Here is a 144,179-nt window from a genome sequence, read left to right on the forward strand (position 1 = left end):
TTGAACTGGTGTGCATCATCCTCTCTGTTCACCTGTTTCCATCAGGATGTGGGAGTCGCTATTTAACCTTGCTCCTCTGTCACTTCCATGCCGGTCAACATTGTAATCAGAAGCCTTTCTGTGCATGTTCCTGCTGCTAGACAACTCCCAGCTAAGTTGGACTTTAGTCCTTGTTTGTTTTTGCATTTTGTTCCAGTTCACAGCTGTAGTTTCGTTTCTGTGTCTGGAAAGCTCTTGTGATCTGAAATTGCCACTCTGATGTTATGAGTTAATACTAGAGTCTTAAAGTAATTTCAGGATGGTGTTTTGATAGTGTTTTTAGCTGACCATGAAAGTGTCCTTTCTGTCTTCCTGCTATTTAGTAAGCGGACCTCAATTTTGCTAAACCTATTTTCATACTACGTTTGTCATTTCATCTAAAATCACCGCCAATATTTGTGGGGGCCTCTGTCTGCCTTTCGGGGAAATTTCTCTAGAGGTGAGCCAGGACTATATTTTCCTCTGCCAGGATTAGTTAGTCCTCCGGCCGGCGCTGGGCGTCTAGGGATAAAACGCAGGCTACGCTACCCGGCTACTGTTAGTTGTGCGGCAGGTTTAGTTCATGGTCAGTTTAGTTTCCATCCTTCCAAGAGCTAGTTCTTATGTTTGCTGGGCTATGTTCTCTTGCCATTGAGAACCATAACAGTTTGACCGGCCACAAAGGGTTAAATTAATTGACAGAGAAAGGAGAGATAAGAGAAGTCTGCTGAAGATTTTTTTTTTTTTTTTTTTCCTTCAGTTCTGAGTGTGCTTGTAATTGAATCTCTTGCAAGTCTGCCTATGTTGCAGCCTTTCTCTCTCTCTCTCCTTCTAATCCTGGAATGGCTCTGTGTTCACCTGTTTAAAATGGATATTCAGAGTTTAGCTGCAGGTTTGAATAATCTTACCACGAAAGTTCAAAATTTACAAGATTTTGTTGTTCATGTTCCTATATCTGAACCTAGAATTCCTTTGCCTGAATTTTTCTCGGGGAATAGATCTTGCTTTCAAAATTTCAAAAATAATTGCAAGTTGTTTTTGTCCCTGAAATCTCGCTCTGCTGGAGATCCTGCTCAGCAGGTCAGGATTGTGATTTCCTTGCTCCGGGGCGACCCTCAGGATTGGGCTTTTGCATTGGCTCCAGGGGATCCTGCGTTGCTCAATGTGGATGCGTTTTTTCTGGCCTTGGGGTTGCTTTATGAGGAACCTCAGTTAGAACTTCAGGCGGAAAAGGCCTTGATGTCCCTATCTCAGGGGCAAGACGAAGCTGAAATATACTGCCAGAAATTCCGTAAATGGGCTGTGCTTACTCAGTGGAATGAGTGCGCCCTGGCGGCGAATTTCAGAGAGGGTCTCTCTGATGCCATTAAGGATGTTATGGTGGGGTTCCCTGTGCCTGCGGGTCTGAATGAGTCCATGACAATGGCTATCCAGATCGATAGGCGTCTGCGGGAGCGCAAACCTGTGCACCATTTGGCGGTGTCTACTGAGAAGACGCCAGAGAATATGCAATGTGATAGAATTCTGTCCAGAAGTGAACGGCAGAATTTTAGACGAAAAAATGGGTTGTGCTTCTATTGCGGTGATTCAGCTCTGCCACCTTGGTGTCTCCCTTTTTCTGTAATTCGGGGTTTCATCCTCAATTTTCTTCTGGTCAGGTGGAATCTTCGGATTGTCCTGGAGTGGATGCTGTGGTGGAGAGGTTGCATCAGATTTGGGGGCAGGTAGTGGACAATTTGAAGTTGTCCCAGGAGAAGACTCAGCTTTTTGCCAACCGCCGGCGTCGGGTTGGTCCTCGGCTTTGTGTTGGGGACTTGGTGTGGTTGTCTTCTCGTTTTGTCCCTATGAGGGTTTCTTCTCCCAAGTTTAAGCCTCGGTTCATCGGCCCGTACAAGATATTGGAGATTCTTAACCCTGTGTCCTTCCGTTTGGACCTCCCTGCATCTTTTTCTATTCATAATGTTTTTCATCGGTCATTGTTGCGCAGGTATGAGGTACCGGTTGTGCCTTCCGTTGAGCCTCCTGCTCCGGTGTTGGTTGAGGGCGAGTTGGAGTACGTTGTGGAAAAAATCTTGGACTCCCGTGTTTCCAGACGGAAACTCCAGTATCTGGTCAAATGGAAGGGATACGGTCAGGAGGATAATTCTTGGGTGACTGCCTCTGATGTTCATGCCTCCGATTTGGTCCGTGCCTTTCATAGGGCTCATCCTGATCGCCCTGGTGGTTCTGGTGAGGGTTCGGTGCCCCCTCCTTGAGGGGGGGGTACTGTTGTGAAATTGGATTTTGGGCTCCCCCGGTGGCCACTGGTGGAATTGAACTGGTGTGCATCATCCTCTCTGTTCACCTGTTTCCATCAGGATGTGGGAGTCGCTATTTAGCCTTGCTCCTCTGTCACTTCCATGCCGGTCAACATTGTAATCAGAAGCCTTTCTGTGTATGTTCCTGCTGCTAGACAACTCCCAGCTAAGTTGGACTTTAGTCCTTGTTTGTTTTTGCATTTTGTTCCAGTTCACAGCTGTAGTTTCGTTTCTGTGTCTGGAAAGCTCTTGTGATCTGAAATTGCCACTCTGATGTTATGAGTTAATACTAGAGTCTTAAAGTAATTTCAGGATGGTGTTTTGATAGTGTTTTTAGCTGACCATGAAAGTGTCCTTTCTGTCTTCCTGCTATTTAGTAAGCGGACCTCAATTTTGCTAAACCTATTTTCATACTACGTTTGTCATTTCATCTAAAATCACCGCCAATATTTGTGGGGGCCTCTGTCTGCCTTTCGGGGAAATTTCTCTAGAGGTGAGCCAGGACTATATTTTCCTCTGCCAGGATTAGTTAGTCCTCCGGCCGGCGCTGGGCGTCTAGGGATAAAACGCAGGCTACGCTACCCGGCTACTGTTAGTTGTGCGGCAGGTTTAGTTCATGGTCAGTTTAGTTTCCATCCTTCCAAGAGCTAGTTCTTATGTTTGCTGGGCTATGTTCTCTTGCCATTGAGAACCATAACAAGAACAGTATGTGAGTGCTGGGGAGAGAGAACAGAATAGTATGTGAGCGTTGGGGAGAGAGAGAGCAGCACAGTATGTGAGCACTGGGGAGAGAGAGAACAGCACAGTAAGTGAGCGCAGGGGAGAGAGCAGCGCAGTATGTGAGGGCAGTAGAGAGAGCAACGCAGTATGTGAGCGTGGGAGAGAGAGAACAGCACAGTATGTGAGCGCTGGAGAGAGAGAACAGCACAGTATGTCAGCGTGGGGGAGAGAACAGCGCAGTATGTGAGCACAGTAGAGAGAGCAGTGCAGTATGTGAGTGTGGGAGAGAGAGAACAGCACAGTATGTGAGCGCTGGGGAGAGAGCACAGCACAGTATGTGAGCGTGGTAGAGAGAGCAGGGCAGTATGTCAGCATGAGGGAGAGAGAGAACAGCACAGTATGTGAGCGTGGGAGAGAGAACAGCACAGTATGTGAGCGCTGGGGAGAGAGAGAACAGAGCAGTATGTGGGCTCTGGGGAGAGAGAACAGCACAGTATGTGAGCGCTAGGGAGAGAGAGAACAGCACAGTATGTGAGCGCAGGAGAGCAGCGCAGTATGTGAGCGCCGTAGAGAGAGCAGCGCAGTATGTGAGCGTGGGAGAGAGAACAGCACAGTATGTGAGCACTGGGGAGAGAGAACAGCACAGTATGTGAACGCTGGGGAGAGAGAACAGCACAGTAGGTGAACGCTGGGGAGAGAGAACAGCATAAAATATGAGCGTGGGGGAGAGAGAGACCAGCACAGCATGAGAGCGTGGGGGAGAGAACAGCACAGTATGTGAGCTTGGGAGAGAGAGACCAGCACAGTATGAGAGCGTGAGGGAGAGAACACCACAGTATGTGAGCATGGGAGAGAGAGAACAGCACAGTATGAGAGCGTGGGGGAGAGAGAGACCAGCACAGTTTGAGAGCGTGGGGGAGAGAACAGGGCAGTATGTGGGCTCTGGGGAGAGAGAACAGCACAGTATGTGAGCGCAGGAGAGAGAGCAGCGCAGTATGTGAGCGCAGTAGAGAGAGCAGCGCAGTATGTGAGCGTGGGAGAGAGAACAGCACAGTATGTGAGCACTGGGGAGAGAGAACAGCACAGTATGTGAACGCTGGGGAGAGAGAACAGCACAGTAGGTGAACGCTGGGGAGAGAGAACAGCATAAAATGTGAGCGTGGGGGAGAGAGAGACCAGCACAGTATGAGAGCGTGAGGGAGAGAACAGCACAGTATGTGAGCATGGGAGAGAGAGAACAGCACAGTATGTGAGCGTGGGAGAGAACAGCACATTATGTGAGCGCTGGGGAGAAAGTGAACAGCACAGTATAATAGCGTGGGGGAGAGAGAGAGCAGCACAGTATGTGAGCATGGGGGGGAGAGAACAGGGCGGTATGTGAGCGTGGGAGAGAGAGCAGGGCAGTATGTGAGCGTGTGGGGGAGAGAACAGCACAGTATGTGAGCGCTGGGGAGAGAGAGAACAGCGCAGTATGTGAGCGCATGTCTTAGGCTGCAAGACAGAGAGCTATGATATGCCATGGACTTCCATAGCCCCATAGATAGATAGTAGATAGATATCTAATGCTTCTTTTTATTTTTATATATAGAACAGATCACAGGATTGTTGGTCCCAGAAGCTTGCACCGTGAGTTTTTTAAAAATTTTTGCATCTTGTGCTGTTTCATTTTTCTCTTTGAAGATAGATGGTAGATAGATAGATAATAGATAGATGATAGATAGACAATAGATAGATAGATAATAGATGATGGTTAATTGATAGATAATAAATAGATAATAAATAGATATTAGATAGACAAATAATAAATAGATAATAGATAGAAAGATAGATAATAGATAAATATATAGAAAATAGATAGATAATAGATAGATGATAAATAGATAATTAGATAGATAGATAGATAGATAGATAGATAGATAGATAGATAGATAGATAGATAGATAGATAGATGCTTTTTCTCCTCCCCATTTTCTATCCCTATATCAGTGCTCGTGCGCTCAGGTTTTTCCCATGAACACTTCTTGTGTAAATGATCTTAGTGAGAATTTAGACAGCGCAACATGATTTGTAATTTAACTAATTAAACAAAGGTCTCTTGTAATGCAAACTCTGCACATCTCCGAGCCGTGGATTTATTTTACATATCTCGTTCCCTTTTTTTCCCCTAATGCTGTCTCTTTAAATATTCATAATCTGACAAGTTTCTTTTTACCAACGTAACAGGCTGATTATCCACAATAACAGAAATCAGCCGCGAGATCGCAATTTCCGTGATGGAACTATTTTAGTTCTTTAAAGTCAATGCTTCATTAGTCCACAAGGACTACGTTTCGGCCCCCAGAGTATTTCACCAATTACCCATCTTCCTTTACGTGAGAGGCTTCTGCATAATTACCAAGCATGATACACAGATAACAAGCAAAATAGAACTAATTTTTTATAGGGTCCCTCGGAAAGTGTTAGGGCCTCCGTGACATTGAAGTGTTAGTGTCAAAATTTCCTCATTTGTCATTATTCCGTTTTCACCTCCCCAAACGCCGATCCTATACTTAATCACATTTTCGAGTGTTATATACAATGCTCATCCGTAGAGATCCATAAGTGTTTCTTTATTGGATCTGCTCCATGTGTCCTGGGCCTTCAAGGTCCTTCAGTTCCGCTTACTGTTATGAAAACGGCACGTCTGTCCGCTCCGGAGGCAATAAACACGGCAAGATGTGGTGTATTTTCCTAAAGATACATTTAGGATTTAATGCTTATCTGTATTAGTTGGAACGTAACGCAGACACAAATATCTGCAGCGGAGCATACACACCTTGACTTGTAGCTTCCATGGGTTTATCAGTGCCGGGGGAGAAATTTGCTGGAGTGTACATGGTCGTCCACAATGAATGAACAGCTTGCTGTTACATATTAATCGACTTCATGAAGTGCAAGGGAAAATATTATCAAAATGTCCCCAATCCTTATTTAAATACCAGACGATTATTAACAGCTCGGAGACTCGGTTGCTTTCTATTTGTATTTTTATGGGTCGTTAGAAAGCCCGGTTTATCGTAAATTTCATTTTATTGATTAACATCAAAATGGTAAAGGAGTTGTCCACCTTTGGAGATAATTTTTCACCTCTACTTAAAAGGGGTTGTCCGGGAATTTTGCACTGATGGTTCTTCCTTAGGCTGTGTCATCATATATCTGATAGGTGGGGGAGCGACACCCGGTATCCCCTGTTCCAGAAATACATCCCACCAACGCGTCCTCCACAAACCTCACCTTTTCTTTGGAGCACCTTTTTCGGCATCTTCATTCTGCAACGGAGCTTTTGGTGTTGCCATTGGAGGACATTACGTGCCAAAGAATAAAAGAGGCTGGAGGGACTTTCAGGAAGGACCGGCATGAGGACTGCGGTGGTGGCACAGTTAGGTATTAGGCTTTTCCCACTCCTTTTAGGGTCCTCTACAACTCAGCTTAGAACATTTAGATTTTCGAGAATCCAAACATTTAGTAAACTTGAAATTTGCTCATCTTTATTGACTTTATCTACATAAATTATATCAAATAATATCCCACCCTGGCTAATTTTTTGTGGACCAGAATGAAGTACCTTCTTTAACCCCTTACTCACTTCTGCCATAGATGTACAGCTAAATTATATATCTGATACCTATCCCCAGCTTCCCAGATTGTAGATGGCTTGGTTCATAGAAGTTCAACGTTAACATGCCACAATCACTAGTGACCATGGCATCTAAACAGTTGGACAGATGGCAGGCACTGTCAATCCATTGACTCCTAAGGAGTTGTGTTGTGATCCGCTTTTTGGCTCCCCTGGTGGTGGCTGGTGGTACTGGAGACTTGTGTGTGCTTTTCTGCCTCAGCTCACCTGCTTCCATCAGTTTTGGGAGTTCCCTATTTAGCCTTGCTCTCCAGTCACTTCCTTGCCGGTCATCATTGTAACCTGAGTCTTTCAGTTGCATGTTCCTGCTACTAGTCTGCTGATCAGCTAAGTGGACTCTTGTCCTTATTGTTTTGTTTTTCTTGTCCAGTTTACAGTTTTGTCATTTCCTGTTACTGGAAGCTCTTGTGGACTGAAATTGCCACTCCTGTGTCATGAGTTGACACAGGAGTCTTAAAGTAATTTCAGGATGGGTTTTTGAAAGGGTTTTTCAGCTGACCGTGAAGTCCTCTTTTGTATCCTTCCTCTATCTAGTAAGTGGACCTCGCTTTGCTAAATCTACCTTCATACTGTGTATGTCTTTTCCTCTGAACTCACCGTCAATATACGTGGGGGCTACTATCATCTTTGGGGATTTCTCTAGAGGTAAGCCAGGTCTGTTCCTTCCTCTTCCAGGCGTAGTTAGTTCTCCGGCTGGCGCATGGCATCTAGGCAGCCGTAGGAATGCTTCCTGGCTACTGTTAGTTGTGTGGTAGATTTAGGTCACGGTCAGCTTGAGTTTCCATCACCCGAGAGCTAGTCTGTTATTTTTGTGTTTCTGATGTTCCCATGCCATTGGGGAATCATGACAGTATGACCGGCCAACAAAGTGTTAATTGTTTGGGCTGAAGCTGGAGAAAAAGAAGTGTTGAAGGAAAAATTTTTTTTTTTTTTCTTTCCCTCAGAGTTTTGCTGCCTAGCCCTTAATTGCTGTCTAGCTGCTTCTTACCTCCTCTTAACCCTTGAATGGCTCTGACCTTAGCTGTTTAACATGGATGTCCAGAGTTTGGCTGCAGGTTTAAATAATCTTGCTACGAAGGTTCAGAATTTACAAGATTATGTTATACGTACTCCTATTTCTGAACCTAAGATTCCTACACCAGAGGTATTTTCCGGAGATAGATCTCGGTTTCTGAATTTCAAATGTAATTGTAAATTATTCCTTTCTCTCAGACCTCACTCCTCTGGAGATCCTGTTCAGCAGGTTAAGATTGTGATTTATTTGCTGCGAGGTGACCCTCAAAATTGGGCATTTTCATTGACACCAGGGGATCCTGCGTTGCTCAATGTGGATGCGTTTTTTCTGGCTTTAGGGTTACTGTATGAGGAACCTAATTTGGAGATTCAAGCTGAAAAAGCTTTAATAGCCCTGTCTCAAGGGCAAGATGAAGCTGAGATATACTGCCAAAAATTTCGTAAATGGTCTGTGCTTACTCAGTGGAATGAGTGTGCCCTAGCGGCAAATTTCAGAGAGGGCCTTTCTGATGCCGTTAAGGATGTCATGGTGGGGTTTCCTACGCCCACAGGTCTGAATGAGTCCATGACAATGGCGATTCAGATTGATCGGCGTTTGCGGGAGCGCAAACCCGTGCACCATTTGGCGGTATCTTCTGAAGGGACGCCAGAGAAAATGCAATGTGACAGAATTCTGTCAAGAAGCGAGCGGCAGAATTATAGGCGCAAAAATGGCTTGTGCTTCTACTGTGGTGATTCCGCGCATGTTATATCAGCATGCTCTAAACGTACTAGGAAGGTTGACAAGTCTGTTTCTATTGGCACTTTACAGTCTAAATTTCTTCTGTCTGTAACTCTGATTTGTTCATTATCAGTTATTACCGTGGATGCCTATGTGGACTCTGGCGCCGCTCTGACTCTCATGGATTGGTCCTTCGCCAGGCGCTGTGGGTTTGATTTGGAGCCTCTGGAAGTCCCTATACCTCTGAAGGGTATTGATTCTACACCTCTGGCTTGTAATAGACCACAGTTCTGGATGCAAGTGACTATGCGTATGACTCCAGACCATCAGGAGAAGATTTGCTTCCTCGTGTTGTATAATTTACATGATGTTTTAGTGCTTGGATTACCATGGTTAAAATCTCATAACCCAGTACTGGACTGGAAAACTATGTCTGTATTAAACTGGGGATGTCGGGGGGCTCATGGGGACATACCTTTGGTTCCTATCTCGTCATCTATTCCCTCTGAGATTCCTGCATTTTTGTCGGATTTTGGGGATATTTTTGAAGAGCCTAAAATTGGTTCTCTCCCTCCCCACAGAGAGTGTGATTGCGCCATAGATCTGATTCCAGGCAGTAAATTTCCAAAGGGTCGTTTGTTTAACCTATCTGTACCTGAGCATGCTGCCATGCGAGAATATGTTAAGGAGTCCCTGGAAAAGGGACATATTCGTCCTTCTTCATCACCTTTAGGAGCTGGGTTTTTCTTTGTCTCTAAAAAGGATGGCTCGCTGAGGCCTTGTATTGATTATCGACTCCTGAATAAAATTACTGTCAAATATCAGTATCCGTTGCCGCTGCTTACTGATTTGTTTGCTCGCATAAGGGGGGCTAAGTGGTTCTCCAAGATTGATCTCCGTGGGGCGTATAATTTGGTGCGAATTAAGCAAGGGGATGAGTGGAAAACCGCATTTAATACGCCTGAGGGCCACTTTGAGTATTTAGTAATGCCTTTCGGCCTTTCTAATGCGCCTTCAGTTTTTCAGTCCTTTATGCATGATATTTTCCGTGAATATCTGGATAAATTTATGATTGTGTATTTGGACGATATTTTGATTTTTTCTGAGGACTGGGAGTCTCATGTTCAGCAGGTCAGGAGGGTTTTTCAGGTCTTGCGGGAGAATTCTCTGTGTGTAAAGGGTTCTAAGTGTGTTTTTGGGGTTCAAAAGATTTCCTTTTTGGGGTACATTTTTTCCCCTTCTTCTGTTGAGATGGACCCTGTCAAGGTTCGGGCTATTTGTGACTGGACGCAGCCTATTTCTCTAAAGGGTCTTCAGAAGTTCTTGGGCTTTGCTAATTTTTATCGTCGATTTATAACAGGTTTTTCTGGTGTTGCTAAGCCTCTTACGGATTTGACTAAGAAGGATGCTGATGTTGCCAATTGGTCCTCTGCCGCTGTGGAGGCCTTTCGGGAACTTAAGCGCCGCTTTTCATCTGCCCCTGTGTTGCGCCAGCCCGATGTCTCTCTCCCCTTTCAGGTTGAGGTCGATGCTTCCGAGATCGGAGCGGGGGCGGTTTTGTCGCAGAAAAGTTCCGATTGCTCAGTGATGAGACCTTGTGCGTTCTTTTCTCGAAAATTTTCTGCCGCCGAAAGAAATTATGATGTCGGTAATCGGGAGCTTTTGGCCATGAAGTGGGCATTTGAGGAGTGGCGTCATTGGCTTGAGGGTGCTAGACATCAGGTGGTGGTTTTGACTGATCACAAGAATCTGATTTATCTTGAGTCTGCCAGGCGCCTGAATCCTAGACAGGCGCGCTGGTCGTTGTTTTTCTCTCGGTTTAATTTTGTGGTCTCATATCTACCAGGTTCTAAGAATGTGAAGGCGGATGCCCTTTCTAGGAGTTTTGAGCCTGATTCCCCTGGTGATTCGGAACCTACAGGTATCCTTAAGGATGGGGTGATATTATCCGCTATTTCCCCAGATCTGCAACGTGCTTTGCAAGAGTTTCAGGCGGATAGACCTGATCGCTGTCCACTTGGTAGACTGTTTGTTCCTGATGATTGGACCAGTAGAGTCATCTCGGAGGTTCATTCTTCTACGCTGGCGGGTCATCCTGGAATTTTTGGTACCAGGGATTTGGTGGCTAGATCCTTCTGGTGGCCATCTCTGTCTCGTGATGTGCGTGTTTTTGTGCAGTCTTGTGATGTGTGTGCTCGGGCCAAGCCTTGTTGTTCTAGGGCTAGCGGGTTGTTGTTGCCCTTGCCTATTCCGAAGAGGCCTTGGACGCACATCTCGATGGACTTTATTTCTGATCTTCCTGTCTCTCAGAGGATGTCTGTTATCTGGGTGGTGTGTGACCGTTTTTCTAAGATGGTTCATTTGGTGCCATTGCCGAAGTTGCCTTCCTCGTCTGAGTTGGTTCCTTTGTTTTTTCAAAATGTGGTTCGCTTGCATGGTATTCCTGAAAATATCGTTTCTGATAGGGGTACCCAGTTCGTTTCTAGATTTTGGCGGGCATTCTGTGCCAGGTTGGGCATTGATTTGTCTTTTTCGTCTGCCTTCCATCCTCAGACTAATGGCCAGACGGAGCGAACTAATCAAACTTTGGAGACGTATTTGAGGTGTTTTGTGTCTGCGGATCAGGATGATTGGGTTGCCTTTTTGCCGTTGGCGGAGTTTGCTCTTAATAATCGGGCCAGTTCTGCCACTTTGGTTTCCCCTTTCTTTTGCAATTCGGGGTTTCATCCCCGTTTTTCTTCTGGTCAGGTGGAGTCTTCGGATTGTCCTGGAGTAGATGCTGTGGTGGATCGGTTGTATCGGATTTGGGAACAAGTGGTGGACAATTTGAATTTGTCCCAGGAGAGGACTCAGCGGTTTGCTAACCGCCAGCGTCGGGTTGGTCCTCGCCTTCGTGTTGGGGACTTGGTGTGGTTGTCTTCCCGTTTTGTCCCAATGAGGGTTTCTTCTCCTAAATTTAAGCCTCGGTTCATCGGTCCCTATAGGATTTTGGAGATTATTAACCCTGTTTCCTTTCGTTTGGACCTTCCGGCATCTTTCGCTATCCATAATGTGTTCCATCGGTCGTTGTTGCGGAGATACGAGGTGCCGGTGGTGCCTTCTGCTGGGCCTCCTGCTCCTGTGCTGGTTGAGGGTGAATTGGAGTACGTTATAGAGAAGATCTTGGACTCCCGTATTTCCAGGCGGAGACTCCAGTACCTGGTTAAATGGAAGGGCTATGGTCAGGAAGATAATTCTTGGGTAACTGCCTCTGATGTTCATGCCTCGGATTTGGTTCGTGCCTTTCATAGGGCTCATCCAGGTCGCCCTGGCGGTTCTTGTGAGGGTTCGGTGCCCCCTCCTTGAGGGGGGGGTACTGTTGTGATCCGCTTTTTGGCTCCCCTGGTGGTGGCTGGTGGTACTGGAGACTTGTGTGTGCTTTTCTGCCTCAGCTCACCTGCTTCCATCAGTTTTGGGAGTTCCCTATTTAGCCTTGCTCTCCAGTCACTTCCTTGCCGGTCATCATTGTAACCTGAGTCTTTCAGTTGCATGTTCCTGCTACTAGTCTGCTGATCAGTTAAGTGGACTCTTGTCCTTATTGTTTTGTTTTTCTTGTCCAGTTTACAGTTTTGTCATTTCCTGTTACTGGAAGCTCTCGTGGACTGAAATTGCCACTCCTGTGTCATGAGTTGACACAGGAGTCTTAAAGTAATTTCAGGATGGGTTTTTGAAAGGGTTTTTCAGCTGACCGTGAAGTCCTCTTTTGTATCCTTCCTCTATCTAGTAAGTGGGGATTTCTCTAGAGGTAAGCCAGGTCTGTTCCTTCCTCTTCCAGGCGTAGTTAGTTCTCCGGCTGGCGCATGGCATCTAGGCAGCCGTAGGAATGCTTCCTGGCTACTGTTAGTTGTGTGGTAGATTTAGGTCACGGTCAGCTTGAGTTTCCATCACCCGAGAGCTAGTCTGTTATTTTTGTGTTTCTGATGTTCCCATGCCATTGGGGAATCATGACAGAGTTGACATGGCAGGTGGGGGCTTAATAAAGGCCCTCCAGACCTGCCATCCAAAGGCAGGGCTTAGGTTGAGAATACTAAAAGGACAATATACTGAAGTAAGGAAATATGGCGGGGTATTGTACCGGCAGACAGAAGAAAAACAATTTTGCAGTAAATCTACAGTCTTAAGACGACGGACTCAGAAGCTTTAGCATTCCGACTTTCTTGCCAATCCATCAGCTTTCCATGACGGTGTAGTGGTGGAATGATATGGTGACCAATTTGAGCTATAAAAGACCTGAAAAAAAAATCACACCAACAACTATGTAACATACTAGTATAGTCGTGGACTCGTGGGTTGTTCCATAGGAATACATGTGCAATGGTGCAAACGCTCTGCCAGTCCCCTGAGCCACGAATTGAGCAGCAGGTTTCCTCAGCGAGAGTTTATTGTTAGTAACTGTTGGGTCAATTGGGTTGAGATTTAAGTCATATTATTTGAGTTTGTATTCTTTCAAGAAATCGCATGCAACATATTTTATTTTAATTTAGCCACCTGTTCTAGATAAACTGTGAGCGAGCTCTTCCGCTCAGCTTGAAATAGTAGAGACAAGTTCTGTAGTTAATGTGCAGCCAATTATAGAAGGGATAAACTAAACGTGAGTTCTGTAATCCGGTATCTAATGGACCAGATAGTTACAAGAACAGGAATATTCTAGGTTATTGGCCAGTCATAGACATGTAGATCGAAAAATAGGTGAATAATAGATAGATAGATAGATAGATAGATAGATAGATAGATAGATAGATAGATAGATAGACAGATACTATATAGATAGATAATAGGTAGATAAGAGATAAATAGATGCTAGATAGATAATAGATAAATAGATAGATCATAGATAATAGATAGATAATAGATAGAAGATAGATAGATGATAGATAGATTATAGATAGATATATAGATAATAGATAGATGATAGATAATAGATAATAGGTAGATAATAGATAGATAATATATAGATGATAGATAGAAAGATAATAGATAGATAATATATAGATGATAGATAAATAATGATAGATAGATAATAGATAGATAGACAATAGATATGGTAGATGATAGATAGATAATAGATAATAGACAGATAGATAAATAGGTACCGATCTATATCCCAATGCAAGAAAACTTTTTCAAAACTCTTTTCATTCCTTTTATATTAGTGTTCACAATATTCATAAATAATACGTGCCATTTCTCATATTTTTGGCTCACTCTAATAACATATTGTACTCGATGACAGTGTGAAATCATCTTGATCCCTGCTGATAAAATACAAAAAGGTTATTTCGTTTCGGCAATAAAAACGACAATTCATTATTAAGATTTAGAACAATTAGCTTAAAATATTGTTTGAACGCATTCACTTCCTGCGCTGGCACATTAATGAATAAATATAATTAGAGGCTGTTGGAGAAAAAAAAAAGCCTAATTTTTGTTCTTGATATATGTCATCAATTGTGTATTTGAAATGGAATCATAAAACCCAAAGCTTTGTTTAATCACAAATGTCAGAAATTATTAGGTAATAACTACCACCGAGCGGAGAGGAATCAAAGACAAAAGGCTTGCATTTAAATCACATTTCGCTGCCACTTACAGGAATTTGGAGGTGTCGTGTTTTCAGATAAAAGGTCACGACAGAAGGGTTTACCTTTTTAATGTCATATTAATACATTTATTGTTATTCATATTGCACCAACATATTCCGCTGCTTTGTGCATAAACAACACTAAATGACTGATATTCTAGTTCTTTGATATAATGAATCCATCAAACAATTATTTCAAGAAGTCAGTCTAAATGACTCAAGTAAAGCATTCTAGAAACCAGGTGCAGCACAGAAGAAGTCTAACCTTTCCTACTTTCTAGTGCTAAGGTTAATGGTCTCTGTCTTTTCTTCTATTAACTAGTTGGATTGGTTTATGACCTGGTTTAATTACCCCCTAAAGCCTATAAATATTTTGTTAATCCTTGAGTTAAAAGGGTTTTCGCATTACTATAAGTTCTGGCATATCTGGAGCCTGAAGAGGTGGGTCCACACATCATTACTTTAACTATACAATGCCAGGTCAAGAATGGTGCTTTTTCGTTAATACCAGAGGTTAACATTCCAGAAAACAGGTGCAGCACAGGAGAAGTCTAAAAATTCCTATTGGTAAGATTATGTCTCTAATGAATCTAACATGATAAATTAAGCAACTTTTTGATAGTCTTAACTTATCCTAGTCAATTACATGTTTTACCAATCCAGAAAACAGGTGCAGCACAGGAGAAGTCTAAAAATTCCAAGTGGTAAGATTATGGTTCTAATTTATCTAAAATGAGAAACTTTTTGATATTTGTAATCTTCTTAATCAATAAATCTTCTATCATTTTGTGTAAACCGCTCCCACACAGACCTCTGAGCTCCAGAGTTACAGACGACTTACACACACTGTGTAGTTGATCCTGCAATCAGGGGTTACTCTTTTCTTTCTAACGTTCACCAAGACGAATCAATTGACCAATTCTGAAATTAAAAATCTGGCATAGACACCAGACTGAAGAGCATCAATAATCCAACATCAGAGAAGAATGGGACAACATTCCTCCTCCAAAACTCCAGCAATTGCTCTCCTCACTTCCCAGATGTTTACAAATGTGGTAAGCATGGTAGACACCGCCCGGGACAAACTTTTTTTTAGATGTTTTGCTACAATCAATTTCTAAATTAATTATTTTTTTCACATTACATGGAAAACATTAAACTACCGATCTGGTTTCTATGTTCTTCTGTGAAGCAAATATGGCGATAGAAGATTTCCAAAATCATTGAATTCTTGTTGTTTTTCTTAAAACTTATACAGTGTCCAAACTTTTTGGGTATTGGGGTTGTAATTACCATGTGCACTTCTCAAGTTTGTCTCACCATCCACTTCACTCAGCTTCCTTAATCATCTCATCAGGGAACTCATGCTTGTATATTATCTATCTGCATTTACTTCCTGCAGTTAACCATTCATCTGCTGTAAGCATAAGACACTTTTCTCTCCAACACTAGTGCTGTTCACATTACTGCGCTGCAGTAAGTGTTTAATATTTTTTGAAAACTAGTATCCAGTTTGCCTGTTCATCAGTACTACTACTACTTATCTATTTGTTTGCTCATTGCGCATGTATCTGCCATTGACTATCAGTCTGCTGACAGCATAGAACTTTGCTATTATCCATTGCTGAAAATCCTGAACTGACTACTTGCCAATAGTTCTTGTGTAAATCCACATTCCTGGCTCTGTGTCTTCTGGTGTTTCCTGTTCCACTTTTCTGATTGCTGCTCTGCATACCTTGCTGTCCTGATCCTTGCTGATCCATTGTTGTTTGGCAAGTCCTGCCCACTATGCCAGAGCCTATAGTCTGTGTTGTTTCCAATATTTTAAAAGACTGCCAAGGATTAGTTAAAAAGGTCGATCCCCTGCAGCTTCTCCCTGCCTGCTCCCGGTGAATGATGTTTCTCTCCCTGTGTTTATGTACACAGAGAGACTTGTAAGAAATTGACAGCAAGCGGGGAAAAGGCAGAAACCTGTATTTTTTGACTAGTTACCAATGCTTTTAAAGGTTTTTTTTTCTATAAAAAAAATGTTTTAGAGTCAAACAAAAATAGCTAATCATGCAGCCAGTGTCTGATACATGCTGCAAATTGTTCAAGCAACATGTTTCAGCAGTCAGGTTCACTTTAACCCTTCTCTTGTGCTGCATCTGCTCTCTGGATTGCTCTATCTTTCAAATTAACTTATCTTTTACATTGACTGTTCCTCTGATACACAGAGCTATAATACAGCCATGTGCATGACCCCTCAATTAATACACGCAATGACACTTTCTTCTGTCTCCAAGACTTCTCACGTGCTGCGCCTGCTTTTTAGAATGCTCTCTCTTTCAAATTAACTTATCTTTTACATTGACTGTTTCTCTATTACACAGAGCTATAATACAACCATGTGCATGACCCTTTAATTTATACATACAAGGACACTTTCTTCTATCGCCAAGACTTCTCTTGTGCTGCATCTGCTCTCTGGAATGCTCTATCTTTTACATTGACCGTTTCTCTGTTACACAGAGCTATAATACAGCCATTTTCATGACCTCTCAATTCATACATACAATGATACTTTCTTCTGTCTCCGAGACTTCTCTCGTGCTGCATCTGCTCTCTGGAATGCTCTGCCATTTAGACAATCGGACTAATCTTTTGCATTAACTGATTAATCAAAATGCTTATTTGGCTTTTGAAGAAAACATGTTAAAATCTTTGTGTACATAATAAAATATAATCAGACAACTCTCACCTCTTCTGGTCCTTAGTGATCATCTGACCACCTCGGAAGAAAACCTGTGGCCTCAGAGACCATTTAGTGTTTTATTGGTATCAACGATGGGAGCGGCCACGGATTAACGATCCAGCCGCTTGTACACAAAGACCGAGATGCTTGGTTCCGGGTTACCGAGGGGAGGGAAGTATAGTTTATTGTGATATTTTATCCTCTCGCATGCTGTTTTTTTATTTGCTCTTTAATTTTTTTTTTCCTAAGGCTGGATAATCCATTTAATGCACAATACAGTTAGATTTTCAGCTTGACAAAATGGTTAAGAGCCACTCAAAGAAAACACGATATTCTGTCTTCATTTGTAAAATAACACGCTATTACGGGGTTGGAAAGGATGATGTTTTCGAGACCTCGGATGGGTATTATGGGGACCAGTAATTGTGTTTTCAGTTGATTGTTTTCAAAGTGTTGACTTAACGCTGACAAAGACGTAAAGTGACTTGCGATGATAAACAACACGCTGTAAACGCTTTTAATAGGTCACACTAACAGCCATTTATTCCATTTTCCAAGGAAAAGATATTTTTTTCTTTTTTATCCGGTTGACCCGCTATTCTTTTTATGTTATTTTACCATCAAGTTTAATAACAGTTACATATGCATGATAACTGCTGATTTACATGTATTATGTGACAGAGGACATTGTTTCATTTCCACTGCTCCATGCTGGATAAAGGAGACGGCATATTTTACTGTCACCGGGAAATCTACTGATTTTTAGCATTGTGGCGAGCCTGTCGAAGCATGGCAAATAATGGGGTCGATATACTGCAGTATAAGATAATAATCGCGGCTAATGGAGCATTGACGTGCAACTATTGGAAGGAGCTGTTTATTATTTCATATGCAAGGAAGGAACTCGGCACTCAAATCGCAGTAAATGAAACAAATACTTTTAATGGTTAACGTTTCGGTAGTAGAATTGGACCTTCATCAGAACGGATTACCGTTTTGTGATTTCCTATGTTCGGCCAAGTGATAGCAATGGGACATGCGGCGCTGAGAAATGAGCTCCGTTCATCAGTGACTCATGTCGCATTGATATCAGCGCCGCACTTGGCAGAACATAAGAAATCACCCAACGACAATCAGTTCTGATGAAGGTCCAATTCTGCGACCGAAACGTTAACTATTTGGATTGGCATTAAAATGTGTTTGTTCCACTCACTGCATTTTGAGTGCCAACTTCCTTTGTTCCTTGATTGAAACCCTACTTAAGCCCCTCATCTCTAAACTAGGGAGTGCCGTATACTAGCTATTGAACCCGTTCTACGCCCAGGTGGCGAGCATTTATATTGGTATATGGTCTCCATCCTGGTATGTACTGCTCCCATCTTGCTTCCCCATCCTGTCATATGCTGCTCCATCCTGCGCCCCCATCCTGTCACGTGCTGCTCCATCCTGCGTCCCCATCCTGTCATGTGCTGCTCCATCCTGCGCCCCCATCCTGCCATGTGCTGCTCCTTCCTGTGTCCCCATCCTGTCATGTGCTTCCATCCTGCGCCCCCATCCTGTCATGTGCTGCTCCCATCCTGCACCCCCATCCTGTCATGTGCTGCTCCCATCCTGCGCCCCCATCCTGTCATGTACTGCTCCATCCTGCGTCCCCATCCTGTCATGTGCTCCCATCCCGCACCCCCATCCTGTCATGTGTGTGGCCTCATTCTGTCATGTGCTTCTCCCATTGTGCGCAACCATTCTGTCAAGTGCTGCTCCCATCGTGCGCAACCATTCTGTCATGTGCTGTTCCCATCCTGCGCCCCCATTCTGTCATGTGCTGTTCCCATCCTGCGCCCCCATTCTGTCATGTGCTGCTCCCATCCTGTGCCCCCATTCTGTTGTAATGTGCTGCACCCATTCTGCCTGTTCCTGTTTCCATTCTGCCATATGTTGCTCCCATCTTTCTCTCTCCGGCTCTACTGCCCGAGTGCGGTTGTGCTGAGTGCGGCTGTGCTGAGTGCAGATGGCTGTGCTGAGTGCGGGAGCGGCTGTGCTGAGTGTGGGTGGCTGTGCTGAGTGCGGGCGACTGTGCGTGGCTGTGCTGAGTGCGGGCGGCTGTGCGTGGCTGTGCTGAGTGTGGGCGGCTGTGCGTGGCTGTGCTGAGTGCGGGCAGCTGTGCTGAGTGCGGGCGGCTGTGCTGAGTGCGGGCGGCTGTGCGTGGCTGTGATGAGTGCTGGTGGCTGTGCGTGGCTGTGCTGAGTGCGGGCGGCTGTGTGTGGCTGTGCTGAGTGCGGGCGGATGTGCGTGGCTGTGCTGAGTGCGGGCGGCTGTGCGTGGCTGTGCTGAGTGCGGGTGGCTGTGCTGAGTGCGGGCGGCTGTGCGTGGCTGTGCTGAGTGCGGGCGGCTGTGCTGAGTGCGGGCGGCTGTGCGTGGCTGTGCTGAGTACGGGCGGCTGTGCTGAGTGCGGGCGGCTGTGCGTGGCTGTGCTGAGTGCGGGCGGCTGTGCGTGGCTGTGCTGAGTGCGGGCGGCTGTGCTGAGTGCGGGCGGCTGTGCGTGGCTGTGCTGAGTGCGGGCAGCTGTGCGTGGCTGTGCTGAGTGCGGGCGGCTGTGCTGAGTGCGGGCGGCTGTGCATGGCTGTGCTGAGTGCGGGCGGCTGTGTGTGGCTGTGCTGAGCGCGGGCGGCTGTGCTGAGTGCGGGCGGCTGTGCGTGGCTGTGCTGAGTGCGGGCGGCTGTGCGTGGCTGTGCTGAGTGCGGGCGGCTGTGCGTGGCTGTGCTGAGTGCGGGCGGCTCTGCGTGGCTGTGCTGAGTGCGGTCGGCTGTGCGTGGCTGTGCTGAGTGCGGGCGGCTGTGCTGAGTGCGGGCGGCTGTGCGTGGCTGTGCTGAGTGTGGGTGGCTGTGCGTGGCTGTGCTGAGTGCGGGCGGCTGTGCGTGGCTGTGCTGAGTGCGGGCGGCTGTGCGTGGCTGTGCTGAGTGCGGGCGGCTGTGCTGAGTGCGGGCGGCTGTGCGTGCTGAGTGCGGGCGGCTGTGCGTGGCTGTGCTGAGTGCGGTCGGCTGTGCGTGGCTGTGCTGAGTGCGGGTGGCTGTGCGTGGCTGTGCTGAGTGCGGCGGCTGTGCGTGGCTGTGCTGAGTGCGGATGGCTGTGCTGAGTGCGGGCGGCTGTGCGTGGCTGTGCTGAGTGCGGGTGGCTGTGCGTGGCTGTACTGAGTGCGGCGGCTGTGCGTGGCTGTGCTGAGTGCGGATGGCTGTGCTGAGTGCGGGCGGCTGTGCGTGGCTGTACTGAGTGCGGCGGCTGTGCGTGGCTGTGCTGAGTGCGGATGGCTGTGCTGAGTGCGGCGGCTGTGCGTGGCTGTGCTGAGTGCGGATGGCTGTGCTGAGTGCGGGCGGCTGTGCGTGGCTGTGCTGAGTGCGGGTGGCTGTGCTGAGTGCGGGCGGCTGTGCGTGGCTGTGCTGAGTGCGGGCGGCTGTGCGTGGCTGTGCTGAGTGCGGGTGGCTGTACTGAGTGCGGCGGCTGTGCGTGGCTGTGCTGAGTGCGGATGGCTGTGCTGAGTGCGGGCGGCTGTGCGTGGCTGTGCTGAGTGGGGCGGCTGTGCATGGCTGTGCTGAGTGCGGGCGGCTGTGCTGACTGCGGGCGGCTGTGCGTGGCTTTGCTGAGTGCGGGCGGCTGTGCGTGGCTGTGCTGAGTGCGGGCGGCTGTACTTACTGCCTGAGTGCAGCGCTGGCTATAATGGATACAGCACCCCTGCAGCCAGCACAGCGAGGGCTGACTCCGCCCACTCGCATCACTGGTCACATGCTGGTGGTGACATCATCGAAGGTCCTGGAGCTCCGCTGGGCTCTACAGCTACCCTGACTGGAGCTGCAGAGCCCGGAGCCCCCATGGCCGGTATATTAGGGGGGATACAGGGGTGTGTGGAGCCCCCATGGCCGGTATATTGGGGGGGGATAAGTAAGTTCGGCTGCGTCACTCTGGTCCAGACTGCGCAGGCGTGGTGCGTCGCGCTTGCGCAGTCTATAAAGGCTTCGGACAGAGTGACGCTCCCACTATTATATTATATTATAGAATATAGAATAGAATTATATTATATAAGTTATATTATAGATTATTTCATATGCATTTTTTTATACCGGTGTATTTACATAATATCCAAACTATGCTTTTAAGTAATTACATTGTATTAGCAGAAAGATGACCAATGTAGAAACTGGCAAACATGAGAAGATGACTTTTTTAATATGCAACATTTCCACTGAATTCTCAAAGAAAGAGGCAAACTGAATAGTTGGGCACTTAGGAAGTGTCTGAGGGTGATCACATCTCCAGCTAGAAATATGTGGGTATAATCAAGAGCAGATTATAATGTAGTGAGGGGAAAAAGGGGCAATTGCCAAGGAACCTCCATTACTTAATTTCTTCCATTCCATTTGAGACACTCTCAGATTTTTGCTATGTAATCTGAAAGCACCATGATGTTGGGGCAGAGACTGTTATTCCAGTGATGTATCCCTTACTAGGCTGTGTGTTGCTATTTCAATACAATCAGTGTTTAGTCAGCAGGAGATTATCAGTACAGGACTAGGTGTCCTAGTCCAACCACACCCCCACCACTCACTGGCAGCTTTGTCAATATGGAATGTAAACAGAAAGCAGCCAATCACTGGTGTGGGGGGGATATAAAACAGCATTCCAAGCTCTGCTAGATTCTATCACAACTGCTGCACTCAGTAAACTAAGTGACACTAAGGCATCTGTAACCTGATCCCTCAGTGAGTAGCCCATCATATTTTGACCAAGATGGATTTTAAAGTGAACGATGAGTTTAAGAAGCAGTTGGGAGGGAAAGATGTGGCTCATAAATGGAGAAAGAAGAATGTTTCTCTGATAAGATGTATTTCAAAGTTTATTACATTCGCTTATACTATTGATTTATGCAAAAATTGCTAAAAATGACAGTGATCATTTAATGGCACTGCCCGTTACCATGTGAAATCCTATGTAGCTTCACTCCCAGATATTGTACATCTTTTTGTGCTACCATACGACTTCCTGTGCTATTACATATGGCTCTGTGATATCCTATGATATCAGACGTTTCGTGCCCTTTTCCTCTTGATCTTAAAACACAACCTTTTCCAAATCCACTCATTTCGCTCTCCAGAGAGTTCCATCTATTGTTCTTTTGTAAGAATTTTATAATTGTTTTCTTTTTTTGTGCTGATATTTTTCTGCAAAGTTGCATTTCACAACCTGAAAAGGCATAGTCGGCGGACTATAAAATAAACAGAAACAAATATATTTATCTTTCCCAGACAATGGACTGTCAGGGTGATTTGCCAACAAGCCATAGAAAGTGTTGGCCGTTTTGACCCCCAACATCCTCTACGGTTGGGAGTGCCCGATCCTGTTAAATAACATTGTCCTTAGATCAATGGAAAACAGATTTATGAAAAATGTCTTGGGAGGAAGCTTTGAAGGTGGGTGAACATCAGAAAGTGTACACACGGCGCAGTCCGAAAGTGAGAAAGGAAGACTGATATGTGGACTGTGTTTTTGGGAATCTTCTTTCTGGGTCATCGCATGCAAAACTTTATGGGAAGAAAATTTAAAGTTACACTGAAAATACAACGTATACCAGACATCTAGGCAAAGTTGGACTGGGGTGCCAAGGGCCCACCAGTAACATCAAGTACTGCTCATATAAGAGGGTGGCCCACCGGAGGATTCTCCTGTTCTCCTATGGGCCAGTCCGAGTTTGTGTCTAAGTATGACTGCACTTCAGATTTATATGCAATGTGTGGGGGCTTCGGCTTTCTAGATAATTGCCTATGCACATGGATGTCAAGTATTCTCTCCTGTATAGGATGGGGGTCACTTCATTATTGATGCATGAAGACTTCAAAAATAATAATCAAAACTTTATCCGATGGTTAGCACATTGTTTCTTTGTACTTTCCAACACTTCAGATGTTCCGCTCTGTACATGTCCTTGCATTTTTTATATATTAGTCACTTTATTCCTGTAATCAAACAATAACTATTGACCTCCGTAACATTAATCGTCTGAACATTTATCTGATGCAATTCACGGAGAGATAGAGAAATAAGCACAAGTGTTTATCTGTCTAGTAATACAAGAACGTAGCACCAACTAAATCATTAATCCTGGTCCAAGATCATAATTTTTTTTTACATATGTCATGGCCAAAAGTGTTGTTCCCCATGAAATTGTTCCAGAAAATGAAGTGTTTCTCCCAGAAAATTATTGCTATTATACATGTTTCCTTATACTCATGTTCACTTCTTTTGTGTGTATTGGAGCAACACAAAAAAAAATGAGAAAAAATGGCAAATTGGACATCATTTCACACAAAACCCCAAAAACAGGCCGGGCAAAATTTTTGGCGCCTTTCTAAAATTGTGGATAAACAACTTTGTTTCCGTAACAGGTGTGGGCAGGACCGCCCCATCAGGATATTGCAACACTTACTGGTGTATGGGGCCCGGATCCAGTTTTGGCCCCTTGCCCCTTGCTTTTGTTCACCGGGCCCCAGAAGCAGGGGTGGGTTGCATCGTCGGCTAAGGGAGCTTTCATGGAACTCCACAGCTATCAACAGAATGGCAGCACACAAAGCTTGGACCTCCCTGCATCTCTTCTGTGACTGCGCCTTACACCATGACATCATCGCACCGGCACGTATGCGCACTGGACACCGGAAGTGGAGCTGCAGGGGATCGTATGAGAGGTAAGCATGAAAAACTTTTTTTTTTAATAAAATGAATTAAATGGGTGTTGGGGAGAGGAAATAATCATGAATTGAGGGTGGGGAACAGTGAACAGCAAATGATTATAAATTGAAAATGGGGGATTGGGAGCAGGAAATGGTGATGACTTGAGGGTTGGGAAGAGCAAATGATAAATTGAGGGGGGTCCTGTTACTGTGCAGTGAGGCACTATGTCACTTTTTTCTTCATCTGATATAGTGTGGAAGTTGGTGAAAAAGTGGGGAATATGCTCTGGATAACTGTGTGTTATTTTCTGTAGAGACGAGCCCTGGCTGGAAGAAGTGATGGTGATCTGTGCTGGATGAAGAAAAGCAAAAAATGAAGGACTTCAACTAGAGATGTCACCAGTGAGTCAGTGTGCTGCCTGTACACTGACACTATATACTGTATACTATATACAGAGCTCCTGTGTATAATGTCACTAGTGTTCACTGTATTACCTGTACACTGACACTATATACAGAGCTTCTGTATATAGTGTCACTGGTGATCCCTGTATTACCTGTACACTGTCACTATATACAGAGCTCCTGTGTATAATGTCAATGGTGATCACTGTTTTACCTGAACACTATACACTGTATACAGAGCTCCTTGTGTATAATGTCACTGGTGATCACTGTATTATCTGTACACTGACATTATATACAAAGGTCCTGTGTATATTGTCACTGGTGATCACTGTATTACTATATCAAAATTATTCAAAACTATTGACTCAGTAGTCTCTGACCTCAAAGTCAAACCCGGTGTAGAAACCTTCTCTTTCAGAACTGTTAGAATATGTACCAGTGATATCTCACAGACAAAATTATGTTGCAGTATCTATGCAACAACCCAATTAGTTGAAGAGACCTGTCAATAAAATCACCATGGCATGCTTCCAATATAAGAAGCAAACTTATTGACAAATATTGTCAATAAGTTTGCTTTTCATATTGGAAGAATGCCATTTTGACTAATCAGACCACAGTTCAGATTTCCATTGATTTAACAATGTCCATTCATTGTGTTGCTTGGCCGAACAGGTCTCTTTTTTTTCTCTGTCCTCAGTAGTGTTTTTGTTTTAAGCAATTCTACCATAAGGGCCAGTTCTCGCTGTCTCCCATGGACAGCTGATGTTGGAATATGTCTGCTACTTAATGTATGTCCATCATTTTTAAGAGTAGTTGTCTGAGATGCTGCCAATTGGCGATTTTTGAGACTGGCGACTGATGAACTTATCCTCTGCAGCAGTTGTAATTCTTTGTTTTTGCTTTCTTTGGGATATCCTCTTGAAAGCCAGTTTCATTGTAGCGATAGATGGTTTTCATAACTACTTTTTAGGATACCTTCAAAGTTCTAGCAATTTTCTGGATTTATTGACTTTCATGTTTAAAATTAATGATGGACTGTCCTTTCTTTTTACTTAGTTTACTGGCTCTTACTACAAACGCGATCACATTTTGGAAAAAGTATATTGCCAAGGATAAAATATCATGTCTAAATAAAAGCTTCAGACTCACAGTAAACTGATACCAATCCCATAAATCCATGACAAAAATAAATAATATTAAATTAATTTTTAAAGTTTGTTATGGTCCCAAACTTTGTAGGCCAGACTTTCTGTAGGATCCTCTTCAGCAAGGGTAGCTGATCACCTTGCACAACCACAAGACCAACTCCTTAATTGGCTTTTTTTTTGGTAGATCACTCAAAAAAAGAGCGGATGGACATTTTTTTATTTGGCTTTTCCTTTCTCCATAGTTTTATTGGCAGTTGTCCAGCTGCACAGTGGTGTCTCCTTCCCAAATGTGATCCCAGAGGACTGCCACATCCGACTCGGTGGATTAATTGTCATGGGTTCTCGTTAGAGAACGGCCCTGGAGATTTATTTCAGCCTGACTATGATGCATTAGACTTATTTATTCTGGAAAGCGGAGCTAATTCATAATCCGCACCTTTGGTTGAAAGCAAGGACATGTCATGCATTACTGTAAAACATACATGTATGTACAAACAGAGCTTTATCCCACGCGGCCGCTCCTCCACTTCCCCAAAAAAGTACATAGTCTACCTTCAGCTAATTTCTGTTTAAGTAATTTCCCTGCTGAAATTTAAACTTTCATTTGAGATGATTACTTAAGGGCAAATTCAGTGTATTATTACTGTCATTACTGAGGACGAGGCCTGAGATTCGAGGGCTGCACAATTATGTTTGATCTCCATTTATGGAATTTGGTTAAAAGACGAGAAGAGAAAAAAAAAAAAAAGAACACAAAGACAAAAGCTCGGAGAGAAAAGACCCGAGGCTGGGACTTGTTTTGTCAGCATTTTCTAAGCAATTTTAACAGAAAGTGTCTCTTGGTGATATGTCACGCATTGTTTACAGAAATCCAACTGTAGTCACAAAGGAGATCATTAGAATTAATGCGTTTCGGGGCAATTTTTTTTCTTAATTCTTAATTATGGTGTTTGCTTGTATCTATTGATCTATTTTGAGTCGAGAAAGCAGCAAAAAAGTGCACCCTTTCTAGGACAGATCGGAAAATGTTATATGAAGAGGAAGCTGTTCTAACACATTGGTTAGTCCAGAGCAACCATTTCATAAATGTCCCAGTTTGGCCTAAACAGAGCAAGTTTTTTCATCAGATGTGTAAGGTGGTGTCCTGACTTTCTCAAAGGTGGATGTTGGCAGAAAGAAGGATCAGGTAGGTTGGGTTTCGGTATGTCTGACCCTTTTGGTCTTGTGGGAGATAAGACGCTGTCAATGGCTTACTCCACTCTTTTTTTGGCACAACTGAGCGTGTGTGTGTATGTGAGGTTTAAAGTGATATCTGTCGGTCATGTGAACATTGGTCACCTAACTATCTAAAGTCAATTTTAGTTTTGTTGCCCCTACAGTATTTTAGATCCAAAAATCTTCATCGGTGTCCATGCCTTATGGACTAGAGTTGGTGTCATTCAATTTGCAGGACATGTCGGTAATCTGTGGTCGCTAGATGTAAATTCTGAGAACCCTAACCTCCTGGGATCCGCAGCTCTTCTTTTGACTAGCTAGTCTGGCACAAAGTCATTGGCTATCAAAAAAAGAATGGGGCATGGTGGGAGATAGGAGTCATTTCTCAGAGCTCCCATCCAGTGGAAACAGATTACTGATGTAGTCAATGAATGGAGTCCAGCAAATCGATTTGTACCAGCTCTACGATGGACCCCGAACACATTAGATGAAAATTAGCCAAAATTACAGATTTCAACCATAACGATTAATCATTGGCCGTTTCGGTGAATCAAATAATTGTTCGTTTCGACCAATGCCCAATAATGAATATTCTCTATTGTTTTTAAAACAGGTCAGCATGTTGGATTTGTTTCAGATATTGATTTTCACGGGCTGGATCAGTCAAAATATCTAACATGGGTAATGCAGTCTGAGTTGTTTTATCCACTGACAAATGATGAAACGATGGTTTGTCAGACCATTTTCGTCTAATGTGCCTTTAGACATCCTCAAACAATGCCTAAACCTGAGATGCCCCACAGAAAACAAGCCACGGATTGCCAACCACCTATACCCTCTAGAACTTGAATGTTGCCCTATAGACCTCTGACTCCTCATCGTAGCTCACCATATAATATAACAATACAATAATCACACCATCAAGTGCCTTAATAAGATTGCCTAAAGGTTTGCTAACTAGTGGGACTGGATTGTAAGATCAAAGAGCCAAGGCCATCAGAGTCAGTTACACTCCTTTAACTAGAGACACTAAATAGGTCACAAACTTTTAAAGTTTACCCTGGCCTCTAGGGCCAGAAAACCCTAAGCACTTATATCTTGAGATTGCATCTGAAGCTGTCCTATCCCATCTTTGTGGCATGACAAGCAACGATGTCATGCATGAACGACAAGAGCCAAAGCTAAAGGACTCAGTTTGCCAGCTTTGAGATTCACATTTTATGGTATGTTTATCAAACCTTTTATCTATAAATATGGTCAAACTATATCAGAAGATATAGTGTGTTGCAGCAGAATTTGTAATGTGAACAATCCCAGAGAAGATTTTGCTATGTTTACAATAGATGAAGGGTTAGCAGCATGTCTGAGCCAAGAAGTAGATGCAGTTATAGAAACAAACAGGAAGTTGCTGATATTATTGCCAACCAAGAGAACGGGGGAGACAAACTACAAAGGACACTGTTACATAATATAAAGCTTATGTAATACGCAGACACATGGGTGTAAAAGTTAGCCTTAAAAGGCCTTGGGTGATAATGTCACTGGAGTCTACAAAGGAAACTTGTAAAACCTGACATGGAGCACATCAATGAGAAGGGATAAAGAAACAGAATCTGGCCCTTGAGCCTGGACAGGTGAGAGACAGCCTGCTGTACTACGTAGATGTTCTACCCTAGAAGTAATGCTTCTAGAAGTGAACACCTTCATAAAATACACCTGATGAAACATGTCATAACTAGAGATGAGAGAACTTGCTGAAAAAAGTTCAGAAATCTCAAATTCTGCATATTTGGATTAGTGTTTGGATTCTCAAGCTTTTTCTCTGTAAATCAGCAAAAGGTGGGCAAAGTTCGGTAAATGATCGAGTTCACAAAGGGCTCTTTCAGATGTCAGGGTTTCCGGTAGCAGCACGGGCTGCAAAACATCCCGCACATGTGCCGCAAACATCCTGCAGACATGCACACTGATGACATATGGATGACATCTGTGTGTCATCAGTGTGACACGTACCGGTACCGGGGAATCAGCGGTACTGTTTGTGCTGTTCCCCGGCACTGGGTGCTGAAGTGAACACAGCTCACATCATGGTCGCCTGCTTGCACTGCGATCAGTGCTAGCAGGGGACAATGTTGAGAGTTGTATTCAACTGTTAACAGCAAGAGCAGGCGGCAGCTGATGGGAGTATTCATCAGCCGTCAACTTCACAAATAATAAAAATAAGTGATGTAGAATTGCCCTGTATTTTTGATAACCAGTCAGGCAAAACTGACATCTGTGGGCAGCAACCCTCAGCTGTCAGCTTCAGCAAGGCTGGTTTTAATTACGGATTACAACGTGATCTTGAAAGGTTCGCTCATGTCTAGTCACAACCCAACAGTAAAAAAAAACTCCTTATGATTTTCGAATATGAAGCAAAAAGAGACACAGTTAGGCACATACTGTATTTGCCAGCTCTCTGCAGACTTCTACAAAAGGGAGACTTCCATGGAAATAAGAAGAGTTGGCAAAACTACTGGAAATCCCTCTTAGGAGGCAGCAGGTGTCCTGTGCATGGCACTGGGGCCTTCCAGTGGGGCTCATAAACTGGGAAAGTGCAAAACATTTGACCTACAAAACAACATTTTCCGAAACCTCCCAAATCCACTTCAAAAAGTTGCCAAGTACGGTTAGGCATCGTAGACTTCCATGAGTGCTGAATGGCAACTTTTTGCATGAATAGTAATAAACAGTCATGTACATTCATGCCTTGGTCGTTTTTAGGCCAATGTAAGTGCATTTAACATACCGCACTGCAGTATATGGTGGAATTATACAAAGAAAGGATAAGTAATAGCTGGACAACTGCCTTCCTTACGAGACTTTATTATCTCCTCTTGATGTCTGTGCGTCTTCTCCTTAGCATATTTCCTTGAAATGCGAGATAGCAAAAGGTTGGCAAAACAGCGGTTTACTTGCAACATTTCCAAGTGCAATCTGTGCGCTTTGTTCTAGACATATCCATGTTGTTTAGAAGAGGGTCCACTTTGTACATTAATCAAGAACACATAGCTGCGTCCCTTCATTCCTTTCATTTCATAAACCTTCAATCTGAAGTTAAATGTCAACATTAAGCTCTTGTTGTATAAGGATTTTCCGAGATATTATTTTGGCTAGAAAAGGGTATTGGCTTCAAAAATCTCACTTCTTTAAAAGGACTTGTTTTTTTTTTATGTTGTTTTTTTTTTGCGTCTCGTATTTAATTGGAGATATCATCAAAGGCATGAAAAACACAGAGTTACTTGAGTAAACATCTTACAACAAATTGCTTTCTGTTTTCTGGAATGTTCTATCACGTTGACATTTAGATCATATGGAATGTAAAGCAAATATAAAAAAAAACTAAAAAAAAACAAAAAACAACAAAACACTTGATGGTTTTTATTTTGCATGTCGTTAATGAGTTGTATTATTCATGCTGCCTGCTCAACTACAAAAGGCAATTCTTTTCCCAGAAGCAGTGTTCAGACGATGTAAGCCAAACAATGATGCCAGGGATCTTCTTTTTTTTTCTTTGATACTTGTCTTCTCTGAGATTTTTTTTTTAATAAATTCACAGTAAAGTTAGAAATAGTCCAAGAAAAAAAAAATATCTCTTCAATTTACCAGCAGTTGTTCAAAGCTAAAACAAGATTAAAGGCGATCAATCAGGTCCATTTCTGAGACCAAACTATTATGGAAAGGGAGATGCTGAACTCAGTGGAGCCATCTAGTTTTCAATTTTTTAATTCAGTGTTTTCATTTATAAAGCTGTTTAAATGCTGCCAGGACTCATAAAGAAAGTGTATGGGTCCTGCTTGCCCCGCCCACATAGAGAAAGCCTGTGAGTCCTGCTTGCACTGTTTACATAGAGAAAGCCTGTGAGTCCTGCTTGCCCTGCCCTCATAGAGAAAGCCTGTGAGTCCTGCTTGCCCCGCCCACATAGAGAAAGCCTGTGAGTCCTGCTTGCCCGCCCTCATAGAGAAAGCCTGTGAGTCCTGCTTGCCCCGCCCACATAGGGAAAGCCTGTTAGTCCTGCTTGCACTGTTTACATAGAGAAAGCCTGTGATCCTGCTTGCCCTGCCCTCATAGAGAAAGCCTGTGAGTCCTGCTTGCCCCACCCACATAGAGAAAGCCTGTGAGTCCTGCTTGTCCCGCCCATATAGAGAAAGCCTGTGAGTCCTGCTTGCACTGTTTACATAGAGAAAGCCTGTGAGTCCTGCTTGCACTGTTTACATAGAGAAAGCCTGTGATCCTGCTTGCCCTGCCCTCATAGAGAAAGCCTGTGAGTCCTGCTTGCCCCGCTCACATAGAGAAAGGCTGTGAGTCCTGCTTGCCCCGCCCACATAGGGAAAGCCTGTTAGTCCTGCTTGCACTGTTTACATAGAGAAAGCCTGTGATCCTGCTTGCCTCGCCCACATAGAGAAAGCCCGTGAAATCCTGCTTCACAACTGGAATACATACAATACACCTTTAATGCTACTGCTAAAAGTGCAGAACGGTACATGTAAACACCACTGCAGGTCTCTTTTTTAGTGCCGCTAGGTCAAAACTGCTGACAGTCTCCCTTAAAGGAACAGTTCCATTCAAAATTAATTATACCATAAATGTTTCAGTAAAAAAAATCTATAATTACTATGGTCAAAAAAAATAAATTAAAAAAAAAAAAAAGTTTTGTTTTTTAGTATTTCTTATGCTATTCCTACGATGTCTCAGAGTGGAGAGCACATTTCATATCCTCTCTCCCTGGGAGGAGCTTCCAGCAGTGCTCAATGTCTCCCCCTGCTGTCTGTAAAGAGAGCTGCAGTCATTTATCTGTAGCTGATGTTTCTTCTCCAGGTTTGCCTTTACCTCCCATACTGCGGAGGGTCCAGCAATGGAATGGAGTTGGCACAAACTCCTCTGGTCAAAACATTTTTTTGGTAATTTAACTACTCAAAACATCACACCGACCATCAATACTTTCTTTGCAGTTAATGCAGACAGCCATCCCCTCCATTGTGTCTTTCTATATTGTTGTATCGATCCCATTTTACTCCCCGACATTCGCTGGTATTGTTGTTACACAATTTTTAGCACTTACACTCTACAGACTTTTACAGAAATTTGATACCAAGTTCCAGTCATTCATCTCGGTGGTTGTGTTGTCCAAACTAAACTATCCATGGAACCAAATCAACATTACAATATAATCTTACAATCCCCAATCAGTGAAACTCACCGCTTGTGACCCTCATCTGGGTAACTGAACTCTCCGAAAGCGGCACAATGGAGAAATTTGTTATCATTTGCCTCTACTGTTCCATAAGGAAAGTCATTATACAAGAATGCGCACGTCAATCCTCTTTACTTTTACAAAGTAAACCTTGATCCCATCACCGGAAAAGCAAAATATATACTGCTATTTTATGATCTTTTGTTATAGATCTAGATTAACGCAGTTCTGGCTTTACAGTGGTATCTAGATCTATGTAAACTACACCTATTCCACTGATCGTGTCCCCTGTACTTCCCTGGTTCTTGATGACTGCAAGACCGCGGTCAGAAGAAATTAAAAGGAGCAAATTTTTGCTCTTGCATCCCACTTCTCTATTGCAAGTCTTTGGCACTCAGAATCAGAAGATAGCTATTAGGTTCTCCTGGTGAGGTAGATTGTCCAAGGCCACAGGCGCCAGGGCTGCAGGCAGGCGTAGCATGCTGGAAACAGGCAGCGGAGGTACTGAAACAGATATGTAGATGAGGTGTAGGAAGCTGCAGGCAGACAGGTAACTTAGGTACTGGAAGCTGCAGGCAGACAGGTATTGTAGATGACGTACTGGAAGCCACAGGCAGACCGGTAGCAGAGGTACTGGAGACCTCTGTTAGCCTTTGTTAGCAACTACCTGCCTGTTAGTTTTTAGGTTCATGACAAAAAAAAAGTCCTGGATAACCCTTTTAATTACACCTGCCGACTAGCTGCTCTTCAGAAACAACATATCCTTGAATGGCGCGACAAGTTTCAGCTACACTAAAACACTTGGCTAGATAGAGGTGAACCAGTACAGGATAAGGTCCCATTTACATAAGGACCTATCTCGTTTTTATACTTTATGCTTATTTTATTACTTTTCCATGCTAATCTACAGCTTGTCTTCCCTCCTAAAATGAGAGAACTCTCTGCATCTCATCCCATAGGCGAAAATAACTTTTACAAGTTTTGAAAGTCAAATAACAAAACTCTTCTATGTGCTCGGTTCTGCAGATTTACCAGTCGTTAAAATTCATATGTAAATTGCCGATGCGTTAACATTCAATCTATGGATATTTCCATTTTTCCACTGGAGCCTCAACCAGCTATGTTCAGCTTTTAAATAAACACAAGGAGGCTTGAAGACGGCAGTATAAACATTCCCAAGTTCCTCGGCTCTAATTTAGGTAAAGTTCCAAGGTTGTTTGTGCAGCAATGTTGTGGCTTTTTTTTTCTTTTTTTTTTCTCGTCCCGGCTATGTTTACTTTTATAAGAGGCATGGAAATAATTTCACATAGAAAATCCCTGGATATCTTACTTAAAGCATCAGTCCATCTGAGCATGTGAAGCAAAATAAACACCCCCTTAAAGGGTCGTCATTGTGGCCCGGGCTTCTAGGCATTAGATATTTCCTTCCTTCTCTAAATAAGGGACAGCTTTATAGACATCTCGTATTGGGCCGTGCATGTTTGTATTTTTCTAATACTATCGCCCGCTTCTCTCCATATGTACATGGGTCTCTGCGCTGCTTATATCAATATTGATGTAAGGCAAAATGGTTGTATGTTTGCACAACATTAGATTCCTACTGTATGGGGGATGCATGGAAAAAAATTCAGGATTTGTCTATTTTTTTTGCACGTCGCTGTTACATATAAACGTACTGTAGGAAGCCTTGCTAAATCAGTGCCAAGTTCACACGTCCAACTGGTTTTTGGTGAGTTGCATATTCACAATCAAGTGCAAAAAACAAATTCTGGAATGCTGTTGGAGCGCCCGCTAGGGCCGTGGGGTACTCGGGCCAGGTCAAACAGTTCTTAATGGGGTGGTCACGGGAGCAGTGACCCGGTCTGTGGCCCTGGGCGTCCAATAAAAGTAATGAAATGAAGGGGAAATAAAGTCTATAGGGAGTTAGTTTGTGACGCCACCTGTGGTGTTCGCAATGAGTGGCCGACGCTGCTTAAGGGGACCGCTGGGGCTGATGGTGATGCAGCAGAGTTGTTACGGCTCTCCACGGCTAGAACTGGGCCCCAGGGCAATTATAGTGTTAACGCTGTTGGTGATGGTTGTAGCGCAGGGTGGATGGAGCAGTAAATAACTCTGAGGACACAGCAGGGTGCAGTTTTCACACTTTACTCACTGTTTCCAGATGACATTCCCCAGCCGGGGTGCTGTGTCCTCCGGGTCACTGGTCCAGCCAGCTCTCAGTTAGTTTAGGGTGCACTTTACCAGAACCCCCTCCTTATGTTCCTTCTCTGGCCGTCTCTCAGCGCTGGCTCCCACCTTTCCTACCCTGCGCCTTCACACACAGTGTCCCCAGCCAGCAGCCTCGGATCCTGTCAGCGACGTCCTCTTGGTCCCCTTGACCCTCTATGGCTGCCTTTTCAGCAATTATGCGTGGAATTAGCTGTAGCACATGCAGTTACTTCAGCCTCCGGTTTGCTAGCTGAGTCCTCAGTTTCTCCACTAGTCTAGGGCCAGTCCCCTACTGCAACCTGGTCCCTCCACAAAACTACGGTCGGCATGGATTCAGCCCCACAGGTGGATTCCTCAACTACCCACGCCCCTAGAACCCCTTCTTCCTCTCTCACTCTCTGGAACTTCTTTCTATCTTCCTTGTTTTCTCTCTCTGTCTTCTGGTGCTGGAACAAGCTCCTCACTCCTCGAGTCCCCAGCTCCAACTCCTTCTGCCTCTCACTGTCTACTCCACTTGTCACTCACTCCTCCCCTCTCTATTTCCTCCACCCACACCCTCAACCTAGTTCCCTCCAGACCTATAGAGGTCTAGTGTTGGGTGCTAGTGTGTGGGTCCTGGGTAGTGCCCCTACTTACCCAAGAGCGTAGTACCACACCTCTGGCTGAGGTGTAGTACCTCTGTGGCGACTGGACCTGCAGGGGAGCCACATTCCCCCCATTAAACACAGCATGTTTCTGGGCTGGAACAGAGCAAAAGAAAAAAAACAAGATGTTACAACATGCAAATTTTTCTGGAATGCATTCCTACAAGTACAACTGTTAAACCAGTAACTCTTCTTCCCGTTATGGGAGGTACTTTTTCTTGAAAGTTGCATATAAATACTACAAACATAGAATGTAGCATTTCTATAAATAACATCTATCTAGAATTATAACATATAGCTTTACTATAAATACAAACTTGTCCTATAAAGCTCAACAGGTTTCAGTGTGATCCCCAACCGGGGTGTTCTTCTCATGTCCTTCGTGCAATATGGGGGACCCATCTCAAACCCCCATGTTGGCCCTGGGCATGGCTACATAGCTTAGCTGATCAACCCGTTGGACCACTTTTCGGCCATGCCAGACAGTTTTTCTTCTTTGGTCAGTGTAGTGCAAATAGAAGACTCACAACTTTAACTGTAAAACCAATAGGGAGCACATTAAGATGTGCTAACTATGTACAAGGAAGTTCTGGTCACACACTGTCCATGACCACATTGTCTTTAGCAAAACCTAACCAAGTTAATTTAACCTTTAAACTATTTACAGTCACATACTGCTGTTTGCTTACTTTTGCTTCTGTTTCCAGGGTAAGAACCTGTAACCTCCTGGCCGGGAAAGTTCTTGTTCCTGTTCCACTCCTGGTAACACAATCTGGTCAAGTCCTACCGCCGGAGTCTGGGTGGCTTGTGTGCATACTGCTGGTCTTACCAGAGCTGCAGGGATTGGTGCAGCATCTGATGTGGCAGCCATGAGCCTCCACTGGCATTTTCTTATATTCAGGGCATACCACCCTTTTTCACCCATATGCCGGGTGTAAGTCACTTGGTCTCCCTTGTAGAGGTCACGATCTGGATGTCCCTCTAGAAGGTGTGACTCTACATCCCGCCGGGTGACAAAAATCTCAGAGAGCATCCCGGGCTCCTTGATGAACCCTCAGCCTTTCTTCAGCCTGAAGGCAACCACTGTGCCCTGCCTTAGCTGACCCTGGTCAGTGTGTCTTGTCTTGCGAGTCTGGGCCTTGGCCTTCTTGTTCTGCTCCTCCATGGCCCTGTGTCAGATGTCACGCTCTTTCTCCTCCTGCTCCCACTTGAGCACCTGCTGCTGGCGATATTCTTCCCAGCTGATGACCTCCACATGGTCCCCCTCGTTTGGGCGCCCCCAGGGAATCCCAATAATCAGGTCCCGGGTGTTCCCAGCGGAACGCCACCCTCTCGCTGCGCACCTTTCGGAGCATGGGCTCAGGCTGTAATGGAACCACCAGTCTATCCCCTGTGTCTGAAGACCAGTCCCAGGCCAGGTTTTTGCATTCCCGGCTGGGTTGGAAGGCTGGCGGGGGTCTAACGGGCCTACCAGGGTTTCTCCACCTACAGGGGCAGTATTTGTACCTGTATCCGCTGTATCTCCTGTGCCAGATTCCTTGTCTCCTTCCCCTGGGGACAGGGATATTGGTCGCCAGGCCGCCCGCTGCTCGCACACTTTTTCCAACTGGGCCACTTTCCATTTTAACACCAAGGTGATGTGCGATTTCAGGAGCTGGCAGCTCAGCTCCTCCACCTCGGCCCCCAGGGACTCCGGGTCCATGGCTGGCAGCTAGTTAGAGTAGAGTTCTCATCCTGTCAGCAGGGGGAGTCCTCTGCTTCCACCCCTCGCTCCGGGTAACCACCGCTCGCCATCTTTCTTGTCGGGTTCTTGGTTGCACCCACGTGCTGTTCCCACTCTCTCCTTTGTGGGCGGTCCTTCTTTTTCTTTCTCTTCCCGCCATCCCAGACTAGGTGGTGGATCTCCGTGGCTGACTGACATGTTCTCAGTGCATAGAAGTATCTACAATGGGCAAGCGTGGTTTTCACGCCTTTCTTCCAGGTTCCGCCCATGACGACATGCCTCTCTTCTCACGCGCGCCGTCTGATGCTGTAATGGCGGCGATTTCACAATTTAACAAAGTCTCTGGCACACAGTACCTGGTGGTACCGAGCGGCAAAATCCTATTCGTGATGCCAAAATGGAGCGCCCGCTAGGGCAGTGGGGTACTCGGGCCGGGTCCGACGGTTCTTAAGGGGGTGCTCACTGCAGCAGTGACCCGTCTGTGGCCCTGGGCATCCAATAAAAGTAATGAAATGAAGGGAAAATAAAGTCTATAGGAAGTTAGTTTGTGACGCCACCCGTAGTGTTCGGCAATGAGTGGCCGATGCTGTTTACGGGGACCGCTGGGGCTGATGGTGATGCAGTAGCATTGTTACGGCTCTCCACAGCTAGAGCTGGGTCCCAGGGCAATTACAGTGTTAACGCTGTTGGTGATGGTTGTAGCACAGGGTGGATGGCCGTCTCTCAGCGCTGGCTCCCACCTCTCCTGCCCTGCGCCTTCACACACAGTGTCCCGAGCCAGAAGCTTCGGATCCTGTCGGACGACGTCCTCTTGGTCCCCTTGACCCTACATGGCTGCCTTTTCAACAATTGTGCATGGAATTGGCTGTAGCACATGCAGTTACTTCAGCCTCCGGTTTGGTAGCTGAGTCCTCAGTTTCTCCACTAGTCTAGGGCCATTCCCCTACTGCGACCTGGTCCCTCCACCCAACTAGAGCCGGTGTGGATTCGGGTCCACGGGTGGATTCCTCACTACCCGTGCCCCTAGGACTCTTTCTTCCTCTCTCACGCTCTGGAACTTCTCTCTATCTTCCTTGTTCTCTCTCTCTGTCCTCTGGTGCTGGGATGAGCTTCTCGCTCCTCGGGTCCCCAGCTCCAACTCCTTCTGCCTCTTACTGTCCACTCCTCTTGTCACTCACTCCTCCCCTCTCCACCCACACCCTGTACCTAGTTACCTCCAGGCCTATAGAGGTCTAGTATTGGGTGCTAGTGTGTGGGTCCTGGGTAGTGCCCCCTTCTTACTTGAGTGCAGAGTACCACACCTCTGGCTGAGGTGCAGTACCTCTGTGGTGACTGGACCCACAGGGGCGCCACACTGTTCATAGTACCCTATGTAATTTTATTGGTATCAAAAACAAAGAAAAAAACACCTCTGCACTGCTGCAATACGTTAGACCCTGATATCTCAAACCTTTTCTGTTGTAGCCGTAATGATTTTCCCCTTATTAACAATAGGGTGCTGCATCCAAAAAAGAAGTCCACAATAATCCATAGAAAAAATAAAAGGAATGGAGCGCACTTACCCAAGTAGAATTGTCACCACTTTATTTGGACATATAACAATACAGCAGGGAGGGATGTGGAAATAGAAGGACGACGGCCGTTTCGTGCCCACGGCACTTCAACGGGTTCTGACGACGAATGGAAGTAGGGAGGGTTCTTTTAACTGTGCAGTCTAATTAACTCCTCCCTCAACACAACGTCACGGTGAAAAAAAACCATTTATCAGAATATAAGTGTGAAAAAAACATATGACATATACATTAAAAACATTACAAATGAAACACCATATTGCACCTGAGCTTTAGATTACCACTGACTTTTCACAGAAAGACTGACATGTCTATTCTCTCGTTGAGTCCGAGAGGTCCCAATGCGCCTGCATGAAGTATCCACCTCGCCTCTCTTTGTAACAGAAGACGGTGTAAGTCCCCGCCTTCCCGCGGTAAGGAGATTTTTTCTAAACCTGCAAAACGCAACATCTGAATATTACCTTCCTGATGATCTCTCACATGGTTGATTAACCTGGGGACCCCCTTACCTGTATGTACGGAGTTAAAATGCTCCCTTATCCTAACAAACAGTGGCCGGATTGTTTTACCAATGTAAAAAAAGCCGCACGGGCAGAAGATTACATACAAAATATGGGTAGCACACAGTGCAAGATTTTATATCCTGTAGAACTACCCATATTGTTCCGTTATTGTGGCAGACCGTGAAAATTGCAGCAATATGGCCTGCAAAAACGGGCAGCAAAAAACACGGCAAGTGTAAAAGAAGCCTTACTAGCACCATCCAGAAAATGAATATAGTGGTACCTAGTGATAGTGTTCATCCATCAGGTCACCATGGCTTATGATCGAGCCAAAGGCTGTTAAAAAAAAGTGACAGAAGCAGACATCATAGGGGCAGGTCCAGGTGGAGATGTGACAGGAAGGAGGAGGAGGTCCTGAAATACTTGGACATTGGTAAGTAAAATAAAATCAAGTCCCTAACACATTTGTTTAAAGAAAGATAAACTGGGGAACCCCTTTGAAAACTGCTCAAATAAGCACAAAAATGTCAAGACCCATACTCCTCTCCTTTGCCGACATTGCTTTGAAAAAAGAAAACCTTTCTGAACATACTGTACACATGTTATACCCTCAAAGAACTCCGTTAATTCAAAATTACTGTGTCAAGTGTTCTGGGCCCCTTGTAAATTTGTCATATTTTTTTTCAATTTCAGTCCATTCACTTGTGACTTGCGTAATCTTTGTTTGTTTTTTCTCCAGCAGAAGTTTCTGAACTTGTCCTGATGCCGTTTTTGTGCCCGTTATATAAACAGCAGTTGTATAAAAAAAATAACAAACTCAAACTGAATAAACAATTCTCACAAAATCTACAGCTAAAATAGCTTCTTTCAGCTTCTCACAGCAAATCGCGTTCTCCTCTGGGTGCTATTTTAAGTCTATTTCTTAATCTGCATTGGCCAATTCCACAGAACGACTGAAGACAAACGTTTAATTGTTGGATTACACTCAAGAAATCAGCTACATAGAGCAATCAACAACAGATGTTTAGGGGTATTAACCAGACCCAGGAGGGAACCCCAATTCCAAAATTAGTAATAAAGATGAGTGAATTTCCCTAAATTAGTTTGGGGCAGAATCACTCAAGTTTTGATGCGATGGGCATAAAATTTTGTAAAAATCAATTCTGCACCTAAAAACTTTAATCATATTCTCCAGACCCCAAAGCATAATGAATTGATGGCTAGGAAGGGGCGAAAGAATAATAAAAAAAAAGATTATGCTCACCTTTCTGAATCCTCCCTCTTGCCCATCCTGCCGATGCAGATCCACACCCGGATTGGTCATCTTCGGTCTTCGAATTAGTCTTCAGATTGGTCTTTGGTCTGGATATGACTAGATCTCATGTGGTCATGTGGGACCACCTCGTGGTCTAGTCAGTGCTGAAAGTTAGATCCAAGAAGAGAATTTGGTGAGGAGTTGAGATTTATTTTGTAACCTCATCCTCGTCCTCAAATCCATCACCATCCTCAAATCCATCACGATCATTTTGCTGGTTTCACGCAAATCGAATTCCCCCTAAAAAAATTTGATTTATGGCAAATTGGAATTTTTCTGAAAATTTGTTGCAAATTGATTTGCTCATCTCTTCTAACCAACTTTTCTGTTAGTATAATGTGAATGTTTAAGTTCTGACCCTGTACTGTCCATTTTTTTCCCCATCCCTCCCCCTTTTTTATGCAGGTCAGTTTTCAATTTGCCAGGAAAATGTCTCATCCGCTCAAGTGGGCAAAATTGCTAAGTGCTTGTAAAAAATCCTCACAGTTTAAACAAATTGGAGAATTTTTAATTCTGTCTCTTACTGCTCATTGCCAGTGTCCGTTTTCGTAAGTAAGGAGAGCAGCACTTGCAAGCTCTTTGCTATAGTACTTGTAAGCGCTGCTCTGAAACTGGTTGGGTGACTCGGTCTGGCCAACTTCATTGCCCATGCGTTCCTCCAATGCCGTTTGGGCAACGCTGCCTCTGCTTCCTGCATTGGAAAGTGCACAGTTTGGATCAGCGGGGATTTGGTGCTGCTAGTCTGAACAGGTCAATAAACAGGAGCGCACTGTTCCATAGCAAGCAGGAAGCTGGGAAGCAGTGGAGTGGTGCACTACAGAAATGGAAAGTAAGTAGCTGCTGTAGGGTAAACTAGGATGTGGAAAGCACAAAGGTGCAAAATTAAAATATTAATTAAACCCACTGATTCTGATGTGACCTCATGTGTATAGGAGTGTGGCAACTTTGCACTAATATCAGATGTTGGAGGAGAAAAGGATCAGACATGTTGGATTTCAATATTCCATATTCATTGCTCTTAAAGGAGTTAAGGTGTTAGTCTAGTTTTCTGGCAGAAGATTTATCCACTCCCAAGGCCAAGCTTTTATGTTTATGCTGGAGACAAGAGAACCAGTTATTACTTTATGTGTATGTCCACCTTTCGATGGCACCCAAATCAATGGATCATGTATATAAAATAGGTACAAACCATACTTCCAGTGGGAGAACTGATCTTCATTTTGAGAGGTCTCCACTATGGCTTGTAAAAGGAAGGATTTAATGAACAGAACCCGCCTATATCAATTCATCCCATGAAGGTCATATGGAATGGAGTTGTCTATAATCTTGGATGGTGTGAGTCAACTCCCTCTTCAACAAATGCTATCTCAGCTACTCTACAATCGCCCAACGTTATGATACAGGAATGAGCTAATTCTTTTTTTTAAAGAAATGAAACATAAAAACTAAAAAAATCTATTCTATCAGACATAATACCAACAGTGAAAGATACCCATAAATGCAGACATTGTTCAAACTTTATCCCAAGTTTTTGTCAATAGAAAGACCTTTAATATCATTTGTATTTGCAGCAAACACATACAATATTTCAAGGGCCTTTCTTTCTAGATACAGATGAATATACTCTCAACAATATATATTTTTATTCCATTGAATGATAGAACAACATCCTTCTAAACAGTGCAGGCGCCTTTATTGACAACACCATTGTATCTTCACAAAGTCAGTCGGAGGACACAAAGAAAGTGACCTGGTGCTAATGTGTATTTTGAAAGCTTTAGCATAGAACTACACTTTCTATTCAGTCCCAAGGTTTATTTAACATTTCATGGAATCATACACATAGTCCTAGTTAGTCCCACATGATAATTGCAGAATATAACGGAGTAACAGAATCAATTTATCATAACCAAGACCATTGCCTCTAAGTACGCATTTCACTTTAGTATTATATTTTCCACCTAATTACGCTATATACCACTTTTGGTTACCGATTCCATTAGACTATATTTTTTCATATGAAAATAGCCACTTCAGAAAGGAAAAGGAAAAGAACTCTAGTGCCACCTATTAGAGGTTGCAATCCTAAAAGTCGATAATGACTCATTAACGATCATTGCCATATCACCTATTATAAGGTTCCTGTCTTCGAGCTTATAGCTTCTTCCATTTGCATATTTAACTACCCAGGGGAGCATTGCCTGGCCTGTAAATCTATCCATGCCAACTTGGAGAACTCCACAATGAAAAAATTAAGATTTTTTTCAGTGATCCATAAATGGACTTGAACATCTAGGAAGCACATTTACAGTCCCTCATTCTGCTTATTTTTGTAACCCCATGCACACTGTTGCGACTTTTATGGATTTCAATACAGATTTATCATTTTATCGAAAACAGACACGCTGGATTTCTTTCCATTTTTTGCAAATACAGTCCCCCCAGAACCAAACTAGAAGCCAAGTAGGTATAAGAGTAGAAAAGGACAAATGATATAGAAAAATGAGGCCCTATAGGTGATACAGTGAAGGTCCATTGTTTCTAAACTTGGGTGGTTGGTCAACTGCTCATTTGAGAAAGGCGGATTATGAACAGCTGGAAAAATATATTTTGACTGCCTTCTTTCCTTCCTGCTGTATGTGAAACAAAATAGAGAAAGCATTGAAGCTCGAAAGCAAGGACCAGAAAGAGGAAAGAACAGTACAGGATGAGTGCCAAACCAACCACCCCCACTTTTACCAATACCACTGTCGCTATCTTCTTTTTTTCAGCCGTCCCATTGTCACTATTCTTCAGGACATTCACGGATAGCCAAATCTCCCGATTCTCCATTTATTTGGGACTTCATTTTGAGGTAAGCGAAGAGGAGAAAATGGTGTCACGCTAATATTGTAAGACATTCCTAGTCTGGAACCTAAGATGGAAGTTGATTTGCTGGAGACTTGAAAAGCTTTGTCACATAGTGGAAATAAAATATAGCACAGAGAGTGGAGACTCATGACAAAACCTAAAATTGGACATAACTTTTCAAAAATAATTGAACAGCAATGATGATAAAGAGATACTCCCACTCAGGGGCAGACATATCATTGGTTCAACCTGTGCGGCCGCACAGGAGCCCAAGAGATAAGGGGGCCAGTAATACCTCCAAAGCAGGTGTAATTTTTGGAGCACATTGGCTGCAAAAGGCCCATATATTGTTCTTGCACAGGGGTCCTTTTCTGTCTGTGTCTGCCAGTGCTATCACTGTAGGCATATCCTCAGGATATAGGATCAGTACCTTTTGTTGGGGACATATTAACCCATCTTTTTCTAGGTGGGATTATAACTGGAGTTATGAAACATCCAAAGAATCGTGCGGTTTTCATGTTTTTTGTTGGACTACTTAGACAAAATTGACATGTTGCTACCTCCCATTCATACTTCTCCTGCATGTGGTGACCTGAAGCCACCTCACCATGCGAATCGAGGTCAGAAGATCTCCTTTCTAGAGACTGTTGCAGGTCTTAAACTATGAGACATTTTTGGAATGTCCTGTGGATATACCATAATTATCTAAGATAGGAATGCCCATTTAGGCACATGGGCACATTTTTGGGAGTTTCCACTTAGTTCCTTGTGTTTTTGTTTCCTCTTCATCTTGATCCATCAGTAATCTGTATGAATCCAACAGATATGAGCAACATGTTCCATTGGCCATGTCAGTAATCCATGACCCCCTCATAGTCCTCTATACAGAATAATGAGCCCCATATATTGCTCCAAACAGAATAATGAGCCCCACATATTGCCCTATATAGTATAATGGCCCCATATAGTGCTCCATACAGTATAATTGGCACCACATACATAGTCCTCTATACAGAATAATGAGCCCCATATATTGCTCCAAACAGAATAATGAGCCCAATATTATGCTCCATACAGAATAATGAGCCTCATATAATGCTCCATACAGTATAATGGGCACCACAGAGTACTCTATACAGAATGAGCCACATATATTGCTCCATACAGTATAGTGAGCCACATATACAGTGGGGAAAAAAAGTATTTAGTCAGTCATCAATAGTGCAAGTTCCACCACTTAAAAAGATGAGAGGCGTCTTTAATTTACATCATAGGTAGACCTCAACTATGGGAGACAAACTGAGAAAAAAAAATCCAGAAAATCACATTGTCTGTTTTTTTTATCATTTTATTTCCATATTATGGTGGAAAATAAGTATTTGGTCAGAAACAAAATTTCATCTCAATACTTTGTAATATATCCTTTGTTGGCAATGACAGAGGTCAAACGTTTTCTGTAAGTCTTCACAAGGTTGCCACACACTGATGTTGGTATGTTGGCCCATTCCTCCATGCAGATCTCCTCTAGAGCAGTGATGTTTTTGGCTTTTCGCTTGGCAACACGGACTTTCAACTCCCTCCAAAGGTTTTCTATAGGGTTGAGATCTGGAGACTGGCTAGGCCACTCCAGGACCTTGAAATGCTTCTTACGAAGCCACTCCTTCGTTGCCCTGGCGGTGTGCTTTGGATCATTGTCATGTTGAAAGACCCTGCCACGTTTCATCTTCAATGCCCTTGCTGATGGAAGGAGGTTTGCACTCAAAATCTCACGATACATGGCCCCATTCATTCTTTCATGTACCCGGATCAGTCGTCCTGGCCCCTTTGCAGAGAAACAGCCCCAAAGCATGATGTTTCCACCACCATGCTTTACAGTAGGTATGGTGTTTGATGGATGCAACTCAGTATTCTTTTTCCTCCAAACACGACAAGTTGTGTTTCTACCAAACAGTTCCAGTTTGGTTTCATCAGACCATAGGACATTCTCCCAAAACTCCTCTGGAGCATCCAAATGCTCTCTAGCAAGCTTCAGACGGGCCCGGACATGTACTGGCTTAAGCAGTGGGACATGTCTGGCACTGCAGGATCTGAGTCCATGGTGGCATAGTGTGTTACTTATGGTAGGCCTTGTTACATTGGTCCCAGCTCTCTGCAGTTCATTCACTAGGTCCCCCCGCGTGGTTCTGGGATTTTTGCTCACCGTTCTTGTGATCATTCAGACCCCACAGGGTGGGATTTTGCGTGGAGCCCCAGATCGAGGGAGATTATCAGTGGTCTTGTATGTCTTCCATTTTCTAATTATTGCTCCCACTGTTGATTTCTTCACTCCAAGCTGGTTGGCTATTGCAGATTCAGTCTTCCCAGCCTGGTGCAGGGCTACAATTTTGTTTCTGGTGTCCTTTGACAGCTCTTTGGTCTTCACCATAGTGGAGTTTGGAGTCAGACTGTTTGAGGGTGTGCACAGGTGTCTTTTTATACTGATAACAAGTTTAAACAGGTGCCATTACTACAGGTAATGAGAGGAGGAAAGAGGAGACTCTTAAAGAAGAAGTTACAGGTCTGTGAGAGCCAGAAATCTTGAAATTTTTTTCTGACCAAATACTTATTTTCCACCATAATATGCAAATAAAATGATAAAAAAACAGACAATGTGATTTTCTGGATTTTTTTTTCTCAGTTTGTCTCCCATAGTTGAGGTCTACCTATGATGTAAATTACAGACGCCTCTCATCTTTTTAAGTAGTGGAACTTGCACTATTGCTGACTGACTAAATACTTTTTTGCCCCACTGTAATTCTCCATACAGTATATGATGGGCCCCATCTATTGCTCCATATATAATGGGCCTCATATAATGCTCCACACAGTATATGATCGGCCCCATACAGTATACTGAGTCCCACATATTGCTCCATACAGAATGGGCGACCATATTATGCTCCATACAGAATGGGCCCCATATAATACTCCTTCCAGAATGGGTCCCATATAATGCTCCAAAAATAATTGGCCCCATAAGATGCTCCATGTATAATGGGCCCCATATAATGCTCCATATATAATTGGCCATATAAAATGCTCCATATATAATTAGTCCCATAAGATGCTTCATATATTATTGGCCCCATATACTGCTCCATATTGAATTGGCCCCATATAATGCTGGCTTTATAAGATGCTCCCTTTATTATTGGCCCCATAAGATACTCCATATAGAATTAGCCCCATATAATGCTCCATAAATGGGCCCCTTCTGATGGTCCCCATATATTGCTCCAAATATTTAAAAAAAATGAAATACTCGCCTCTCGTTGCTTGTCGCTGCTCTGCTCTTGACTCCTCACCGTCGGGGTCTTCCTGCTCTCTGTGCTGCGACTGCTCATGCAGAGGGCGCGCACTGGTGACGTCATCGCGCCCTCTGACCTGAACGTCACAGTCAGACGATGGAAGACGCTGCAACGCTGGAACCGGGAGAGGTAAGTATCGCAAGTGCCGGGATACCGGAGCAGGCGGGGGGTCCACTCGCGGGGGCCGGCCCTATAACGTGCCAGTGTCCCCGATGGCAAGTGGGCCCCCTGCCTGCTCAGGGCCCCGGCACTTGCCCGGGTGCTGACGCAGGCCCTGATGGGAGCACTGCAAACTGCCTCTTACCTGGCTCTTCTTTTGATTAGTTGGACTGGCACAACGTCATAATTGCAGCATGATGCAAGCAAAACTTTGCACCAGGCAAGCTAATCGGAAGAGGAGGCAGATCGCATGGCTCCCATCTGGTGGTCACAGAATACTGACCAGGGTCCTACAAATGAATTTACTCATCTCTACTAGTAATACTTGACTTATGGGCCTTTTAGTAGTTACCTCTTTTGAAATTCCAGCCCCGATGTCACACCCTGTAGGAGCTCCACTGGAAGCCATATGGGTTGTTTACCAAGTCCTCCCAGTTTACTAGTTATTTTTAAAAGCCATATTCCTTGGCAGGATGTACAATATATTCTATTGTAAAGGGTGTTAAACAGAAGTTCATGACTTTGTAAGCAAAGTGTACTGTTGAGAAGACGTTGAGCTGGTGAGATTTACCGTATGGCTGGCCAGGCATCTCCCTCCATTGAGGTCATCTACATTCTGCTAACATGTTGAAGTGCAGAACGTATTAAGTCCACTTAAACCTGTTCTAATCACAGATCATTTTTCCAATGTCCTTTTGCTTTTGCATTCCTTAAACACTATTTCTTGTATGAGTGTTTGACAGCTCCCAGACAAAACAAACACCATATTGTCTACTTGGACATTTTGCTATGTACTCTACAGAATTTCACAAATGTATTTTCCAGAGAGTATTTCATTTGACGTTGAACACCAGGGTAAGGGTCTGGAGACATGAAATGTATTGTTTTGGAGTTTGCGGTGACACTTCCAACCCCAACTTACTTTAACTTTAGCACATCAGAAATAAAGAATGGGGTGAATTTCTGAAACTGTGTTAAAGAAAAAAAACTATCTAACTGGCGCAAATTTCAATTTTCAAATGCAAAATGTAAAAACATTTTTTCTTTTGAATAATTTTTTAAAACTCTCCCTTACCTGTCAACTACAATAGGTTTATCAAAACTAGTGCAAGGAAAAAGCGAAACGGAATCATTTTCAAAAAGACTTCTAAAAATGAGAGGTGGAATCCATGGTTTTTCTTTTGCTAGTTAACCATAGGACCTATGGAGGCCATGCACATGAAACTTACACTGTCCTCACACACAGCGGTCATGCTGCAACTTTTAGCCATATCAGGTCTTTATCGTTCCTCTATTTCCCTTCACAACGACTTAGTCTTGCACGGAAACAGCAGATTAACTTGCAAAACCGCATAGCCATTTTGATTGGTTGCTCCATCTTGCATGTGAAGCAGAGATTTCCTTGCAAAATAAAAAAAAAACTGTGCAGGAAAGAGTAGAAAGACTGTACCAGCATAGCGCTGCTACGGTTAAAAGTCGTAATATGACAGTTGTGTGTGAACGGTGCCTTAGGTTGGCCAATTTCAGAAAGATTGGCCATCCATCTAGTTCAGATGTCTTTTGTTCAGAACATATCAGAGACTATAAGATGTCTTTAAGATCAAGGAAGATAAGCTACCACCAGAAATGTCTTGTATGGGCTTGCTGTTCTCTCTCCATTGAGAACACATGCAAGCTTGGCATGTTTATGGGGAGGTTTGGTGAAAGAGCTGTTGGCCAACAACTATTTAAGGTTTATTGCCACTTCAAGCATCAAAATGGTCTGGCAGAGTATTTCTTTACCTTCCAGAGGACTCAGGCTCTGAACAGAGATGAGCGAATGTCCCGAAATTCATTTTAGGCAATTTCCCTCAAATTGGGCCACCAGACTCGATTGCCATTAAAATACATTTATTATACTCTTATGTCTCATCAGACACCATAGTGTAATAAACAGAGATTAATTTATTTTTTAACAGTCTTTGGGTCAATCTTGGGCCATGGCGACATGATGGATGAATGATCTATATGAAGATAGATCTTGTGCAAGCCTAGATAGGTCTACCAGGGTCTTAAACAAAGATGGCAGGGCTTTAAAAAAACTTTGACTTCTTATGCTGCCCTCAAGGTGTTCCAAACTGGTCCTTTTGGTTCTTCTGGCACTGAGGCCCATGTGTTAATGTTAGAGGTGATACACTTCATTCAGAGACCAATAGAGACTTGTCCAGAGGGCTGAGGAGCCAGTATAATGAGAGGTGAGGCTCCAGGACAGGTGAGTGTAATGTGGTTTGGATATTATTATTTAAGGTCTTCTTGACCTTCAAAATAATCCAGCAAAATGGATTTTGCTTAATTCTTGCACAAACTGAATTCTGAAAAATTGGATTTGCCAGATTCCAAAATGTTAGGAAAATTTGTAATGAATTCAAGTAATTACAAAATAATTCATTTATCTCTACGACTACGATAATAAATATCTCTAAAGGTCGTCTAGAGCCAACGCTTTTTGGACATAACTTTGGAGATGATTTCTACCACTAGGGTCTATTTCTTATGAGATGGTTGAGATTAGATCTTACTGGTGTGATATGTCCGTTGTGAACAATGCAAAAAAAAAATCCAAAGATTGCAAACTAAAAGTGAATATGCACGAGATTTGAAGGAGCGTAGGCACCAAAATCATTTCCTCTGGTGGGTCCCAAAAACTATAATCACACACCGAAAGAAGCACAACAAACGAACAATAATTACAAAGCACAAAGGACCAGTTCACTGACCATCTCTGCTCTGTTACACCTAGAATATTTCTCCAATAAATAGCAGAATTTATGCTTGCTCCTCAGTAAAGTCAAGAAAGACATTTTCATTACTTGTCTTTCTCTTCCATGGCTCAAAAAAAAATAAAGCTGATGTATGCAGGCTCCAGCCCCATCACCCTCTTAATCAGGAATTATAAAATCTGCAGACGTGTATAATTTGACATAGTTAACGTTTATGGAAATGCGAAAAGATAAGGGAAAATAATGTGGTCATCGGCAGCCATCAGCACATGACATTTTTATTTAAAAAAAAGTATTTCCCAAAGTGTTTTTTTTATCTTCAGTACTCTAAAAAATGAATTGTACATTTAATTATCTCACCATGTCAGCACAATTATACCTATTGATTTTACTCCCATCAGCTCATTGGCATCGTGTCTATTGATATTACGGGGATAGAAAGGGATAAATCACATTAAAACTCGCACAGATGGAAAAATAGAACTTTAGATTCAATTACGGCATTTAGCAGTTTTGTTAACGTGTAGAAAATGGGACTGAGAAATTAAAGTAAGGATATATGCCAACCGAACTTACAAATGCCACATCGGATCGTCTAACTGGCAACTCGCTCTACTTAATTTATGGTGGACCCCGGCCCTTAGACTCCCAATCTTATTTCATTGTCAAAAATATTCAGACCCTCTCAGACTCACGACTAGACCTTAAAGGGGAGAAAGATTCAGTTTGCCACCCTAGCCCCTTATCTAGTTAGATCCAACAATGTAGAGTGTCCCACCCTGGCACCCAACACCAAAGTCAACTGTCCTGCCAGATGCTTATCAGGTGGACACCATGTTCCCAGACTTTATTTTACAGGAAACCAATTAATCTATCACTATATTTTTGGAGTATGGAGAAGAAATCCAATTGTCCAAAAGAAATCCCTGGGCGAACTTCACGCCATTCGGGCTGCAACTAAAGTCAAGACTTTAACATTGAAAGGCAGTAGTGCCAAGTTAAACACAACAATAGAAACATCAACCAATTATTGACCCAGTAGAGACTTCTGCAAGGGAACCGTCACATTATATGTGTAATAAGGCTCTGTCAGTGGTCGCCTGGCAGTTCTAAAATGGCTACCATGGACAGGCTTGGTGCAAACGACTCCACTTACTAGATCCCAGTGGTTACTCTGGCCTTCACCCTTTAATCTCTTTACCGGAATCTGGACTTGAACAGGGGCCCCTGTGCTGGTTTCAGGTCCTGGTGGAGATGTAATAATATGGATACTGGATGACTGGAGAAATGGAAATTGAATTCTCATTGAATTTTACATAAAAATTGAGTTCACCCATATCTACATTTTTTGTGCTTCACTTTGGATAAATAAAGTTAAATGTCAGCCGGCTTGCCACCAGTTTACTGGATACCAAAGGGCTGGGAAAGGTGTTAAAAAAATAACAAAAATAATATATGCACTTCACTGCTCACCTTTCCCTTCAATGTAGCTCCCCTCCAGGTCATTCGCTGGCACCATCCAGCTCCAGTCTCTTCCGGTCTTCCTGTACTCTGCACCGATGTTTCCTGCACTGAGTAGACCTTAGTTGAAGCACATCATGATGTCGTGATATTACATTAGGCATGTCACGATGTGCATTGCCTAAAGCTTAATAGATGAAGGCAGAATTGGCACAGAGTGAAGGAAGAGCAGAAGAACCTCAATGGGAGAGACCTCCAAAATAAGGCACTTTCAATACATAATGAATTTCCTGCCAAATTTAGAGAACTTCCAACTTTGAATTTCAGTAAATTCGCTCATTCCTATGCTCGAACTGAGCTCCAGTTGCTCTCCATTCTGGCACGTTAATGGTCTATGTAAGGAAATCTTTCCAAAGATGTCCATGTTTCATGTTGGCTTGGAAAACAACTGTACTTGGGTGGCAGAACATCATGGAGTCTCAACTGCTTCTGCTGTTCTGTTGGTAGGAAAAATGTTGAAAGTTTTCTCTTAAAAAAGTTAGTTTGGAGGGTAATTTGGGCCCACAGGGTGCCATTGGGTCCATGATACAGGTCTGTACAGGGACTGTACAAGTCAATTCTGGATGATGAGATTCATTAGCTCTTTATCTTACCTAAAACTGTCAGAAATAGAAAAACAATCTTATAATATGAGATTCTGTGAAATATTAGGAATTATCATTGAGAAAAAAAAAAAGAAAAAGAATAATTTTTCTTGGCAACGGAAAGGTTAAGATGTTATTTTTTTCTTTTTTATCTCTTAATATTTTTCCCATTATTTTGCAAATTCTACCCTCTGGCAGGAATTACATTGGATGACAAAACTTCAACGGCACCACACACAGTCAAAATGAAAAGCACATGTTGTGAAAATATTTGCTGTAAAGATGGTCTCGGTGTTGACCTAAATATTGGATTTATTAGTAAGGAATACGTCTGCTTTCCTCTGTCAGTCGTGGCTGCCCAGTGATTACCGGCTACTCACCAGCAGGAATTAGGATTTAAGATGGAACAGCAAATAAATGTCCTGGTAAAAGACTCCAACAGTTAGATTTATGAATATTTGACAAAGAAATTGGAAATCATATTTATTGGGGTAACATATGATTGATTGATGCATGGATGATGGATGGATGGATGGATCAATGGATGGATTGATGGATGGATAGATAAATGGATGGAGGGATGGATGGATAAAGGATGGATGAATGGATGATGGATAGAGATATGGATGGATGATGGATGGGTGAGTGGATCGATGGATAAATGGATGGATGATGGATGGATTGATAGATGATGGATGGATGGTGAGTAGATGGATGGATAGATGTGTGGATGGATAGATGATGGATGGATGGATGGTGAGTAGATGGATGGATAGATGTGTGGATGGATAGATGATGGATGGATGAATGGTTAGTAGATGGATGGATAGATGTATGGATGGATAGATGATGGATGGATAGATGATGGGTAGATGGATAGATAGATAGATAGATAGATAGATAGATAGATAGATAGATAGATAGATGAGTGGATGGATGGATAGATGACTGGATGGATGGATAGATGGATGGATAGATGATGGACGGATAGATGATGGGTGGATGGATGGATAGATGGGTGGATGGATGGATAGATGAGTGGATGGATGGATAGATGATGGACGGATAGATGATGGGTGGATGGATGGATAGATGGGTAGATGGATGGATAGATGGATGGATAGATGAGTGGATGGGTAACTCATTCTGCAGCCCGTAATTGGCAGCACAGCAGCTACAAAAGGCAAACTACAAAATTTTTAATGAAATCCAATTGCGAAAATTATTTTTAACATGTGGATGAACATCGAAATGTCCCTTAGAGATTAAATCTTAGGATAAATGTTACTGTTCAGTAGCTTCTCATAGTGCACAATTAAGACATTTCAGAAATTAGCGAAATGATGTCCGTCACTATTCCTCGAGGAAAACATAGTCCAGAATTCTAGTATTCATAGAAGCCTTAATTAATTAATTGCATGCTAATTGGGGAAAGCCTTTAAAATCTCTGCCAGGTCAGTGGCTCTGGAGAACAAAGTTAGCCAAAATAACAGATATGAAACATTAAATGAAATCTTGTGAAAGAAACAGAAATAACCGAGAGTCTCGGGAAAACATGAGCTGACCCTACTAAAGATGACTGATAAAATGTGTGTAATGGAGGATTAATTATGATGTAATGATTCAAGCATGAAAACTCTTTTTAAAGAATACGAGTGACTTTTGGGTTGCTGAAATGTATCTAACAAGGATGCAACTTTGAATTCTGTTTAAAAAATATCTCACTGTTTTGTGTATACAGCTTCAGTGCTGACTTATGTGTCTCCATGGTTACAGACTACAAACAAACACTGCGTAGTCTGATCCTATACTGGCAGACTGCACAGGAAAGTTATACTGTGTCATACTAAATCTCTACGAACTGAGCAAAACAAATAGAAAAACTCATATTTTTATTATTAACTTTTGCTTTTAGGAGATACAATATATAAAAAGCAAATAATATTGATATACAGCCCCATAAAATTAAGTTTATTTTTGGTCTTTATAACAATTAGTTTCACATTTATATTGATGTACTCCAAACAAAAACTACTGGTTTATAGTTTAGGTTTTGTGGTAATTCATAAGAGCCCTATGGGAGAACTCTTGGAAATGTACTTTTCTGTTTCCTAAGCAATGATTACTCACTAAAAGCAGATTTATTCCAATTTATGACCAATAAAAAGATTCGACCATGCCAGAGAAAGCAATCTAAAAACTTGTTGACGCACACCAACAAACACAACAATAATTCCCATTTAGACTGACATATCCCAAAAAAGTAAAAAAAAACTGGTCTGGTCACGAAGTCCCATAAATCCGGTGGTTGCAAAGAAAGCACTTAAATAATAAAACCAAAAAACCCACAAGTATGTATTATGAGACTATTAACAATACAAGATTTTTTTTATTTGTTCCTTTTCTGCTTTCATATATTTGACTTCAATATTTTTAGTTTATTATTTATATATAAAAATGTCTTTCTTTTTTATTTCTAAGTTATTTTTTGTCTTATTTTTTTCCCATTTAATTTTTTCATTTTTTTCTTTTCTTGTGTTTTATTTTTTTACTAGTTCAATTTTTTTTCTAATTTCTATGCAGCTTAATTATGGGAGCTTCAGTCTCATTTTCTGTTGGCTTGTGGACTTAGTATAGTCCGGTCTAACAAAGCTTTTGTCAGGACAATGTAATGGTTTTGGTCACAACACCAGTCCAACAAAGACCAGATGGGTCCATAATGGGCCCCAGTCACAAGGGAACCCAAAAAGTTCTGACTGAAGGGGTCATGCAACTTTTCTGGACGGCTTTATAGTGGACCCTTAGTGTCATCTCCTCTGGTGGGCTCATGTCTAACCCTTCCTTAAAGGAAACCTGTCAGTCAGACTTACTCCTAAAAACTTCTGCCTCTAACGTTTGTGACCTAAAATGATTTTTCTAAAGTTATATATATATAGTCACACTTGTAAACTGATCAGATCAGCTATCATGTGTCTGAAAACATGCGGGCTCACCACCGGAGCCAGCATCAAACAAGGAGAGGCGACCTATGACCTACCTATACGTCATAGGTCGTGAAGGGGTTAATGGAAACCTGTCAGATGGATTTACTCCTATAAACCTCTGCCACTACAGTTTTTGACCTGAAAAGATATTTCTAAAGTTACATGATCGATTAGTTAATTGTTTCGACATAAACTTTACAAAAAGCGAAACGCGGACGAGGGACGGCCCCAGGACGAGGGATACAGCAACAATCAGCAGGCAGGCACAAAGATTACATAGTATAATATGAATATTTACAAACCAGTTTATAAAACAAAGGAAAGGATGATAACTAAACAGTGTATAAGTAACAAGTGCAATGACAGCAGTTGCTCTCAATAACACCAAGAATATAGGCAGCTAAGGTACACTTAAACAGAATTAACAGTTATATGCAAGCAAAATACAATCGTATTAAACCTTTCTGTGCATAAATCCATAAAACGACAGTGTTTTGCCAGTACTTTAGGAATTGCCTACTCGGAACAGTTTTTAAAGTGTCTCTTACAGAAGAGGCCTTTTCTCCTAAGTAACTGGACTTCTCGAAGGCTATTTATATATGTGCTTATATATTCACATGTAAGATGGTACGGGTACGTCCTGAAACTGAAGTAGAAGGGTCCTTGCCGGGTTAAGTCCCGAATAATCAGAAACGCCATTTTGAAGCTCTTAGGGAATGCCGATCTCTCCAACGCAGCTATTCCATAAGTCATTAGCAATAGAAACGCCATCTTAAAGCTCTTAGGGAATGATGCTCTCTCCAACGCAGGGCTTCCTTAAGTCCTTAGAGATAAGACCTCATGTTGCCTAGCCCAAGACGCTGTCTACTTGGTTATCCTCACCGATTTTAATCATGTCAAGACGAACAACGCATCCCAGAGCTACCAACAACAGATCCAGAGTGGCATCGCCCTATCCAGACTTTCTCCAAGGATCTGCAACTTCACTTCCACCCAAAAAAACCCACCCTCCAACTCCAGCCTCTCACCGCTGCCCTCTACTTGCCAAATCATATATTACATCACAAATCTCCAACATTACAGAAAACTGTGATTAACCCTTACAAAAGCATTTTTTAATGCAAATGAATGTTCAAGTGTCCATTAGTTGTGGTCCAGTTTCCTGGTCAATCTTCATGAATCCCTCCCTTAGCACAAAGATTGACATAAGTTTGGAAGTATATGTCCATGTGTGGCATCATCAAAGTTTCTAGTGTTATTGAAGGGGTCATGCAACTTTTCTGTGAAGATTCATAGTGGACCCTTAGTATAATCTCCTCTCGTGGGCTCAAGTCTAACCTTACCCTAAAGGAAACCCGTCAGTCGGACTTCCTATAAACTTCTGTCACTACTAGGGTTGAGCGAAACGGGTCGATCATTTTCAAAAGTCGCCGACTTTTGGCTAAGTCGGCGTCTCATGAAACCCGATCCGACCCCTGTGCTTGTCGGCCATGCGGTACGCGACTTTCGCGCCAAAGTCGCGTTTCAATGACGCGAAAAGCGCCATTTCTCAGCCAATGAAGGTGAACGCAGAGTGTGGGCAGCGTGATGACATAGATCCTGGTCCCCACCATCTTAGAGAAGGGCATTGCAGTGATTGGCTTGCTGTCTGCGGCGTCACAGGGGCTATAAAGGGGCGTTCCCGCCGACCGCCATCTTACTGCTGCTGATCTGAGCTTAGGGAGAGGTTGCTGCCGCTTCGTCAGAAGCAGGGAGAGCGTTAGGCAGGGTCCACTAACCACCAAACCGCTTGTGCTGCAGCGATTTCCACTGTCCAACACCACCTTCGGTGTGCAGGGACTGTGGAAGCTATTTTTTTTTTTTTTTCCCCTCAGCGCTGTAGCTCATTGGGCTGCCCTAGAAGGCTCCGTGATAGCTGTATTGCTGTGTGTACGCCACTGTGGAAACCAACTGCTTTTTTCAAAGCACATATCCTCTTGTTCCTTCCTTTCTGCACAGCTATCTTTTTTGTTTGTCCACACTTTTTATTTAATTTGTGCATCAGTCCACTCCTATTGCTGCCTGCCATACCTGGCTTACATTACTGCAGGGAGATAGTAATTGTAGGACAGTTTTTTTTTTTTTTTTTTTTTTTTTTTGTGGGAGATTAAGATTGGCATTTCTGCTACAGTGCCATCCCTGTGTGTGCCATCTCTCACTGAGTGGGCCATAGAAAGCCTATTTATTTTTTCCGTGATTTGTGTTCTAAAATCTACCTCAACACAAAAACACTACATCAATCAGTGGGAGAAAAATATTGGCCTCAGTCAGGGCTTGTGTGCCACTGCTGTGTGTGCTATCTCTCATTCAGTGGGCTATAGCAAGCCTATTTTTTTTTTTTTTTTTTAATATTATTTGGTTTCTAAAGTCTCCCTGAAAAAAAAAAAAAACCTAAAAAAACAGTGGGAGAGTAATATTGCCCTTTCAGCTTGTGTGCCAGTCTTGACTCCTGGGTGTGCCACCTCTCTCCCTCTCATTCAGTGGGCCATAGAAAGCCTATTTATTTTTTTTAAAAAATATTATTGGGTTTCTAAAGTCTCCCTGAAAAAACAAAAAATACATAAAAAAACAGTGGGAGAGTAATATTGCCCTTTCAGCTTGTGTGCCAGTCTTGACTCCTGGGTGTGCCACCTCTCTCCCTTTCATTCAGTGGGCCATAGAAAGCCTATTTATTTTTTCCGTGATTTGTGTTCTAAATTCTACCTCAACACAAAAACACTACATCAATCAGTGGGAGAAAAATATTGGCCTCAGTCAGGGCTTGTGTGCCACTGCTGTGTGTGCTATCTCTCATTCAGTGGGCTATAGCAAGCCTATTTTTTTTTTTTTTTTTTTTTTTTTTTAATATTATTTGGTTTCTAAAGTCTCCCTGAAAAAAAAAAAAAAACCTAAAAAAACAGTGGGAGAGTAATATTGCCCTTTCAGCTTGTGTGCCAGTCTTGACTCCTGGGTGTGCCACCTCTCTCCCTCTCATTCAGTGGGCCATAGAAAGCCTATTTATTTTTTTTTTTTAATATTATTTGGTTTCTAATTCTCCCTGAAAAAAAAAAAAAAACCTAAAAAAACAGTGGGAGAATAATATTGCCCTTTCAGCTTGTGTGCCAGTCTTGACTCCTGGGTGTGCCACCTCTCTCCCTCTCATTCAGTGGGCCATAGAAAGCCTATTTATTTTTTTTTTTAAATATTATTGGGTTTCTAAAGTCTCCCTGAAAAAACAAAAAATACATAAAAAAACAGTGGGAGAGTAATATTGCCCTTTCAGCTTGTGTGCCAGTCTTGACTCCTGGGTGTGCCACCTCTCTCCCTTTCATTCAGTGGGCCATAGAAAGCCTATTTATTTTTTCCGTGATTTGTGTTCTAAATTCTACCTCAACACAAAAACACTACATCAATCAGTGGGAGAAAAATATTGGCCTCAGTCAGGGCTTGTGTGCCACTGCTGTGTGTGCTATCTCTCATTCAGTGGGCTATAGCAAGCCTATTTATTTTTTTTTTTTAATATTATTTGGTTTCTAAAGTCTCCCTGAAAAAAAAAAAAAAACCTAAAAAAACAGTGGGAGAGTAATATTGCCCTTTCAGCTTGTGTGCCAGTCTTGACTCCTGGGTGTGCCACCTCTCTCCCTCTCATTCAGTGGGCCATAGAAAGCCTATTTATTTTTTTTTTTTAATATTATTTGGTTTCTAATTCTCCCTGAAAAAAAAAAAAAAACCTAAAAAAACAGTGGGAGAATAATATTGCCCTTTCAGCTTGTGTGCCAGTCTTGACTCCTGGGTGTGCCACCTCTCTCCCTCTCATTCAGCGGGCCATAGAAAGCCTATTTATTTTTTTTTAAAAATATTATTGGGTTTCTAAAGTCTCCCTGAAAAAACAAAAAATACATAAAAAAACAGTGGGAGAGTAATATTGCCCTTTCAGCTTGTGTGCCAGTCTTGACTCCTGGGTGTGCCACCTCTCTCCCTTTCATTCAGTGGGCCATAGAAAGCCTATTTATTTTTTTTTTTAAATATTATTGGGTTTCTAAAGTCTCCCTGAAAAAAAAAAAAAAACCTAAAAAAACAGTGGGAGAGTAATATTGCCCTTTCAGCTTGTGTGCCAGTCTTGACTCCTGGGTGTGCCACCTCTCTCCCTCTCATTCAGTGGGCCATAGAAAGCCTATTTATTTTTTTTTTAAAATATTATTGGGTTTCTAAAGTCTCCCTGAAAAAAAAAAAAAAAACCTAAAAAAACAGTGGGAGAGTAATATTGCCCTTTCAGCTTGTGTGCCAGTCTTGACTCCTGGGTGTGCCACCTCTCTCCCTCTCATTCAGTGGGCCATAGAAAGCCTATTTATTTTTTTTTTTAAATATTATTGGGTTTCTAAAGTCTCCCTGAAAAAACAAAAAATACATAAAAAAACAGTGGGAGAGTAATATTGCCCTTTCAGCTTGTGTGCCAGTCTTGACTCCTGGGTGTGCCACCTCTCTCCCTTTCATTCAGTGGGCCATAGAAAGCCTATTTATTTTTTTTTTAAAATATTATTGGGTTTCTAAAGTCTCCCTGAAAAAAAAAAAAAAACCTAAAAAAACAGTGGGAGAGTAATATTGCCCTTTCAGCTTGTGTGCCAGTCTTGACTCCTGGGTGTGCCACCTCTCTCCCTCTCATTCAGTGGGCCATAGAAAGCCTATTTATTTTTTTTTTAAAATATTATTGGGTTTCTAAAGTCTCCCTGAAAAAACAAAAAATACATAAAAAAACAGTGGGAGAGTAATATTGCCCTCTCAGCTTGTGTGCCAGTCTTGACTCCTGGGTGTGCCACCTCTCTCTCTCTAATTGTGGGCCATAGAAAGCCTTTTTTTTTTTTTTTTTTAATATTATTTGGTTTCTAAAGTCTCCCTGAGAAAAAAAAAAAAATAAATTAGGTGGGAGATTAATATTGACATTAGTGCTTGAGTGACAGTCCTGCGTGTGTGTCATCTCTGTGATTTTGTGCCACAGAAAACAGAGTGTGTAACATTGTGCCTGATTTTCCTTGTGGTCTCACCAACCTGTTAAGGGATATTGAAATCATACTGAAGTTATAGCTCACCGTGTAAGTTGTTTGACAGCAACAAATAAAGTTACTTTGGTTAAGATTTTAAAACAATGAGGAAGTCTGGTGCAAGAGGTCGTCGTGGGCGTTCATTGTCAGCTGGTAATGATGGTAGTGGTAGAGGAGCATCAGGTGGTCGTGGGGATAAAAATATTCCACCTAAGTCTGGAGCTGTGGAGCCAGTTTCGTCGTCAGGCTACACAAGGCCTCGAACGCTCTCTTTTCTGGGAGTAGGAAAACCGCTTTTAAAGGCGGAGCAGCAACAGCAAGTTTTGGCTTACATTGCAGACTCAGCCTCTAGCTCTTTTGCCTCCTCTTCCGAAACTGGTAAATGTAAAAGCAGCGCGTCGCTTGTGGATGTTCACGGTCAGGGACAAGTCGCTTCCTTGTCCTCCTCAGCAAAAACTACAACAAGAGAGAAGGATGCAGCAGGCGACACAACGGGTCACTCCATGGAGCTCTTTACACATACCGTCCCTGGCTTAGAAAGTGAAACATTTAACAGGCCATGCCCATTACAAGTATATTCTGACATGGAGTGCACTGATGCACAGCCACAGCCAGAGTACTATGCTGCTCCTTTGACTCAGACCACCACATTGCCCTCTCAGGGTACAGATCCACAATCAGACCCTGATGAGACTATGTTGCCCCGCCACGAACGCTATACCACCGACCGACACAGTGACACAGACGAAGTTGCACACGAGCTCGAAGAGGAGGTAATAGATGACCCAGTTATTGACCCCGATTGGCAGCCATTGGGGGAACAGGGTGCAGGCGGCAGTAGTTCAGAAGCGGAGGTGGAGGAGGGGCCGCAGCAGGCATCAACATCGCAACAGGTTACATCTGCCGGGCCCGTATCTGGCCCAAAACGCGTGTCAAAGCCAAAACCTGTTGGAGCACAGCGTTGCCATCCGGTTAAAGCTCAGTCTGCAATCCCTGAAAAGGGATCCGAGTCTAGGAAGAGTGCAGTCTGGCATTTTTTTAAACAACATCCAACTGATCAGCGCAAAGTCATCTGTCAAAAATGTTCAACTAGCTTAAGCAGAGGTCAGAATCTGAAAAGTCTAAATACTAGTTGCATGCATAGACACTTAACCACCATGCATTTTCAAGCCTGGACTAACTACCAAACGTCCCTCAAGGTTGTAGCACCCTCGGCCAATGAAGCTAGTCAGCAACGCAACATCCCTTCCGTCACTGTAAGGCCACCATTTTCCGCACCACAGGCAGTATCTGTGCAGGTTTCTTTGCCAGCCAAAAGCAGTCAGGGTCAGGGAATCACCAGTTTTGTAGGAGGAAATATTGCATCTAGGGCACCGGCGGAAACAATACCGTCTCCAACCGTCTCTCAGTCTGCCATGTACACCGGCACACCCGAAAGTTCCACGATCTCCAGCTCTCCAGTCCAGCTCACCCTACATGAGACTCTGGTTAGAAAAAGGAAGTACTTATCCTCGCATCCGCGTACACAGGGTTTTAACGCCCACATAGCTAGACTAATCTCGTTAGAGATGATGCCCTACCGGTTAGTTGAAAGCGAAGCTTTCAAAGCCCTGATGGAGTACGCTGAACCACGATACGAGCTACCCAGTCGACACTTTTTTTCCAGAAAAGCCATCCCAGCCCTGCACCAGCATGTTAAACAGCGCATCGTCCATGCACTCAGGCAATCTGTGAGTACAAAGGTGCACCTGACTACAGATGCATGGACCAGTAGGCATGGCCAGGGACGTTATGTGTCCATCACGGCACACTGGGTGAATGTGGTGGATGCAGGGTCCACAGGCGACATCAATTTAGGGACAGTTGTGCCTAGCCCACGGTCTAGGAAACAGTTGGCTGTAGGCGTTCGCACCCCCTCCTCCTCCTCCTCCTCGTCCTCCTGCAGAAGCTACAGCTCTTCCACAGAACGCAGTCTGCCAACCACTCCATCGGCAGATGACACTGTTGCACACCAGTTGTCCCATTATGGGCCAGCTACTGCCAAGCGTCAGCAGGCTGTATTGGCTATGAAGTGCTTGGGCGACAATAGACACACCGCGGAAGTTCTGTCCGAGTTCTTGCAACAAGAAACGCAGTCGTGGCTGGGCACAGTAGATCTTGAGGCAGGCAAGGTAGTGAGTGATAACGGAAGGAATTTCATGGCTGCCATCTCCCTTTCCCAACTGAAACACATTCCTTGCCTGGCTCACACCTTAAACCTGGTGGTGCAGTGCTTATTGAAAACTTATCCTGGGTTCTCCGACCTGCTCCTCAAAGTGCGTGCACTTTGCTCACATATCCGACGTTCGCCTGTACACGCCAGCCGTATGCAGACCTATCAGCGGTCTTTGAACCTTCCCCAGCATCGCCTAATCATAGACGTTGCAACAAGGTGGAACTCAACACTGCACATGCTTCAGAGACTGTGCGAACAGAGGCGTGCTGTTATTTATTTGTGGGAGGATACACGGGCAGGCAGTAGGATGGCAGACATGGAGTTGTCAGGTGTGCAGTGGTCTAAGATACAAGACATGTGTCAAGTCCTTCAGTGCTTTGAGGAATGCACACGGCTGGTTAGTGCAGACAACGCCGTAATAAGCATGAGCATCCCCCTAATGCGTCTGCTGATGCAAAGTTTGACGCACATAAAGGAGCAGGCGTCTGCACCAGAGGAAGAGGAAAGCCTTGATGACAGTCAGCCATTGTCTGGTCAGGGCAGTGTACAGGACGAGGTAGCGGGCGAAGAGGAGGTGGAGGACGAGGAGGATGATGGGGATGAGTATATTTTTAATGCCGAACCTTTCCCGGGGGCACAGGAATTTGGTTGCGTGTCACGGCCGGGTTCTGGTTTTTTGAGGGACACAAGTGACGTAGATTTGCCTGCAACTGCCCCTCAACCAATCACAACCGGAGATTTGACAACTGGAACTTTGGCCCACATGGCGGATTATGCCTTACGTATCCTAAAAAGGGACACACGCATTACGAAAATGATGAACGATGACGATTACTGGTTGGCCTGCCTCCTTGATCCACGCTATAAAGGCAAATTGCAAAATATTATGCCACATGAGAACTTGGAACTAATATTAGCAACCAAACAATCAACTCTTGTTGACCGTTTGCTTCAGGCATTCCCAGCACACAGCGCACGTGATCGTTCTCACACGAGCTCCAGGGGGCAGCAGACTAGGAGTGTTAGGGGTGCACACATCAGAAGTGGCATTGGACAGAGGGGTTTTCTGACCAGGTTGTGGAGTGATTTTGCTATGACCGCAGACAGGACAGGTACTGCTGCATCAATTGAAAGTGACAGGAGACAACATTTGTCCAGTATGGTTACTAACTATTTTTCATCCCTTATCGATGTTCTCCCTCAACCGTCATTCCCATTTGATTACTGGGCCTCCAAATTAGACACCTGGCCAGAATTGGCAGAATATGCATTGCAGGAGCTTGCTTGCCCGGCAGCAAGTGTCCTATCAGAAAGAGTATTCAGTGCTGCAGGTTCAATATTAACCGAAAAAAGGACTCGTCTGGCTACCCAAAATGTTGACGATCTAACATTCATTAAAATGAACCACAACTGGATTTCGAAATCTTTTGCCCCACCTTGCCCGGCCGACACCTAGCTTTCCTATGAAAAGCTCTTGCCTGTGAATTACTTTTCTAATGTCTAATTTGCTGCAGCTGATTGTACAGCATACGACATGTTTACACCTCCCTAAATGGCAAAACTCCCCACACGGGGCCGTGGTATCGCGACTTGGCGCAAGCACCCGTGAGACTGCTGTTTGTCTGAAGAGGTGGGTGTGCTCGCTTTTGGTTGACGGCATTGCTACTGGGTCCCTCATAGTACAATGTAGTGTCTCTGGCGGTGGTGGTGCGCACCCAACGTCAGACACACCGTTGTAACATGAGGGGCCCTGGGGCGGTCCCGCCGGCCTCAAGAGAGTTCCCCCCTACCCCAGCTCAAAATGTGCTCTACCACGTGCAAAATTATGTCGCACAGCTCCACCAATCTTTAGTCTATTCGCTGACATCATTCAATGTCTGGCACTGACAATACAAATTTGTAGACATCTATGATGCAACTTAAAGTAGTCTGTGTCTGTGTCCTATATTGGCACCATTAAATAGTTACTGCCAAATTACTATGTCAGAAACTCAGTAGATGAGCCCACCCCTGTACCTAAGTATGCCACCTTTTTTTTTTGTTTTGGTTGTTTTGCGAGACATTAACATCTATTTATATTTTGGGAGTACTGGGACAGACACTCCTTGCACTACTCCTCCACTCACCACCAAGCTGCCTGTGTATCCATGTAACCGCTGTAAAACTGCCATGAGCCTATTGTTTGTTATTTTAGGCCTTTGATAGCCTGTCTGCGGCCCCTACTTGCAATACTCCTCCACTGACCACCAAGCTGCCTGCCCGTGTATCCATGTAACCGCTGTGAAACTGCCATGAGCCTATTGTTTGTTATTTTAGGCCTTTGATAGCCTGTCTGCGGCCCCTACTTGCAATACTCCTCCACTGACCACCAAGCTGCCTGCCCGTGTATCCATGTAACCGCTGTGAAACTGCCATGAGCCTATTGTTTGTTATTTTAGGCCTTTGATAGCCTGTCTGCGGCCCCTACTTGCAATACTCCTCCACTGACCACAATGCTGCCTGGAGTGCCTGCCTGTGTATCCATGTAACCGATGTAAAACTGCCATGACTGCCTACTGTTTGTTATTTTAGGCCTTTGATAGCCTGTCTGCAGCCCCTACTTGCAATACTCCTCCACTGACCACCAAGCTGCCTGCCCGTGTATCCATGTAACCGCTGTGAAACTGCCATGAGCCTATTGTTTGTTATGTTAGGCCTTTGATAGCCTGTCTGCGGTCCCTACTTTAAATACTCCTCCACTGACCAGACCACTGCTGCCCGTGTACCCCTGGAACCAATTATAAAGTGCCTACAGCCAGCCCATTTTCTTATGTTAGGCCTTTGAAGCCTGTCTGCGGTCCCTACTTTAAATACTCCTCCACTGACCACCAAGCTGCCTGCCCGTGTATCCATGTAACCGCTGTAAAACTGCCATGAGCCTATTGTTTGTTATTTTAGGCCTTTGATAGCCTGTCTGCGGCCCCTACTTGCAATACTCCTCCACTGACCACAATGCTGCCTGGAGTGCCTGCCTGTGTATCCATGTAACCGATGTAAAACTGCCATGACTGCCTACTGTTTGTTATTTTAGGCCTTTGATAGCCTGTCTGCAGCCCCTACTTGCAATACTCCTCCACTGACCACACCAATGCTGCCCGTGTACCCCTGGAACCTATTTAAAAGTTCATAGAGCCTAGTTATATATTTTATTTACTATTAATAAGGCCATGATGGACTACGCTGTACCACGCTACAAGCTAACCAGTCGACACTTCTTTTGCGAGAAAAGCCATCCCAACCCTCCACCAGCATGTAGAAGACCGCATTGTCCATGCACTCTGGCAATCTGTGAGTACAAAGGTGCACCTGACAACAGACGCATGGACCTGTAGGCATGGCCACGGAAGATTACGTGTCCATTACGGCGCAATGGGTTAATGTGGTGGATGCATGGTCCACAGGGGACAGCCTACTAAGTCTGTCTGCAGTCCCTAATTCAAATTGTCCTCCACTGTCTAAATCGGAACTTCCACCTTCTGGCTTTCGGCCTATAGTATCAGAAATTAAACTGCATTTGGCCTTCAACTTTGGTTAGGGCCTACTAACGGCTTCTGCCCCTCCCTGGTGTTGCCCTCAACTAAATAAAGCTGAGCTTCAACCTTCCGGCTCTCATTATGTGGTTTAAAAAAAAAAAATGGTGGTTAGGGCCTACTAACGGCTTCTGCCCCTCCCTGGTGTTGCCCTCAACTAAATAAAGCTGAGCTTCAACCTTCCGGCTCTCATTATGTGGTTTAAAAAAAAAAAATGGTGGTTAGGGCCTACTAACGGCTTCTGCCCCTCCCTGGTGTTGCCCTCAACTAAATAAAGCTGAGCTTCAACCTTCTGCTCCAAATTACCATTTTAAAAAATGCAATAGGCTTTTCAGGCCTACTAAAGGTGTCTGTCTGTGTGCCCCTCCCTGGTGTTGTCCTCAACTAAATAAAGCTGAGCTTCAACCTTCCGGCTCTCATTATGTGGTTTTAAAAAAAAAATGGTGGTTAGGGCCTACTAACGGCTTCTGCCCCTCCCTGGTGTTGCCCTCAACTAAATAAAGCTGAGCTTCAACCTTCTGCTCCAAATTACCATTTTGAAAAATGCAATAGGCTTTTCAGGCCTACAAAAGGTGTCTGTCTGTGTGCCCCTCCCTGGTGTTGTCCTCAACTAAATAAAGCTGAGCTTCAACCTTCCGGCTCTCATTATGTGGTTTTAAAAAAAAAAATGGTGGTTAGGGCCTACTAACGGCTTCTGCCCCTCCCTGGTGTTGTCCTCAACTAAATAAAGCTGAGCTTCAACCTTCCGGCTCTCATTATGTGGTTTTAAAAAAAAAATGGTGGTTAGGGCCTACTAACGGCTTCTGCCCCTCCCTGGTGTTGCCCTCAACTAAATAAAGCTGAGCTTCAACCTTCTGCTCCAAATTACCATTTTGAAAAATGCAATAGGCTTTTCAGGCCTACAAAAGGTGTCTGTCTGTGTGCCCCTCCCTGGTGTTGTCCTCAACTAAATAAAGCTGAGCTTCAACCTTCCGGCTCTCATTATGTGGTTTTAAAAAAAAAAATGGTGGTTAGGGCCTACTAACGGCTTCTGCCCCTCCCTGGTGTTGTCCTCAACTAAATAAAGCTGAGCTTCAACCTTCCGGCTCTCATTATGTGGTTTTAAAAAAAAAATGGTGGTTAGGGCCTACTAACGGCTTCTGCCCCTCCCTGGTGTTGCCCTCAACTAAATAAAGCTGAGCTTCAACCTTCTGCTCCAAATTACCATTTTGAAAAATGCAATAGGCTTTTCAGGCCTACAAAAGGTGTCTGTCTGTGTGCCCCTCCCTGGTGTTGTCCTCAACTAAATAAAGCTGAGCTTCAACCTTCCGGCTCTCATTATGTGGTTTTAAAAAAAAAAATGGTGGTTAGGGCCTACTAACGGCTTCTGCCCCTCCCTGGTGTTGTCCTCAACTAAATAAAGCTGAGCTTCAACCTTCCGGCTCTCATTATGTGGTTTTAAAAAAAAAAATGGTGGTTAGGGCCTACTAACGGCTTCTGCCCCTCCCTGGTGTTGTCCTCAACTAAATAAAGCTGAGCTTCAACCTTCCGGCTCTCATTATGTGGTTTTAAAAAAAAAATGGTGGTTAGGGCCTACTAACGGCTTCTGCCCCTCCCTGGTGTTGCCCTCAACTAAATAAAGCTGAGCTTCAACCTTCTGCTCCAAATTACCATTTTGAAAAATGCAATAGGCTTTTCAGGCCTACTAAAGGTGTCTGTCTGTGTGCCCCTCCCTGGTGTTGTCCTCAACTAAATAAAGCTGAGCTTCAACCTTCCGGCTCTCATTATGTGGTTTAAAAAAAAAAAATGGTGGTTAGGGCCTACTAACGGCTTCTGCCCCTCCCTGGTGTTGCCCTCAACTAAATAAAGCTGAGCTTCAACCTTCTGCTCCAAATTACCATTTTGAAAAATGCAATAGGCTTTTCAGGCCTACTAAAGGTGTCTGTCTGTGTGCCCCTCCCTGGTGTTGTCCTCAACTAAATAAAGCTGAGCTTCAACCTTCCGGCTCTCATTATGTGGTTTAAAAAAAAAAAATGGTGGTTAGGGCCTACTAACGGCTTCTGCCCCTCCCTGGTGTTGTCCTCAACTAAATAAAGCTGAGCTTCAACCTTCCGGCTCTCATTATGTGGTTTTAAAAAAAAAATGGTGGTTAGGGCCTACTAACGGCTTCTGCCCCTCCCTGGTGTTGCCCTCAACTAAATAAAGCTGAGCTTCAACCTTCTGCTCCAAATTACCATTTTGAAAAATGCAATAGGCTTTTCAGGCCTACTAAAGGTGTCTGTCTGTGTGCCCCTCCCTGGTGTTGTCCTCAACTAAATAAAGCTGAGCTTCAACCTTCCGGCTCTCATTATGTGGTTTAAAAAAAAAAAATGGTGGTTAGGGCCTACTAACGGCTTCTGCCCCTCCCTGGTGTTGTCCTCAACTAAATAAAGCTGAGCTTCAACCTTCCGGCTCTCATTATGTGGTTTTAAAAAAAAAATGGTGGTTAGGGCCTACTAACGGCTTCTGCCCCTCCCTGGTGTTGCCCTCAACTAAATAAAGCTGAGCTTCAACCTTCTGCTCCAAATTACCATTTTGAAAAATGCAATAGGCTTTTCAGGCCTACAAAAGGTGTCTGTCTGTGTGCCCCTCCCTGGTGTTGTCCTCAACTAAATAAAGCTGAGCTTCAACCTTCCGGCTCTCATTATGTGGTTTTAAAAAAAAAAATGGTGGTTAGGGCCTACTAACGGCTTCTGCCCCTCCCTGGTGTTGTCCTCAACTAAATAAAGCTGAGCTTCAACCTTCCGGCTCTCATTATGTGGTTTTAAAAAAAAAAATGGTGGTTAGGGCCTACTAACGGCTTCTGCCCCTCCCTGGTGTTGTCCTCAACTAAATAAAGCTGAGCTTCAACCTTCCGGCTCTCATTATGTGGTTTTAAAAAAAAAATGGTGGTTAGGGCCTACTAACGGCTTCTGCCCCTCCCTGGTGTTGCCCTCAACTAAATAAAGCTGAGCTTCAACCTTCTGCTCCAAATTACCATTTTGAAAAATGCAATAGGCTTTTCAGGCCTACTAAAGGTGTCTGTCTGTGTGCCCCTCCCTGGTGTTGTCCTCAACTAAATAAAGCTGAGCTTCAACCTTCCGGCTCTCATTATGTGGTTTAAAAAAAAAAAATGGTGGTTAGGGCCTACTAACGGCTTCTGCCCCTCCCTGGTGTTGTCCTCAACTAAATAAAGCTGAGCTTCAACCTTCCGGCTCTCATTATGTGGTTTTAAAAAAAAAATGGTGGTTAGGGCCTACTAACGGCTTCTGCCCCTCCCTGGTGTTGCCCTCAACTAAATAAAGCTGAGCTTCAACCTTCTGCTCCAAATTACCATTTTGAAAAATGCAATAGGCTTTTCAGGCCTACTAAAGGTGTCTGTCTGTGTGCCCCTCCCTGGTGTTGTCCTCAACTAAATAAAGCTGAGCTTCAACCTTCCGGCTCTCATTATGTGGTTTAAAAAAAAAAAATGGTGGTTAGGGCCTACTAACGGCTTCTGCCCCTCCCTGGTGTTGTCCTCAACTAAATAAAGCTGAGCTTCAACCTTCCGGCTCTCATTATGTGGTTTTAAAAAAAAAATGGTGGTTAGGGCCTACTAACGGCTTCTGCCCCTCCCTGGTGTTGCCCTCAACTAAATAAAGCTGAGCTTCAACCTTCTGCTCCAAATTACCATTTTGAAAAATGCAATAGGCTTTTCAGGCCTACAAAAGGTGTCTGTCTGTGTGCCCCTCCCTGGTGTTGTCCTCAACTAAATAAAGCTGAGCTTCAACCTTCCGGCTCTCATTATGTGGTTTTAAAAAAAAAAATGGTGGTTAGGGCCTACTAACGGCTTCTGCCCCTCCCTGGTGTTGTCCTCAACTAAATAAAGCTGAGCTTCAACCTTCCGGCTCTCATTATGTGGTTTTAAAAAAAAAAATGGTGGTTAGGGCCTACTAACGGCTTCTGCCCCTCCCTGGTGTTGTCCTCAACTAAATAAAGCTGAGCTTCAACCTTCCGGCTCTCATTATGTGGTTTTAAAAAAAAAATGGTGGTTAGGGCCTACTAACGGCTTCTGCCCCTCCCTGGTGTTGCCCTCAACTAAATAAAGCTGAGCTTCAACCTTCTGCTCCAAATTACCATTTTGAAAAATGCAATAGGCTTTTCAGGCCTACTAAAGGTGTCTGTCTGTGTGCCCCTCCCTGGTGTTGTCCTCAACTAAATAAAGCTGAGCTTCAACCTTCCGGCTCTCATTATGTGGTTTAAAAAAAAAAAATGGTGGTTAGGGCCTACTAACGGCTTCTGCCCCTCCCTGGTGTTGCCCTCAAGTAAATAAAGCTGAGCTTCAACCTTCTGCTCCAAATTACCATTTTAAAAAATGCAATAGGCTTTTCCGGCCTACTAAAGGTGTCTGCCCCTCCCTGGTGTTGTCCTCAACTGAACAAAGCTGAGCTTCCACATTCTGGCTTTCGCCCTATACTATCAGATATTAAACTGCATTTGGCCTACTAGTGTGGTTAGGCCCTTGAAACAGTGTCTGCTGCTCTTGGGTTTGCTACTCCACTGAACAAAGCAATGCCGCCTGTTTAGTCCTGTTACCAATTTTGAACTGCATGTAGCCTACTTTATTCTTTGGCCCTATATCTGTTTCCTCCTCATCCTGCCCATTGCCCAGCCACTGCTAAATGAGTCTGCTGGTACATTGACCTAGACCACTACATTCCCCTTGTACTCTACACAGCCAGAATCTGTCCCTGCTGAAAGTAAGGTTCCCCTTCCCGCATGTTATACCACCTTACACAGGGACAAAGAGGAAGGTGCAGATGAAAGTGCAGGTTCCTTCATCAGGTGGGGGGGCATACTCGTTGGCGACGTCACTGGCACAGGGCCCCTCAGAGTACGCAAAAGTGTCGCTGCTGGTGGGAGGCGCCCCCGCCATGCAAACACACCGCCGTACTTTGAGGGGCCCTGTGCCAGTGGCAATGCGAACGAGTGGGCCCCCCCCCTGCTTGCTCAGGATCACAGCACTTGCAACTTTTAAATACTTACCTTTCCCTGCAACACCGCCGTGACGTAGTCCGCATTTCCTGGGCCCACGAAAAACTTGAGCCAGCCCTACTCCCCCCACAACTTTCACCCAATTCCCTATGCCCAACTATTATTATACAGTTAATTAAGATTGGCAAGCTTCAGAAACAAGAATGGATGTTTTTGGCATTAAAATGGGCACTGTAGGTGTTTTCCTGGCCTCCACTCACTGCCGACTATGCTTCCCCATTGACTTGCATTGGGTTTCGTGTTTCGGTCGATCCCCGACTTTTAGCGATAATCGGCCGACTGCACTCGACTCGACTCTGGACAAAATCGGGTTTCCCAAAACCCTACTCGATCTTAAAAAAATGAAAGTCGCTCAACCCTAGTCACTACCATTTATGACCTGAGATGATTTTTCTAATGTTATATGATTGACTACTCAATTGTATCATTTGTAAACTTTGCAAAAAGTATTTTGAAAAACAAAGGGGTCCTATGCAAATGAATGCTCAAGCCGTTGGGTGTATCCAATGTCCTAGTCAATCTTTGTTAATCCTACCCTTAGCACAAAGATTGACATAAGGCTGAAAGTATATGTGTAAAGTATAAGTGTGGGCGCAGTAACCAAAATTGGTCCCAAACTTACTTCAGATGCAGTCGAAAGCTAATTGTTCACACAAGGGCAAAAATTCTGTGCACGTAAGAATTTTTAAATTTTTCTTTTTCATTTCTATTTTGCTTTTCTTATTTTTATTCTATTTTTTTGTTTTAATTTTTGATTTTATATATTTATTTGTTGTTTTTTTTTTAGAAACACCCACAGCTTTTAGAAAATAACGTTTATCTTGAAAGTGAGGAAGTTTCCAACGGAGTCCAAATAACTGGCGGTTACGTACTTGCAATCCCAATCGGTCATTTATTGTGTGTTTTCCAATGTATACAGGCCGCGGTGCTCAATATTAAATTAAATAGACTCCTCGCTCGCTGTTTATAAATTGTGTATTTTTAATTAAAAGACGTTTTCTAAGTAAACATACCGTAAATGTAATATTCTGTTGCTATACAACATATGCATGCAAATAGGACAATGTTTGCCGTATGTGAATCCCGTCAGCTTAGCCGACTTAAATGCGTATCTGGTCAATGTAAACACGTCATAAAACTTTTAAATTAAAAGCAGCATTTTTACAGTGTTTATTGAGCGTATTGTATATACAGAAACCCAAGTGCTCATTAAACTACTCCCCCGACGTGGATGTAAACCACATAATGTCCTTTATCTAGTATCAGGCACCTCGTACAATCCGTGATATATGAACCTGAACCATTTGTAATTATGGGGAAAAGCTTTGACGTGGATCTATAAATTAATTTGTCCTTTGCTTTCACCGATCATGCCTGCTATAATTTATGTTGTTGTTTTTGATATCTGAACTGTCATAATATTGTCAGGTTTAAGCAAAAGGTTCACAATGTAAAGTAGAAACACGACGTTATTTGACATTTTAATACATTGAGAGGAAAACAGGAGAAATGTTTATATTTTTTTGTCTTTGATCCCACATATTAAAAACTCATAATCCGGTATTTTGGCATTTCCTGTTTCGGTTCTCTTAACATTTACAAATGAGGATATATATTTAGTAGTGGATTTAAGGTGAGATCTACAAATGATCGCCCATAAAATGAGCAGGATATAAATTCTTAATCTGGCCATCCATACAATCCAAAAATCCAAAAATTGTTAAATGAGTTGTACAAAGAGTCAGTTCAGCACCTTAGTCTTGTATCCAAACATCATGATGAAGACTGAGCGGCTTGCTGCCATCCAAGGTCTTAGGAACCCTCCACACCAGCACCCATCTGATACCTTTTATGAACTCTACTATATACCCCACCCCATTCATATGAAGACCCAGATCAGACCCATGTGTTTTCATTAGCGGGAATGGTGTGAGACACACTTAGTGGCACCTTATCATCCACTAAGGAAAAAAAAAGTCAGATGGTTCCATTGAATTTGCCAAGCTCGGACAACTTTGTCCTAATATACATGGGCATCCTAAAGATCCCCATGCACATTAGATCAAAGATGGTTGCCTATATAACGTGCCAGGTGATATAAGAATCGAATTGTTGTAATTCAATCCAACCCTTTTATTTGACAGGGAGTTAAGCTATTAAAAGAGAAATAGGTAAAACTGGAGAACACAGGAAATCATAGAAGATGTAGGACCTCTACTTCTGTCCATACTGGGAGCTCAGGAATCAATTAATGCTATCCTTAATGTGGTTCCTTTAATCCTGCTATCCACTGCTAGTTATAGTTACACTAGCTCTGGTTACCTCCAGTGTTTCTTTCCTTTCTTCTGCATGACAATTTTGTCTCTATCACTATATCTGGTTTTGAACCGGCTACTAGACCATTCTTCCTGCCAGCCTGCAGCACCGGTCAGCAGCTACTTCAAGAACTTAGCCCAGGATCTTTGTATAAGTCCACATCTCTGTACTCGGGTTGAAAGGTGAATGGTCCTGATAAATGGAGTAGCCAGTGCAAGTCCTGTCTTTGGTCGCTCTTTTAAAATCTGAGAGGGGACCACTAACAATGCCCCCATAACAGTGGTAAACTCAACTTTCTGGGGAGAGTTGTAAGGCCCCTATATACAGTACAGATCAAAAGTTTGGACACACCTTCTCATTTAAAGATTTTTCTGTATTTTCATAACTATGAAAATTGTACATTCACACTGAAGGCGTCAAAACTATGAATTAACACATGTGGAATTATATACTTAACAAAAAAGTGTGAAACAACCGAAATTATGTCTTATATTCTAGGTTCTTCAAAGTAGCCACCTTTTGCTTTGATGACTGCTTTGCACACTCTTGGCATTCTCTTGATGAGCTTCAAGAGGTAGTCACCGGGAATGGTTTTCACTTCACAGGTATGCCCTGTCAGGTTTAATAAGTGGGATTTCTTGCCTTATAAATGGTGTTGGGACCATCAGTTGTGTTGTGCAGAAGTCTGGTGGATACACAGCTGATAGTCCTACTGAATAGACTGTTAGAATTTGTATTATGGCAAGAAAATAGTAGCTAAGTAAAGAAAAACGAGTGGCAATCATTACTTTAAGAAATGAAGGTCAGTCAGTCTGAAAAAATTGGGAAAACTTTTAAAGTGTCCCCAAGTGCAGTGGCAAAAATGATCAAGCACTACAGAGAAACTGGCTCACATGAGGACCGGCACAGGAAAGGAAGACCAAGAGTCACCTCTGCTTCTGAGGATAAGTTTATCCGAGTCACCAGCCTCAGAAATCGCAGGTTAACAGCAGCTCAGATTAGAGACCAGGTCAATGCCACACAGAGTTCTAGCAGCAGACACATCTCTACAACAACTGTTAAGAGGAGACTTTGTGCAGCAGGCCTTCATGGTAAAATAGCTGCTAGGAAACCACTGCTAAGGACAGGCAACAAGCAGAAGAGACTTGTTTGGGCTAAAGAACACAAGGAATGGACATTAGACTAGTGGAAATCTGTGCTTTGGTCTGATGAGTCCAAATTTGAGATCTTTGGTTCCAACCACCATGTTTTTGTGCGACGCAAAAAAGGTGAACGGATGGACTCTACATGCCTGGTTCCCACCGTGAAGCATGGAGGAAGAGGTGTGATGGTGTGGGGGTGCTTTGCTGGTGACACTGTTGGGGATTTATTCAAAATTGAAGGCATACTGAACCAGCATGGCTACCACAGCATCTCGCACCGGCATGCTATTCCATCCGGTTTGCGTTTAGTTGGACCATCATTAATTTTTAATCAGGACAATGACTGTTGTGAACTCTATTTCTGGGCTCCCTCTTGTGGTCACAAGTGGTACTGTGTGAGTGCTGTCTTTCTGCAGGTTTGTGACTGGCATCAGCTGTCTCGTTATCTGTGGTCTGGTTTTCTATTTAAGCTCACTTGGACTCTCAGTTCATGCCTGCTGTCGTTGTATTCAGTGCTATTCTGATTGCTCCTGTCTACATCCGTTATCAGTCTCTCCAAGAGAAGCTAAGTTTTGTTTGCTTATTTTTGCTCATCTGTGTTCAAGATGAGTCCTAGTATATGATGTGTTTAGTCCAGCTTGCTAATATGTGATTTCCCTGCTTGCTGGTGCTCTGGGGTGCTGAGTTGCTCCCCCCACATCGTTAGTTGGTGTGGGGGTTCTCGCATTCTCTGCGTGGATATTTTTGCATAGGGTTTTTTACTGACCGCACAGATCCCTTGCTATTTTCTGCTATCTAGCGTTAGCGGGCCTCATTTGCTTAATCTGTTTCATCTCTGCGTTTGTCTTTTCCTCTTAACTCACCGTTATTATTTGTGGGGGCTTCAATATCTTTGGGGTTATTTCTCTGAGGCAAGTGAGGTCTGTACTTTCTCTTTAGGGGTAGTCAGTTTCTCAGGCCGTGAAGTGACGTCTAGGATTTCAGGATACGTTCCACGGCTACCTTTAGTGTGTTTGGTTAGGATCAGGTTTTGCGGTCAGTCCAGTTACCACATCCCCAGAGCTCGTACTATTATCTCTGACTTAGCTGGTTGGATTTGTGATCCTAAGCCACTGGGATCATAACAGTACAGCAGGCCTGAAAAGTGTTTAATGCATCGCAGAAGTGGGATAAGAGAAGTCCTGAGTAGTGTTGAGCATTCCGATACCGCAAGTATCGGGTATCGGCCGATACTTGCGGGTATCGGAATTCCGATACCGAGATCCGATACTTTTGTGGTATCGGGTATCGGTATCGAAACAACATTAATGTGTAAAATTAAGAATTAAAATAAAAAATATTGCTATACTCACCTCTCCGACGCAGCCTGGACCTCACCGAGGGAACCGGCAGCGTTCTTTGCTTAAAATGCGCGCTTTTACTTCCTCCCGTGACGTCACGGCTTGTGATTGGTCGCGTGCCGCCCATGTGGCCGCGACGCGACCAATCACAGCAAGCCGTGACGTAATTTTCAGGTCCTCAATGCCTAATTCTAGGCATTCAGGAATTTAAAATTACGTTCCGGCTTGTGATTGGTCGCGTCGCGGTCACATGGGCGACGCGACCAATCACAAGCCGTGACGTCACGGGAGGCAGGAGACGCGCGCATTTTTAAAATTACGTCACGGCTTGTGATTGGTTGCGTGCCGCCCATGTGACCGCGACGCGACCAATCACAGCAAGCCGTGACGTAATTTCAGGTCCTCAATGCAGAAATAGGCATCAGGACCTGAAATTACGTCACGGCTTGCTGTGATTGGTCGCGTCGCGGTCACATGGGCGGCACGCAACCAATCACAAGCCGTGACGTAATTTTAAAAATTCGCGCATCTCCTGCCTCCCGTGACGTCACGGCTTGTGATTGGTCGCGTCGCCCATGTGACCGCGACGCGACCAATCACAAGCCGGAACGTAATTTTAAATTCCTGAATGCCTAGAATTAGGCATTGAGGACCTGAAAATTACGTCACGGCTTGCTGTGATTGGTCGCGTCGCGGCCACATGGGCGGCCCGCGACCAATCACAAGCCGTGACGTCACGGGAGGAAGTAAAAGCGCGCATTTTAAGCAAACAACGCTGCCGGTTCCCTCGGTGAGGTCCAGGCTGCGTCGGAGAGGTGAGTATAGCAATATTTTTTATTTTAATTCTTTCTTTTACACATTAATATGGTTCCCAGGGCCTGAAGGAGAGTTTCCTCTCCTTCAGACCCTGGGAACCATACAGGATACCGTCCGATACTTGAGCCACATTGACTTGTATTGGTATCGGGTATCGGTATCGGATTAGATCCGATACTTTGCCGGTATCGGCCGATACTTTCAAGTATTGGACGGTATCGCTCAACACTAGTCCTGAGTACAATTTTTTTTTTTTTTTCCCTCTCCCTTTGCTGCAGTCTGTCCAGCTTCTCTCATCCCCTTAATCTCTGGGTGGCTTTGAGTTCAGCTGCAGACATGGATATTCAGAGTCTGACTTCTAGTGTGGATCATCTTGCTGCAAGGGTGCAAAGCATTCAGGATTTTGTTGTTCACAGTCCTATGTCTGAGCCAAAAGTACCTATTCCTGAGTTGTTTTCTGGAGATAGATCTAGGTTTCTGAATTTTAAGAATAATTGTAAATTATTTCTTTCTTTGAGACCTCGTTCCTCTGGTGATTCCGCTCAGCAAGTTAGAATTGTTATCTCCCTGTTACGTGGCGACCCTCAAGATTGGGCTTTCTCCCTGGCGCCGGGAGATCCTGCATTGCTGAATGTGGATGCGTTTTTTCTGGCGCTTGGATTGCTTTATGAGGAACCTAATCTTGAGAACCAGGCAGAAAAGGCCTTGCTAGCTCTCTCTCAGGGCCAGGATGAAGCTGAGGTATATTGTCAAAAATTTCGGAAATGGTCGGTGCTTACTCAATGGAATGAGTGTGCCCTGGCTGCAAATTTCAGAGAAGGTCTGTCTGAAGCCATTAAGAATGTTATGGTGGGGTTCCCCACGCCTGCAAGTCTGAATGACTCAATGGCTTTGGCCATTCAGATTGATCGGCGTTTGCGGGAGCGCAAATCTGCGCACCATCTGGCGGTGTTTTCTGAACAGAGACCTGAGTCTATGCAATGTGACCGAATTCTGACCAGAATTGAGCGGCAAAATCATAGACGTCAAAATGGGTTGTGCTTTTACTGTGGTGATTCAACTCATGTTATCTCAGCATGCTCTAAGCGCGTAAAAAAAATCGCTAAATCTGTCACCGTTGGTACTATACAGCCTAAATTTATTTTGTCTGTTACTTTAATTTGTTCTTTGTCATCCTACTCGGTTATGGCTTTTGTGGATTCAGGTGCTGCCCTGAACCTGATGGATTTGTCGTTTGCCAGGCGCTGTGGTTTTGTCCTGGAGCCTTTAGAATTCCCTATTCCACTGAGGGGTATTGATGTTACACCATTGGCTGAGAATAAGCCTCAGTATTGGACTCAAGTGACCATGTGCATGACTCCTGTACATCAGGAGGTGATTCGCTTTCTTGTGCTGCATAATCTGCATGATGTGGTCGTTTTGGGTCTGCCATGGCTGCAGGCCCATAATCCAGTTCTGGATTGGAAAGCTATGTCTGTTTCAAGTTGGGGTTGCCAGGGGATTCATGGCGATGCTCCTTTGGTGTCAATTGCTTCTTCCACTCCTTCTGAGGTCCCTGAGTTTTTGTCGGACTACCAGGATGTATTTGATGAGCTCAGATCCGGTGCCCTGCCTCCTCACAGGGATTGTGATTGTGCTATAAATTTGATTCCTGGTAGTAAGTTCCCTAAGGGACGACTTTTTAATTTGTCTGTACCAGAACATGCCGCAATGCGGAGTTATATAAAGGAGTCTTTGGAGAAGGGACATATTCGCCCATCCTCTTCCCCTCTTGGTGCAGGATTTTTTTTTGTGGCCAAGAAGGATGGTTCTCTGAGACCTTGTATAGATTATTGTCTTTTGTCTTCTAAATAAAATCACGGTCAAATTTCAGTATCCTTTGCCATTATTATCTGATCTGTTTGCTCGGATTAAGGGGTCCAGTTGGTTCACCAAGATAGATCTTCGTGGTGCGTATAACCTTGTGAGTATTAAGCAGGGGGATGAATGGAAAACAGCATTTAATACGCCCGAAGGCCATTTTGAGTACTTGGTGATGCCTTTTGGACTCTCTAATGCTCCTTCTGTGTTCCAGTCCTTCATGCATGACATCTTCCGAGAATATCTGGATAAATTTATGATTGTGTATCTGGATGACATTTTGGTCTTTTCTGAGGACTGGGAGTCCCATGTGAAGCAGGTCAGGATGGTATTTCAGGTCCTGCATGCTAATGCCTTATTTGTGAAGGGCTCAAAATGTCTCTTCGGAGTACAGAAGGTTTCCTTTTTGGGTTTTATTTTTTCTCCTTCTACTATTGAGATGGACCCAGTCAAGGTCCAGGCTATTCAGGACTGGACTCAGCCTACATCTGTTAAGAGTCTTCAGAAGTTCTTGGGTTTTGCTAATTTTTACCGTCGCTTCATTGCTAATTTTTCTGGCGTGGTTAAACCCTTGACGGATTTGACCAAGAAGGGTTCTGATGTGACTAATTGGTCTCCTGAGGCAGTGGAAGCCTTTCGGGAGCTGAAGCGCTGGTTTTCTTCAGTTCCAGTCTTATGTCAGCCTGATATCTCTCTTCCTTTCCAGGTTGAGGTGGATGCTTCTGAGATTGGAGCAGGGGCTGTTTTGTCGCAGAGAAGCTCTGATGGCTCTGTGATGAAGCCTTGTGCCTTCTTTTCAAGAAAGTTTTCGCCTGCCGAGTGGAATTATGATGTTGGTAATCAGGAGTTGTTGGCTATGAAGTGGGCATTTGAGGAGTGGCGACATTGGCTCGAGGGAGCTAGGCATCGTGTGGTGGTCTTGACTGATCACAAAAATCTGATTTATCTCGAGTCTGCCAAGCGCCTGAATCCTAGACAGGCTCGTTGGTCGTTGTTTTTCTCCCGTTTCAATTTCGTGGTCTCGTACCTGCCTGGTTCGAAGAACGTGAAGGCTGATGCCCTTTCTAGGAGTTTTGTGCCTGACTCTCCGGGAGTTTCAGAGCCGGCTGGTATCCTCAAAGAGGGAGTGATTTTGTCTGCCATTTCCCCAGATTTGCGACGAGTGCTGCAGAAATTTCAGGCTGATAGACCTGACCGTTGCCCACCAGAGAGACTGTTTGTCCCAGATAGATGGACCAGCAGAGTTATTTCCGAGGTTCATTCTTCGGTGTTGGCAGGTCATCCTGGGATTTTTGGTACCAGAGATTTGGTGGCTAGGTCCTTCTGGTGGCCTTCCTTGTCGCGGGATGTGCGTTCCTTTGTGCAGTCCTGTGGGATTTGTGCTCGGGCTAAGCCTTGCTGTTCTCGTACCAGCGGTTTGCTTTTGCCTTTGCCTGTCCCGAAGAGGCCTTGGACGCACATTTCCATGGATTTTATTTCAGATCTTCCAGTATCCCAGAGAATGTCTGTCATCTGGGTGGTGTGTGATCGTTTTTCCAAAATGGTCCATTTGGTGCACTTGCCTAAGTTGCCTTCCTCCTCCGATTTGGTTCCTTTATTTTTTCAGAATGTGGTTCGCTTGCACGGCATCCCTGAAAATATTGTGTCTGACAGAGGATCCCAGTTTGTGTCCAGATTTTGGCGGATTTTTTGTGCTAAGATGGGCATTGATTTGTCTTTTTCGTCGGCCTTCCATCCTCAGACGAATGGCCAAACCGAGCGAACTAATCAGACGTTGGAAACTTATTTAAGATGTTTTGTTTCTGCTGATCAGGATGATTGGGTGACTTTTTTGCCATTGGCCGAGTTTGCCCTTAATAATCGGGCTAGTTCTGCTACTTTGGTTTCGCCTTTTTTCTGCAATTCTGGTTTTCATCCTCGTTTTTCCTCGGGTCAGGTTGAGCCTTCTGACTGTCCGCGGGTGGATTCTGTGGTGGATAGGTTGCAGCAGATTTGGAACCATGTGGTGGACAATTTAAAGTTGTCACAGGAGAAGGCTCAGCGCTTTGCCAACCGCCGTCGCGGTGTTGGTCCCCGACTTCGTGTTGGGGATTTGGTATGGCTGTCTTCTCGGTATGTTCCTATGAAGGTTTCCTCTCCTAAGTTCAAGCCTCGCTTCATCGGTCCTTATAAGATTTTGGAAATCCTTAACCCTGTGTCATTTCGTTTGGATCTCCCAGCATCGTTTGCCATTCATAATGTGTTCCATAGGTCGTTGTTGCGGAGGTATGTGGTGCCTGTGGTTCCTTCTGTTGAGCCTCCTGCTCTGGTGCTGGTTGAGGGTGAATTGGAGTACGTGGTGGAGAAGATCTTGGATTCTCGTGTTTGCAGACGGAGGCTTCAGTATTTAGTTAAGTGGAAGGGCTATGGTCAGGAGGATAATTCCTGGGTTGTCGCCTCTGATGTTCATGCGGCCGATTTGGTCCGTGCCTTCCATGCGGCTCATCCTGATCACCCTGGGGGTCTTGATGAGGGTTCAGTGACCCCTCCTCAAGGGGGGGGTACTGTTGTGAACTCTATTTCTGGGCTCCCTCTTGTGGTCACAAGTGGTACTGTGTGAGTGCTGTCTTTCTGCAGGTTTGTGACTGGCATCAGCTGTCTCGTTATCTGTGGTCTGGTTTTCTATTTAAGCTCACTTGGACTCTCAGTTCATGCCTGCTGTCGTTGTATTCAGTGCTATTCTGATTGCTCCTGTCTACATCCGTTATCAGTCTCTCCAAGAGAAGCTAAGTTTTGTTTGCTTATTTTTGCTCATCTGTGTTCAAGATGAGTCCTAGTATATGATGTGTTTAGTCCAGCTTGCTAATATGTGCTTTCCCTGCTTGCTGGTGCTCTGTGGTGCTGAGTTGCTTCCCCCACATCGTTAGTTGGTGTGGGGGTTCTCGCATTCTCTGCGTGGATATTTTTGCATAGGGTTTTTTACTGACCGCACAGATCCCTTGCTATTTTCTGCTATCTAGCGTTAGCGGGCCTCATTTGCTTAATCTGTTTCATCTCTGCGTTTGTCTTTTCCTCTTAACTCACCGTTATTATTTGTGGGGGCTTCTATATCTTTGGGGTTATTTCTCTGAGGCAAGTGAGGTCTGTACTTTCTCTTTAGGGGTAGTCAGTTTCTCAGGCCGTGAAGTGACGTCTAGGATTTCAGGATACGTTCCACGGCTACCTTTAGTGTGTTTGGTTAGGATCAGGTTTTGCGGTCAGTCCAGTTACCACATCCCCAGAGCTCGTCCTATTATTTCTGACTTAGCTGGTTGGATTTGTGATCCTAAGCCACTGGGATCATAACAAATGACCCCAAACACACCTCCAGGCTGTGTAAGGGCTATTTGACCAAGAAGGAGAGTGATGGGGTGCTACGCCTGATGACCTGGCCTCCACAGTCACCAGACCTGAACCCGATCTAGATGGTTTGGGGTGAGCTGGACCGCAGAGTGAAGGCAAAATGGCCAACAAGTGCTAAGAATCTCTGGGAACTCCTTCAAGATTGTTGGAAGGCCATTCCCGGTGACTACCTCTTGAAGCTCATCAAGAAAATGCCAAGAGTGTGCAAAGCAGTCATCAAAGCAAAAGGTGGCTACTTTGAAGAACCTAGATTATAAGACATAATTTCAGTTGTTTCACACTTTTTTGTTAAGTATATATATTTCCACATGTGTTAATTCATAGTTTTGATGCCTTCAGTGTGAATTTACAATTTTCATAGTCATGAAAATACAGAAAAATCTTTAAATGAGAAGGTGTGTCCAAACTTTTGGTCTGTACTGTACATGGAATAGTAAACCGGACCTACCGAAATTGACAGATTCAGTTGACTTTGCTCTAATGTGTTTGGCCAACTTTGGTTATCTGATTAGTGTTTTTCGTGAGTTCTTGTCTGTACCACTATTGAAACGCCTGTTGCCTTCTAACAATGAACTGTGTTATCGAGGATGCATATAATTATTTTTTGGTACAATTAACCCCAAACATCCCTAGAATCTTGTCCTTGGGCATTTATATTTATTTTCATCAGAACATTATGGTCTTACTCTCTTGACCAGTAACACTGCCCCTTTAGATGACTGGATGCCAATACCAAGAACATTGTATTCCCAAGATCCCATAGGACAAGTCTCTATCTGCTGTTCCCAAGCTAACCTGAGAGTTGATCACTCCTTCCTTTTTCCCCATATTATCAAATTAAACCTTGAGCACCACCATTCAATCTTTTTATCCAAGATGTAAATAGGTCTGCCTGCTCCTAAATGAAATCGATAACCATTCTTCACCCACTACAATCCTTGAAGGCCTTGCCTCATACTTTTCCAAGTAGAGTACTCCAACCTTCCTTGTAACATAATGCAGAATTGCCTGATGAGTGGGAAACTAAGGAAGGGGTAGAGATAAGTCTAGTCTTAGGTGGCACAAAGCTGTGTACATAAAAAAAGCAAAAATAAGACTACACTAGTGAGCGGTCCCTTATTTTTTCATGTTGGAATGCAACAGTCTAATTGTCCAGATTCTGGTCCAGACCAACTATTAGCTATAGAAAAAAGCAAAACGGTTTCCATTAGCTTAAAAAAATGATGTACTTATTGGAGTCCTGACACGTACAACACACCACATATCGGCCTAAATTGAGACTTCTCTCATCTCTCTTATTTTCAGTTCATACACCCACCATTCTCTTTCATAGAAAGATCCATGTCCGTGTCCTTATTTATGTTACCCATTTCAAGTACTTTTTGTAACCAATTGTGGCAGTGCCTAAAAGAAAGAGATGAAGTCTAAAGAAAAGCCATCAGGAAATGGCAATCAATTTAAGCAGGGGTGGGGCCAAATAGCTATGGTAAATATAAAAACTTCATCATAGAGTTCCTAAAGTTCCCTCCTCTGTTTTATTTTAAAGTCAAATAGAGTCAAAACCTAGTTTGTAATTTGCTACAGGTCTTAGAAAACTTTTGAGGAAGAGGAACTGAAAATAGATGTGCTTAACTTGAGCGGGGGCGGTGCCTGATGATGCTTTTGCACATACACAAGCTGTCTTAGTAGTAAATACAACTTTGTGTCCTTATAAGAATATCATAGATGAAAAATAATGTTAAAAAATGTATTATTACAACTTTCTTTTTTTATAGTTTTAATTTCTTTTATGCTGTAACCTGAGCATCTGTTATCTGGGACACCAATGCAAGAAACAAAAAATCTCTGTGCGTTCTGGTCAGACAAGATAGGTTGATAATGATTGGGACTGAATAAAATTGATGAAGGCTGTCAGGAAAATAGTTTAGCATTAAACAGTGGATAGTTCTCTTATTTAGGAGGCAGCGATGTGACGCGAAGAACGGAGATTACAAGCAACTCTTGAAAACCCGCACAAGATAGGAGCGAGTTAGCGGTTTAAATATTGTTCTCTGCAGCGAATACATTGACTCCGCATCATTTCAGCCTTTTCTAGCATGACTAGTCTAATAAACTTTTAAGTGCTTTCTGTGTAGAAAAGGCTGGAATCCGGAGATATATTAGCGTTATAGTCTCTACTTTTGAAGGTTTTTCTGCCTTTGCCAACTGCTATGATTATACAAATGTATTACAAAATGCAAAGTGTAACCACGTGGGGGAGGGGAACGACCGGATTTTAAATATCTCTTTAGAGATTGAGACTTGGAACCATTAAAAAACATTATATCACCCTCTGACAATATTTAAATGTGTCTTTTTTACTTAGCGTATGAATAATTTTTACCTTTATGGAAGAGAAAAGCTTTTGTGTTCTTTTTTATGTTTCCATTTTGGGTTTTGACTAGGTGGAGGGTGGATAATTGTGGAAGTTTACAGTCAAGAGGTCGCCTGTTAAAGCGGTATTCCCTCTTTACAGTGGTACTACTGGTGCAATGATATGTCAAAATATTTTTAGCGACCTCTGGGACTGGGACCCCCCCGCTAATCCCAAGATGGAAAAAAAACGAATGGTCAGTTTTGGCTTTGAAGCACCCATTGTGCCATTCAAGAAAATGTGGCGTGAGTGTTTTAAACAATTCTTGGCCTAAAGTTCCTTTATTCCTAAGATCAGGGGGTCCAAGGGGGGATGAGCGAGCATGCTCGGATAACATGTTATCCGAGCATGCTCGTACCCTAATTGAGTATTTTCGGCATGCTAGAAAAAAAATGCTCCAGTCGCCGCGGCTGTATATCTCGCCGCTGTTCAACAGCCGCAACACATGCAGGGATTGCCTGTTTGTTAGGCAATAAAATAAAAAGTTTTTAAGGATTTATTTGTGATAGTTGTAGTGTTGCCTCTATTGAATCACCTGTGTACGTTAAGCTTTTTTTCATTACACAGATAACGCATATATATATATATATATATATATATATATATATATATATAAATAAATGGGCATATTGTAATACTTAATTTCCCCTGTGATGGTGCTGTAAGGAAGGAATGCTTAATTTCCCCTGTGATGGTGCTGTAAGAAAACTAATCACTGTTTCTACATCTGATTGAGGGGGATCCAAGCAGAGGAAATGCTTTTGTACTCAGCTAATTGTCAATGAACTCTTCTAACAAGTAGGGATTAAAATTGAAATTATAAGTAATCTAAAGTAGGGATTGTACAAAGACGAAAACCCTTTCCATGTATTGTATCTTTATAGCAGTGAGTAGATCTCCCTATCTCCACTCACACTGAGGTCAATTATTTCAGGAAGCCTATCAGTATGGGGGACTATTTTTTAAATTAGAAATGACTAAATTATTTGGGGGGAATAAAGTTGAGTAAAACTTAACAAAAAATGTGAAATTACCCGAATCCAATTTTTGATGATTCATTGGCTGCCATTTGCAGTTTTATAAAAAATAACAAAAATTATTATACTCCACCAGCCGTCACTTTTCTTGGTGCATAGCCCTGCCCTGGTTTGGTGGTCTTCTTCGGTACTTTGCTGACTATTCTGTCTGGTGTACTTCCTCCTAGTGTTTGAATTTTTGGCACTAACTATGGCCCCTGCCATCATAACGGTGCAAGAGGTTGCTGTGGGGCAGGTGAAGGAGGGTTGAATATAATTTTTTTATTTTGCTTTACCTACCTTTATTATGATCTTGACTTTGGAGATATTCCGAGCAAAATTGTGCACCTTCGATTGACAACAAATTCCATGCTAATCATATTTCTCAACCCAATTCCAATTTTAATTTCGGCAGATTCACTCATACGTATTCCTTTACCCATCATCGGGCTTGTGCTGCCCACTAGAAGAAGTTATGGGGCAGGTCCATCTTTACAGTCATCTCCAGTTGGGTTGAGAGGTCTCTTGATCCTCCCTAAATTTTGGAGTCCATATTTCATCAGAACTTTGGCTTCCCAAGGAATCATCCATTAGGGTATGTGTACAGAGATTTTTTTTTATCAGAAACTGCGAGGAAACTCTCTATATCGTCCTCAAAAAAAGCTAAAAAACCCATACAAAATTTGGAGGTTCTGTTTCTGCAAAAAAAGATTCTGTCTGCACATGCCATTACCCAATTTTGTGAACTTGGAAAGAAACCAAAGAACCAATAGTGCACCCATCAGACAAACTCAACGCAGATGTTGCCCCTGGTAGGATTCGAACTCAGGACTCTGGAGGAGCAGCGGTAACCAGTACATGGATTGATGACAACTTTCCACCCCTGATAGGACGTAGGAAACGCAACCTCGTCTTCTCCCTCGTGATCTTCATCTGTTAAGTGCATATGGAATCCTTCTGCATTCCTGGCTCAGCTCAACAAGGTGGACATTGTGTTTGTTACAGATGTGAACTTGCTGAGTTTTTTAGTGAAACCCGGCCCGCGAGAACTCCATAAACAAATGACAGTGTTTGGAAAAAAGAAGGGAGTTCATTTCCTTTGATAAAATGCAGGGAATTTAAACAGCGTGTGTTTATAATTACTGTCTGGTTCAGCTGCAGCGAAGGAATCTACTTGTTACTCATTTCTAAATAAACAAAATAGATCTCCCCCCCTTTAGTCGACAGCGGACGGGATGAAGTTTATTTTCATTTTTTATTTCAATACAGACAAAGCACTTACTGTACGTTTAGACCATGTTCCCTTCCAGAAATGTAACCAACATCCTAAACTTTTAGTTATTTAGAAACAAATTAAGAAAAATTCTAAAAATTCTAATTTCTCGTAAATTCTGTTCAAAAACTGATTTATTTTTTTTACATTTTCTTTTTAATCTGTTGTTCAGACTTCCAGACTTGGTATGTAACCAGAAATGTGATTTGTTTGGCAGACTTTTTAGACAAAAGTTCGCTACCGCTAAGCTAATTGTAAACTACAATCAAATTAGCAATCCTGGCGGGAGTTGGCTGCCATACGTAGATCGTTTACAAGCGCGTAGGACAAGACGCTTTAAGACCACAGAACTTTATACAAGTCAGTAAGGATGAGGGTAATCATTTTCACACATTGCCATCTGACAAGATCAATATTTAGCCAAGTTCTACGAAGTAGATGGGATTGGGAACAAATTGGAGTTTGTCATCGTCCCTGGAGCTAAAGACATCACACTTCATTTATATAATTGGAACCAATAGGTGTAACGTTCAACTCCTGGGGTCCATGCAAAATCTCTAACATGTGCTAACTGCAATACTGGGGTCTTATGTGGTACCCCCTCAGGCACCAGGACGAAGCTGCAACTGCCATACACAAGAAGTAACTGTCAACTGAACAATTTTTCATCTGATAGCTTCAGGATATGGTCAATGTTCTCCATCTACTATACCTCTACAGGAATTTTTACAACCTCCCATTCCACATCCATAGACATTAATATGGAGTTTGCCCCTTTGCAGATATAACAGCTCCAGCTCTTTTGGTAAGACCGTTCTACAAGATTTTGGAGCTGTCTGTGGGAATTTTTGCCCCTTCATCCTGAAGAGCATTTGTGAGGTCAGACCCTGATGTTGGAGAATTTCCATTCTAGTTCATCCCAAAGGTGTTGGATGGGGTTGATTTCCGGGGTCTGTGCAGCCGGTCATGTTCTTCCAAAAAACTCCCCCAACCATGTCTGAATGGAGCTTGTGTTCTGCGCACAGTCATGGAGAACAGAAAAAGGGCCTTCCTCCAGATTGTTCCCACAAAGTAGAAATCTACTGTTAGGGTGGAGTTCCCGCCTCTGCACAGGGGGAATCATCTCCGCTGCGGTCTCCCATTCTTTTTCCAGCCACAGCGGAGCCTGCTCAGTGGAGACGTCGGGCTCAGCCTGATACGGTGCGGATGGTTACTGCTGCCTTTCCAGGCTCAGCCATTGTAGCCAGTACTGGTCAGCGGCTAGCTGATGTCTCTGGGACTAAGTCCTGCTTTTCCCCTTCTGAGCATGCCCAGGGTAAGTCCTCTCATTAGAGGTCGGGGTTCACATGCTCAGGTACTACAGCAGCTCCCATTGGTCCTCTAGGAAGGTCCTGAAGTGGCTCAGGTACTGTAGCAGCTCCCATTGGTCCTCTAGGAAGGTCCTGTAGTTGCTGCAGCTATAAAAGGTTCGCATGGCTGCAAGGCCATGCGCTAGTATCAACAAAGTTTTGTGTTCTGCGCCAGTGTGGTGATATGTATGTGGTTTCAGGGTTCAGCTGAAATAAGGCCCTAGAATACCGGCACCTCCGGTGAGGAGTTTTGTGTGAGTGGATTCAGGGCCCAGCTGAAATAAGCCCCTAGAATACCGGCAGTGAGGAGTTTTGCGTGTGCTATTCTGACTGCATGACCACTGTTCGCTCTATTTGGTAGCTGTGTTCCTCTGTGAGGTTAACAGGGCACAGCGTTCTCTTGTCTTAAGTGACTCTGTGAAGTAACAGAGTTCACTTATACCGCCATATAGTACCGTCAGTTACTAGCAGCAGGTTTTACTCCTGCACGGTGGACCCCGGGTTGCGAACGCACCTATTACTCTATAAATATATATTTTGTGCATTCCGCCAAACCCTAACATCTACAATTGTCAAAAATTGCCCTCATACCCACCAGCTGGTCAGCCAGATTTAGCCAAAAACGGGTTTAGATGACCTTCTTCAAAAATGTATGGAAGCCTTTTGTCTACATACTTGGCATACCCGTTTGCAAGAGTTTTCAGAAGTTTCATTCACTTTGCTGGTACTGTAAAGTTTTCTTTACTCTTTATAACAATGCTACTCACTTGGAGCGGAATGAGGTATCACAGGAACCGTTTCTATTTAAAATCCAAAAAGAAAGTGACCTGACCTGAAAGAAGTTTTCCACTACTTTAACATTGATGGCTTAACCATTGGACACCATGATCAGCTTATTGGCAGGGATGCCAGGTGTCATATCCACACCGATCAGACACTGATAACTTATCCTATAGAGAGGACATCAATGTTAAAGAAGAGGACAACCTCTTTAGCAAAATTATCAACACAACGCAACATAGGTGATAACTAGTGATGAGCGAGTGTACTCGTTGCTCGGGTTTTCCCGAGCACACTTGGGTGTCCTCCGAGTATTTGTTAGTGCTCGTAGATTTAGTTTTCATCACCTCAGCTGAATGATTTACAGCTACTAGCCAGGCTGAGTACATGTGGGGGTAGCCTGGTTGCTAGGGAATCCACACGTCATCAAGCTGGCTTATAGCTGTAAATCATTCAGCTAAGGTAATGAAAACTAAATCTCCGAACACTAACAAATACTCAGAGACCACCCAAGCGTGCTCGGGAAAACCAGAGCAACGAGTATATTCGCTCATCACTAGTGATAACTAGAGATGAGCCACCTCCCTAGTGTTCGAGTTCGGTTCGTCGAACAGGGCCGTGTTCGACGAACTGTTCGTCGAACGTTCGACGAACACCGTCGAACCCCATTGAAACCAATGGCAGGCAAACAAACACATACAAACACATGGAAAACACATAGAAAACACCTTAAAGGTGTCCAAAAGCTGACAAACTGCTCAGAAGACACAACAAACACATGGAAAAGTCACAACTACATATAGTCATGCGAAAAGAAAAGAGGTGGAGGAGTAAAAGGAGGAGGAGACACAGATATAGGCTTGTCATGCCCTTCTAAAATCAAGAAAGGCTGGAGTAAAAATCTAAACTCACTCTACCAACACGCAGACGTCTTGACAAAAAAAAGAAAAAAAGAAATATCTTTAGGTAGAACGGCGGCGGGTCCATTCAGAACACTTTTCTTAGAATACGTAGTGGTACCCCCGTTGGGAGTTGTGCCAAAAAATGAACCCAATACATTCAGACTAATCCACCATTTGTCATATCCAAGGGGCAGGTCAGTAAACAACAACATCGACGCAGAACCAAGTACAGTACTATGCTCTGTACCTCCTTTGACGAGGCAATCAGGCGGGTCAAGAAGTTGGTAAGGGGCACCCTAATGGCCAAAACAGACATTGAGGGGGCGTTCCGGTTACTACCTGTGCCTCCGAATAGTGTCTTCCCATTGGACTCCTTGTGTGAAGGAGCATACTACATAGATCGCTGTTTGCCCATGGTGTGCTCCATATCCTGCTCACTATTTGAGGCGTTTAGTTGCTTCCTCGAATGTGTCGTCATGGACGTTTGTAAGGCAGCACATATTATCCATTACCTCGACGACTTCTTATGCCTGGGCCCAAAAGATTCGCCACAGTGTGAAAACACGCGGTAGTCCACCTGTGAGAAGGAGAGAGCAGGAGGGAGAGTGGACACCCCAGAGCCGAGGGGTTAGATTGAGAAAGAAAGAAGGCGGTGTAGATTGCTTCATGGGTGGGGTACTCTGCTGAGTAGCAGAAATTGCTACTAGGCCCAAAAGGATTTCCTGGGCCAGATGCCGTTACAAAATAGTAGTTACGTAAACAGGCGGTGTAGCGTGCTTCATGGGTGGGGTATGCTGCTGAGTAGCACTAAATTCTACTAGGCCCAAAAGGATTTCCTGGGCTAGATGCCGTTACAAAATAGTAGTTAAGTAAACAGGCGGTGTAGCTTGCTTCATGGGTGGGGTACGCTGCTGAGTAGCACTAAATTCTACTAGGCCCAAAAGGATTTCCTGGGCCAGATGCCGTTAAAAAATAGTTAGGTAAACAGGCGGTGTAGCTTGCTTCATGGGTGGGGTATGCTGCTGAGTAGCACCAAATTCTACTAGGCCCAAAAGGATTTCCTGGGCCAGATGCCGTTAAAAAATAGTACTTAGGTAAACAGGCGGTGTAGCTTGCTTCATGGGTGGGGTACGCTGCTGAGTAGCACAAAATGCTATTAGGTACAAAACGATTTCCTGGGCTAGATGCAGTTAAAAATTAGTAATTAGATCAACAGGAGGTGTAGCTTGCTTCATGGGTGGGGTACGCTGCTGAGTAGCACTAAATTCTACTAGGCCCAAAAGGATTTCCTGGGCTAGATGCCGTTACAAAATAGTAGTTAGGTAAACAGGCGGTGTAGCGTGCTTCATGGGTGGGGTACGCTGCTGAGTAGCACTAAATTCTACTAGGCCCAAAAGGATTTCCTGGGTTAGATGCCGTTAAAAATAGTACTTAGGTAAACAGGCGGTGGGTGGCTGGGCTACTCTGCCGACTAGCAGACACTGAAGCTTTGGAGCAGACCACTGAATCCCAGGCCATAGTATGAGTAAACAACTCTGCAGACGACCCCACCCACCTGGAATTGACGATGGCAACGTCATGTAAAACTCAGCAAGGGGACTAAATAAAAGAGTCTCCATTTTTTAAAAAAATTCGGCCACAGACACCACTTAAGTGGCATCAATTTCGCCAGAGTTTTTTTTTTAAACGGTTGGTGAGGTGATTTTCAAAAATCATCAAGCTTTTAGTCTCCCCAAGATGACACAGGGGTAGAAAAGTCCTTGCGGATCCAGGATTTGTTCATCTTGATGAACGTTAGTCTGTCTACATTGTCATTGGACAGCTGCGTGCGCTTATCTGTCGGCACACCACCAGCAGCGCTGAACACACGTTCAGAGAGATCGCTGGCTGCGGGGCACGACAAGATCTCCAAGGCGTGAGTGGCGAGCTCAGGCCATTTTTCAAGATTGGAAGCCCAAAATGAGCAAGGGTCCAGTTCCACAGTCATGGCATCGATGTTAACTTGGAGATACTCTTGTACCATCCTCTCTAGGCGTTGGCTGTGCGTCAGACTTCTTGTCTCCTGTGGCCTTGCAAAGGATGGTCTAAAACAAAATCTTGAAACGATTGGAAAAAATTGCTGTTACCACCAGATACGATGTTACTGTTACGGTTAGAGTGATGACTCGATAGTCCCACAGTTGGCAAGTTAGAACTCAGAGATTGACTACGTGCACCACTGGTGTTTTGTGGAAAAGCAGATGTTAGATTCTGTAACAGTCTCTGCTGATACTCCTGCATGCGTGAATCCCTTTCTATGGCAGGAATTATTTCGCCAAATTTGCTTTTGTACCTGGGATCTAAGAGTGTGGCAACCCAGTAGTTGGCATTACTTCAGATTCGGACAATCCGAGGGTCATGTTGCAGGTAGTGCAGCAAGAAGGCACTCATGTGTCTTGCTCATCCAGGAGGACCAAGTCCTTGTTGTCTTGGTGGTGGCGAGGTGAGAATCATGCTTCCTTCGTCTGCCCTCTCCCCCCAACCTCGCACAACAGAAATTTGATCAAGGTCTCCCTCATCTCATGAGTCTTCCATGCCCAGTGTAGCGCCCCCACTGCCGCAGGGCCGAGGGGTACCCGGTACCGGGCCTCTGAGTCTCTGCTCTGGGGTTGTCACGGTGGCTAGGCCCAGTCCGTGACCCTGCCGAGGGGCGTACAGTGATAGATATGATGGATGATGGTAGTGGTGAGGCTGTAGTGGTGCGGTGCAGTAAATAACGAGGACACCCGGTTGCAGTCTCTTTACCTCTTTACTGAAGATCTCTGGGTCCTCAGTCCTGAATCTGGATAACCAGGCTGCGCAAGTCCAGCCAGCCCAATGGCACCTCCAGAGTTCTCTTAGCAGGTGGAAATCTGTGCCTTCCTGCTAGCGCTATGTGTTGTGGTCCTTCCCTGCTGTGCTTACAGAAAGTCCCCACAACTGTTGTGTCTGTTTCTTAAGTTCCCTCACAACTCGATTAGATGATGTTCTGCTAATCCTCCGTCCCTCCCTGATGTTCTGGTTGGGACAGCACCCGTTTGACGGGTAGGCTCGGAGCTCTTCCAGGACCCTAGAGTCGCCCCTCTCCACAAGTTGCCCCCCAAGACTGCATAGGTGATTTAAGTTAGACAGCCCGCCTTAGACTGACTGCCCTGCCGCTGTTTAGAGTATTGCTTGAAGCTGGATGTTGAGATACCCTCTCGGCGTTCCGGCCACCGGTAGTGCGCCTCAGTAGGGTGTTGCTTCGGTGTTACAGCACGACCCCTACTGGTATTCTCCTATTGCTTGATCTCGTTTCTCACTCAGCACAATCTATCTCGCTTCTGGTCCTTCCTTGGGCACCGCCGCTATCCTGAGCAGGCACGGTCCCGTTACGTTCGTTCAAGTTGCCAAGCCTCTGTCAGGATCCCACCCCTGACAGAGACCCTACTGTATCTTCCCCACAACACCCTCTGCCACAAGGTGTTGCCTGGTTCCAACCCTGTCAGCTTTCTGATCTAACTTCCTGCCTGACCCCCAGTTTACCCACTATGGTGGGGAGTGGCCTAGTGAATAGAACCCTTAGCTCCCCCCGGAGGCCCGACTGTGAAATGTATTGGTGTCTGTGATACCTGATCAGATGAACTCCTTCAGTGCCATCAGACGCACCATAGCTCCCCATAGTGGCGGAGCCACAGTACTGCAACGACCAGGACTCTGGGGCGCTGCACTCCCCCCTGGTTAAACACAGTACTCCGGGACTGAGAAGAAAACAACAATACAAGTTAGCAAAAAGACATACAGTTTTGTTGAGTGCAATAACAATAAGTATACTTAAACAGAGCTTCCCTTTATGGGAGGTGAGGACACTTGAACGTTACAAACATGGTTAGATATCATAGCAACATGCCATAAATAACTTTTCTTACCCAACCGGGTATTCTACTTAGTACAATTGCTCGAACAATAATTTAACATTGCCTTTAAGGACATACACTCTGAATCCACTAAAGACCTTCTTATAATCACATTATAAGGCAATTTAACTTTTTCATTCTCCTACTTTAAATCTGCAGGACCGCCTGTCCTAACGGCACCAGACCTTCTGCCTCTCCTTTCTGTTACAGGACCGCCCCGTTCAGCCCGGGCCTACTGCCTTTTCAACTACTATACACAGTATAGAGCATAACATTACTTTCAGTTTAAGAGCACTGAGCCATCTCTATATGGCTCCTAGGAGGACTCAGGGTTCACCTTCTATCCTCGTTGTCTATCAACATTATCAAACGTTTTCTTTTCAATTAACTAGTTGGATACATATAACTTTCTCATGTAAACATTATCATCACTTTCTTTCGTCAAAACATTATTGCTACCTGTCTTAAAGCAATATCACCATTTAAGTGCAACAAATGAACATCCCCTTTAAGAGGGGACCAAGTCTCTATGAGGTAGCATATCTTCTCAAGCTACCAGTCCATACTCAGCAAAGGTTCCAGTGTGGTATCTTCACAAAGAGTCCTTTTTGAAGTAAAACCAGTAGGGAGCACCTTTAATAAGGTGCAAACTATTTACAAAAAGTTTGTATCATGCACTGTTCATGATTGCGGCAGTTCTGGAAACTTGTGCAAAACTTAGAAAAACAAACAAACAAAACAATAGGGATCCCGGGTCAACAAAGGGATCCCTTTAAGAGTTAACCCTGGACGGGTCTAGCAGCAAAACAGGAAATGAACAAACAGTTAAAGAACTATTTACATATTCAGGATACGGAGACATTTACTCAAACCACCCAGGAGGCAGCACCGGCGGAGGTAACCCCTTTGGGTATTGCGAGCCGCCTGGTACTGCATAAGGGGGTCTGTCGTCCCATCTGGGGGTCTATGTACCCACAGTCTTCAGCTCCGCAGCAGCACGGGCACCACCCTCCGAGAGAGGTGCCTCGTTGGCCACGAAGGTGGTGGAGGTGACAATGCTGCATGTCGTGGTCTTGACCATAGTGCACGTGGGGGTGTCTTCGGTGGTCCTGGCCACGACCACGGGCTGACCGCAGGGAGACACCTTTGCTACAGGGGTCAGCTTTACTGGCACCCTAATCGGAGGCATCGCAGGGGTTGGCTCCTTGTGGACATTCAGGGCAAACCACCCTTTTTCCCCAAAGTGCCTGGTGTATGAGACTTCATCCCCCGGATAGAGATCCCGGCCTGGGTGGCCCTCCCTGAGGTGCGACTCAACATCCCTCCGGTTCACAAACACCTCCGCATACAGACCCGGTTCTTTGATAAAGCCCCAGCCCCCACGGAGCTTGAGGGTGGTGATGATGCCCTGCCTGCGCAGGGCCTGGTGAGCAGTGGGGTCCTTGCGGGCCCGGTCCTTGACTGCCAAGTCTTTCCGATGGTAGGCCTCCAGCCCGGCCTGGTATTTTTTTTCTTTTTCCTTCCACTGCTGCTCTAGCTGGACCTGATATTCTCCCCAGCTTAGGGCCTGCACCATCTCTCCCTCCTGGGTCTCCACCCCGGGGAACCCCATAAGATTGGATCCAGGGTTCACCCAGCGGCACACTGTGCGCTCTGCGTGGACCTCACACAGCAGAGGAGTGGGGGCGATTGGAGCTCGCATACGGTGTTCCATGCCCGTGGCTTCCTCCCATGGTAGCAGGCGTTGGAGTCTATAGGTTCCCGGGAGAGGTGGTGCTGCTACGGGACCCACCAGCAAACCCTCGGCCAGCGGGGCAGGGTCGGCGGACTCACCAGCCGATGCAGGTTCCTCCTCCGCGGCGGGTTCCTCCGGCGGTGTCAGCGAGGATCTCAGCGGCTGCTCCAGTAACGGTGCAGGATCCGGCGCCTGAGGACCTTCTTCCGGCGCTGCCTGGTGCGGAGCCTGGGCCTTCATGTTCAGCTGACGGAGCTGGTCGAGCAAGCTCTCCATCTCGACTCACAGGAGTTCGGTGCTGTCCACGGAGAACGGGCTGCTGTGCTCATCCGGGTAGTTGGGGGAAACTTCCACTTCAACCCCACTGTCGGGTTTGGAGCTGCTGGCCATGGTGTCCTCCACGTGGGTCACTTCCTGGTCTTTTTCCCGCTCTCTCCTTCGTGGGCGGTGTCGTTTTCTCGATCTCCGCCCCCATTGAGGATCAGGAGGCGGATCTCCGCTGCTGACGGACACGTCCTCACAGTGCAGAAATATTTAGACTGGGCGGCCATTGTTGTTCGCGCTCTCCAGCTTGCCTACGCCCACTCCACGCCCCTCTTCTCCTGCGCTCTCCTCAGCGCTATAATGGCGGCGGATTTTGGCGGTAAATGGCGCAGCACAGTCTTTGTAATAAAGTACAGTCCAAGCACAACAAATCACAGTTCCAAGGCACACATGACCTGATTCCTCAGGCTTAAGTAGATCCTGTTCGTGACGCCAAGTTGTAGCGCCCCCACTGCCGCAGGGCCGAGGGGTACCCGGTACCGGGCCTCTGAGTCTCTGCTCTGGGGTTGTCACGGTGGCTAGGCCCAGTCCGTGACCCTGCCGAGGGGCGTACAGTGATAGATATGATGGATGATGGTAGTGGTGAGGCTGTAGTGGTGCGGTGCAGTAAATAACGAGGACACCCGGTTGCAGTCTCTTTACCTCTTTACTGAAGATCTCTGGGTCCTCAGTCCTGAATCTGGATAACCAGGCTGCGCAAGTCCGGCCGGCCCAATGGCACCTCCAGAGTTCTCTTAGCAGGTGGAAATCTGTGCCTTCCTGCTAGCGCTATGTGTTGTGGTCCTTCCCTGCTGTGCTTACAGAAAGTCCCCACAACTGTTGTGTCTGTTTCTTAAGTTCCCTCACAACTCGATTAGATGATGTTCTGCTAATCCTCCGTCCCTCCCTGATGTTCTGGTTGGGACGGCACCCGTTTGACGGGTAGGCTCGGAGCTCTTCCGGGACCCTAGAGTCGCCCCTCTCCACAAGCTGCCCCCCAAGACTGCATAGGTGATTTAAGTTAGACAGCCCGCCTTAGACTGACTGCCCTGCCGCTGTTTAGAGTATTGCTTGAAGCTGGATGTTGAGATACCCTCTCGGCTTTCCGGCCACCGGTAGTGCGCCTCAGTAGGGTGTTGCTTCGGTCTTACAGCACGACCCCTACTGGTATTCTCCTATTGCTTGATCTCGTTTCTCACTCAGCACAATCTATCTAGCTTCTGGTCCTTCCTTGGGCACCGCCGCTATCCTGAGCAGGCACGGTCCCGTTACGTTCGTTCAAGTTGCCAAGCCTCTGTCAGGATCCCACCCCTGACAGAGACCCTACTGTATCTTCCCCACAACACCCTCTGCCACAAGGTGTTGCCTGGTTCCAACCCAGTCAGCTTTCTGATCTAACTTCCTGCCTGACCCCCAGTTTACCCACTATGGTGGGGAGTGGCCTAGTGAATAGAACCCTTAGCTCCCCCCAGAGGCCCGACTGTGAAATGTATTGGTGTCTGTGATACCTGATCAGATGAACTCTTTCAGTGCCATCAGACGCACCATAGCTCCCCATAGTGGCGGAGCCACAGTACTGCAACGACCAGGACTCTGGGGCGCTGCACCCAGCGCCAGTTTGTCCTCCACTTCTTCCTCGCCTCCTGCACCTTCCTCAACAGTTTGGCTGCTACCATGCACCCTCAGTAATCCCTCTCCCCCAGCCTCCAATGCCAGCCGCCTTGGTGCTGCCAACCTTCTTGACCTTGGAGATATTATCCCTTCCGCATATGACTCCTCCTGTTCCTCCTCCTCCTCTTGTTCCACCACCTGACTCCGAACACTGTGTAAGGTGTGCTCCAGCATGTACATCACCGGAATGGTCATGCTGATAATGGCATCGTCAGCACTAAACATCTTCGTTGCTATTTCAAAACTGTGCAGAAGGGTGCATAGGTCCCTGATCTGAGACCACTCCTGCAGTGTGATTTGCCCCACCTCTTGAGCTCGTTGGCCCAGGCTATACGTCATAACGTATTGCACCAGGGCTCCTCAGACAGTGCAGACACTGCTCCTAGGCCCCAAACTATTAACTGGATTAGATGCAGTAAAAATTGAGATACACAGGCGGTATAGTTTGTTTCACAGGCTGGCTACTCTGCTGACGTGCAGACACTGCTCCTAGGCCCAAAACTATTAACTGGATTAGATGCAGTAAAAATTGAGATACACAGGCGGTATAGTTTGTTTCACAGGCGGGCTACTCTGTTGACGTGTAGACACTGCTCCTAGGCCCAAAACTATTAACTGGATTAGATGCAGTAAAAATTGAGATACACAGGCGGTATAGTTAGTTTCACAGGCGGGCTACTCTGCTGACGTGCAGACACTGCTTCTAGGCCCTAAACTATTAACTGGATTAGATGCAGTGAAAATAGAGATACACAGGCGGTGTAGTTAGTTTCACAGGCGGGCTACTCTGCTGACGTGCACACACTGCTACTAGGCCCAAAACTATTAACTGGATTAGATGCAGTAAAAATTGAGATACACAGGCGGTATAGTTTGTTTCACAGGTGGGCTACTTTGCTGATGTGCAGACACTGCTCCTAGGCCCAAAAGCATTAACTGGATTAGATGCAGTAAAAATTGAGATACACAGGCGGTATAGTTTTTTCATAGGCGGGCTACTCTGCTGACGTGCAGACACTGCTCCTAGGCCCAAAACTATTAACTGGATTAGATGCAGTGAAAATAGAGATACACAGGCGGTATAGCTAGTTTCACAGGCGGGCTACTCTGCTGACGTGCAGACACTGCTACCAAGCCCAAAACCCCAAAACGATTTACTGGGTTAGATGCAGTAAAAATTGAGATACACAGGCGGTATAGTTTTTTCATAGGCGGGCTACTCTGCTGACGTGCAGACACTGTTCCTAGGCCCAAAACTATTAACTGGATTAGATGCAGTGAAAATAGAGATACACAGGCGGTATAGTTAGTTTCACAGGCGGGCTACTCTGCTGACGTGCAGACACTGCTATTAAGCCCAAAACCTCAAAACGATTTACTGGGTTAGATGCAGTAAAAATTGAGATACACAGGCGGTGTAGCTAGCTTCACAGGCGGGCTACTCAGATGACTATCAGACAATGCTACTAGCCCAAAAGGATTGGCTGAGCTAGATTACACCAAATGCTGTGACTAACACTTGCACAGCACTGACTCAGACCTGCCTGGCAAACAGAGCTATGAACTGCTGTAACCTACCCTGAAAAGGGCTGGATATTACAACTAGTCCCGACTCCTCCCGACTCCCTAAACCTATCTCTCTGACAATTCGCTCCAAAAAAACACTCTTAGTCTGTATAGCGCCTACAGCAGCAGCAGTGCCGTCTAACACTAAGCTGCAGCAGTGAGGAAATGGTGGCGACGGGGCAAATGGCTGGTTCTTATAGGGCAAGGACATGTGACATACACAGCCAATGACACATGCCCTTGCTTGTGTGCATCACATGCACATTGCTGTGTGTGTGCACTGCTGATAGGCTGAGAGACTGCACCGCCCCTCTGTAAATGCGGGAAAGAAAAAAAAAATGGAGATCGGCGTTATTTCAGTGCAGATCTATCCCCCGCCCACTATACACTGAAACAGTCCATTAACAATGATAAACAGTTTTAATGTGCAAATCAAGCTAGGCTTTTGGTGAATGAACAGTTATCGAACAGAAACTCGAACAGCTGAATTTTAAGCAAATTGTTCGGGTTCGTCGAAATTTGAAATTGGCGAACAGTTCGACTCGAACACCGCTCATCTCTAGTGATAACGCTACCAGTATGGCTTCCATTACAACTTCTGTAAGAATTGTCAACTAGAATTTTCAGACGTCAGAATAGTAGTCATTCCAGTTTTACAGTAGAGATACATCCTCTCTAGAAATGTTTGGCTACCCCTTATTTTGTAACTGTGATGATAACTATATTGTTTGCCACCCAGAATTCTGGAAGGGCAAAAATCAATACAGAAGTAGAACAATTGCTAGTGGCCAAAATTCAAGAAGTGAAAGGAGTTATCTTATGAAGACCACACCTGCCAATTGACCATAAAAAGAAGAGTTCCCCAATCTTTCAAGACAGAAGGGAATTGAAGCTATCCTGGTATTCATCTGTTTCTGATCTTCCTCTGATGGGAAAACCTAGTTTAGAACTTTTCTTTAATTTTTTTTCCTATTTTACGATCAAATGCCTCTCTAAGCACCAATAGCTAAAGAAGTAACTATAACATTAATATGTGATTTGTAAAAAAAAACAAACCAGCCATTATGCCTATGTTCTGACAGTGAACCATAAGTTATATGTTTTTAATTGAATCAAAGTTTTTTTTCCCCTCAATAAGACATACTGTAAATCTGCCAAATTCTTTTCAGCGTCTGTTTCTAGTTAATTGGAGAAGGTATGTTTATGTGAACTTTCTCTGCACAACAAAGGGAGAAGATATTTCTTATGAAATTAAATTTTATTTGCTGGTTGATAAGTGAAATTTTGTGCAGAACCTGCTCAGTCGCTGACAAGGTCCCCACATAGAGGGTCCCACAGGCACTCAGGGAGTCATAGAACAGGAATCATAAGGAATCACTGCCACATATTCCGACAATATTCAGCAGTATCTCCACTGGGGAGGTGCAGGAAGCATCGAATAGAAGGACTGGAAATAAAGCCAAGTCAAGGGGAAGCGGTAGTCGTGCATTTTTGACACATTTTTAAATGCACTTTTAATGCGTTTTTTCATGTTTTATTTGCAGTGTGTAAATGTTGCAAAAACACTGAAAGAATTTAAAGATTTGGAAAAAAACTCTTAGATGATTCAAAATCTGCAAGAAAAAAAGCTGCATTTGCAAAAGATTTGAAAATTTTCATTCACTTTGCTCATACTATAAAGTACAGAATATTTTACCCTTTGTACCAATGCTACTCACTTGGAGCGGGATGAGGTATCATAGGAATTGTTTCTATTTAAAAGTCCGGCCAGTTTATTTCATTCCTCATAAACCACATCATAGGAAAACTTAAATACAGCCCTTGTCCAGCACAAAGTGAAACATATAGCAAAAAGTCCATACGGTTGTGTGAGATCTCCTGCTAGAAATCAAGCTTCTTAGTCCTTTAGCAAACGCACACAAATCTGGAGGTCATAGACCATGTGTGAGACAAACAGGTCCCATTTTACAATGTGAACCACACCCAGTGGTGGACACAGGGGCGGACTGGCCCGGGTTGCAGGAATGCATATGCCCCCCGGGCCGGTGCCTGAGCAGGTGCACAGGGCCGCTGGAGGACCGGCAGCGATTTTAATACATAGCGCTCCGAATCCCTCCAGCCGGCCCTTTAAAACTCAGCCAGGTCCTGTGTGCGCGCATTGCCCGAGCTAAGTGCCGCGGCGGCCCACGCTAGTGCGCGAGCACGGCCGCGGTCCTGAGTCCTGCGCGTGCTCGTCTGCTGCCAGTGTCAGCGCGGGCAAGCAGGAGACCACGCGCGCACATGGAGATATTTGAAAAGTCCGGCGCGCATAGGGCGCCTCCACCTGACTGTCTGACGCTGGCCTGCCTGCACCAGCGTCAGAGAAGACTGCTGCTCACCAATGCCTGGGATCGTCTTCACCGCCGACGCTGGATAGGACCCGACCCACCTCAGCTCTTCATCCTCCCGACCTCCCCCCCCCCCCATCTCAGGGACCTGGGTGAGTCCCAAGATGATTTTTTTAATGTATGTACAGCAGTTGCACTTATATAATGTGTATAGACTGCTATATATACATTATATAGGTGATGCTGCTGTATATAATCACTATACCACCTATATTATGTATGTATAGCAGCCTATATCTTATATAGATGACACTGCTACTGATGCGTATATACGTTATATAGGTGATACTGCAGTGTGTGTGTATATACACACACACACGTATGTATACACATATATGTACATGTATGCACAGCAGTATCACCTATATAACGTATGTACACATCAGTAGCAGTGTCACCTATATAAGATGTAGACTGCTATACATACATTACATAGGTGGTATAGTGATTATATACATCAGTATCACCTATATAATGTATATATAGCAGTCTATACACATGATATAGGCAATACCGCTACTGATGTGTACACTGATGTGTGTATATAGGTGATACTGCTGTGTATATATGTCGTTATATAGGCGATACTGGTGTGTATATTCACACACAAACACGTACATATATACACAACAGTATCACCTATATATAACGTATATACACATTGGTAGCAGTATTGCCTATATAATGTATATAATATATATATATATATATATATATATATATATACAGTATAGACTGCTGTATACATGATATATAGGTGATACTATCATAATACAGCAGTAGCAGTATCGCCTATATAATGTGTATCCAACATTTGCAGTATCACCTGTATAATGTATAGACTACTGCATATACTTTGTATAGGTGATACTGCTGTGTATAGTCGCACTATCTATCTGTGTCTAATATATATATATATATATATATATATATATATATAATATTTTTTTTTTTTTTTCAGTTTCATCTATATAATGTGTGTACACCAGTCACAGTATCACATACAATATATAGGTGATACTACAACTAGACACATCGGTCGCAGTATCAGCTATATATTGTATATACAGTAGTTTCAATGTAATATATATTCAGCAGTCGTGGTGTCTCCTATGTGATGTGTGCATCATAATCTTTATATATATAATTGTCTAAGTGTTACTTCCGTCTTTCTGTCTGTCTGTCTGTCATGGATATTCATTGGTCGCGGCCTCTGTCTGTCACGGAAATCCAAGTCGCTGATTGGTCCTGGCAAAACGCCCACGATCAATCAGCGACGGGCACAGTCCAGCAGCGAAATGGCCACTGCTTACTGCCCTGCACTCAGTGTCCCGTCCATACTCCCCTCCAGTCAGCCCTCACACAGGGTTAATGGCAGCGTTAACGGACCGCCTTATGCCACGGTGTAACGCACTCCGTTAACGCAGCTATTAACCATGTCTGAACAACTTTTTACTATTGATGCTGCCCATGCAGCATCAATAGTAAAAAGATCTAATGTTAAAAATAATAATAATAATAATATTAAAAAAAAATGGTTATTCTCACCTTCCGACATCGCCCGCTGTCCATGGCAGTGCAAGCGGATGCCAAGGATGCTATGCACGCAGGACCTGGAATGACGTCATGTGACCGTGATGTCATCCCAGGTCCTAAGGGCATAACAACCCTGGGACCGGAAGCCGCCGCGTGCACCGCAGAGGCGCCAGGACTTAAAGGGGCCTTCGGAACATGAGTATATGTTTATTTTTTATTTTAATTCTTTTTTTTTACCACGCATATAGTGCCCACATTGCTATATACTACGTGGGCTGTGTTACATACTGCGTGGGCTCTGTTATATACTACATCTCTGTGCTATACACTATGTAGCCGGGCAATACACTAAATCGCTATGCTTTATACTACGTAACCTGTGTTATATACTCTATGCGAAGTGTTATATACTACTTCTATGTGTTATATACTACGTGGCTGTGCAATATACAACGTGACTGTGCAATATACAACGTGACTGTGCAATATACTACATGGCTGTGCAATATACTACGTGCTCTGTGCAATATACTACGTGGCTGTGCAATATACTACGTGGCTGTGCAATATACTACGTGGCTGTGCAATATACTACGTGGCTGTGCAACATACTATGTGGCTGTGCAACATACTACGTGGCTGTGCAACATACTACGTGGCTGTGCAATATACTACGTGGCTGTGCAATATACTACGTGGCTGTGCAATATACTACGTGGCTGTGCAATATACTACGTGGCTGTGCAATATACTACGTGGCTGTGCAATATACTACGTGGCTGTGCAATATACAACGTGACTGTGCAATATACAACGTGACTGTGCAATATACTACATGGCTGTGCAATATACTACGTGCTCTGTGCAATATACTACGTGCTCTGTGCAATATACTACGTGCTCTGTGCAATATACTACGTGGCTGTGCAATATACTACGTGGCTGTGCAATATACTACGTGGCTGTGCAATATACTACGTGGCTGTGCAATATACTACATGGCTGTGTTATATACTACGTGGCTGTGCTATATACTGCGTGCGCTGTGCTGTTATATTCTACTTGGCTCTGTTATATACTACGCAGCTATGTTATATACTTCGCCGGTTGTGTTATATACTACATGACTGTGCAATATAGTACGTGGGCTGTGCTATATACTACCTACATATTCTAGAATGCCAGATACGTTAGAATCGGGCCACCATCTAGTATAGTATAATGCTGTCCTAATTACCGTATATTGTAGAGATGTGTGTGTGTATATATATATATATATATATATAGAGAGAGAGAGAGAGAGAGAGAGAGAGAGTGAGAGTGTAGAGATGTTTGTATAGTGTAGAGATGTTTATATAGTATGGCGCTATGTATATAGTGTGGAATTCACACTATATATACACTGCTGCCACATCTCTACACTATATAATATATACACTGCTCTATATTCCTTAACACGGTATATAATATGCCGCTGTGTATTTAATAGATTGTAGTATACCGTATAAACTCGTGTATAAGCCGAGTTTTTCAGCATATTTTTTTTTGTGTGAAAACACCCCCCTCGGCTTATATACAAGTCGTTGTCCCAAAAAAACGGTGGGGGCTGTGGCTAAAGCCTGGGCCGCTGCTAAGGAGAAATGAATATTCACTGCGCTGGCAGTGAATATTCATTTCTCTTATAGCGTTCACAGCCACAGCCTTCCAGCACACATCCCACTTACCTTCCCTGCACACCCTCGCTGCATCTCGTTCCGGCGCCAGCAGTTCTTCAGGCCGAGCGATCACGTGTCTTCCGCTCATTAAGGTAATGAGTATTCACCCCTCTCCATTCCCATAGGCGTGGGTAAATATTTATTACCTTAATGAGTGGGGGACACGTGATCACCCGGCTACAGGAGCTGCTGGCACCAGAACGAGATGCTGCGCGAGGGCATGCAGGGAAGGTAAGTAGGATGTTTTTTTTTTTTTTTTATCGGAACCATGCATACATGAACAATGAAGGAGCCATACAAGGACTGGGATAAGGAGCCATGCATACAAGAATGGGAATAAGAGGCCCATGCATACAAGGACTGGGATAAGGAGCCATGCATACAAAAATGGGAATAAGAGGCGAGGGAGCCATGCATAACAAGGACGGGGATAAGGAGCCATACATATAAGGACGGGGAAGCCATGCAGTCAAGGATGGGGATGAGGAGCTATGCATACAAGGACGGGGATAAGGAGCCATGCATACAAGGACAGGGACGGGGGAGCCATGCATACAAGGATGGGGATAAGGAGCCATGCATACAAGGACGGGGATGTGGGGACAATGCATACCTGGCTTATACTCGACTCAATAAGCTTTCCCAGTTTTTTAAGGCAAAATTAGGTGCCTCGGCATATACTTGGGTCGACTTATACTCAAGTATATACGGTATATTGTGGAGCTGTGTATGCTTCTACTGTCCTGCATAAATGGTGTAATTCTCAGTATCTATTCTTATTATGTATGTGTGTATCTGTCTATCTATCACTCCGATTAATTGTGAGAAAAGTAGCGTACTCTTTATTGGCCCATGTGGCAACATTTCGGATCCATAACTGAACATTTCTCTGATATGGAAGTGAAATGTTGCCACATGGACTAATAAAGAGTATAAAAAAAAAACTGTTCCATTTTCTTCCACAAAAGTGGTCTGATTCTCCTCTCACTTGCTGTCCGTGTGCAGTAGTTTTTTTTTTTTCTCAGCAGATGTTGCAGTCTGATACACGGCGAGTCAGACCATTGAGGAGATGGAGAAATTAATTTCTCCATCTCCTCCACACCTGTGCTGCGAGAGCATTGGAGAACGGACACTTGGCTCACACTCACAGCAGAGCAAGAGCCAAGTATCATTGGCAGATCACATCGGATGCCATATGCTGCTGTGATTCCACCCTAATGAGCACCTGTATTAAAGGGAACCTGTAACCCCCCAGGTGTTTTTAATTAAAAGAGCCACTTGTGCAGCACTACTGCTGCATTCCGTGAAGGTGGCTCTTTTAGTTCGGGTCCCTTCCAACGCTGAAATACCGTAATCGTTTTTAGAATTTGCCTGTCATACCTGTAGTTTGTCAGGGGGGCATGTCCTTTCCCCCCTGACACAAATGCCTTCCAGCCATCACTCAGTACTCTGCGTGCCGGGCGCCACCTCCTCTTCCTTCATTAGCGTCCCTGGCGCCTGCGCTGTAAGTTTTTTTCGGGCATGTGCAGTTTGTGCTGCCCTTCAAACATACAGCGCAGGCGCCGGGGATGCTAATGAAGGAAGAGGAGGTGGCGCCCGGCTCCGGAGCAGAGACTGCTGGGCGGCAGGAGGAGCGCTGGTCCCCTGTGAGGGAGATGGCGCCTCTGCTGTGACTCCTCTGCAGAGTGGTCACTGGGCGCTGTCCTCCTCAGTCCTCTACCATCCTCTGGGCTCTCCTCGTCCCCAGGGTGTCCCCGGCGCCTGCCTGCGGTGTAATGAGCACCATGTACATGGACCTGTGGTCGATCATGCGCACTGCGGCGCCATTCACATGTGGCTCTTCAAATAACGCCTTTAAGAGGAGTGTTGAGGGGTAGGACAAAGTATAGCAAAATTCACTGATCGGGATGGGGAGTGTTATAGTATGTGGGCTGGTGGGATTTGTGTGGCAGGGCTGTTTTTTTTGTCCCAGTCCGGCCCTGTCTGTGTGTGATTATACAGTGTGTGTGCGTGTCATTATACAGTGTGTGTGTGTGTCATTATACAGTGGGGTTGTGTGTGTGTCATTATACAGTGTGTGTGCGTGTCATTATACAGTGAGGCTGTGCGTGTCATTAATTATACAGTGGGACAGTGTGTGTGTCATTAATTATACAGTAGGGTTGTGCGTGTGTGTCATTATACAGTGTGTGTGCGTGTCATTATACAGTGGGGCTGTGCCTGTCATTATACAGTGGGGCTGTGTCTGTCATTATACAGTGGGGTTGTGTGTGTGTCATTATACAGTGTGTGTGTGTGTCATTATACAGTGAGGCTGTGCGTGTCATTAATTATACAGTGGGGCAGTGTGTGTGTCATTAATTATACAGTAGGGTTGTGCGTGTGTGTCATTATACAGTGTGTGTGCGTGTCATTATACAGTGAGGCTGTGCGTGTCATTAATTATACAGTGAGGCTGTGTGTGTCATTAATTATACAGTAGGGTTGTGCGTGTGTGTCATTATACAGTGTGTGTGCCTGTCATTATACAGTGGGGCAGTGTGTGTGTCATTATACAGTGGGGCTGTGCCTGTCATTATACAGTGAGGCTGTGCGTGTCACTATACAGTGGGGCAGTGTGTGTGTCATTAATTATACAGTAGGGTTGTGCGTGTGTGTCATTATACAGTGGGGCTGTGCGTGTCATTATACAGTGAGGCTGTGCGTGTTATTATACAGTGAGGCTGTGCGTGTCATTATACAGTGAGGCTGCGTGTCATTATACAGTGTGTGTGCGTGTCATTATACAGTGTGTGTGCGTGTCATTATACAGTGGGGCTGTGCGTGTCATTATACAGTGAGGCTGTGCGTGTCATTAATTATACAGTGAGGCTGTGCGTGTCATTAATTATACAGTAGGGTTGTGCGTGTGTGTCATTATACAGTGTGTGTGCCTGTCATTATACAGTGGGGCAGTGTGTGTCATTATACAGTGAGGATGTGCGTGTCATTATACAGTGGGGCTGTGCGTGTCATTATACAGTGAGGCTGTGCGTGTCACTATACAGTGGGGCTGTGCGTGTCATTATACAGTGAGGCTGTGCGTGTTATTATACAGTGAGGCTGTGCGTGTCATTATACAGTGAGGCTGCGTGTCATTATACAGTGTGTGTGCGTGTCATTATACAGTGGGGCTGTGCGTGTCATTATACAGTGAGGCTGTGCGTGTCATTAATTATACAGTGAGGCTGTGCGTGTCATTAATTATACAGTAGGGTTGTGCGTGTGTGTCATTATACAGTGTGTGTGCCTGTCATTATACAGTGGGGCAGTGTGTGTGTCATTATACAGTGGGGCAGTGTGTGTGTCATTATACAGTGGGGCTGTGCCTGTCATTATACAGTGAGGCTGTGCGTGTCACTATACAGTGGGGCAGTGTGTGTGTCATTAATTATACAGTAGGGTTGTGCGTGTGTGTCATTATACAGTGAGGCTGTGCGTGTCATTATACAGTGGGGCTGTGCGTGTCATTATACAGTGAGGCTGTGCGTGTTATTATACAGTGAGGCTGTGCGTGTCATTAATTATACAGTAGGGTTGTGCGTGTGTGTCATTATACAGTGTGTGTGCCTGTCATTATACAGTGGGGCAGTGTGTGTGTCATTATACAGTGGGGCAGTGTGTGTGTCATTATACAGTGGGGCTGTGCCTGTCATTATACAGTGAGGCTGTGCGTATCACTATACAGTGGGGCAGTGTGTGTGTCATTAATTATACAGTAGGGTTGTGCGTGTGTGTCATTATACAGTGAGGCTGTGCGTGTCATTATACAGTGGGGCTGTGCGTGTCATTATACAGTGAGGCTGTGCGTGTTATTATACAGTGAGGCTGTGCGTGTCATTATACAGTGAGGCGGCGTGTCATTATACAGTGTGTGTGCGTGTCATTATACAGTGTGTGTGCGTGTCATTATACAGTGGGGCTGTGCGTGTCACTATACAGTGGGGCAGTGTGTGTGTGTCATTAATTATACAGTAGGGTTGTGCGTGTGTGTCATTATACAGTGAGGCTGTGCGTGTCATTATACAGTGGGGCTGTGCGTGTCATTATACAGTGGGGCTGTGCGTGTCATTATACAGTGAGGCTGTGCGTGTCATTATACAGTGGGGCTGTGCGTGCCATTATACAGTGAGGCTGTGCGTGTCACTATACAGTGGGGCAGTGTGTGTGTCATTAATTATACAGTAGGGTTGTGCGTGTGTGTCATTATACAGTGAGGCTGTGCCTGTCATTATACAGTGGGGCTGTGCGTGTCATTATACAGTGAGGCTGTGCGTGTCATTATACAGTGGGGCTGTGCGTGTCATTATACAGTGGGGCTGTGCGTGTCATTATACAGTGAGGCTGTGCGTGTCATTATACAGTGGGGCTGTGCGTGTCATTATACAGTGGGGTTGTGTGTGTGACTGTCACTATAGAGTAGGACTGTGTGTGTCAATAAATATATATATATTCGCATGCTTGCAGTAACAAGACCGCCTGTTCCCGGTGACGGCACCAGAGAATCCTCTGTGCGCACGATATGAGGATTCACACATAGTGACTGTAGACATGTAAGATCCGACAACCCCTTTAAGGATGGGCCGCGACTCATGGGCCACTGCTGTGTGCTTGCCCCCCAGGCTAAAATTTGCCAGCCAGCCCCTGGGTGGACATATGATGAGCACTTGTCCTGCCCTAACATTTTAGTTGCTCCCAAGAAACCTGGCCCTGTCATGGCGGATTAACACTTCTTAGTATTATTTGTACTAGAGCATTACGCCAGGTTTATATCACAGAGGACAACCACCTCTGTGATTATTATTATTTATTTATATAGCACCATTGATTCCATGGAGCTGTACATCAGAAGGGGTTACATAAAAATTACAGATGTCACTTACAGTAAGCAAACTAACAATGGTAGACTGATACAGAGGGGCGAGGACCCTACCCTTGTGGGCTTACATTCTACAGGATGGTGGTGTCACGGGGAGACTAGGAGAACGAGAGCTAATAACCCGGGCCCCTGCAATTTCCCTCAGACTAGGGAAATCCTGACTGACCCTCTACCTGGAGTTTACACTGAAGGTGTGCATGTCCAGGTCTCGAACCTCACCCTGTCTCCTGAGCTCAGCCCTAGGCTGAAACCTCTGCCCACCACCCAGTGAAGAGGTAATACACCAATACCCACAGTTAGCACAGACAAGGATAACAGAAAATATACACCACGCCGCAGACACTCAGGAATACACTATAAATGTGCAGGGCAAAATAAATACAAATATAGGAAGGAGTAAATAAGACAAAGGAAAATACACCACCAGCAACGATACTCCAACCACCAGCTCTCCTCTCCAGACCGAGATAACAACGCACAAGACAGAAGCTATAATCGGCGACGCCCAATGATCAGGAGAACTATTTAAAGGCAATGGGAATGGCCCAGCTTCCAATCCGAGAAATAGGTAAATTAACCCCGGAACAGCTAGATAAAATCTAGCAGATGCCAATGAGCAAATAGTGGTCAAAAGCGGAATTACCGCTGTCTGTCGGACGACCTGGTCTGAACAGCGTCCGACATGACAGTACCCCGCCTTCTACGAGGGACCCCAGGGCCCTCACGGCTTATAGGACCCGGCTTGCCTGGATGGCGACGATTAAAAAACCTGACCAGCCGATCTGCATGAATGTCCGAGGCTGGTACCCAGGACCTCTCCTCAGGCCCATAACCACGCCAGTGTACCAAGTAATGTAAAGTGCGACGCACTACACGAGAGTCAACCACCTTGGAAACTTCAAACTCCAAATTACCATCCACCAAGACTGGAGGTGGCATAGGCGCCGCGTCCACAGAACCCACCACCTTCTTTAGAAGAGACCTGTGGAACACGTTGTGTATCTTATACACCGTAGGGAGCTCCAATCGGTACGCTACTGGGTTAATGACGGCGGTGACCCTAAATGGACCAATAAACCAAGGACCCAATTTAAGGGACGGTATTTTGAGTCTTATGTTTTTTGTGGATAACCACACCCAGTCATCCACACTCAGGTCCGGACCTGGCACACGCCTACTGTCAGCCACACGTTTGTACCTAGCACCCACACTCAACAGGTGCTGTTTAACTCTCCTCCAGACTGATGACAATTGTGTTCCTGACTGGTCCTCCTCCGGAACGCCGGAAGAGCCCCTCTGACTCTAGGTACAAAATTGAGGATGTAGCCTGTAAACACAAAAAAACGGAGACTCCCCAGACGACTCCTGGTGGTGATTATTGATGGCAAACTCAGCCAAAGGAAGAAAGGTAGACCACTCCTCCTGGTTATCAGAGACAAAGCAGCGTAAGTACTGTTCCAAATTTTGGTTCATACGCTCAGTCTGACCATTTGACTGAGGATGAAACGCCGAAGAATGAGATAACTTGATCCCCAGCCGTGAGCAAAATGTTCTCAAAATTTTGCCACAAACTGAGACCCTCTATCAGACACGATGTCAGATGGAACCCCATGAAGTCTAACCACCTCCTGCACAAATACCTGAGCCAGAGTCTTAGCGTTAGGCAACGAAGGCAAAGACACAAAGTGCGACATTTTAGAAAACCGATCAACAATCACCAAGATGACCGTGTTCCCAGCTGATGAGGGCAAATCAGTGATGAAATCCATGGAGATTTCCGTCCAAGGCTTACTAGGTACCTCAAGAGGAAGTAGTGTGCCAACAGGACGGGAGCGAGGCGTCTTAGCCCTAGCGCACGTGGTACAAGCTGACATGTATGAGACCACGTCCTGTCGGATTTTGGGCCACCAAAACCGACGTGACACCAACTCCAAGGTACCTGTAACCCCTGGGTGGTCAGCCAGGACAGCATCATGATGCTCCGCCAAAACCTTTAGGCGGAGATGAAGCGGTACAAAAGATTTGTTGACGGGAAGCTCAGATGGTACCTCCTCCTGAGCCTCGGCAATCTCAGCCTCGACCTCGGTAGTGAGAGCCGAAACCACAACACCCTTTTGGAGGATGGGTACTGGATCCTCCCGAGGTTCTCCCCCTGGAAAACACCTGGACAGAGCATCCACCTTAGTGTTTTTAGACCCCGGTCTGTAAGTGACCACAAAATTGAACCGCGTGAAAAACAATGCCCAGCGAGCCTGCCTGGGGGACAGACGCTTGGCTGACTCCAAATACAGCAGATTCTTATGATCGGTAATAACAGTTACCTGATGTACCGACCCCTCCAAGAAGTGTCGCCATTCCTCAAAGGCCAACTTAATTGCCAACACCTCCCTGTTGCCGATATCGTACTTACGTTCGGCGGACGACAGTTTCTTGGAGAAATAGGCGCACGGACGTAAACCACTCAAAGATGAGCCTTGAGATAGTACCGCCCCCACACCAACCTCAGACGCATCGACTTCCACAACAAAGGGTTTAGATACGTCTGGCTGCACAAGAATGGGGGCTGAAACAAAACTGTTCTTAAGAAATTCAAATGCGTGCACAGCAGCCTCAGGCCAAACGGAGAAATTGGTACCCTTTTTAGTCATGTCAGTTAGCGGTTTAGCAATGATGGAAAAATCCTTGATAAATTTCCTATAGTAGTTAGAAAACCCAAGGAACCGCTGAAGTGCTTTCAGGTTATCAGGACGTTCCCAATGCAGCACCGCCTGCACCTTAGCGGCGTCCATTTTAAAACCAGAAGCAGACACAATATAACCCAAGAAAGGCAACTCTTGAACAGAAAATACACATTTCTCAAGTTTAGCATACAGCTTATTCTCTCTGAGAAGCTGTAACACCTGCCTGACATGATCTAAATGAGCATCACGGTCGCAAGAATATATGAGAATGTCATCTAAGTACTCGATAACGAATTTCCCCAAAACAAGCGAGAACACATCATTGATGAAATGTTGGAACACTGCAGGTGCGTTAGTCAACCCAAACGGCATCACCAAATTTTCAAAATGACCCTCAGGGGTATTAAAAGCCGTCTTCCACTCATCACCTTGACAGACTCTTATGAGGTTGCACACCTGTTGTGAAATTGGATTCTGGGCTCCCCCGGTGGCCACTTGTGGAATTGTACTTGTGTGCATCATCCCCTCTGTTCACCTGCTCCTATCAGGATGTGGGAGTCGCTATATAACCTTGCTCCTCTGTCAGTTTCATGCCGGTCAACAATGTAATCAGAAGCCTTTCTGTGCATGTTCCTGCTACTAGACAACTCCCAGCTAAGTTGGACTTTTGTCCTTGTGTGTTTTTGCATTTTGTTCCTGTTCACAGCTGCTGTTTCGTTACTGTGTCTGGAAAGCTCTTGTGAGCGGAAATTGCCACTCTGGTGTTATGAGTTAATGCTAGAGTCTTAAAGTAATTTCTGGATGGGTTTTGATAGGGTTTTCTGCTGACCATGAAAGTGCCCTTTCTGTCTTCTTGCTATCTAGTAAGCGGACCTCGATTTTTGCTAAACCTATTTTCATACTACGTTTGTCATTTCATCTAAAATCACCGCCAATATATGTGGGGGCCTCTGTCTGCCTTTTGGGAAAATTTCTCTAGAGGTGAGCCAGGACTGTCTTTTCCTCTGCTAGGATTAGGTAGTTCTCCGGCTGGCGCTGGGCATCTAGGGATAAAAAAACGTAGGCATGCTACCCGGCCACTTCTAGTTGTGCGGCAGGTTTAGTTCATGGTCAGTATAGTTTCCATCTTCCAAGAGCTAGTTCTCATATATGCTGGGCTATGTTCTCTCGCCATTGAGAATCATGACAGTTTGACCGGCCCAAAAAAAAGGGTTAAATTACTGGCTGAGAAAGTCTGCTACAATTTTTTTTTTTTTTTTCCTCTAGTTCTGAGTGTGCTCTTAATTGAATCACTTGCTAGTCTGCCTATACTGCAGCCTTCCTCTCTTTCTCTCCTTCTAATCCTTGAATGGCTCTGTGTTCACCTGTTTCAAATGGATCTTCAGAGTGTAGCTACAGGTTTGAATAATCTCGCCACAAAGGTACAAAATTTGCAAGATTTTGTTGTTCATGCACCTATGTCTGAGCCTAGAATTCCTTTGCCTGAATTCTTCTCGGGGAATAGATCTCACTTTCAAAATTTTAAAAATAATTGCAAATTGTTTTTGTCCCTGAAGTCTCGCTCTGCCGGAGACCCTGCACAGCAGGTCAGGATTGTAATTTCCTTGCTCCGGGGCGACCCTCAAGACTGGGCTTTTGCATTGGCACCAGGGGATCCTGCGTTGCTCAATGTGGATGCGTTTTTTCTGGCCTTGGGGTTGCTTTATGAGGAACCTCATTTAGAGCTTCAGGCGGAAAAGGCCTTGATGTCCTTGTCTCAGGGGCAAGATGAAGCTGAAATATACTGCCAAAAATTCCGCAAATGGTCTGTGCTTACTCAGTGGAATGAGTGCGCCCTGGCGGCGATTTTCAGAGAAGGTCTCTCTGATGCCATTAAGGATGTTATGGTGGGGTTCCCTGTGCCTGCGAGTCTGAATGAGTCCATGACGATGGCTATTCAGATCGATAGGCGTCTGCGGGAGCGCAAACCTGTGCACCATTTGGCGGTGTCTACTGAGAAAACGCCAGAAAATATGCAATGTGATAGAATTCTGTCCAGAAGCGAGCGGCAGAATTTTAGACGAAAAAATGGGTTGTGCTTCTATTGTGGTGATTCAACTCATGTTATATCAGCATGCTTTAAGCGTACTAAGAAGCCTGACAAGTCTGTTTCAATTAGCACTTTACAGTCTAAGTTTATTCTGTGACCCTGATTTGTTCTTTGTCATCTATTACCGCGGACGCCTATGTCGACTCTGGCGCTGCTTTGAGTCTTATGGATTGGTCCTTTGCCAAACGCTGTGGGTATGATTTGGAGCCATTGGAGGCTCCGATACCTCTGAAAGGGATTGACTCCACCCCATTGGCTAGTAATAAACCACAATACTGGACACAAGTGACTATGCGTGTTAATCCGGATCACCAGGAGGTTATTCGCTTTCTGGTGCTGTATAATCTACATGATGTTTTGGTGCTGGGATTGCCATGGCTGCAATCTCATAACCCAGTCCTCGACTGGAGAGCTATGTCTGTGTTAAGCTGGGGATGTAAAGGAACTCATGGGGACGTACCTTTGGTTTCCATTTCATCATCTATTCCCTCTGAGATTCCTGAATTCTTGTCTGACTTTCGTGACGTTTTTGAAGAACCCAAGGTTGGTTCACTACCTCCGCACCGGGAGTGCGATTGTGCCATAGACTTGATCCCGGGTAGTAAATACCCTAAGGGTCGTTTATTTAATCTGTCTGTGCCTGAACACGCGGCTATGCGAGAATATATAAAGGAGTCCTTGGAAAAGGGACATATTCGTCCTTCGTCATCTCCCTTAGGAGCCGGTTTTTTCTTTGTGTCTAAAAAAGACGGCTCTTTGAGGCCGTGTATTGATTATCGACTTTTGAATAAAATCACGGTTAAATATCAATATCCGTTACCACTGCTTACTGATTTGTTTGCTCGTATAAAGGGGGCCAAGCGGTTCTCTAAGATTGATCTCCGTGGGGCGTATAATTTGGTGCGAATCAAGCAGGGGGATGAGTGGAAAACCGCATTTAATACGCCCGAGGGCCATTTTGAGTATTTGGTGATGCCTTTTGGTCTTTCAAATGCCCCTTCAGTCTTCCAGTCCTTTATGCATGACATTTTCCGCGATTATTTGGATAAATTTATGATTGTGTATCTGGATGATATTCTGATTTTTTCGGATGACTGGGACTCTCATGTCCAGCAGGTCAGGAGGGTTTTTCAGGTTTTGCGGTCTAATTCCTTGTGTGTGAAGGGTTCTAAGTGTGTTTTTGGGGTTCAAAAGATTTCCTTCTTGGGATACATTTTTTCCCCCTCTTCCATCGAGATGGATCCTGTCAAGGTTCAGGCTATTGGTGATTGGACGCAACCCTCTTCTCTTAAGAGTCTTCAGAAATTTTTGGGCTTTGCTAACTTTTATCGTCGATTTATTGCTGGTTTTTCTGATGTTGTAAAACCATTGACTGATTTGACTAAGAAGGGTGCTGATGTTGCTGATTGGTCCCCTGATGCTGTGGAGGCCTTTCGGGAGCTCAAGCGCCGCTTTTCTTCCGCCCCAGTGTTGCATCAGCCTGATGTTGCTCTTCCTTTTCAGGTTGAGGTCGACGCTTCTGAAATCGGAGCTGGGGCGGTGTTGTCGCAGAGAAGTTCCGACTGCTCCGTGATGAGACCTTGTGCTTTTTTTTCCCATAAATTTTCGCCCGCCGAGCGGAATTATGATATTGGGAATCGGGAGCTTTTGGCCATGAAGTGGGCTTTTGAGGAGTGGCGTCACTGGCTTGAGGGGGCCAGACATCAGGTGGTGGTATTGACTGACCACAAAAATTTAATTTACCTTGAGTCTGCCAGGCGCCTGAATCCTAGACAGGCGCGCTGGTCGTTGTTTTTCTCTCGGTTTAATTTTGTGGTGTCTTACCTACCGGGTTCTAAGAATGTTAAGGCGGATGCCCTTTCTAGGAGTTTTGAGCCTGACTCCCCTGGTAATTCTGAGCCCACAGGTATCCTTAAAGATGGAGTGATATTGTCTGCCGTTTCTCCAGACCTGCGGCGGGCCTTGCAGGAGTTTCAGGCGGATAGACCTGATCGTTGCCCACCTGGTAGACTGTTTGTTCCTGATGATTGGACCAGTAGAGTCATCTCTGAGGTTCATTCTTCTGCGTTGGCAGGTCATCCTGGAATCTTTGGTACCAGGGATTTGGTGGCAAGGTCCTTCTGGTGGCCTTCCCTGTCACGAGATGTGCGAGGCTTTGTGCAGTCTTGTGACGTTTGTGCTCGGGCCAAGCCTTGTTGTTCTCGGGCTAGTGGATTGTTGTTACCCTTGCCTATCCCGAAGAGGCCTTGGACGCACATCTCGATGGATTTTATTTCGGATCTGCCTGTTTCTCATAAGATGTCTGTCATCTGGGTGGTGTGTGACCGTTTCTCTAAGATGGTCCATCTGGTTCCCTTGCCTAAGTTGCCTTCTTCTTCCGAGTTGGTTCCTCTGTTTTTTCAAAATGTTGTTCGTTTGCATGGTATTCCGGAGAATATCGTTTCTGACAGAGGGACCCAATTCGTGTCTAGATTTTGGCGGGCATTCTGTGCTAGGATGGGCATAGATTTGTCTTTTTCGTCTGCTTTCCATCCTCAGACTAATGGCCAGACCGAGCGGACTAATCAGACCTTGGAGACATATTTGAGGTGTTTTGTGTCTGCGGATCAGGATGATTGGGTTGCTTTTTTGCCTTTGGCGGAGTTCGCCCTCAATAATCGGGCCAGCTCTGCCACCTTGGTGTCCCCGTTTTTCTGTAATTCGGGGTTTCATCCTCGATTTTCCTCCGGTCAAGTGGAATCTTCGGATTGTCCTGGAGTGGATGCTGTGGTGGAGAGGTTGCATCAGATTTGGGGGCAGGTGGTGGACAATTTGAAGTTGTCCCAGGAGAAGACTCAGCTTTTTGCCAACCGCCGTCGTCGTGTTGGTCCTCGGCTTTGTGTTGGGGACTTGGTGTGGTTGTCTTCTCGTTTTGTCCCTATGAGGGTTTCTTCTCCTAAGTTTAAGCCTCGGTTCATCGGCCCGTACAAGATATTGGAGATTCTTAACCCTGTGTCCTTCCGTTTGGACCTCCCTGCATCCTTTTCGATTCATAATGTTTTTCATCGGTCATTGTTGCGCAGGTATGAGGTACCGGCTGTGCCTTCCGTTGAGCCTCCTGCTCCGGTGTTGGTTGAGGGTGAGTTGGAGTACGTTGTGGAAAAGATCTTGGACTCTCGTGTTTCCAGACGGAAACTCCAGTATCTGGTCAAATGGAAGGGATACGGTCAGGAGGATAATTCTTGGGTCACTGCCTCTGATGTTCATGCCTCCGATCTTGTCCGTGCCTTTCATAGGGCTCATCCTGATCGCCCTGGTGGTTCTGGTGAGGGTTCGGTGCCCCCTCCTTGAGGGGGGGGGGTACTGTTGTGAAATTGGATTCTGGGCTCCCCCGGTGGCCACTTGTGGAATTGTACTTGTGTGCATCATCCCCTCTGTTCACCTGCTCCTATCAGGATGTGGGAGTCGCTATATAACCTTGCTCCTCTGTCAGTTTCATGCCGGTCAACAATGTAATCAGAAGCCTTTCTGTGCATGTTCCTGCTACTAGACAACTCCCAGCTAAGTTGGACTTTTGTCCTTGTGTGTTTTTGCATTTTGTTCCTGTTCACAGCTGCTGTTTCGTTACTGTGTCTGGAAAGCTCTTGTGAGCGGAAATTGCCACTCTGGTGTTATGAGTTAATGCTAGAGTCTTAAAGTAATTTCTGGATGGGTTTTGATAGGGTTTTCTGCTGACCATGAAAGTGCCCTTTCTGTCTTCTTGCTATCTAGTAAGCGGACCTCGATTTTTGCTAAACCTATTTTCATACTACGTTTGTCATTTCATCTAAAATCACCGCCAATATATGTGGGGGCCTCTGTCTGCCTTTTGGGAAAATTTCTCTAGAGGTGAGCCAGGACTGTCTTTTCCTCTGCTAGGATTAGGTAGTTCTCCGGCTGGCGCTGGGCATCTAGGGATAAAAAAACGTAGGCATGCTACCCGGCCACTTCTAGTTGTGCGGCAGGTTTAGTTCATGGTCAGTATAGTTTCCATCTTCCAAGAGCTAGTTCTCATATATGCTGGGCTATGTTCTCTCGCCATTGAGAATCATGACACACACCCCCCTGAGGTCAAGCTTGGTAAACCACTTAGCACCTGCCACCTGGTTGAACAAATCTGGTATCAGAGGCATAGGGTATGGATCACGAACCGTAATCTGGTTCAACTCCCTGAAATCCAAACACGGGCGTAATCTGCCATCTTTCTTCTTCACGAAGAAGAACCCTGCTGCCACCGGCGAGTATGACGGCCTGATGTGCCCTTTGCTCAAGCTTTCAGCAATGTAATCTTTTAACGCTTGTCTCTCCGGACTGGAGATGTTAAACATCCTTGCTTTAGGCAATTTGGCCCCTGGTTTAAACCTGATAGAACAGTCATAAGGACGATGTGGCGGCAACTCTGAACAACCCTCAGAGAACACATCCACAAAATCCAGAAGTGACTCCGGAACGCTTGAAGTCACCGCAGCCACACATGTGGCCAGGCAATTCTCCTGGCAGAACTCGCTCTACCGAATTATGTCCTGAGTTTTCCAGTCAATTACCGGGTTGTGCATAGACAACCAAGGAAAACCCAAAACCACCTGAGCAGGAAGATTCCTGAGCACCTTACATGTAACCCGCTCGGAATGTAGAACTCCAGTGTAGAGTTTCACCTCAGCCACAAATTCAGTAATCTCCCCCTGAGAGAGAGGAGCAGCATTGATGGTAACCACGCGGATAGGATGAGACAGTTTTTCAATCATAAAACCTGCTGTGCGCGCAAACTCCTCATCAATGAGATTTGTGGCTGAACCACTATCCACAAAAACAGTAATTGGCAGCTCACTGCCAGCGATAAAAACCTTAGCAGGGAGCATGCATTGAGAAACCACCATGGAGGATATACATAAGCTCAGATTGGTCTCCTCCACACCCTCTGAGCTTAGAAGTTTTCCGCCGTTGCGTTTTTCTTAGACAGCAGAGGACAGATGTTAATAAAATGACCAGTTTTACCACAGTAAAAACAGGCTCCCTGCTTCCTGAGCTCAGGGGCTCGACGCTTGACATGTGACACCCCTGCGATTTGCATAGGTTCCGTGGGCTCACCTGCAGCAACCTCACGTGAACCTAAACCCTCTCCCATAGGCGGTGTCTCATGCTCCCCCTGACGCAAACGGCGATCAATGCGGACAACCAGACTCATGGCGGAATCTAGAGAAGCAGGAGTCTCGTACATCAGAAGGGCTTTTTTAACCCTTCCAGAAATCCCATGTATAAACTGACTCCGCAATGCTGGATCATTCCATTGTGTATCGATCGCCCAGCGACAAAATTCAGAACAGTAATCCTCTGCAACTCGCTCCCCCTGGCGAATAGAGCGTATCTTGGATTCTGCTAGAGCCATTCTGTCAGGTTCATCGTAGATTTTACCAAGAGAAGAAAAAAAACTCTCCACAGAGTCAAATGCAGCAGAATCAGATGGCAAAGAAAACGCCCATGCTTGGGGATCCCCACTTAACAATGACAACACCAGGCCCACACGCTGAGCCTCATTACCCGAAGATATCGGGCGCATACAGAAATATAGTTTGCAAGCTTCACGAAAAGAAACAAATTTACTGCGTTCCCCAGCAAATTTTTCAGGCAAAGGAAATTTAGGCTCAGCAACTCTTCCTGTCGCTCCAGCTTGCACATTAGATACTGCTAGTCCCTGTTGCTGTACTGCCCCCCTCAACTCAGTGACCTGTAGGGACAGCACCTCCAACTGGCGGGTTATGGAAGTCATGGGATCCATGACGAAACACACACAAAAAAAAAAAACCCCTTTTTTTTCTTTTTCTTTTTTGTTGTTGTTGGGCCGATTATAATGTCACGGGGAGACTAGGAGAACGAGAGCTAATAACCCGGGCCCCTGCAATTTCCCTCAGACTAGGGAAATCCTGACTGACCCTCTACCTGGAGTTTACACTGAAGGTGTGCATGTCCAGGCCTCGAACCTCACCCTGTCTCCTGAGCTCAGCCCTAGGCTGAAACCTTCGCCCACCACCCAGTGAAGAGGTAATACACCAATACCCACAGTTAGCACAGACAAGGATAACGGAAAATATACACCACGCCGCAGACACTCAGGAATACACTATAAATGTGCAGGGCAAAATAAATACAAATATAGGAAGGAGTAAATAAGACAAAGGAAAATACACCACCAGCAACGATACTCCAACCACCAGCTCTCCTCTCCAGACCGAGATAACAAAGCACAAAACAGAAGCTATAATCGGCGATGCCCAATGATCAGGAGAACAATTTAAAGGCAATGGGAATGGCCCAGCTTCCAATCCGAGGATTAGGTAAATTAACCCCGGAACAGCTAGATAAAATCTAGCAGACGCCAATGAGCAAATAGTGGTCAAAAGCGGAATTACCTCTGTCTGTCGGATGACCTGGTCTGAACAGCGTCCGACATGACAGGTGGGGAAGGAGACAATGGGTGGGAAGTTGCGGCAGCTCCGGTGTTGGTGAGGTGGTAGCTCCAGTAGTGGTGAGGAGACAGTGGGGACAGTGCAGGCTGTAGGCTTTCCTGAAGAGATGGGTTTTCAGGTTCCGTCTGAAGGATCCAAATGTGGTTGATAGTCGGACGTGTTGGGGCACAGAATTCTGGAGGATGGGGGATATTCGGGAGAAGTCTTGGAAGCGATTGGGTGAGGAACGGATAAGTGTTGAGGAGAGAGGAGGTCTTGGGAGGACCGGCGATTACGTGAGGAAAGATATCAGGAGATTAGACCAGAGATATATGGAGGAGACAGGTTATGGATGGCTTTGTAGGTCATTATTAGTAATTTGAACTGGATACACTGAGGGAATGGGAGCCAGTGAAGAGGTTTGCAAAGGAAGGAAGCAGAGGAGTAGCGAGGAGAGAGATTAAAGGGAACCTGTCACCTGAATTTGGCGGGACCAGTTTTGGGTCATATGGGCGGGGTTTTCGGGTGTTTGATTCACCCTTTCCTTACCCGCTGGCTGCATGCTGGCTGCAATATTGGATTGAAGTTAATTCTCTGTCCTCTGGAGTACACGCCTGCGTAAGGCAAGATTGCCTTGTGCAGGCATGTACTACGGAGGACAGAGAATGAACTTCAATCCAATATTGCAGCCAGCATGCAGCCAGCGGGTAAGGAAAGGGTGAATCAAACACCCAAAAACCCCGCCCATATGACCCAAAACTGGTCCCGCCAAATTCAGGTGACAGGTTCCCTTTAATTAGTTGGGCAGCAGAGTTAAGGATGGACTGGAGAGGTGCGAGAGTGTTAGAGTGATACATATCTTCCGCCCACTAAGTGTCTGGCAGCCACTTTACACCTTGAAAAATGCACTGACAAAAAGTGGCCAAAAATGCATATTGTGAATAAGCCCTAAAATGACAAGTTTAGAATGTGTGAAATGTATCTTTTAAATAAATCAACAAGGAAAACAACAAGGTTTATAAATTATGTCTAGTTTAGCATTTTGAAATACCCTAAAAGGAGTGATGAGGACATGTGATAAAATAATTAAAAAAAACTATAGTCAGCTGTTTTATTTCCCATAGCGCCAGTGCAGGATGCTCTGATGATCTCTTCCAAGACAGAAAGTCACAGGTATTTACAGTCCAGTGACCAAGAAACAGAACATCACTTCCTGTGCAGTCAAGACCACAAGTGTGATCTTTAGTGGAGCAAAGGGGGCTACACCTGGTTTATTTCATCATTTCATCACGTAACCTTTTTTTCCAAAAATCTCGGGGAATTTTGATAGAATTAGAATGATACATTTTGGGGGGATTATTTATTTTTTTATGCTGGAGGACCCAACATGTTCAGAAATTAACGAGAATTATGCAATGCTTTATTCCCCCTGTGGTGGCACTGCAAAAGAAATGAACACTTACTGATCTGGTTGCTGAGGGTCCCAGTAGCAGGACACTTTATGATCAGCTCTTTTTTTGGAAATTGTTTTTAAAAAAGGCACTGTCCAAATGCCTTCTTCTTTAGGCATCTTAATATATTAAGTGATTGCATGATAAGCAGTTTTGTATATATATTGTATGTATGTCTATATATGAATATATATATGTATATATGCACCACATCCCACCATCTTTGATTAAGGAGGACCAGAGAATATTCTTCTTCGTCACCTTTGTTCTTCTCGTAGGAAAAAAAGAGTAAAATTGGGGGCCATATAGATTACATGAATGTTGGATGAAGCTGTGGAATTTGGCACACCTGATAAACAATCTACTTTGTATCAGGATAATAAAAAGGATCATGCATGCTGAATTTTAACATGGCTGATCCTTTTGTTCTTAACTTAAAGGGTCTGTGCCAAGTTTTTAGGTGAATCCATATTCATAGAATAATGGATAACTTACTCATCACTGGGAGCTCTGTCGTATAGGAGTGTAGGGTGGTCATGTATACCTCCGGCCATTCATTCTCTAAGGAAAGTAGAGATAACTAAGTTCACCAATGGAATGGATTTTGGTCTACCACATTACTAAGAACTAAATGTTTTACCACAAAGCCTCTAAATAGAAACAAAATGCTTAGCAATTCAATAGACACTGGGACACTTGCCCATTGGGCCATTAGGATGTAGAGCCATGCCTACTGGATCCCCACAAAGTGGGGACCCTTCTGGGCTACTAAGGAAGTGTCCATGACACTGAGTCACTTCTCATGGACAAGCCGTGAGTTGAGGTAGTCAAGGAGTCCAAGGTCAAAAGCCAGGAGTGTACGCCATAAACAGAGGGAAGAGACAAAGGAGTAGTCAGGTAACAGTCAGAGGTGAAAATACCAGGGGTATTATGGATCAGAGTAAAGGGGCTAGGCAAAATGGATGGTCAGAACAAGGTCCAAGGTCAGGCAGCAAAAATATTCACAAGCAAAGAATAAGGCATAGAGAGGCAAACCACGAAGAGATGAATCTATGTCTGGCAAACATCTGGGACTGACAATACAGCTAACTAGCTGGGCAAACACGTGGGACAGGAAACACCTGAAGGAAGCCCAGCACCTCCCCGTCTCAGATTGGACAGCCAAACAAGATGTCAATCAAAACACTGACAGCTTCAGCACGCCCCTACACCAGATTGGATGGCTAGTGATCGTTAAAACAATGGTGTAAACACGATCAACTGAGGTCTGTTCTCTTCCAAAATTGCTGATGGGTTCAATACACAGTCTACGTGGTCCATCTTTGGCGTCGGAAAGCATTTTCTTTTACTGATCCCTACTAACCCTTATTTCTGACGATCAAAACTTCTGACAAGTCTCTACGACAAATCAAAAGTTTTTTCAAAAGTACATCAAACTTTACCTTTTGTCCCAACTCGACTCGCCATCATCCTAAACGCAACTTAAACTTTTTCAGCCATGTAAACGTAAAAGATACAAAAATTCCCGAAAAATACAGTTCATCATAGATTATAATCTCCGCTAACCTATAATAAACTACCGCTTAGATTTACGAATGGGAGCGCCAGGCAAAATAATATTTTTATTTAGACCTTTATTTGGAATTTAAACCTTTCATACACAGACCACATCAGATTTTTTCCGTCCCACTCAATCTTTTTTTTCGGTCTGCTTACTTTTCCTACATTTTTTTTTTCTCTTTTGCTACTTAAGTCTTAGACCTAAATTGCTGAGGTGATAAAATTGGCATCCCATAATGCTCCACGCATCCCGCCCCTCAATGAAGCAATTGTAGACTTAAACAAATAGTGAGGGCGGGAAACGGGGCAAAAGAATCTCGCTGAATATTTGATTAAATGTATGCGGTAATTTTTTACTAAATTAATAAATCAGTTCAGCATTGGAAAAGTGTAAAGAGGCAAGGCATTTCCAGATGTGGATTTTAGTAAAGAAAACTTTTCTGTTCCAGGAGAGAAAACGTGTTGACGTTTCTTTGAAGTGTAATCTCATTTGTTTATTTGGCTTCTAATAGCTTCCAGAAGTTTGGCTGCATATTTTATACGTGATGTCGCTTGTGTATTATATACATATTGTGGAGAGCTTAGTGTACCATGAACTCAGACTCGGAAGAAAAAAAAAATCCATTACGTGCAAGGTATTTTGGCTGAAATGTCGAAATTAGAAGACTTGAAAATGTATTTAGGGTTTATTTTTCCTTTAGTCGGACAGTAAAATATATACATGCAGTTTGGTTCTCGGGAGGACTCTGGCTAGGATTGATATTTGCCAACTTTTCCTTAATACTGGCAGGTTTATCTAGGCAATTTCAGAATTTTATGTCCATCTATGTTGTTTTTAGGTCCAACATTCGGTGCTGATTAAGTTGACAATGCATCTTTATGTTATAGCAGTCAGAGCTCCAGATGTTGTAAAGGTAAATTATAGTATTGCAGCTCCCTGCAGCCACCAATAGAGGGAGCTCAAGAGCTTACTGGGTACTGTGAATACATCCAGCTTCATAATAGAACCGTATGCAAAAAGCTCATGAGCTCCCCCTAGTGGTGGCAGCAGATTGATCATTTTATTCTATGAATAAAGCAGTGACTTTGGAGCTGTGTATCAGAAAAATGGTGGGTTCATCACTTTGAATGCCAATTACAAAAATAATCAGAACAGAATGGAGGACCTAAAAATGTTATGGTTCATTGACTCTGACAACAGGATTATGAGCATTCCTCATAGAATACAATACAATATAGGAACAGCAAAGCATAAGGTAGTTTGTATTTTGGAAGTAGATTGCTCACAGTGTCTGTTATACTATGATTTTCCTATTATGTTAAAAATTTTTGGTAATTTTTTTAAATTCATTTTCATATCACATTGGCCACTGAGACTCATAATAGATTGACGCTGATCACTTTTCAGCAGACATATCATTATTATTGCAGGCAGGATTACAATGACTGATAACACACGATCCACCATTCAAGATAGGTGATATCCCAGCTCACCTCCTCCTCCTTTATAATGACTGATAACAACTCTATATACAGTAGATAACACAGGATCCACCATTCACAATAGGTGATGTCACAGCTCACCTCCTCCTCCTGTACAATGACTGATAACACCTCCATGTGCAGTTGGATCACCCCCGCAGGGCTATGGGGTACTCGGTACCGGGTCCTTCGGTTCTCCAGGGGGATGTCACGGTGGCTGACCCGGTCCATTGCCCTAGGGAGGTCCGTTGTAAATGGGGAGAAAGGTCTTTAAAGGGATAATGTTCGTGACGGCACCTGTGGTATTTGGTCAGGGTGACCGATGCTGCTTAGGGGTCCGCTGGGGTGATGTTATGGCAGCTAGATGGTATACCTTCCCACAGGTGAAGTATGTCCCCAGGGCTTCCCAGTGTGTAGATGGTGGATGGTGTGGGGCACAGTGAAGAACGAGGACACAAGGTTGCAGTCTATTTACCTTTTTACTGAAGGCTTCAGCATCCACAGTCCAGAGCACCAGATCACAAGGCAGGTAGAGTCTGGCCGGTCTGAAGGCAAATCCAGAGTCCCCTTATCCAGGTGGAAATCAGTAGCCTTCCTCTAGCGCCTGGATGTTGTAGTTCCTTACTGCTGAGCCTCTCATAAGGTTCTCACAACTGTTGTAGATGTTCTAGATGTTGTGACTCTCTCTCTGTCCCCAAGATGGATAGGACAAACCTGTATGACTGGTGGCCTGAGGCTTTTTACAGGGACTCTAGCACGCCCCAGCCCCCACAAGTTGCCACCGTGCCTCCTGGGTATAGGTCGGGCAGGTAACGTGGAATTAGCTGTCCTGCCGGTCTCTGGAGCAAGGCATAGAGACTGTTGCTCCCTCGGTGTTCCGGCTACCGGATCCTGCACCTCAGTAGGAGGCAGCCTGTGTAGGGCAGAACTCCTTCTGGTTTCCTCTCCTTTTGCTATGACTTCATTTCTCACCCTCTACAATACAATTCGCTGTTTGTGTCTCTTTCTTAGGATGCTGCCGCATGTCGGGCAGGCGCAGCTCCGTGGCCTTCTGTCTAGGCCTCTGACAGGATCCCACCCCTGTCAGGGACCACCCTGTCGGCAACTGCTCAATGTTCCTCCTTCCTCTCTGTCTGCCTGACAGGAACTCACTGGCTGAAGCTCAGCCAGCTTCTGACTAACTTCCTATCCAGGCCACCAGTTTTACCTAATTGTGAAGAGTGCCCTAATAAATAGGAGCATAGCTCCCCCTGGTAGACTGGAGTGTGAAGTGTGTTGTATGGTTTGTGATACCTGGTAAAGAGATCACCTTTATTGCCTTCAAACGTAACATCACTCCCCCCTGGAGGAAAATGATATTACTGCAACGACCAGGACCCTGGGGCGCTGCACAGTAGATAACACAGGCTCAACCATTCACAATAGGTGATGTCACAGCTCACCTCCTCCTCCTGTACAATGACTGATAACACCTCTATATACAGTAGATAACACAGGATCCACCATTCACAATAGGTGATGTCACTAGGGTTGAGCAAAACGGATCGTTCATTTTCAAAAGTCGCTGACTTTTGGCGTGGGATCGGCCACGTGGTCGGCGATCTTGGCGCCAAAGTCGCCTTCCCCGCCATTTTTTCAGCCAATTAAGGAGTGTGGGCAGCGTGATGACATAGGTTCCGGCCTGGTTTCTGCGGCGTCATAGAGCCATATTACCGTTTGGGCTGCAGTGATTTCCGCAGTCAAACAGAACATATGCTTTGCACGGAGGAGAGAGAGAGAGATTAAGTAAATGTAAAAAATAATCCACATTGACTTGCATTGGGTTTCGTGTTCCGGTCCCGAACCCGACTTTACAGTAGAATCGGCCGATTTCACGCGATCCGACTTTCGAGAAGGTCGGGTTTCACAAAACCCAACTCGATCCTAAAAAAGCAAAAGTCGCTCAACCCTAGATGTCACAGCTCACATCCTCCTGTACAATGACTGATAACATCTCTATACAGTGGCATGTAAAAGTTTAGGCACCCCTGGTCAAAATTACTGTTATTGTAAGCAGGTAAACAACAGTTAAAGATGACATATTTCCTTTGTATTTAAGTAAAAAAAAAATCAATTTTCATTGTATACATTTTAAAAATTGGTGGACCAATGAGGATAAAATAGAACTCTTTGACCACAAAGATCAAAGGTATGCGTGGACAAAAAAGGGCACAGAATTTCAGGAAAAGAACATCTCAACAACTATTAAGCATGGGGGTGGATCAATCATCCTTTGGGTAGGGGGAACATTTCACAGGTAGAGGGAAGAATGGAGTCAATGAAATTCAACAAATTCTTGATTCAAACATAACACCATCTGTAAAAAAGCTGAAGATGAAAAGAGGAAGAGGATGGCTTCTACAAATGGAGAATGATCCTAAACACAAGTCAAAATCCACAGTAGACTACCTCAAAAGACGCAAGCTGAAGGTTTTACAATGACCCTCACAGTCCCCTGATCTGAACATCATTGAAAATCTGTGGCTAGACCTCAAAATAGAGGATGCAAGACGACCCAGGAATATCAGAACGGTAAGAATTTTTCAAGGAAGAATGGAATGAAAATTCCTTAAGCAAGAATTGAAAGACTCTTGTCTGGCTACAAAAAGTGTTTATAAGTAGTAATGAGCGAGTATACTCATTGCTCCGGTTTTCCCGAGCACGCTCGGGTGGTCTCCGAGTATTTGTTAGTGCTCGGAGATTTAGTTTTGCCGCAACTGCATGATTTACGGCTGCTAGACAGGCTAAATACATGTGAGGAATGCCAGTTTGTTAGGGAATCCCCACATGTATTCAGGCTGTCCAGCAGCTGTAAATCATGCAGCTGAGGTGAGGAAAACTAAATCTCCGAGCACTAACAAATACTCGGAGATCACCCGAGCAACGAGTATACTCGCTCATCACTATTTATAAGCTGTGGTACTTTCAAAAGGGCGTGCTACTAGATATTAACCATGCTGATAACACCTCTATATACAGTACATAACACATCCAATTCTTCTTCCTTCCTTGCTTCTTTACTTTTGCCCCCAAGAAAATTACTCAGACGATAAGATGGACTCAATGGGACCTGCAACATTCGATGACTCTTCCAGGAGTTCAGGAGGTCTTCCCTTTTTCTGTAAGCATTCCAAACATTCCTCAATGTTGTGAGTCACTGTCGAAAATATTGAGTGGCAGCCATTCTCCTCTACACCAATTCTTTTACCTCCTCCATTCCTTACTTTCTTCCCCATACCTTAAAGATGCACACAAATTTATTGTCAGATTTGGTGGCTTCAGTTGGGTTTGGGAGATTTGCCGACTCTTCACCGGTTGGTCTCCTCTTTATCTGTGAGTTTCCCAGATGTTCCGAAAGGCTCAAATGCATAAATTAAACTCTACTAGATACATCATTCCTGGAAATAGACAATGATGGCTAGTGAAAACCAAAGCACAATTAAACTAACGCTATGAAATTACCATCACCACCTTAAAAACCTTTTGCACATTTGCTATAAAATGATTTGAATTGATGCTACTTGAAGATCTGACTGCGAGTGCACATTGCAATTTGCTTGGTGCTTCATATGTTTTCTATTAAGGAAGTCTGTGGTTGCCTTCCTGAATCTGCTGAACTGGAAAAACACAGCTAATATGGTGTGATCTGGACTAAGCTTTGATGGGGGGGAGCTTTACAAATAAATCTCCAGATGTCATGTGTTTTACATTCGTATCTCAATGTCTTTTCTATAAACGTCTTCTGAATATTCCATTGAGGCAACACATATGAAAGTAGCATTGGGAACGAAGGGGAACAAAATTTGGGGCCATGTTTTGCTGGAGCTCCTCAGGAGAATTTTAGTATTTTCTTCGGCCTCTTGGCTAGAAATCTTACGGTCATGAGAATCACCTGTGATGTGGGATGAAGAAATAACACGTTATACAATGGAATCCTTTAAGTGTCGTTTCAGTTGGGAAAATGGATAGAAGGTTACAGCAAGAAGGGTTTGGGAACGAAAGGGTCTCCGACAGAGATGATAGAAGCCGCCAAAAATTGCTCAAAATCATGAGGGAACTTCTTGACTGCTATTTAAAAAATTAATTTCTTAAGCTCTGAGGTCCCTTGACCATAAACCGAGGTCCCAGAAAGGGGTTAAAAAACAATATAAAAAATGATACTCAGCTCGCCCTTTACCTGTCGACACCCTAGCAGAACCACACCGGTCCTCCGCTGACTTTCTAAATCCACGATCTCTCTTCTCCTCACTCTTCACTGACACTTTTGGTCCCAGTTAGCCCTCAGTGTACATTGTGACGTCACGAAGTGTACATGAGGGGGTGACATTACCCCACAGGGGTCGAATTTTCTGACGACAGCACCAAAAGGGTTAGCAAAAAGCAAGGAATAGACTGGCGCTCTAGCCGGGATCTAGGCAGCCACTGGAGGTTGGCAGGGAGCTGAGGTGACAAAGATAGATGAGGGGTTAGGTATGAACATTTATTCTTTTTTAACTCCTTCCCGGCCCACATTAATTCATCTGGATGGCCGGCAATTTGCCTGATTCCCTCTAATTGAATTCCCAAAAATTTGGATTCGCCAGAGGAAAATTCAACATGAATTTAGAATCAATTTGCTCATCCTTTTCCTCCAAACTTATGATTTGTGTCAAAGTACTTATTTTAAGATCAATTACAGCTAAGAAAAATCACTGTCCCTGCCTTCGAACATATACAATTAATCAAGTAGAGGCGAGCTACTAGCTGCAGCCCTGTCAAACAACCTCACGTGAACCTCGGGAACACGATTGTTGACACCGCTGGAACGGCGCCGGCACGGGAGGCGAGTCTAAGTGTTTTTATTTTAACATGGACTAACATTCAGATTGAGAAGGGGTTGTCCTAGTAGTGCACAACCCCTTTATTAATAACAAAGGATATAGTGAGCTCCCTCTAGTGGTGGGGGTAGATAACAGGCAAATTATTATTTAAAGGGTTATTCCCAAAATAATCTTATAATAATACACATAAATATTTATTCGGTTGTACCAAGATAATTGCCCCCTATAGGACTGGTTGGGTAGACAATTTTTCAATTCAAATTTTTTTTAATGTTTTTTTTTATTCTGTATATTGTGAAAATCCATCTTTAAAACGAAATAAAATAAAACAGTAAAAAAAAAAAAATAATAATTCTGACCACTTAATATGAGTGATTCCATTGCTTAGCTATATTCAATTCTTACATTTGGGATGCTCATCACAATAAAGAGAAAAAAAAGAAAAAAAAAGAAACAGTCAGTGGAAATAACGGGAGAAGAAAAAAGAAAATATTAAAATAAGATCCATTCATGTATATTTAACAGCCTACTCAATGTACATCACATTCCAGGTTTTATGGCTCTTTCCAGACTGAAGCATTCAGTCGGTATTAAAGGTAGCCACCACCACCCCCTCCTCCATTTTTTCCATTGATTTACTGTAACTTGATTTAAGAAGTGAAATAAGAAATACTATGATATATATTTCAAAATATAAATATAGCAGGGGTTGACTTTTTCAGATGTAGCAGCGCATAGTGATTTTGGCACAGTGTTTTACATAGGACTGCAGAGGCTCAGGCATCCAGTTCCTGAAAGAGTGGCCCCCATCAATGACATTTATGTGTCCTAGTAGGTTCTATCCCTATTGGACTAGTCTTTTTTATGGCCCAAACCTAACATGGGTGCTGGGGGTATAGGTTATGCTCTAGCAGTCAGGATAGGAAGAACCTCTGATCCTGGTCGTTTACCCCTTAGATGCTACAGTTAATAGCCTCCAAGGCACCTAAGTGGGTAACAGACAATAGGCACCCTTTATGAGCCAATTGGCACCCTCATAGCACTATCAGCCAGAGGCCTGATGAAGGCATCCAAGTCTGCCATCTTTGTACTCCTATTAGGATCTTCAAGAACTAGTTTTACACTGACATCCATATAATACACTGCAATACCTCTGTAGTACAGTGTATCATGTGAGCAATGCTGATGAGTCCTTCTGAAACTAATCAATAAAGTAAAAAAGAAAAAATTAAGATACATATTTTTTAATTAGATCTATTTATTAGAGATTAGATATAAAAAATAAATATAATTGGCATCGACACATCATTAATGACCCAAACTGTAAATTTATTGCGTTACTTATCCTGCACAATAAACTGCATAAAAGAAAAATTCCAGAATTGCTATTTTTTTTTTCATTGTGTCCTCTAAAAAGTGATGAAAAAAATTAATTTAACCCCAAAATGAGGAAGAAAAAAAGTTATTTTTTTTCCTAATAGCCACACTTTCAGTACAATGGCCCGGCACCTCCATAACACATCCGTTTAACATTTTATCTGCAGGTTAGTAGCGTTAATAGACCTGACAGGTTCCCTTTAAGAAGGAGGAATAAAGATTTATTTTGGCATTAGATTTAATTGAAGCATTTTGAGCTGTGCCGTCAGCAGAGAGGAAACGCTAGCAGGTCTCGAAATGCGTAAGCGAGATTTAATGCCGGCATGAATTTCAAGTCATATAATAAGTCCCGTATTTGTGTTTGTTTCCTCCGGTTTCCACCCACACTCCAAACACATACTGATATTGAATCTAGATTGTGAGCCCCATTGGGGACAGAGATGATGATGTTTGTAAAGCGCTGCAGAATATGATAGCGCTATATAAGCAAAGCATAAAAAATAATAATAATAAATAAGTAAACGTAGACGAAAAAGTGGTATGTCTTGATTACTCATCAACATGAATTAATGCAGACATGAATTTCCAGAAGATGAATAAAGCTTTAAAACTGGCTAACGCGTTTCAAGCCATGCTATGAGCAAGCATTGAGGAGGAGTCAGTACATCTTGAAACGGATAAGTAGGATTTAATGCCGAGATTAATTTTAATAGGACTAATAAAGCTTTTAAGTTGACATCAGATTACACTTACGCATTTCAAGCCATTTTAAGGATAAGCACTGAGGAGGAACCAGCACATCTCGAAAAGCATAAGTTGGATTTAACACCGACAAGAATTTAAAGAGGATGAATAAAGCTTTAAGTTGGTATTAGATTCTACTCACACCTTTTCATCCATGCTGTAAAAATAGAAGAAAAGTTAGCACGTCTCAAAACGCGTAAACAGGATTCAATGACAACATGTATTTCAAGAAGATGAACAAACTTGTGTGTTGGCATAAGATTTCACTTACGCATTTCAAGCCATTTACAAAGATCCCGCACATCTCGAAACGTATACCTGGAATTTAATACTGACATGAATGTAAATGGGATTACGGTAATAATAAAATTTTACGCTGACATTAATTTACGTTTCAGGCCATGCAATGCATAAGCCAGTACATCTCAAAACGCACAAGTGGAATTTAATGCACACGTGTATTTAAACAGGATTAAGAAAGCTTAATGTTGACATTAGATTCCAGTTACGCGTTTCAAGCCACGCTATGCATAAGCATTGACGAAGAGCCAGCACATATCAAAACACATACAGTGGGGTAAATAAGTATTTGTCACACTGCTGATTTTGCAAGTTTTCCCACCTACAAAGAATGGAGAAGTCTGTAATTTGTATCGTAGGTACACGTCACCTGTGTGAGACAGAATCTAAAAATAAAAACAGAAAATCACATTGCAGGATTTTTACATAATTAATTTGATCACCGACCAAAAATCAAGAATTTTGGCTCTCACAGACCTGTTAGTTTTTCTTTACGAAGCCTTCTATTCTGCACACATTACCTGTATTAATTGCACCTGTTTGAACTTATTACCTGTATAAAACACACCTATCCACACACTCAATCACACTCCAACTTCTCTATCAAGGCCAAGACCAAAGAGCTGTCTAAGGACACCAGGGACAAAATTGTAGACCTGCACAAGGCTGGGATGGGCTACAGGACAATAGACAAGCAGCTTGGGGAGAAGGCAACAACTGTTGTCACAATTATTAGAAAATGGAAGAAACACAAGATGACTGTCAAACTTCTAGATAGATAGATAGATAGATAGATAGATAGATAGATAGATAGATAGATAGATAATGGATAGATAGGTGATAGATAGGGCTCCGTGCAAGATCTCACCTCGTGGGTTAAGGATGATTCTGAGAAAGTTCAGGAATCATCCCAGAACTTCACAGGAGGACCTGGTCCATGACCTGAAGAGAGCTGGGACTACAGTCTCAAACATTACCATTAGTAACACACTACGACATCATGGATTCAAATCCTTCAGGGCAGGCAAAGTCCCCAGGTCATGCAAGCACATGTACAGGCCCATTTGAAGCTCAACAATGACCATGTGGATGATCCAGAGGAGGCATGAGACAAGGTCATGTAGTCAGATGAGACCAAAATAGAACTTTTTGGTATCAACTCCACTCGCCGTGTTTGCAGAAAGAAGAAGCATGAGTACAATCCCAAGAACACCATCCCAGCTGTGAAGCATGGTGGGTGAAACATCATACTATGGGGGTGCTTTTATGCAAAGGGGACAGGTGATTGCACCGTATGAAAGGGAGGATAAATGGGGTCATGTATCGTGAGATTTTGGCCAACAACCTCCTTCCTCAGTAAGAGCATTGAAGATGGGTCATGGCTTGGTCTTCCAGCATTACAATGACCCAAAACACACAGCCAGGGCAACTAAGGCTCAGCTAAGTGAGTCTTTCAAGGTCCTGGAGTGGCCTAGCCACTCTCCAGAGCTGAGAAGGAAGCTAAAACTCAATGTTACCCGGTGAAAACTTGAAAGATCTGATGAAGATCTGAATGGAGGAGTGGGACAAAATCACTGCTTCAGTGTGTGCAAACTTGGTCAAGAGCTACAGGAAACGTCTGACCTCTGTATTTGCAAACAAAGGTTTCTGTGCCAAATATTAAGTTCTGTTTTCTATTGTATCAAATACTTATTTCATGCAATAAAGTGCAAATTAATTATGTAAAAATTATACAATGGGATTTTCTGTTTTTTTTTTTTTAACATTCTGTCTCACAGTTGAAGTGTACCTACAATAAAAATTACAGACCTCTCCATTCTTTGTAGGTGGGAAAACTTGCAAAATCAGTAGTGTATCAAACACTTATTTTCCCCACTGTAAGGCTAAGTGCACACGTTGCAGAATTTCCGCGGAAATTTCCGCGGCAATTCTGCGCCTCCTGCCGCGGGTATATCGCATGCAGAATTAGCATGCATATACCCGCAGAAAACTAGCATTTTGCAAGCATAATTAGCTTGCAGAATGCTAGAGTTTTCCAAGCGATCTGTAGCATCGCTTGGAAAACTGACTGACAGGTTGGTCACACTTGTCAAACATAGTGTTTGACAAGTGTGACCAACTTTTTACTATAGATGCAGCCTATGCAGCATCTATAGTAAAAGATCGAATGTTTAAAAATAATTAAAAAAAATAAAAAACATGGTTATACTCACCTGCAGACCTCAGCGGCGTCCGTTCCTATAGCTGGAGTGCAGTGAAGGGCCTGCGATGACGTCACTGTCTTGTGATTGGTGACGTGAGTCACTTGAGCGGTCACGCGACCAATCACAAGACAGTGACGTCATCACAGGTCCTGAACCACATCATCTATAGGAATGGAAGAGAGATCATGCACCGGAGAGGCGGGAACACTTCGGGGGCCATCAGAGGGTGAGTATAGGACTATTTTTTATTTTAATTCTTTATTTTTTACCAATTATATGGTGCCCAGTCCGTGGAGGAGAGTCTCCTCTCCTCCACCCTGGGTACCAACCGCACATGATCTGCTTGCTTCCCGCATGGTGTGCACAGCCCCGTGCGGGAAGTAAGCAGATCAATGCACTCCTATGGGTGCAGAATCTCCGTGATTCCGCAATTTTAATGAACATGCTGCGTTTTTTTCTGGAATGCGATTCCGCTCAGGAAAAAAATGCAGCATGTGCACAAAAAATGCGGAATGCATTCTATTACATAGGATGCTTAATGTAAGCATTTTTTTCACGGTTTTATAGCGTTGTTATAGCGAAAAAACGCGAAAAGAAAACGCGAAAAATATGCTACGTGTGCACACAGCCTAAGTTAGATTTAATGTTGACATGAATTTAAAGTGGACGAATAAAACTTTATTTCGGCATTCCATTCTTCTTACATATTCCAAACCAGGCTAGGAGTTAAAATGCGTTTAAAAAAATCATGTCTAAAACAATGAAATTGTGAACGTGATGCTCAAACAATGTAGGAAATAAACATGGCAAGTTCAACGCGTTTCAAGCCATTTTGTGGATAAGCATTGAGGAAAAGGCAGCACATCTCGAAACGCATTAGTGGGATTTAGCTCCGACAACAATTTAAAGAGGATAAATAAAGCTTTATGTTACACGAGTAGATGTAAAGAATAGATAGTATTATGTGATGGCAGAATGGGAGAATGGGTTAAAGCAGAACGAAGCAGATACGTGTTTGTACCCTCGTGGCCAACAATCAATTTTCGTCAGATTGATTTGAAAACCCAGCTCCAAAGGGGCTATTTATCTAGGCAGAAATGATTGTTCACACAGCTTGGCGGATTCCTAATCACATGTAAATTATACAAAATAGAAGCGGTTTATGCAGATATTGAGACCTCCCCCAGAACAGCAATTATATAAAAGGCAACGTAAATAACATGCCGGGTAATGAACTTGCTATGAAAACCGATTGACAATGAAGCTTCATAATGCATCTGTTAAGTGGGAAAATCAGGTAAAATCACTGGAACCTACATCTTCTCAATTTCCGTATAATGTGGCAAATTACACACTAAAAAATGACAGCAGTCGATACGTACACACAAACTGCGCCTATGATTAACTATCTCGGATGGCGCTGCCCGTTTCCAGGTAATTAAAATGACAAATAATTGACTTGTTGTAAAGCACCAATTATTAGAAGACATACGGAGAAGAATCAATAGAGTCCATATCATATTATAGAACTATCACTTGTTCGTTCTGCCTGCTGCTGGGGAATATTACAATAAAAGGCATCTATATTGGTAATATAAGGCACTAGGGATGATTTCTAAAAGTGTAATTCAGCATTTAAAGGGATTGTCCCGACTAGGATGTAATTACCAGTAACTGTCCATAGCCAAGCCATAAGTCTGTGATTTATTAATTTTTTGGTCCAAGGATGACAATTTCTCATTGTCGGAATGTTGACTTGATCACAATGAATCCCTTTTATATCAGGGTCAAGCTGTTGGTTTTCCCTGCAGTGACAACTAGAGGTGAAATCTAATATTACAAGCAGCCATTCAGGAAAAAGATGCAATGCAGATCTGACTTTCAGGTAGGGGACGAAATTCTGAATCCCTCTCTATTTTATCCATATATCCTAAGACGTCACAAAGAATGAAGATTTCTGTTTGTGTTTCTATATATCTCTAAAGCATAAGGCTACTATTTGGCAAGAGAGGGATCCATATATAATAATCAACAGTCAAAGGCAACAAAAGAACAAACCAGGAGAAGACTGACAGCAAGGAAAAACTAAGAGAGAGATAAGGAAAGACCTTCTGGGAGACCAAGTGACAGATAAGGAAACCCTATCGGAGGTACAAGAACTGAAAACTTTAAACCCTTAAGGACCAAGCCACTTTGTACGTTAATGACTGAGCCACATTTTTTTTTATTCTGACAACTGTCATTTTGTGAGGTCATATCTCTGAAATGCTTCAACAGATCCCACTGATTCTGAGATTGTTTTTTCATGACATACTGTATTGTACTTCATGATAGTGTTAAAATGTTTTCGATATGACTTGCATTTATTTTTGAAGATATCAAAAATTTGGGAAAATTTGGTGAAAATTTTGCAATTTTCAAACTTTTAATTCTTTTGTTCTTAAACCTTAAACCAGTTATTACGCTATTTGGGAAAATGAAACTAGAGTGGACCCTCTGGACCGTGGAAAAGACCTACCCCTGGGCGAGCTGACCTAGTGGAGACCGACCCCTATACAGGGACCATCAAGGGCAAGCCCAGAGATCACTAGACCACAGTGGCCGTTACCAAGAGGGACGGCTCAAAAGGAGAGGGAGATGGAGAACTAGGGAGAAACCAAGGGAGGACGGAGAACAGTATAACAGGAACCAGGATGACTGAACCAAGAGCGACGGACAAAGAAGGCGGGCGTCAGACCTGGACTGCAGGAGAGCTGAGGCGGGAGAAGACTGTGGAAAGAGAGAATGTGTTAGAAGGAAACAACAGAAGGAACAGCTCACTAGAAACAGAGGAACAGGGTACAGACAAGACTGCGCACTAGATACTAACGGACAGAGCAGTGAACAAGACAAAGTACAGAGCACCAGAATGCAAGACACGGAGCACGAGGAAGAGAGAGCAGGCCAGAGACACTAGCAGGAAGCTATGTGACAATCAGGCACCTCCAAGCAGGGGAGGCAGCCTGATATACAGTATGCCTTACCTGGATTGGCTGTTGGGGATTTCCGGATCCAGGCATTCGAGGGCAGAAGGTAAAGGAGTGGTGCGCATACGCCCTCTAAGAAACCCAGGACACCTGCGCGGACGCCGCAACCCTCCAGCAGAGCGAGAAACCGGAAGTGGGGAAGAAGCACAACGAGGACGAGCTTGCCAGGGCCCGGAAGCGGAGCGGCGGGGACGAGCAGCAGCAGAGACAACAGCGGTAACACCAGTTATGTCACATAAAATAGTTAAATAATATTTCCCATATGTCTCCTTTACAACTGCATCATTTTTGAAACATACATTTTTTCTGTTAACAAGTTAGAAGGGTTAAAAGTCTATCAGCAATTTCTCATTTTTCCAACATTTACAAAACCCTTTTTTTTTTACAAACCACATCACATTTGAAGTGACTTTTGGGGGCCTCTATGACAGAATATATCCAAAAGTGACACCATTATAAAGACTGCACCCCTCAAAGTGCTCAAAACCACATTCAAAAAGCTTATTCACCCTTCAGGTGCTATAAATGAATTACTGCAACGTGGAAAGAAAAACTGAACATTTTACTTTTTTTATTCAAAAAAATGTTACTTTATCACCAATTTGTTTTTATTTTCACAAGGTTTACAAGGGAAAATAAACCTCAAAATGTATTGTGCAATTTCTCCTGAGAAGGCATATGCTCCATATGTGGGGGAAACTACTGTTTGGGTGCATAGCAGGGCTCAGAAGGGAAGGAGCACCATTTGACTTTTTGAACCAAAAAATGGCTGGATTTGAGAGACGATGCTATGTTGCATTTGGAGAGCCCCTGATGTGCCTAAACCCCCAAGTGACCCAATTTTGGAAACTAGACCCTAAAAGGAACTTAACTAGATGTGTGCTGAGCACCTTAAACCCCCCAGGTGCTTCACGGAAGTTTATAACACAGAGTCGCGAAGCAAAAAAAAAGATCACAGAAGAGCGGGAAGGCTGCGGGGGACGCCGGCAGGTGAGAATATCACGATTTTTTATTTGTTTATTATTTTTTACATTATATCTTTTTACTATTGATGCTGCATAGGCAGTATCAATAGTAAAAAGAGAGAGAGAGAACAGGGCATGCGCAGTTTGGAGGCCGGACTCCAGCGCCGGTTCTCGTCATGTTCCGCATCTGGCTCCCATAGGCGTCCATTGTCAGAAAATCCGGACGGCGCCGATTCCGGCGCCATCAGGTTTTTCGCTGCAACAAAAAAAGTTCCTCTGGACATTTTCTCTGGCCACTAGACTGGCAATTTTTGCCAGATACGACAAAAAACGGATGAAATTTTGGGACATCAGGCACAACTCTAGAGAAAAAAAAGGAGCCGGCGGAAAAAAACGTATCCTTTTTTTGAAAATTCGCCGGATTGTGCCTTATGCAAAAAACCTGATGCGTGAAAGTAACCTTAGATGCAACACAATAGTAATGTTGTGGCCATCATTAAGTTAAATAGTGGATATAAGATATTACCTGTTAATGAAAGTAGGCTAAAGGCCGGAAGACTCCAGAACCACTGTGCCCCTCCACCCCGACGCGCATTTTGCCATGCTTCATCAGGGAGGCCCTTGAAGAAGCAGGGTGAAAAGTGTGTAAAGAAGAGAAACATGCAGCAAAGAAGAGATTAAATTGGGGATGGAGACTAACCTAATAGAGATGACAGCTGCGATTGAGATTTAATGGGATCGAACAGCCTGCGGTGTATTCTAATACATGCAAACTCCAGAAGAGAAACAGTGGATATGTAATTAAAATCAATTGCGAAACTATTTTATATAATGGAATACATACAAGCACTGTAAGAAAAACATGCAAAATGTGTCCATATAGCCTTTATGATTAACCCCTAAATGACAGCATGGCTTAGACTTATTTGCAAAGCGGATCCCTCTCTGGTTTATCAGCTGATATTATTTCAGCAATTCACAAGCCTAGCTATAAAAAAAATGACTTTATCCTTTGCATGATGCAAAATGAATCATTGAGCAACACGTGGACTACACCGATCAAGAATGCTAGAAATTGGTTCCCAACAATATGTTTCATTTCCTTGAATACTTTGTGACTGATCGTAGTTCATCTCCATAAAATCTGGTCGTTGCAGAGAGTGACATCCAAGTGCCACCCTGATGACTCAATTTATTACCAGTAGTCAGAACTTCTGAATTACAGTGCCTAAAAGCATTGTATCAGCAGCCACAAAGGCTAAACAGGCTAAGCCCACAAATATGCACAGCAATAAAACAAGCATTCGGGAGATAGAAGAGAAAATAATTCAGCTTTTACAGCCATTAAAACGACTGAGGTAACGAAATGTTTATCTAATGCATCATTCCAGTTTGGTTCCACCACGGCTGGCGTTCGGTAACTCCCTCGTTTAACATCTTGAACTTTGATGTAGAAAACAGAGACATTATTCAGATACTTAAATAGATGGGAAAAAAATATCTTCCTGTTGACTCTCGACCATAAAAGACATTTTACACGTATTTTCCAAGTTATGATTACTAAATAGAAACTGCCAGATGCCCGAAAATATTCGAGAAAGAAAATATATCTTCACTAAAATTTCAGATCGGTAAGCAGAAACGTCTGCTTGCAGTTTGCAAATAAGTAATAGCCAGACGAACTTAAGAGGATTTATTTGATGCCTATCCCATGACTGCACCGAAATTGACGGTGTAGCAATTTTTGAAAAGCTTAGATAATGATATGGTACAAATAACATAAATGCAATGTAATCTGTTGCAACCAATCACTTAGTAAGTCGTAGCTAGACTTTACTTCACCCACGGCAAAGATTCCATTCATTCTCCTAGCTCTGTATCTTAAAACGCTGGTCAAGGTGCATTGGCTTGAGACTCTTGTAGACACTCAGTAGAGTTGATCAGCTTCTCAATTCAAGGTGAATCAAAGTTGCTTGAAATTGACCCCAAAATTTGATTTCAGCAGAACCAAAATTTATTGTGAATTTTCTGGATTACAGCCCTTATTAGACCCTTCCCACAACCGTTGGTCTTCTAGCTCTTTCTTCTATCCACTTTCTTCCTTCTGGCTAGGTCTTCCACAAACTAACCCATATGGCATGATACACGTCAAGTACGTGAGCCCTAATGTGACCGTGTGGGTCCAAGTGAGTGGAAAATCCAGCCAGAAGGAAGGAAAAAAAAAGAAAAAGTCAGTTGGAGGACAGGCGGCAGACGACCAAGTAGAGTTGAGTATAGTTAAGTACAAGATTTTTTTTTAACCTTTTCAAAGTCAATTTAATTCGCATTGAATTTTTTTTCGATTAAAATTGAATTTCCCCTTCGAATTGAGGAAATGTGCCCTAATCCAATATTTGGGAGTAGTGCAAGGATCAGACTAGCCAAAGAAACTTCCAATGAAAGATGAACTTTGACACAACAATGGTCACTTAGTACAAGATGGCCCCAAAAGGTTCAGAAGAAGAAGAAAAAAAAGATTTGATGTAGACTTTTGAGCCAGTCGCTTGATGTTAGTGCAGCGCCCCAGAGTCCTGGTCGTTGCAGTACTGTGGCTCCGCCACTAAGGGGAGCTATGGTACATCTGATGGCACTGAAGGAGTTCACCTGACCAGGTATCACAGACACCAATACATTTCACAGCCGGGCCTCCAGGGGGAGCTAAGGGTTCTATTCATTAGGCCACTCCTCACATACTGGTAAAACTGGGGGTCAGGCAGGAAGTTAGATGAGAAAGCTGACTGGGTTGGAACCAGGCAACACCTTGTGGCAGAGGGTGTTGTGGGGGAAGATTCGGTAGGGCCCCTGTCGGGGGTGGGATCCTGACAGAGGCCTGGCAACTTGAGAGAACGTCACGGGACCGTGCCTGCTCAGTATAGTGGCGGTGCCCAAGGAAGGATTAGAAGCAAGATAGATTGTGCTGAGTGAGAAATGAGATCAAAGCAACAAGGAGAATACCAGTAGGAGTCGTGCTGTGAGACCGAGGCAACATCCTACTGAGGCGCACAACCGGCGGCCGGAACGCCGAGGAAGTATTCATAAATCTAGCTTCAAGCAATACTTCAAACCAACGGCAGGACAGTCAGTCATAGGCGGGCTGTCTCACCTAAATCACCTACGAAGACATAGGGGGCAACTTGTGGAGAGGGGCGACTCTAGGGTCCCGGAAGAGCTCCGAGCCTACCCGTCATACGGGTGCCGTCCTAACCGTAACATCAGGGAGGGACGGAAGATTAGCAGAACATCATCTAATCGAGTTGTGAGGGAACACGAGAAACAGACACAACAGTTGTGGGGACTTTCCGTAAGCACAGCGGGGAAGGACCACAACACATAGCGCTAGCAGGAAGGCACAGATTTCCACCTGCAAAGAGAACTCTGGAGGTGCCATTGGACCGGCCGGACTTGCGCAGCCTGGTTAACCGTATTCCGGATTGAGGACCCAGAGATCTTCAGTAAAGAGGTAAAGAGACTGCAACCTGGTGTCCTCATTATTTACTGCGACCGGCATATCACAACTACACCATTATTCTCCACACTTTCTCCGGACGTTCCCCTGACAGGCAGGGCCACGGACCGGGCCTAGCCACCGTGACAACCCCAGAGCAGAGACTCAAAGGCCCGGTACCGGGTACCCCTCGGCCCTGCGGCAGTGGGGGCGCTCCATTTGGGTCTATTGATACATTGATTACATGTCCTATGTGAACCATGCTAACTGCTAAGAATAAAATTGCATTAAAACCATTAAAACTGGACATATTAATGTCTAAATGGAGGATGGAGTCCTCGGGTTGTCGTGTAGAACCCAATCCAGCACCTCTTGGGACATGAGCTACATCTGTGTTATATGAGAATAGGTTGTAAGGGATTCGCTATGTAGTAGGCATTGGTTCACACACAGGATTCAGATGTCATGACTCTGTTGTCGTATGACCCAGGACCAGGGTCTCCTTCCCTGTCCCTAACACTAGGTGGAGTCCTAGCTCACCCTGTTCTCCGTGTTACTTCTGAAGGTGAAGATGCCAGGCCACCTTGCCTTATCTCCAGAATCCGCCCTCTGTCTGTACACTTCCCCCACCCAAGGAAGAGGGTAGTAGTTGTGCAGCATAGTACACAAACCAGAGGAACAAGGTAACACAAGCAGGGGAAATGTAAAATACCAGGCATACAAATATTCACTCACATATAACAGAGGAATGCAGCGGGCAGTGGATGATGGGATAAAACCAAAGTAGGAGAAGGAAAGGGAATTATCATACTTACTAAACCAAGCAACAGTCACAGATAAACCAAACGCCTTCTCATATAACCACCAACTACTATAGTCCCAGTCACTTAGCATAAGCTAGCTCTGACAATGTGTGCCAGTCAGGACCCAGATTATATAGGGGATAGGAGTGGCTAACCGTGCTCAGCTGATAGCCCTAGCTCCCAAAGCTCTCAAAATGGCCGATTAACCCCTGTACTGACAAAATAAATTTACACCATTTAAAAAGAAGGTGAAGTGCTTATTTTCAGCGAAAAACAAAACAAACAGGGTGTTTATTAAAAGTTCATAAACCATCAGGTTTAACTAAATAAAGCAGTCGCTTCCAGGTACAAAAAGGTATAACAGAACAATAAAATGAAAAATAACCAGTAAATATAAAGCATGGGCTCAACCGTTTAAATGTCAATCCTTTTCTCTCAGACTCCAGCAGGGTCTGAGCAGCACATGCAGGGCCTCCTCACCTTGCACACACACAGAACTAGTGAGACCACACCAGCGGCCTTAAATTAGACATTCCAAGACCCAGACTGGAGGTAAGTGAGCAGCCGTTCCCACCCCGCTCTTTCATCTACTTGTAAAACCCGGACCCAAAATCCGGGCCCATTAAAACACCTCCCAGCAGTATGGGTGCTGGAGCCTGCTTCTCCGGGTCCTACATCACCGAGGCTTGACACCTCGGGGACACATAACTACTGTCAGGAACGGACTGGGACTGAAATTCAGCTTGGCATTTGAAATCACACAGGCCCATCTTATCCCTGTAAGTGACGGAGTCAATGACTTTGTACTCAGTCACAACTCTTAACAGTATGGGAGTCTTGAGAACACAGATTCTGTTAACAAAGTAGCAGATAAGACAGATCATGACCAGACAGGCCCTTCTGGCATTTGCCAGAATTGCAAGATGGCCAGTCCGGCCCTGACTACTGTCCAACTACCACCTTCCAAGTTTTATGACTTAGAGTCAATCCAACCAAGTCATGTCAGAAGATGACATAATTGCGGACTATCATCTGAAACATGATCATTTTCTTTGAAAAAAAAGAAGTCACTTTTGAGTGGTCAAAACGTCTCAGAAATTTTCCATAATGAAAGTGTACCATGAGTGAGAAAGGGATTAGGGGCTCAAAAGTTGACATGTGTTCCTTTGAAAACTAATGTGGGTCCAAACTCAATGATGCCCATCAATGTCAAATTCTGAAAGACTGATGTCACGCATATCAATCAGCATTGAGGAAAGCTTTTGTTGGAAAAAAAAAGTGTATTAAAGCCACTGATGACCATGATGGGTCCGGCTCCCAGCACACTCAGCAAAGTATTATTTTTGATGGTGTAAAGCATGGCTGCTTACAAGTAATTTAGTATTACATGGTCAGGTGAACAGTCGAGGCACCAGGAATCTGATCTCTACTGACCTGATAGCCCTGAATAACTTCCCTAAAATTATATGAAACATTTTCTGTGGGACTACTGAAAATTGCCAAGTAGTTGAGCACTGCACTGACCATACTAATACAGAATGAATGGAGTGGCAAGGTGCATTCTTGACCGCCACTTTATTCAATTAGGGGACAGAAGGGCAAGGTCGTAATGATCGCAGTCACAGAAGGTGTGATTGCGACCGGGTCTGTGCGGAATGTGGGCCTGCCGATGCCAGCATCTATTTCAACAGGATGTGTGTCCGAGGATGCACATTCAGCTGGAATGTATTGCGGCGCAGAGACCTGCCAGGTCCTTGCACCGCTATTCATGACGCCAGGCAATCAGAGTCCGCCAGGATAGGGACATAATTACAGGGGTACATTATAGCAGGAAGGGGCTCAGAATGGGGTACAGAATACCAAGAAGGGGCCCAGGATAGGGACATAATTACAAGAAGGGGCTCAGAATGGGGGACATTATAGTAGGGAAGGGTTCAGGATGGGGGACATTTTTGCAGGAAGGGGCTCAGAATGGGGATGTTATACCAGGAAGAAGCTCAGGATAGGGACATAATTACAGGAAAGGGCGCAGAATGGGGGACATTATATGCGGAACAGTTCAGGATGGGGGACATTATACTTGGAAGGGATCTAGGATGGGGACATTAGTACAGGATGGAGAACATTATTACATTACAGGAGGAGGGGCAACACATGTTTTTATAGGATTTAGAATGCTACAAGGGCTAATACATCTGACCAACCAGTAGATATGGCCCAGGTCTAAATTTTGTATTGGGTTCCATCGGACTCTAGTTATGCCACTGCGGAAGGGGTTCTCATTGCCCAAACTCTCACTGTTCTAATAGCCATCACCTATCATTCTTACCCCTGTAATTATCTAACAAGATCTTGCGTTAATTTATTATATAAGCGATACAAAACAAACAGATGAGACAAGTACATTTAAAATTAAAAAAAACAAAAGTTGAACTCTCTATACGTTCCACCCACCACAAATGTGACAAATGTTTCATCTTCAACTTATATATATAGATATATATATATATATTGTGCGTGGGTGAGACTAATAATCATTTTAAATAATGGCTTTACATTTTATTTTTAATTTGATGGGAACGTAAGGTGCCAATCAGATGTAGGCTGCCATGATGAAACTGTCACAAGAACATAACAATGTATTCTATAGAAACAATATCTTTATTAAAAGATCATTAGTGACTTCTCTTGACGAGAAAAAAGTTACAGTGCTCTGATTTAAAGCTGCAGATTTTGGGCAAAAAGAGAGAAGACGAATATGAAGCGTGGTTACACAGCTTCCGTTACCGTCCATTTCCTCATT

This window comes from Ranitomeya variabilis, chromosome 8, assembly GCF_051348905.1.
Source record: "Ranitomeya variabilis isolate aRanVar5 chromosome 8, aRanVar5.hap1, whole genome shotgun sequence".
Classification (NCBI taxonomy): domain Eukaryota; kingdom Metazoa; phylum Chordata; class Amphibia; order Anura; family Dendrobatidae; genus Ranitomeya; species Ranitomeya variabilis.